Source organism: Lissotriton vulgaris, chromosome 2_1 (genome assembly GCF_964263255.1).
Source record: "Lissotriton vulgaris chromosome 2_1, aLisVul1.2, whole genome shotgun sequence".
In the NCBI taxonomy this organism is placed as follows: Eukaryota; Metazoa; Chordata; class Amphibia; order Caudata; family Salamandridae; genus Lissotriton; species Lissotriton vulgaris.
In genome coordinates, this window is record NC_141687.1 from 1218263062 (window position 1) to 1218407240 (window position 144179).

Sequence of the window (144179 nt, forward strand, 5' to 3'; positions counted from 1 at the left end):
CATTTGATTCTCTCCAGTAGGAGTATATGTTTACTATCTTGTTAGGATTGGGCTTCCCACCATTTTTCTTAAAGTGGATTTATCTTCTGTATACTGCACTAGTTTGCCGGATTTGTGTAAATGCCTGGGTATCTGACACCTTTCCCATCCACTGTGGCACGTGGCAGGGATGCCCCCTGTAGCCCCTGCTCTTTGTGCTTGCCCTTCAGCTGCTGGCGTGCAAGTTGCGTCAGAGACATGCTCGGGCGGCTCTGCGGTATCGACAGTGGCCCTTAGTGGTGTCGCTGTATGCAGATGATATGCTGATCAACGTCTGCGAACCTGCCATATATCTATCAGAACTGCTGCGAGAGTATGTCCGGTTTGAAAGACACTCTGGCCTGGGCATCAACTGGGCTAAATCTACGGTGTTCCCGCTGACAGCTGGAACCAGGGAGATAGACCTAGACTTTCCCCTAAAGTGGTCGATTGACACGGTGAAGTACCTGGGTGTATGGCTGAGCAGGGACCAAGAGGTTGTGATCACTGCTAATTATGGTTGTGCGGTTAACACGATTACCGAACAAGTTGCGCGCTGGGATAAACTCCCTCTTTCTCTTGCGGATCGCATAGCGGTCATAAAAATGACTTTTTTACCCAAGCTGCTTTACTTGTTTGTTAATATTCCCATTCGCTTAACGTCGCGATGTTTAATATGCTGCGGTCGACCCTGCTAACATTTGTCTGGAGGGGTAAGAAGCCACCCTCCAGTTGGAGTGTGCTGGTTCAACCATTTGAGCGCGGTAGTTTTGAGGCTCCTGATTCGCTCCTGAATTATTGATGTGCACGGGCGCAATATGCACATTTTTGATACTATCCACAGAAGTTCCAGCCACATACGGCGGTTGAGGTGGATTCGGTGCTCCCGTTGCCTTTGGTTGCCGCAGCCTTGACAGGTGGCGTGGGGGGTCCGCGTGCGGATATTAGTCCTGTACATTGCATAATCCTGGGCATGGAAAACGTTGGCTAAGAGAGCGCATCTGGAGTATTTATATGCCCCAATGCTGCCACTCGCTTCACACCCTGTCATCTCTTCTACACGAGAACCGGCGGCCTTGAAAGCCCCGGGAGGGGTGGGGATTACTCATCTGGGTGACTTGTATAGCCAGGGTCGCTTCCGGTCACTGACAGACCTACAGGGTGGGCGCGACGCCGGTATGATGCTGCGGTTCGCGTATGTGCGGGTGCGGCAGGCAATCCGCGATGTTTACGCGGCATATCCGGCCGAGCCACGCACAATGCTGGCACTGCAGGCAGTGCTGGAGAGTGCGGCACGCGGGGGTCTGATCACCAAGCTGTAGAACGCATCTCTTAGGGTGACTGATTCAGCGAATCCCCCTCCAACAACAAGTGGGATGCAATCTTGAGCAACACGCTATCGTTAGATGCCTGGAAATTCTGCTATACATTAACTGGGCACTTGACAGCGAACTGCAACTTTACATGATACATTTTAAATACATACATCAGCTCTATTATACACCACTACAACTGCGAAGGTTTGGTTTGCGGGAAATTGCATGCTGTGTGCGCTGTGGGCAGGCGGATGCAGATTTTATGCATCTTACCTGAACTTGCACTGGTTTATATAACTTCTGGTTGAAAGTCACGCGTGTGCTTACGGCTGTTGTAATTGAAACTGTTGAGTGTATGCCTGCTATATGCTTGTTGGGCTGGGTGCAGAAGCTTAAACCCTGCAATAAACAGCTGGTGGCCATTTCAACTTTGTTCGACAAGCGGGCCGTAGAACAGTGTTGGGGAGCGAAATCTGTTCCGACTGTTCAGAGGTGGATCCGCGACTTGCTATACTGCAGAGTTCAGTTGGGCATTTGCGCAGAGGAGCTGCCTGAGGCCTCACACCCTAAGAACTTCTGCCCCCCCCTAACGTGGTACTTCCTTGAGAATCTAGACTTCCAGTGATTTCTTATAAATTATGAGCTGTCTCTCTGTGATGGGAAAACTGGGATTGATAGAGAGCAATGTGATGTGTCACAGTGTACTACCATCAGGTGTAATACACATATGCATTCATGGCGGGTTTGGGGGTGTGTGGGAGGCGGGTTTGTTGGCTGTCTTTTTTACTTTGACTTGAAAAAAATGGCTTGTATTGATGTATCTTACTCAGTTGGCTCGACTACCCCTATTGCTGATGTTATATGATTGCAAGCAGCTTAATATATATATATTTTTTTAATTGTTCACCTCAACAGTCGTTGTTTTGAAGATGTTTCTATTTCATTTCCTCAAATCATGAAGGAAGAAAGTAGTCATGGGTTATATTTTTTCATGCTATATTTTCTTCTACCCCCTTCTTTCTTTGCTTGATTCTCTTCATTGATTTTTAAAGACATAAGACATAATACCGGAACAAGATACGGGTTAGCAATAACTCCAACCCACCTGAGATAATGATGACGATCTATAAAGCGAAATGCCTTACTTTAGCAACTTTACGGGGCGGGCGTATGGGGATATAAGAAATGTGCAGGTATGCAACTGATAGAAAATTATTTTTTTAGATATCTTTTAGCAACCCCCAAAAGTACATCAGTATATGTATGCCACACCAATTGGGTTCTCCATTCCTTACTGATTTAATCAAGTTACAACCGATCTTGCTGTGGTAAAAAATGTGGACATCTGAACATGCAGGCCTTAATCAAGCGATAACAGGGGACTGTAACAAATCAAGATTAAATGTAAGTATCCCGTGGTTGGCCTATATACAGCGTTTCTTTTGTGACATGGGCCACCCTGAATACTTTGAGAACCCTAAATCACTAGACTCTATTAGTAGAAACATTTTAACCACTTAACCGCGGTGCAGCGGTTAAAACGAGTGGGGGGGCCGCGTCGGCCAACGGACGTGCACAGCACTAGCCAGGTAGTGCTTGCGACGGCCGTTGGCCGACGGAAGCATGGAAGAGGTTAAAAAAGGAAGGAATAACTCATCTGGAAAGTCTTATATTGATGATTGAAGCCCCCAAATCCAGTGTTTTAAAAAATCAACGGATCTTAACTACTTTTAATATGCAACCTTAGATTAGAACTGTTTTAAATTCAAGGCACAGGTTTATTTTGACTCATTTAAGATTGGATATATTTAATTGATTAAATCGTATCCCAAATATGAATGATTGGTCAATAAAGTTGACAAACTGCCCATGCGCTGCAACAATTCCCCAGAATACCATGCATGTGGTTTTCTTCTGTAAATTTTATAGTCAACTTAGGAAACAATGGGCCAGATGTAGGTAGGCTTTTACCGGTCGGTAATGGCTGAAATCGGCCGTTACCGACCGGTAAAAGCCTTTTCCTATGTAGGAGGCTATTTTACCGATTCAGTAAATAACGAATCGGTATTTACCGAATCATCATTTACCGATTCGGTATTTATCGAATCGGTAAATGAGATGTAGGAAGCACTGTAAACAGTGCTTCTGGGCTTAAAGAATTTCTGGCAGATGCATCAACGTAGCCTTTTGCTATTCCTAAATAGCGATTTTTAAGGAATCGCTATTTAGGAATAGCAAAAGCCTATGCATGTAGGAATTGCTATTAAAATAGCGATTCCTAAACATTCCTTAATTGCTACTCGCAAATTGCTAGTCGCAATTAAGGAATGCTGTCCCATTCATTCCTATGGGCCTACAGGCCCATAGGAATGAATTGGAGATTGCATGAGCAATTTGCAAGTACCAGTAGGTACTCGCAAATTGCTCATGCAATTTCAAGGGTGCAAGGGTGTCAAAATGACACCCTGTTGCACCCCTGAAATTGATCTCTGCACATATGGTGCACACACACATGCCCTAAGGGCATGTGTGTGCACAACCTGAAACTTTGAAAAATGCACAAAAGTGCTTTTTTCAAAGTTTTATTGGTAAAATCGTTAACATTTGGTATTTAAGCATCGGTAATTTGTGATTACCTACATCTAGCCCAATAAGTGTTACCGATGATTAGACCATTAGGTTTTACACAGTGCAGCCCTGCATACCTATTTCTGCAATCATTACCTACGTTGGGGATTTGCTGTGGAATGTCATCCTTTTTATGGGCCGCTTTTTATGCAAGGAAGAAAATTTCATCAGATAGAGTCTAAAAACGGGCAAAAGGCATTTAAACATAATGTTTCTTAGTACAATAATCTATGTTACTAAGAGAATGTGGCACTCTCTGCGTAATATATAGTATCATAGAACTAGAGCACTTTAATAATTGTAACCCTTTTTTTGATACATTTTTAACTTTAACTGAAAATTGAAAAATGATTTGTTTTATAATTTTAGCCAGTGTGGAAAATGTATCTCTGCTTATGCTTCTACCTTCTTTTAACAGTATGAATTGAATATGTATGTATGTGTTGTGCAAATGCTTTTATGGATGTCTCTTATGCTTCTGAATAAAGTTATTAAAGTAAAGTAAAGGGTTAGCAGAACTGCAAAGTTATTTGTCATACGTAATTTAACAATATATTCAGAACGGTATTTAATAATGCCACATGTTAGACAAGGGGAGGTCTTCAATAGGGTAGAGTATGGAATAATAGGCTAGTGTTACCTCAACTACCTTGCCCGTTTGACCACGATCGCAGGTCCTACTGCCCCCTTCATAACATTCAGCCCTGTTTTGACCCTCAATATGAGCTAAGCATGGTGTTAATTACAAAGTTTTTCTCTGGAATTACCACGTCACAATTACAAATACTTCCGTGTGCGGAATTGAATTCAGTGATATTACCTGTGCAGACGTCCGTATTTTTTACCTACCAAATGCAGGTGAAAGTGTGAGCAATGAAAGAGTGACGACATAACTTAAAAGAGAAAAAAGGTCATGGAGTAGTTTAGTTTCTACCACCAAAACAAGTTCAAAGACAGTAGGGAGGTAAAGTAAGCATGCATTGTGAGAAAAAAGAACCCTCAGGCACCAACTGAAAGTCGCTAGCCAGTTGTCTTCATTGGGTCCTTATAGAAAGAATAGCATCAAAAGTGTGGTGAAAAAAGTTAATTAAAAGGAGTGTGGACTACTCCCCAAACTGAAGCATTCTTTTAATGAGAGGGTAGTTCTAACTCCATTAAAACCAGTGAAAATAGCGGACGTGTGAATGGTTATGTTAATTTGAACCATAAAGTCCTATAGATCAGTAAAGAAAAAGGGTCGACATGTTCCTGCTAATGAGCCAATAGTCAGCTCAGCATTCATCAGGACCGAAAAACCGCCCTCACTCCGCGGTTGGCGCACGCTAAAGCGCCTGAACCAAATGGTGTGGGACAAAAGAAACTATACAACCTTAAGTGTAAGAGTTGCACAGGTGTTGTCTCAAGCGGCCTCTCCAAGATGTGAGAGACGGGGATAATTAATTATTCATGGAGGCGCCCCTTAGGCATGTGGCAGGGGGAATTCTTCACGGCCAGAATATTTGCTTCCGGGCGACTGCCCGCCGTGAAAACCTAAGGGTCCACATCCACGGCAGGAGGTCGCCCCGAAGCAAATATTCTGGGCGTGAAGAATTCCCCCTGCCACAAGCCTAAGGGGCGCTTCCATGAATAATTACTTATCTCCCGTCTCTCACATCTTGGAGAGGCCGCATGAGACAACACCTGTGCAACTCTTACACTTAAGGTTGTATAGTTTCTTTTGTGAGCAACATCTGGTGGAATCACCACTAGTATACCAAACGCACTACTGCTGTAAAGTATATAAAATGACAAACACTGTAAACCATGCTTAAGTCAGGGTGTCCATAAATCAATTGAATATTGGAAAAGAATTAACCAATGTACACTTATTTTATATAAAATTGTCAATTCATTTTATATGTTCATGTACTTTGAATATATACAACAAACATTGATAAATGCACTATTAGTTCATTCAAAAATAACTGAGAAAAGAACAATTCTCATGAAACTAATTGACACTGTCACAATTAAACAGAACAGCCCAATGCATTTCGGGAAGACTCCCTTCTTCAGGGGCACTGCAGAAAAAAATAATGTAAAAACATTATAGTGACAATTTGTATACTAAACTATATAACATATGCTAAATGCTGTCATTGACACAAATACATTTTTAGGATTTACTCAGAGAACAGTTCTGGATGAAATTAACAGCGATGAATACATAGTAAAGTGACATGATGGACTTATTAGTAGGTCAAACTAAATCACAATAAGTAACCTCTATAGAAGAAAAAACCTGTGATAGAAACCTCCACCAAAGAAAAACCTGGTTGTGAAAATATATATGTAAAGTTTGAAACATTATTACTGTTTGTGCAAATAGAAAATGACTTAAGCATGGTTTACAGTGTTTGTCATTTTATATACTTTACAACAGTAGTGCGTTTGGTATACTAGTGGTGATTCCACCAGATGTTGCTCATTCAATAGGCTGGCTGCCTTAGACCAAAAAGCACATACAATTGTCAAAATAGTTTAGCTCCAGAATACTTGAGTATAAAATCAGGAGTGCGCAGGCAATTCTCACTTTGTACATAGTTTCTTTTGTCCCACACCATTTGGTTCAGGTGCCTTAGCGTGCGCCAACCGCGGAGTGAGGACGGTTTTTCGGTCCTGATGAATGCTGAGCTGACTATTGGCTCATTAGCAGAAACATGTCGGCCCTTTTTCTTTACTGATCTATAGGACTTTATGGTTCAAATTAACATAACCATTCACACGTCCGCTATTTTCACTGGTTTTAATGGAGTTAGAACTACCCTCTCATTAAAAGAATGCTTCAGTTTGGGGAGTAGTCCACACTCCTTTTAATTCACTTTTTTCACCACATTTTTGATACTAATCTTTCTATAGGGGCCCGATGAAGACAACTGGCTACCGACTTTCAGTTGGTGCCTGAGGGTTCTTTTTTCTCACAATGCATGCTTACTTTACCTCCCTACTGTCTTTGAACTTGTTTTGGTGGTAGAAACTAAACTACTCCATGACCTTTTTTCTCTTTTAAGTTATTTCGTCACTCTTTTGTTGATCTGAATCTATTACTGTCAAGGGGTACAAGAGTGGCCTTCTGACCCTTTCTCTCTTGTTGATTACATTATTATTGAAAGTGTGAACAAAACATGTCATAGGATTTGGGTAAAACATGTGCTGAAAGCCAGGTAATTGGAGGGCACATTCAGATTACGGGCCAGAAACTTGTACTTACAGTTAATGTGATGTAAATACAATGTGGAAATGGTAACATTGGTGCCTTTATTACCAGCCCATTTTATGACCCCAAAGAGAACCCCTGTAACGGGGTTCTCTGTGTCAAGTTCGATAGCATTTAATAAAGGCTAGAGTCTAACACTGCATTTTGGAAGGAACTGGTTTCTGCTATTCTCTTAGGGAGCAAGTTTCAGCATGTACTAAAAATACTTCCTAATTTTGGCAGATGTTTCTTACTATCAACAGAAATTAGGTTAAAGGACATTTAATTTGAGTCATTGTTTTTAAACTGGAAGAATAGGAAAATAGGCACAAGTTGTCATTTCGACAAATCACCTGGAATAACTAATGTAAGGCATCTTTTCAGTATCAATCAATCAGCTTAAAGGCCCTGGTGTTTCACCACAGGCTCAGGACACAGTATTCCTCCATCTCTGTAAAAAAAACATATTGGATTGTGGTTCGACTAAACATTGCAGAACGTGCGTAAGGCTAGAATGGGTGACAAATTAAAGCAAATGAAGTAAGTGAGATGACATCGGGATCGAATCCAGACTGGTACACTCTTGTAAATATTAGCATGCTTTCTCTACCTTAACACCATTTATAAGGTGTGCCAACAACTGGGAGTGGTGTAGTCCCAGTATGGGCTTTAGGGCTCCTCGCCTGGAGCCATCACTCTCCTCAATTCAGTAGCAGGTGATACACATTTTAATATGAATGACAGACAAGGAATGTAGGATTCAAAGCTTTATATAAGAAATGTTAGGCAGGTTACAAAATATACCATTAGGGAAATTTAGCAGCAAAGCATATAAGTCATAAGTTCAAAGTACTCAGTACCGTTTAGGTGAATCTGCCATACATTCGCCTTCTAGGAGTGGGGAAAGGGGAGTGTGTGTACCCATTGAAACCTACATTATTTTAAAGGATTTTAGACAAAGACAGTTATACATTCTACATAAGTACACATTACTCAGGATCTACACAGTTAGGGAAATGGGGTTTCTGGTTCGCTAGGGTATGCACCTCAGCCAAGCAGACCACACCACTCTAGTCAGGGGAAGGGAGTTACACACCCAAGAAAACCACTGCTCATCCCCTTGGTAGCTTGGCATAGCAGTCAGGCTTATCCCAGAGGCAATGTTTAAGCATTTGCGCAACACACCCACACACACACACCAGTGGCACACTAGGTACACTAAAAAAAGACACTCCACATAGGGTATATCATAAATTGTATATAGAACGTATAGCCCATAATCACATAAATCACTTTGCCTCTAGGCAATGGTCATTACATTGCAAGTAGTGCACTGAAGTAAATACCCCTAAGTTGCTCAGGTCATAAACACAACAATTAATGCCCTAGAGCAACTACTCATAAGTTGCACATGTCCTTACGCAGCTCTTCAGCTCTCCTTCCAGGCAGGTTACTTTGTTTAAAGTCTTTAATTTTCCTGAGACTTCGAACAAGAGGCAAGCGCACACAAGTCGTTGGAGATTCTTCACAAGTGGGATACCAAAGCAGGGAAAAAAAGAGTTAGCCCTTTTCCTCCACCATTAACAGAAGCAGCAACTGCAGGCCAACCCAACCCTTACCCGGAAAAGGCAGTGCTCCTCACACAGTCCTGCTCTTCTTCTTGGATGGGTCCTCTGGTTTCTTGAAGTAATATAAAGTCCTGGGGTTTTAGGTATAATACGTATACCCTATTTTGTCATTGTTCTCTTTGTGGCAAGGGTCTCTGAATCCAGTCCAAACCAGTCCTGTCCTTCCTGGTGCAGCATGACCACAGCAGGTGGAGACAACATTGTGAAAAGGAAACACAGCTTATTCAAGTGCAAGCAAAACTCCCCCCACCTATCTAAATGCAGATCAGGTCTATTCAGCCCAATTTTGGTTAGCTGCTAAAATGTATCAATGCATTAAAATGTCTCCCAAAAGCAATGATAAGAAAAAATCCCAGCAGAGTTCATAAATTCCTACCATATACAGAAGTTGTCCAAACATGAGAGCAATGGCTGTGGTGGAGTTTAGGAAGACAGAGCATATTTTTTTTGCGTGTCCTCCGTGGTGAGAGCGTGTCCTCTTTAGGGCACACTGAGCTAGCTATATGAATATCAGAAGTCTGTCAGTATTTCCAAATGACTGCCTCAGTGCGGGAAGAAGCGTTCACGTGCATAAACATGACTGAAATGCTGCGTAACAGTTAGTCACATCACACCGAGGTGGGACTTGTAGCGAGGCACATATCAGTTTGGTGTCCCTGATAGACCGGTGGGGCTCGGCCATAGTCATGTGTTAAGCAAGAGATTTGTCTTGAAATTTCAGCAAAAGTCAATCTGCTTAAATTTTCCAGGCTGTTAATGTTTTGCCCAAGTTTGCTGCTTGGTATTGTGAAACCATCCTGCATTTCCAAGATGCCTGCTCCCCTCTTCACAGCAACACTTCACCCCCCACATACACAACCCCGCAGTCCTTGTCGGAGTGCCTGTTGGCAGTTCGCATCATTTTATCGCTGTGAAAAAGAGACTGAGCAAGTTAGCAAATGATGGAATAAATGAGTGGAGTAGTGAGAGACAGAATGTTCCATGCGTACCACAGCCATCAGTAATCTTGCAACAGGCTGTAACATTCCCCCCAAACTTTAGCTGGAAGTTACATTTTTAGACAGATTTGTATTACATTTTCCACTGCCCCATAGCACTGAAGCACACTTGTCTAAATGTGCCTGCTATCCAGGCCACTTGTGATGCTGACGCAATCTCTACATAGTAGATTTCTTTGCTTATATCATTGTGAGCAACATTCCTTCTTACCCAATGTAGTACAGACTTGTTGACATGGCTTGTGAGTGGCACTGATATCAATGTGTGCGACATCCTGCCACATGGGATGCTGGTTCAATCACTATATACCACAGTTTCACAATATCAGTGTGAGCAACACCGTACCCATGCTCATAGAGGCTCGTTTACATAGCATGACACTGGTTTCAGTGTGAACGACTTCATGACCAATGTGATGCTGGCTCGGGCACTACATACCAGGGTTTCAGAATGATATCAGTGTGAGCAACATCCTACCCTGGCTGATACAGGCTCATTGACATGTCATGGCCAGGGCACTGAAAGCACACCTCCCTCAGTGTGAAAGACATCCAGTCCACTTGTGATACTGTGAGTTACATCTTATCCTACAGACTCCCAGACATGGCATGCCCAGGGCATTGGTCTCAGTTCTTTGACTACGCACCAGTGTTTTGGCCATGCCATGGTGCTGATACGCACTAGTCTCATTATGGAGTTCAATGGCCACAGATGATGCTGCTTCATTGACTATGCTACAACATCTCCACTCGTATTACTCATTGGCTACTTGAGTGGCCAAACTGTATGCTAACTCTGGCTCTGGTATTTACTTTTTCATCTTAGTAATGCTATAAATGCATGTCTAAAACCAGTTTGTTGGTCGATCTGCAGGTCTAGTAATATTTTAAAGATGTTTCAAGCCCTGAACCTGGTCCTTCGACCCAGAGTCTGTACCCTTAGGCTGGGCCTGTGCCTGGCAAGCCTGGACTTCCTGGGGAGTAGACCCAGCTCCTGCAAAGAGAAGCACACTCCTCATGTGTTGTGTAAGAGGCTGCCTGATGCAGTTCTCCATACTCTTGTCCACCTGACAGTGCATGAAGACCCCCCAGGCTGGAATTGGCCTCAGCAAGGCCAGTACTAGGATGCTCTGACCCCAGAGCTGGCAGCTTCTGACCCATTGGTCCTTCCACTGGGGACTGTCTCTCCTCACCCCTTTCTCTGGACTCATGCACCCTCAAAACTGGAGTGGTGCTGCCAGACATCAGATGTGGTGGGATGCTTGCTACAGCAGCTCCCCCAGCTCACCTGGCACCTTGAGATCCCCTTCAGGGGATGGCCTCCCAGTACAGACTAGGCCCCCCCTCCTGGTGTTCACTCATGAAACCAACCTGGGCAACTTGGGAAGCAGCCCATCCCCACTCCCTCAACTCAGAGACAGGACATGGGCCTCCTCATCCATTCTACTACACTGGGACCTATCTGGGTTACACCAAACCTCCCCTCCCTCACGTGGTTGGGAGAAACCTGAGCCTCCTCCTTCAGGACCACTCCCAAAAGCCTCATCAGACCCTCTGGAATCCACCAAAAGGTCTACCTCCAGTGCAAGCTCCCTGGGATAAAAGAACTCACACTCGACCGGGTGCGGGCATAGCTCTGGAAAACAGGACTTAGAACATGCTCTCCAACATTTGAGTCACACAGCCCCTCATATGTGTTAATCACACTACCCTTCACCTCACTATCCAGTGCCTTGCAAAAGTATCTCAGATCACCCTGCTGAGACTGGTAAAACAGTGTCTGACTGTTCCTATGACTCAACCAACACTCTTCTGTGCCAGGACGTCTACCATGGGGGGATCCTTCTCCCTGCACCTCTTAGTCAATAGAGTGTCCCTCCCAATGTTAGGACTATGATCCCCTGTGCCAGTTCCCCAATCAACCTCAGGGACTGTGCGAACCCCTGGTGCTACCTCATAAGCGTGAACCCCCCTGGTGTATGTCAACCCCATCGTTCAAGTCAGGCGTCACATCTCTTGGTGTATGTATTTCTCTTTCAGAACTAGATATCACATTTTTGCTGCCACCGTTTGAGCTGGATCCACCCTCATAGCTTTCAGCTCCAATTCAATACTCTCGAGCTCTTTATCAAGCTCTCTCATCCTTGCCTCATGAGCCAGAATCATTTCCTTTTCTTCTCTTCTGAGCTTCTCAAGCTCAAACTCATGATCCCTGCCCCTCTGCTTCTCCACCAGCTACTCTGGGGACTTACGCCTAGAGGATATATTGCTGCCAGACCTAGAGGTCCTTACCCTCATAGCAAAACCATGAGCTACAAAATCCCCTGACGGGTCTTCCTCTCCCAGTTACTCCTCATCATCCTCAAACCACCAGTTTTTGGCTGTCCACCAGACAAACAATGCCTTCTGCATTCCCCCCCTCCGGGGGAACCTCTCATATGACAACCAAGATCCTGACAGAACTGCGTTAAGCCGTTCACTGTGTAGTGATACAACTTGTTAATGTTAAATGCATTTTCTGCCACAACAACTACTGGATCACTCAGGTCAGACATGACTAAAAGGGGTCACAAAAAATAGAAGAACAAGAAAACATTATGTGGTTGCTCACTGGTCTAAGTGCAGAGTTTTAGTGCAACAATGAGTCACTTAGTTACTGAGAAAATGCAAGTCCGATCCTCACCGCTGACAACTAATGTTAGAAATAGGGTTTCTGGTTGGCTAGGGTATTCACCTAAGCCAGGCAGAGCCCACCACTCTAGTCAGGGCAAGGGATTTACACACCCAAGATAACCCCTGCTCACCTGCTTGGTAGCTTGGCAGAGCAGTCAGGCTTATCCCAGAGGCAATTTGTAAAGCGTTTGTGCAACACACTCACATACACTAGTGGCACACTAGGCACACTAGTGGCACACTAGGCACACCACAACAAGAGACTCCACACAGGGTTATATAAAACTATCTCATATGTTGTATATAAAACTCATAGACCATAATGACATAAATCACTTTGCCACTAGGCATCTGTCATTACATGTAGTGCACTGAAGTAAATACCCCTAAGTTGCACAGGCCATAAAAACATTATCACTTTGCCATATGGCAAGTGTCATAACCACAATAATTAGTGCCTGAAAGCAACTACTTATAAGTTGCACATGTCATAAACACGTCCTATACCATCACTGTACCTAATATGTCGTTTCTGAAAAGGTATTTGTTTTGTGGTCGTAGTAGGCCATGAAAACAACATAAATGCAGACCTCAGGACATGAACATACAGAAGTTCAGGTAATACATAAATCACCAGGTATCACTTTCCATCGTCAAGGTGGCGCAGCTGAGCTGAGTCTGAGAGAGTCAGAGAGCCAGAGAGTCGGAGGGAACGGGTCGGCGTTCAGCAATCGGCGGCCAGAGGAGCTTTTCCGCCCCATCCTCCTGCCCTCCCGCCCTCTTCTGCCTCCTCTCCCTCGCGTCCTGAAGAGCGGCTTGACTGCAGCTTGACAGCGGCGGGGGGCCACAGAGGTGCTTGACTGCAGCGGGGGCCCGCAGAGGTGCAAAAAGGAGATCCGTGGGGCGGAGTGAGCGAGGGTGTGCCACGAGGCACAGTAACGGACCGGTAAACTCTGGAGCAAGGAGTTGCAGCGCTGTGTCCCGACGTGCTGTCGCACCCACCTCAGACTATTCCACAAGGCAAGGAGCGTGAAGGAGCGGCAAGGGGGGGTCTGGGTAGACTCTGGAGCCAGGAGCTAAGAGCTGCCGCGTTGTCCCGCCGTGCTGCCGCATCGACTCTGGATTGTTCTGCAAGGCAAGCAGAGGCAAGGGGGGGGCCTGTACACTGACATTGCCCCATTGCTGCCTCATATTGCTTCACATCGAGTTGCTCTGGCCTGGTTTGAACCGTACGAGTGTAACGAGTGTAACTCCCAGCTTAAACATCGCCTCGGCTGATTTTCCATTGCGGGTAGCCTCCCTGTAGCAACGGAAAGCCTCAGAGCATCTGCCTACTAGCGGGAAGTTAAAACTCCAGCAGGACACCCGGTAAATGGGGGTCAAAAGGAAGGGCCGACAGCCCACGTCCCCGGAAAAAAGCCCCACGACCCAATCTCCAACCAGCAAGACAACAACACGGATGATGAGGAGCAATGAAAAATGAAAAGCCACAAGCGACCGACCAAAGAGGCTCGATCAGAAAATTTTTCAAGAAAAATTATCCTCTTACTAGCAACCACGGTTCCTCCCAGGTCGCCATCCCAGGCATTTCAAGCACGGTCCAAGACAGCAGTACCAACGATCATAGCAGATGGCTGTCCAATTCCATCTGCTCCTTTAAGAATGTGATACCCCCCTGCGAGGAACCCACAACTAATCAGGAAAAGGCCAGTGTAGCCCAAGAGCAACCACATTCTCAATCAATCAATCAATCAATCAATGCATTTGTAAAGCGCGCTACTCATACCGGGAGGGTCTCAAGGCGCTGGGGGAGAGGGTTACGTCACTGCTCGAACAGCCAGGTCCTGAGCTGCTTCCTGAAGGTTAGGTGGTCCTGGGTCAGCCGAGGGTGGATGGGGAGGGAGTTCCAAATTTTGGCTGCAAGGTAGGAGAAGGATCTTCCTCCAGCGGTGGCTCGGCGGATGCGTGGTACGGAGGCAAGGGCGTGGCTGGTTGATCATAGCTGGCGGGTGGGCGTGTAGAAGGTCAGGCGGTCGTTGAGGTACTTTGGGCCCAGGTCGTGGAGAGTCTTGTGTGCGTGGGTGAGGAGCCTGAACGTGATTCTCTTGCTGATGGGGAGCCAGTGCAGGTCTTTCAGGTGGCCGGAGATGTGGCTGTGTCGTGGGATGTCCAGGATGAGTCGTTACGAGGCGTTGGAGTCTTTTTTGAAGTTTGGCTGTGGTTCCGGCATAGAGGGTGTTCCCGTAGTCCAGTCAGCTGGTGACAAGTGCCTGGGTGACGGTCTTCCTGGTTTCGGTGGGGATCCATCGGAAGATCTTGCGGAGCATGCGCAGGGTGTTGAAGCATGATGAGGAGACGGCGTTGACTTGTCTGGTCATCGAGAGGGAGGAGTCCAGGATGAAGCCGAGGTTGCGTGCATGGTCCGTAGGTATGGGAGTGGTGCCCAGGGCAGGGGGCCACCAGGAATCATCCCAGGCGGAGGGCGATGATCCCAGGATGAGGACTTCAGTCTTGTCTGAGTCCAGTTTCAGGCGGCTGTTCTTCATCCACTCTGCGACATCTTTCATCCCCTTGTGTAGGCTAGCTCTGGCGGGGGCGGGGTCGTTGGTGAGGGAGAGGATCAGCTGGGTATTGTCGGCGTAGGAGATGATGTTGAGGTTGTGTTGGCGTGCGATGTCTGCGAGGGGGCTCATGTAGACGTTGAAGAGGGTTGGGCTGAGTGATGATCCTTGTGGTACGCCGCAGATGACTTCGGTGGCTTCGGATCTGAACGGGGGGAGGCGGACTCTCTGGGTTCTTCCAGCGAGGAATGAGATGATCCACTCCAGTGCCTTCTCTTGGATTCCGATGTTGCTGAGGCGTTGCACTAGGGTGCGGTGGCAGACAGTGTCGAACACTGCGGAGAAGTACAGGAGGATGAGGGCCGCTGTTTCCCCGTTGTCGAGCAGGGATCTGATGTCATCGGTGGCTGCGATCAGGGCGGTCTCGGTGCTGTTGTTGGCTCGGAAACCAGACTGTGAGGGGTCAAGGGATCCGTTCGTCTCGAGGAAGCCGGCGAGCTGTCTGTGGACGGTCTTCTCAATGACTTTGGCTAGAAAGGGGAGGAGCGAGATGGGGCGGAAGTTCTTGAGGTCGGTGGGGTCCGCTGTGGGTTTCTTCAAGAGGGCGCTGAGCTCGGCGTGCTTCCAGCTCTCCGGGAAGGTGGCGGTGAGGAAGGAGGCGTTGATGATGTCCCGGAGATGGGGTGCGATGATGGCGTCGGCCTTGTTGAAGATGTGATGGGGGCAGGGGTCAGTGGGGGATCCAAAGTGGATGGAGTTCATTGTGCGGGTGGTGTCGTCGGTGCTGACCGGGGTCCAGTTGCAGAGGGTGGTGGTGGCGGGCGTTGGTTCGGTGGTTGGGTGCGTGGTCTGTGCGCCGAAGCTGTTGTGTATGTCGGCGATCTTGCGGTGGAAGAAGGCGGCGAGTGAGTCGCAGAGGTCTTGCGAGGGGGTGATGTCGTTGTTTCCGGCGCTGGGGTTGGAGAACTCTTTGACGATGCTGAAGAGTTCCTTGCTGTCGTGGGCGTTGTTTTCCAGTCGTTCTTTGAGTGCTTTCTTCTTGGTGGCGCGGATCAGCTGGTGGCGCTTGCGGGTGGCGTGCTTGAGGGCGGTCCTGTTGTCTGTGGTCTGGTTGTGGCGCCAGGCCTTCTTGAGGGTGCGGCAGTTCTTCTTGGAGCCCTTGAGTTCGTTGGTGAACCAGGGGGTTTTCTTGCAGCCGAGTCTGCTGGGAGGGTTCTTTAGTGGTGCGAGGTCATCGGCGCAGGCAGTCAGCTACTGTGTGAGGTTGCTGGCTGCTTCGTTGGGGTCCGTTGTGCTGGTGGGAGGGTTCTGGTCGAGGGAGGCGGTGAGCCGCTCGGCGGTGATCTTGCTCCAGCTCCTGCGAGGAATCTGTTGCGGGTGGTGGTGGGTCGTCGTTCTTCTGAAGCTGAAGTGGACGCAGCTGTGGTCAGTCCAATGAAGTCCGGTGGAGTGGCTGAAGGAGATGTGTTTGCTGGATGAGAAGACGGGGTCAAGCGTGAGGCCGGCGTAGTGGGTCGGGGTGTTCACAAGTTGCTTGAGTCCGAGGTTGGCGAGGTTGTCCAGCAGGGTGGTGGTGTTGTTGTCATTGTTGTTCTCCAGGTGGAAGTTGAGGTCCCCTAGGAGGATGTAGTCAGCGGAGGGGAGGGTGTGTGGGGTGATGAAGTCTGCGATGTCTTCACTGAATTGCGTGCGAGGTCCCGGGGGTCTGTAGATGAGAGTGCCTCTGAGGGTCGTCTTGGGGTCGGTGTGTATCTGGAAGTGGAGGTGTTCGGCGGTGGTGAAGGTGTTGTGGGAGTTGGTCGAGATGCGGATGGTGTTTTTGTGTACGATGGTGATGCCTCCACCCATCTGGTTGACGCGATCCCTCCGGGTGATCTTGTATCCGTCCGGGATGGCGATGGCGATGTCGGGCGCTGAGGAGGCGTTCATCCAGGTTTCCGTGAGGAAGGCGACGTCTGGCGATGTGGTGATGATCAGGTTCCAGAGTTCGATGGCGTGCCTGTGGACGGAGCGGGTGTTGAGCAGGAGGCACTTCAGGTGGTTGTTGCTGTGGCTCGGTTTGGTGGGAGCGGAGCAGGTCCGGAGGCAGGAGAATTTGCAGGCATTGCAGGTGAAGGGTCCGTGGGTGCGTTTCGGGGTGGCTCGGTAACAGGCGGGGTTTCGGCCGGCGTTGAGTGCGATGAGGGTGGTGGAGTCGTAAGTCCGTCGTGTGGGCTGGCCTCCTTGAGTGCCAGGGGTCCTGGCGCTGGGCGCGGTCCTGGCGCGGACGGGCGCAGACGGGCTTGCCTTTGGTGCGCCTTCGGCGCACAATCGGCGCGCCCGCTGCACGTCCGCGCGGTTGCCATTTAAGGCTAAGTGGGAGGGAGGAGCAGCTGGGAGGTGGGAGCGGGGAGGACACGGAGAAAAAGGAGGCGTGGCCACGAGATCACGGCAGCGGGAGGCGGGGAGCGGGGCTAACCAGAGGAAACCGGCAATACGGGTTACAATGCACAAAAATTACAATGATACAGCAGGGGAAAACAGTGAGACAGTACCAGCAAGACGAGCTAGGGAAAACAGGCAAAATGGCAGTGACTGTGAGCAGCAGCGAGGGGCACACACACAGCTGGGGGGCCGTGCGGCGCGGGGGTGTCCTGAGAACAGGTCACACTCACCTGCGCAGAGCGGTCGCCATTTAAGGACAAGTGGGAGGGAGGAGCAGCTGGGAGGCGGGATCGGGGAGGACACAGAGAAAAAGGGGGCGTGGCCGCGAGATCAACACGGGGAGCAGTGAGGTACGGACGACACAAGAACGCGATTATACGGCATCGCAGAAGAAGTGGGTGACCGCAGTAACACGGGTCAACTTAACCACACCCGGAACGCCGTTCCAAAAAAACATTTGACAGCAGATGGATAACACGCTGGATTAAGTGGTGTACTCTAACCAAACTGGTAACTGAGGCAGCAGATTTGTTCTGACGATTTGCGCAGATTGAAAGACGCAGCATTGATCAAAACAATACCATAAACACGAGCCTCCCTGTTTTTAAAAACTCTGAGAGCTTCATTTAATTGGCTCCCTAAATATAATGAATATCATTGGGCCTCTACAATCAAGAGAAGGACCAATAGACAACTAACTAAAAAAGAAGACCATATCTGTTTTTAACTCGTCCGTCCTGAGGAAGGTGTCACAATACCACAAAAGCACCGAAACGCGTCGACAAAGGACCTTTTTATGTATTATATTTTTATTTTATGCTATCTATGATTGTTGATTTACTTGTGATCAGAATTGAGTCTTGTTTAAACCATTAGGATCAGTGTTCTCTGAGATAGCAACCGTAATTGGAATTGTTAGATAGATTTATTTTGTATGTACCAGAGCACATGATCTTGATTATTACACATAATTGAATGCTTAACCAGTTCATGTTTTTAACTATAAACGAAACTGATGTTTTTAAGATAAATAAAATTTGAGAAGTAAACAAGAAATTACTAGTGTCGTGCAGTATTAATCATCTAGGGTTGTAGAAAGTCAACTATTTTGTGTCACAATTTAAACATAAATCATGGTTCATGTGTAGGCCTTTTGGTCACTAATTAGAAGTCCAACAGCACAGAAAGGAAATTTTCTTGTTTATACTGTCCTGAGAACAGGTCACACTCACCTGCGCTGCGCGGTCGCCATTTAAGGACAAGTGGGAGGGAGGAGCAGCTGGGAGGCGGGAGCGGGGAGGACACGGAGAAAAAGGGGGCGTGGCCGCGAGATCACGGCGGCGGGAAGCGGGGAGCGGGGCTAACTAGAGGAAACAGGCAATACGGGATACAATGCACAAAAATTACAGTGATACAGCAGGGGAAAACAGTGAGGCAGTACCAGCAAGACGAGCTAGGGAAAACAGGCAAAACGGCAGATCGTGACTGTGAGCAGCAGCGAGGGGCACTCACACAGCTGGGGGGCCGTGCGGCGCGGGGGTGTCCTGAGAACAGGTCACACAGGTCACACAATCAGTATTTGCGAGGCACCCCCTCCAGCGTGTAAAATATGGCTTGTCTTTCGCTGGGGAGCCCCAGTCAGCACAGGCAGTCCTGTGTTTCCACCCGCGCCTAAGCGCCTTAGGGTCTAAGGCACGATCCTGGAGTGTCTGCAAAGCGTCACCACCAGCGGTCACCGCCGCATCTGTAGCAGCACTGGTAGTTGCAGGGGGGTGTGAGTGAGGGGACCCCCGCCGCGTCGCACCTGGCTCACTATCCATACCGCGCCTGCCACTGATCGTAGCACCAGGCCCTCCACCCATTCACACAGGCTCACTGTCTCATCGCACAGAGGACGTTGGATCCGTCCCTTCACTGGTGTCCTGCCGCCTCGCTGATGACCATCCCTCACGGTCGTCTGTGCTATTTATTGCCGCTTTGGAGGACGGTTCGGATCAATCTACTCGGAGTCAGGTTTTGACTCCCGCCGCCAGCGTCACCAAGCACGGCACGTCCACAGCACGCGGGGTCCCGGCTTTACAAGGTCCGCAGGCCAAATGCCGCCGAGGAGGATATCTCAGCACAGAGCGAAGCTACAGGTTCCGTTCTTTCAGCCTCCAGCTCCGTGCTTCCTCTGATCTCCAATTCCCTCTACAGATGGCCTGATAAGTGGGCGGATATGTGGTTTAGTGCGGGTCTACGGAGCTCTACCAAACAGCGGCCTTTTCGCTACGCTGCATAGCCGTAAGCTATCAGCAGGACAATGCCGGGGTGGAACCCCCGTCCGGTCCCCAGACAAGATGCAGGACAACATAACCATCAAGACCACAGACACAGCTCCCCCCAAAAGCGGTCCCACTGCAATGACAACAGCGCAAATCCACCAGACCAAAGCTCCTGGCCCATCCTTTCAAACCCTGGACACAAGTAACCCCCAACATGAACCTAAGAACCTTAATTTAACGGACTCTCAACCAGATTCCCCTGCCCCTGTGTCGTCAATCGCTGGGGAGCTTTCTGGTTCTTTCCTCCATAACCTAGAACAAAAGATCGAAAGAACCCTCGACTTAACGCCAATCTCGTCATGGCCTCTAAAGTCTCCATGGGCCCACCAAATGAAGGCCGACTACCTTGCCTGCAATAGCAGTACAGACACGACCACGGAGAATCCATCTCAGGTTGAGACAAATAGTGCGACCAACAAAGCTCTCCTGTGGCAATCAACGAAGATGGAACTACAAATAGACCTCTTGCAGGCAATACCTGGGCGCTTATAAGCTCCAAGGTGGAGGCCCTGGATAACAGGATTTCCCAACTTGAGCCTACCAACTGGGGGGCCTGTTCCTGCCGCTGTTCAAATCTTATCGAGAAGTGGACCTCCCTGCCTGAGGTACTAGCCGAAATAGTGGAATTAGCGAAAGAGAGAACGGCGGCACCGATGTTAAACAACAAAGAAGATTGGGAGAAGCAAAATAGTCACACCCCGAGGTAGACACAGCCATCCTGGGCTCCATCGGGGAAGAAGGACATAGTGGACCACGGCAAAAACGTAGAGCACACGACCATCAAGTCAGACAGCAGCCCATCAACATCCATAACCCCCCAAAGCTTAAACCATAGGGACAGCGACGTCATCGGAATAGTCCCGCAGGAAGACTCATCAGGCACAACGGATACACAGGATCCCCCTCTATCAAGGAGAGCAAAAAAGAAGCTAAAAAAGCAACAGAAAAAAAACAAAGTTAAAAGTGAGACAGACACAGCTATTGAAATTCCAGCATCCGCCTCCAAAAGGGGCGACAAAAGTGACCCAGTTGTACCCAAAATTCACTGATAAAAGCTGGGGCAAAAGGATCCCGCCAGTCTCCCTCCCAAAGGAACTACAACACAAACAAACCTCTTTATTATGTACCCTGAGTACCGAGGGCGAAAAATCACCAGCAAGGCAAACTACCCCTATGGCTAACCAGCTAATGGCCGGAACAAGCCCATTATCCTCAGAATGGCCCACACAGACAATTCCGGCAAAACCCTTGTTACAAGTGGCAACTCCATACCTACCACAACTAAGCACTCAGTCCCAGTCTACTACTAGGACCAACTACGATCAAAATAAGTGCCCGCAAGGAGGCCCTCCCTCAACCCTTCAAGGGAGTATCAGAACAGTACCTACCCCAGCAGAAACTGCAACAAAAAATGGTGTCAGGACTCAAATGGCGAATGCATCAGCAGTCGTGCATGAGGTGGTCCTCACTCCGAGATTTTCCAGTATGGGTAACCATGACATTCTGACCCGGAGCAACATTCTATGTCTTTTTAAACATCTGGACACCCTAGACAAGTCACAAACTAGGGACATAGAATGGGTGAAATCCCTGAGTTTGAAAGGGGACACACACGGCGACTCCACCGTGTTGGGACTAAAGAACAAAGAAACACAACAAGCCATCGAGAAAAACTCAATCCTTCTCACGGAGTGGGGCATTGAAGTTCAGATACTGTTGCCCCCAAAATATCCACTTGTCCTGGCCCCAGATAGCAGGAGAAAGGCCACTCGATCGGTCCTTCAAGGGACAACCAGCTTGGGAGCTCCAAATAGAAGCCAGATGGGCCGAAGTGTCCCAACGGGAATTAGAATCCTTTGCCAAAACAATCAACGGATTATACGCACCATCTCCCCCATCCCTGAGCAAAAGGGACTCGCAAGCAGGAGGACACAGCATTCCTAACCACCACAAAAGTCAGCCTGTCAGAGGAGGTGCCAGGCCTGGAACTACTGCAAAGACACAATTAACTGTAATCTCCTGGAACATAGCAGGGATTAGCAAAATCTGTAAAAATGAAAACTTGAAGGAGTTCCTGGAAAGCGGAGACATAATCTGCCTCCAAGAAACTTGGGCCTTGACCTCCACTCCTCTGGCCGGGTACTACGAACTTCAAGTACCAGCAACAAAAAGGAACATCTTCAGTCGCCCAGCAGGCGGCTTATCAGTTTTTATCAAACATGAGTGCGCTGTCACTGCCACCACCATTAACGTGAAATCCCTTGGTCTACAAGACTTACAGATAAGAGGTCTGAGATTCAATAAACACCCAATTCACGTGCTGGTATTAAACTGCTACATCAACCCCGCACAGACCCTAATGAAAGACCAGCTGGAGGCTCTGGCACAAAATCTAGAGGACCTGCTAAATAAATATAAAACACACCAGGTCATTCTAGTTGGGGACTTCAACCTAAAAGACCTCGACAAACTGGAAACATTCTCTCGGGGTTTGGGAAGGGCGGCTCCTTTGCATGATCTTTTCTTTAGTTATAAATTGACATCAACTCACGCCCTGAAAAGAGCTTGTTCGACCGCCTGGCAGCACCTGCCCACCTTTCGGAACGTATCTAGAATAGATTATATTATGATAAGCTGAGAGCTGGCTGACAGAATGTCTGACTTTGAAGTGGAAAACCGGCAGGAAAGCGATCACAGGCCACTAAGAGCATCATTTCAGCTGTTACCTTTCACCAACTCATCGGGGAGACAAGTGGGGAGGAGAAACACAGCGTCCTGTGTAGGATCAAGTGGACAGATAAGATCGATGGGAAATTTCAAATATGGCTGGGCCAGGCAGAGGAAGGGAGTCAGTTTACAGAGGATCCACCCATAAAATGATGGGAGAAAATCATTGAGGATCTACAAAGTAAGCTTGGGAACCCCAAATAACAAAATACAATTACAAAAGTGCAATTTAGTATAAGAAATACCTGCCCTCAGGGCATATGAGAACATAAAAGACTTTTACGTACGGCTCTCGTAGCAAAGAAAAGAGGGGGCAGCCAAATAGAGGGGGCATCGATAGTTTCACTGAGGGCTTCTTTGAGGAAGAAGCTATGGGAACTCAAAAAAGTCAACATGGAAAGCAATTGGCTTAAAGTCTTCTCCCTCCTCAAACACAAGAACCCACGAACGACTCTGGAGATTTATTAACCAGCTGAGCAACCGAGGACCAACGAGAGAAAATGGGGTAGCTGAAAAGGTTTGGGTGCAATATGTGAAACAGCTTTATGTAACAGACTCCACTAAGGAAGTTCTATCAAGAGACAAGCATATTAGTATAAACCCTGAAGCCACAACTTTGAGACCAAGCAAGGACTCAAGGGACAACAGTCCGGCCGACGCTGATGATACCATACCAACCTGGACAAACATACAACAGGTCATTAAAACCATCAAGCGTATGAGGAACGACGGGGCCCCGGGGCCCAACAGGATCCCAGCGCCGGTCTTCAAACATGCACCAGAGTTCTGGGTGACACTCTTAACGCCGCTCTTTAATTACACCTATCTGACCGCTACCACCCCCGACTCCTGGAGGGGTTCCATACTGGTTCCAATTTTCAAAAAAGGAGATCGCCTTGAGCCTGCGAACTACAGGCTCATTGCTCTGCTCGACTTGGAGGCCAAGGCATATGCACGCTTACTACTGAATGACTTAAAAAAATGGGCCGAAGCGGAAAATATAATGCCAATGTACCAGACCGGATTTAGGGCCCAGGCATCTACGATGGACAATGTCTTGGCGCTAGCACATCTTTCAGCCCAGGCAACCTTGAAGGACCATCCCCCTCTATTTTGTTGCTTTGTGGACTATAGCACAGCTTTCGATGAGTGGACAGAAAATGTTTATGGTGGAAACTAGAAAAGTGGGGCATACCATCGAAACGTCTGAGGGCAATAAGGTAACTATATGAGGCCACTTGGGTGCGGGTCAAAACAAGCGCGTGATGGAGCAAGCTAAAAAACAAAATTTTGTTCTGACTTGTGAAGTTAACCTCTCCTAATAAAGTAACAAGATTAACAAGTTTGTGGTGAAAACATTAATCAACTTAGTTTTAAAGATGCACACATGAAATTACATGCGGGATTAATATGCTTTTTGTTGCAGATGCAAAGAAAATAAATAATAAACTAACCTTGTCTATTGTCTTTGTCAATATTAAACCCGGCTGTTTTTATTAAAAGCATGTGCTTATTATATGTGCTTATGTTGTGTCTTTTGTGATAAAAGCTCTAAGAGTTCCAGACAAATCGAAAAGGATACGTAAATATGATGCTGCTTTATGTGCTAAGCTAGGTAACATAATTAACCTTGGTAATTAGCAAAGGCGGAGGGTAACAGTTTGGGTCTCAATTCTTTAATTAATTGATGTCTTGTGTTTGTTTAATAATAGTTTCCGAAGTGAGGCCTAAAGTTGGCTCTGAAAAAATATGGCTGACAGAGATGCAGACGTGAAACCTAGTCCAGAGTGGAGCCTTGCATTTATGCAATAATGAAGATTTTTGCTGCACAAACATTAACAATTCTTTGCTTGAATAGAATAGGCTCACGGAGAGAAGGCTCAAGGACAGGAAGAAAGCGTTTGCCAAAGATTAGGAAGTAATGTTCTGAACTCGAGTGAAAGTAACATTTTGAAGGAAGCCGAATGTCACGGAAGGAAAAGACAATGGCTCGGACTTGATCAAAATTCAGAAATTAACTAATGATGGACTGACATGTTTCAGCCAATGGGAAATCTGGATTCCTCTGAAGGAATGTGAAAAGTCGAAAGTTTAGCTAGAGAGAAAGGTATAAATTGTGACACCATGAGTGGAGAAAAAACTCGTACTTTCCGATTCTTGAATGGTGTTCGTTATGCTGATGGACCTTTGGCGCACGTAAGGATAGCTGACTTTATGAATTCTTCCTTTCTAGGTAAAGAGAGATTTAGTCAGGGAAATAGGTACAGGGAATGAAAACTTTATTTTGCTAATTCTTCAAAATGCTAAGCTAACTTTGAAATGTCAATTCTAATTTCATTTCTATAATAAAAATGCTGCTAATTCTTATTTGTTTATGAAATAAAAATATTTGAAACTCAAAATGTTCTTTTCTATGAATAATAAAGCTAGTAACATTAGATTTTAAATGACAAGCTGGTCTTGTTTATTCATGGTCTAGTTTATCATTAGTTGATCCATCAACCATAATGGTTTGGTTTAAATGAAAAACCGTTTAATAACATGATGATGAAAAATAAACTGCAGTTGTATATATTAGTGTAAATATCATGTGTATAGAATATAAATCAAATCACATGATTCAGTTGCTCAATATTTCTCTCATTGTTGTTATGGGCCTGTTTGTGTGTTTTATAAATAATGGTGAGTATTGAGGTGATAGGTAGCGTTTGTATAACAATTTTTCAATAGGGGCCCTGGATCAATTTCTTGGTAGCAGAGTTCGGTTACTATGGTAACTGACATGTTACATGGTAATTACATAGGATTACATGTTTAAAACTTGTTAAGTTTGTTTAGTTGTTATAGGTAGTCGAAAGGTTTTTTCCAGCAGTGTGAAAATTCCTAGTAGTACCGGTACATACATGAGTAGTGTGACAAGTGAGGTTGCACAGTGCATTTGTTCTGTTTAAAAACAGTGGTATTGTCGTATATCACTAGTGTTGTGGTGTACAGCACAAGTTTAGGGAAATTTTAGGTGTGTAAGGTTGAATGCATAGTGAGGATTGTCTATGAAATCGTAGCTTCCGAGTATAGGGACTTCTGTCCTGTTTTAAAACTCACTGTGAAAAGAGTAGTAGAATTTATCCAAGCTTGAGTGAAGAGTAAGAAAGCGTTGTCTATCTTACTGACGAGTGAGGATTTCTGTTGGTGGGTTAAAGTCCTACTAAAGATTTATGTATGAATGGTTAGGGATTCTTTCCGTATGAATGTGTGTAAATGAATGGTTAAAGTAGTTTTACTTTATTGACGAATCTGAATATTCTGTGAAAATAGCGTCGTCTATTTCATGCGAAAAGAATACTTGAATGCATGAGAAAACTATCACTTTATTTAGCTAAACAGACAAATGGTTTGTTTTATGTAAAGTTATTAACTGAATTTCATCGAAAGTTTTGTAAATATGGCGCTGTAGAAATTTTTTTGTAAAGGAGGGGTCAGAGCGAAGGGAGAGACGGAGCAGTTTCTCTGCAGCGGTAGCCTACGTCACTAGTACCGCGCTGTGATTGGCTAACATACGTCACAGTATTCGCGCACAGAGTGGTTCACCTGACAAGACAAGCTTACTGCTGATTGGTTCATCGTGAAAAACAGTAATTCTATTGGTTGAGCAAAATAGTGACGTGGCTTAACCTGATTGGCTTGTTGGTGAGTTTCGCGCACGGATTGGTTGGTGTTGCGGAATAACAACTTCCTGGTTACGATCTTTTCCGAAGTTGATGAAATCGTTTAAAAACATGGATTATTATTTTCAGAGAGAGAAAAAGAAACTTACATGGTTTCCGAAGTTGAAAAATAAATTTAAAACTGACAAGAAAATTGCAACGCGAGGCGGAAAATTAATCCATAAGTACAAAACGCCTGCAGCTTATATGCTAGGTGAATATGGTTACCATACTTGTCTCTGGATTGAGAATTGGATGAAATATACTGAGAATTATGGTGTTTTAGCATGGCCTGAAGACGGATCATTTAATGTAGCGGTTTTAAGGAACTTAAGAGAAAGAATGGTAAATCTCGTACCAAAACCCAGACCTACACAATTTGAAGCTTTAGTTGAATGGGAAGATGAGATGCATGAATTAGAACGAGAGAGTAGAGGAATTCCAAAAAGAATAACTAAAGAAACACATCATGATAGAATGCGTCGATGGAGAAGTGCAGACATCTGTGATGGCTTATACCCAGTGAACTAATTAATGAGACATTAAGCGTTCCCAAAAGAAAAATAATATTAGAGAAGAAAGTGATTCAGAAAATGCGGTTTTAGAAGACATGTTTACTAAAAAACCGTCACCTTTTCAACCAGTTTGTACATGGACTACTCCTCCAAGTGCCCCTCCTAGAGAAATTATTGATGAAACATCCCCTGAAACGATTTTGACTAATAATAAGACTCCAGAAAGAGCAGGAACAGGACTTATTTCAAATATATCACAAGAAAATAGTAATTTTACTGAAACTCCAGAACAGAGAAAGGAAACCCCAAATGTAACCCCAAGAAATGTAACCTCAAGGAATGAAACTCCAAGAAATGAATTGAGAGCTGACAGGTGTAAAGAATTACCAATACCAGATACTTCAGAATATATTCGTTCAGGAAATGAATTAATACAGCAGTTAACTAAAAGCATGGAAGCAGTAACAGGACCTGTTCTTCCAGTATTTGATCAAAAAGAAATCAGACATTCTGCTTTATCTGTTCCATTAAATACGGAAATACAAAAAGTAACTGAAAAATGTTATTCAGATTTAACTGAAATACATCGAGAGAGAATGAGGATGCCTGACTTAACTCTTAATCAAAGCTTAACATGTAAAACCCCAATTGGTGCAGACTCTGATTCAGAATCGCAAAAAAAAAAGTATTAATAAAATAAATCTAACCCCAGATGGTAAATTACTTGATGTCGGAAAACTGAAAGCAGATATAGAAGAATTAATTATTGGAACAATTGGAACTGACACTTTAAAGGCATATCAGGATGATGAATTATTGTTTATTTGCAAAAGCATTACATGGAAAACGAAAACTAGATATGAACACTTGGAAGAAATAGCTGCTGAATTTGAAGTTGATTTGAGTAAACAGAAAAATTTGCAGAAAAGTTATAGGGTGGATTTTTCTGATAAAGATATTGAAAACATGAATAATTCAGGAAGAATTACACATATAAAAGATTTAATTGCAATCTTGAGAAAATGGGGTGAATTAAGCAAATGGAGAGCAAAATGGACTAAGAAAAGAGATGAAGACAGAACAAGTTTAAATTTTCTCGCAAAAGAAAAAGATAAAATGGTAAATGAATTTCCAAAGAGAGAAATAGCAGGTGGAGGATTTGTACATGTTCCATGGACAAGACAGGACATTTTGCTGTTCACAAATGATTTTCCCCGCTTGAGAGAAAAACCTGTGGAATGGTATCGGCAGGTAGAAAGGTTTGTGAAAGTTTCAAAGGTTTTGTGGGTTGATCTTGATGGATTATTTGACATAGTTGTCCCATCAGATATCTGGACAGAATGTAAAATTTCTATAGATTGGCCTAGAGAAGAACCTGCTCGAGACAAGGTAACAGGTACTCCATCACCAGATGTAATGAAAATGTATGATAAAGTAATTGTATTTTTGAAAAACAAAATTCCTCCTAAAGAAATAGATTAGGTTAAAATAGACAGAACAACCCAAGAGCCGAAAGAATCAGTGCATTAATTCTATGAAAGATTACTGCTGGTATTTTAACAATACAGTGGTTGTGAGCATCTGAGTGAGAAAGATATGAGCCATTTTATATACAGATTTGTATACGGCTTGATACCTGAAATTAGGGAAATGATAAGAACTGGAATAGTTGGGTGGCAATCACATACAGTGGATGATATTTTGAGAAAAGCAAAACACTGTAGTGATGAGATAGATGCTAAACAAAAGAAGCTGAAAGAAAAAGCAATGTGGGCACTGGTGAAAGTGGCTGAGCAACAGATAGCATCTTTGGGAAATAAAAATGCTGATCAGAATCAAGGTAAATTTAAAGGTAATTATAATAAGCCAAAGTTAATGGGAAATATAGAGGAGTTAAAACAGAAACTCCCATGTTTTAATTGCGGTAAAATTGGACACTGGAAGCGCGAGTGTAAGAATCAGCCCAGAAATTTTGTTAAAAATCAATCATTAAATCCACAGATGCAGAATGAGATAAATCAGCAGCAACAGCTACAGCGACAGGTAGTGATTCAGCAGAGTCAGTTGCCACAACAGATACCACAACCGCCACTTCCAAACTGTGTACATTTGCAGAGATACAGTACAGAATCAGGATTCAGCGGAGGTGAACAGGTAAACAGATCACCGAGAGTGAATGTGTCAAATCTGTCACAGCAATTCTAGTTGAGGGAAGATGGAGGGTGTGATTCAGATGATTACTTATGACGGTGCCTGAGAGAGGAGGAAGAGTGTGTGCTTGGAGCCACTCTTGAGGTAGATCAATCTGGTCCATTTGTGAATGGTAAAGTGAATGATGTGGAAATTACTTTCCTAGTGGATACAGGTGCTACCCGTTCTACTGTTAGATCAGTGGAAATAGAAAACCTACCTCTCTCTGGCGAGAAGATCCAAGTAGTTGGTGTAGCTAATCAACAGATTAAAACAGATGTAACTAAACCAGTAGAAGTTGAAATAGGTAAATTTAAAGACATGCATAGATTTATAGTTTGTGACAGCAGTCCTGTAAATCTGTTAGGGAGGGATATTCTCTGTAAGATGAATCGCGCAATATACTGTTCACCGGATGGTATAGAGCTACAAACTCCAGAAGAAGATGGTCTTTACAAATTAACAATGTCAATGGTTGAGGCAGAAGAAATCAGATTATTTCCTGTATTTGATAAAAAATAATTTGCCTGAAGAATTAAAAGAGACAGTGAATGTTAAAATTTGGGATTTCACTGGAGATGAAATGGGTTTGATGAAAAATGTAGACCCAGTGCAAATAACAGTAAAACTAGGAGTAGATTATCCAAATATTCCACAGTATAAAATGAAAGCAGAAGTGATTGAGGGAGTGATTCCTGTGATTGATAAATTCATTAAACAATGTGTTCTAAAAGAAATTGAAAGCAGCCCATGTAACTCACCGATTATGGGAATTAAAAAGCCAAATGGAACTTTCAGAATTGTTCAGGACCTGCGAAAGGTAAACAAAATTGTTGTTCCTTGTTGTCCAGTTGTACCAAATCCAGCGGTAATTTTATATCAGATCCGCATGATGCAGAAAGGAATACAGTTATTGATCTATGCAATGCATTCTTTACTGTTCCATTGCATCCAGAAAGTCAGCAAATGTTTGCGTTCAGATTCCAGGATCGTATCCTAACATGGTGTAGAATCCCTCAAGGGTACACTGAAAGTCCATCTATTTGTAATCAGTTGCTAAAGAAATCCTTGGAAAATCTAGATTTACCTGGAAAATCTACGTTAGTGCAGTATATTGATGATCTCCTTGTTGCTGCAAAGACAAGAGATAATTGTGTAACAGATACCATTACTCGCTTAAATCATTTGGCAGATGAGGGATACAAAGTGTCTCCTGCGAAATTGCAGTTTTGTAAACAAGAAGTAAAATATCTTGGGCATAGAATTGCAAAGGGTACCAGACAGGTAACAACAGAAAGAATAAAAATGATTCAAGCAATGCAACCTCCAAAAACACAGAGACAGGTTAGAATGTTTCTAGGCATGGTAGGTTTTTGTCGCCAATGGATTAGTGGATATTCTCTAATTGCAAAACCATTGCAGAGACTGACAAAAGCAGACATAAAAGACCCAATTAGTTTAACAAAAACTGAATTAGAAGCTTTTGAACAGCTAAAAAGAAGTTTGTGTGAAGCTCCAGCATTAGGAATGCCTGATTATGAAAAAGAATTTGAGCTGTATTGCAGTGAAAGAGAAGGTTGTGCATTATCAGTTCTGATTCAAAGACATGGAAGACTAAGAAAGCCAATAGCATGTTTCTCAGCTGTTCTTGACCCTGTTGCAAAAGCATTACCAGGTTGCTTAAAAGCAGTAGCTGCAACAAGTGTGAGTTTAGAACAAAGTGAAGGAATAATAATGGGATTTCCAGTGAAGGTATACGTGCCACATTCAGTTGAAATTCTGCTTACTAGAAGCAAAACACAGCATTTGACAAGCAATAGATTAACAAAATATGAAAAAGTGATTCTTGGATCAGACAATGTCTCGATTGCAAAATGTGTAAATCTGAATCCTTCTACATTATTACCTGATGCTTCTGAAACAGAAATCAGAGACAAAATTGTTGATCATGAATGCCTGGATGTACTGGAATATTGCACAAAACCGAGGCAGGATATTAAAGATGTCCCGTTGCCTGAATCAGATTTGGTTTTGTTTGTTGATGGTTCATGCCTGAGATCAGATGAAGGTGTGCTGCGCTCAGCATATTCAGTATGCACGGTTGCAGATGTGATTGAAGCCTCAAGTCTCAAAGGAATTCGTTCAGCTCAAGTAGCAGAATTGGTTGCTTTGATTTGAGCATGTGAATTGGGAAAAGGACAAAGGATTACCATAGTGACTGATAGTCAGTATGGATATGGCGTAGTTCATGACTATGGCCAGCTCTGGTCACAAAGAGGTTATTTAACTTCTGCGGGATCACCAATAAGAAATGCTAAAATTGATTAAAAGACTGATCGATGGGATTCAATTACCAGAAAAAATTGCAGTAGTTTAATGTACAGCGCATCAGAGAGGTATGGACTACATAACAAAAGGAAATTCATATGCTGATGAAGTTGCAAAATTCTGTGCAAGAAATTATGCAGCAGTCAATGGGGAAAAACAAAATGAACATGTTTTGAACTCACTTATGCTAATATCTGTAGTTGATACTTGGCAGGGAGTAAAACAGTTACAAGATGAGGCAAGTGATGAGGAAAAAGACACATGATTAAAAGCAGGATGTAGGCAAAGAGAAGAGGATGAGATTTGGGTTTACAAAGATGACAGACCAGTAATGCCAGACAGCATGATTTCAGACATGGCACGCATGTACCATGGTCCAGGACATATTGGCAGAGATTCTAATGATTAGGCTATTTAGGCAAACATGGTACAATCCAAAATTCAGAATAATTGCAGAACCCTTTTGTCAGAGATGTCTGATTTGCCAGCAGATCAATCCAAACAGAAAAACATATGTAAGCATGGGAACCATAGAACGGGAGGGAGTTCCTTTTACCAGAATACAGCTTGACTTCATTGACATGCCACCTCGCAACAAACTAAGATATGTCTTGGTGATTGTTTGTTTATTTTCAAGATGGGTGGAAGCTTTTCCTACTCGTCATAATGATTCCATCACTGTTGCAAAATTGCTGTTGAGAGAATTCATACCTAGGTATGGATTGCCAGTGTCGGTCGAGACAGATCGCGGCACACATTTTGAAAACAGATTGTTGAAACTGATTTGTGAAGCATTGGGCATTAAGCAGAAACTACATTGTGCATACAGGCCAGAGGCCTCAGGTGTTGTTGAACAAGTGAATGGTACAACAAAAATAGAATTGGAAAAATGTGTTTAGCAACAGGAATGAAGTGGACAGATGCACTACCACTTGTTTTGATGACTTTGAGAAGCATTCCAGATAAGAAAACAGGTTTGAGCCCTCGTGAAATAATAATGGGCAGGGTCATGAGGCAAGCATTTGTTCCTGTTGACAAGTTACTAACTATAAATGATAGCGTCATTTTGGATTACTGCAAGAATCTATCTGACGTGGTGACTTCTGTGTTACGTCATGTAGGAACTGAAGTGCTCGCAAAAGAGAAAGAACAAGCTCATGATCTGTTACCAGGAGACTGGGTGAGTACAAAAGTGTATCGAAGAAGAAATTGCCTAGTACCAAAGTGGCAAAAAGCAAGACAGGTGATTTTGGTCACAACGAATGCAGTAAAGTGTCGGGGATTAAAAAGGTGGATTCATGCAAGTCATACCATTCGAGTCCCAGAACCCGAGAATCCTGACGAAGAGGGTGATACAACAGCTGATTCAGATTCAGAAGAAGAGCCTGGTGAAAATCCAGATCCTGAAGATCGACAAGGTAGTCAACATCTGGAAGATACAAATGCGAATGAAGCTTTGAATGAAGAGATTGAAATACAAGATTCTGAGGGAGAAAATGAGAATCTGTTAGACCAAGAAGCAGAAAAGAAACTGATCAAGAAGTGAGTCAAAATCAAGATCAGGAAAGTATTGAAAAGCAGAATAGAAACTTTGGAAGAAGGAACAAAGATTCTGAAACTGGTGAACTGGAAATAATTGAAGAAGAAGAAGAAGAAATTCCAAGTCCCAGCTATAAGAATGATTTTCCTAACAAAGTGAAACTGCCGAGTAAAGAAGTACCTGAATCTGATGAAGAATCTGACTCAGAAAAATTGATCATTAATGAATCAGCTGAAAACACAGAAAGTGAAACAGATGTCAGTGAAGATGAATCCAATTTGAGGAAAACAAGAAAAAGAGCTTGGAGAGTTGAATATAATTTGAGAGAGCCAAAAAAGAAGCTAACAAGAAAAGGAGATAATTGGCCAAAAGAAATTGGAAGTATAAAATTTAAATTAGTGAATAGAGCAAAAGAGCAGGTTAATGAGATTTCAAGTCAAGAAGAGGATGACTTGAACAAGAAAAAACAAACAGGAAAGAAAATAGAAGTGATAAGCAGTAGAGCAAAGAGAACATTAAAACCAAATCAGAAATATAAATCGCCAGAGTAGGCCTACATTATTATCCCACCAGTAGTTGAGGTTAATAGCAGTCAGGAAGATTTTGATGATGCAAGTGACAATGATTGAACTTATTGATTAATTGACACAAGGTTGAAGAAATTGTGTTAGGAGACACAAGGTCGAAGAAATTGTGTTAGCTGAAAAACGTATCTGATGTATGACATAAGGTCGAAGAAAAGTTGTTACGGTTATAAAACATAAATAAAAAAGTGAGGGGTATATTTAGTAATTTTTCAATTTTTTATTTTTTATTAGCTGTTATTCTAAAGAGTGAAAGATGCCTTATTCTTATACTAATGAAAATTCAAGATGCTCAATTCTCAAAAGATGTTGCAAATTGTCTTCAATATGCGTAATGTTGATTATTTTAGTCTGGTTAATTTTAGCTGTTATCTTTCCTTTTGGTGTAGATAAAGTGACGTATAAAGCTAACATGAAAAGTAAAGTTGTGGTTAAAACTGAGAAAACTGATACTAACAGAATTATTGTACATAAACCAGAGATTCACCAAATAGATCTATTGGAGATTTTTCTAGTATTACCTTCTCAAGACTTTTATCTGAATATGTTAAGGTGATGAATGCAAAAGATTGTTATGTTTGCGTGAAATTACCTACTTCTGTGTCAGAAGGGGTTAAATATAACATGCTTCCTCTTACTTATGGAATAACCTGCAGTGTAATAACAAGTTTGTTTTATAAAACTGGTCGTCTGGAATACTATTATTCAGACTTTGATGACATTTTTGCAAATTTAAAAGTTGTAGATAACCTGAATAAAGTTAGACCTGCTAAACAGATGAGGGAATTTTTCCTAACGACTAATGAACTTACTTACGAGTACGCTTATAGAAATAATCTAACATGTAAATTGAGAACTGAAGAGAAAACATTCCTAAATATGGTGGAAGAAAGAAGGGCAATTTATAAGCGAAATGAGATGATGAAACAGACTAAATCAAAGTTATGGCAGTTTGAGGATGAAAAACTCAATGGTAGAAATGTAAATGTTGCGATTCATATAGATAAACCTGTTAGTGGTAAACTTTGTATAAGAAGAGATAACACTCTGTACGACAATTATTTTGGCGGAGCAAGCCAATGTGAAGATGCTTATCAGATTATAGGGGGTTGGGGATTTAAAGGAGGCAAAGATCACATTTTTCCTGGAATTTATTTGGTTTGTGGGAATAAGGCCTATTACAGCCTTCCTGATCACTGGTACGGGACTTGTTATCTAGGTTTAGTTTTTCCAAATAAATGCGGATGGTTCATTTGAAATTAGCAGCCATGTGAACAGATTCAGAAGAGAAAGTTTTTCAGAAATTTTGGGAGACATATTTGGTGCGTTAATACCTATGGTGGGAATTACCCTGAATGCAGGTAAAATTAGAAAACTGTCCACAATTGTTGACAGATTGTCAACAGACACTGCAAGTGGTTTTCAATTAGTGAATACTGAACTTGTTGCCATGAGAACCATGGTATTGCAGGATCGTCTTGCGTTAGATATCCTGCTGGCAAAGGAGGGAGGAATTTGTGGGATCTTACATGTTCAACACTGTTGCACATACATACCTGGCAAAAGCCGGAATATAGAGACATATATTACAAACATTACAGAATTACATACAGAAATAGAACCCATAGAAGATGAGAGTTTTTCAGAATGTTTAAGCAAAAGATTTGCAGCAATCAGACACTGGTTTCAAGAGATTGGTACTTCAATTATAGGCAAAATAGTTTTTCCTTTAGTAATAATAGTTTTAGTGATACTTTTGATAAAAATTAGTTGCATGTTACACAAGAGAAGAAAATATGTGACAGAAAGAATAAACAATTATAAACTGAGAGATGAAAAGGAAATAGAATTAGAAGAGTTTCGAATAGCTCATTATGAGAGTTGCAAAAGATCAGATGATGAATCCAAAGTTTAGAAGTACTAATATTAAGAAAGTTCAAAACAGGTTTAAGGGTTGAAAAAATTATAAAAATGTGGGTATTGTTTGGTGATTTTGAAATCACCAGATGAGGGAGTTGATGGAGCAAGCTAAAGAACAACATTTTGTTCAGACTTGTGAAGTTAACCTCTCCTAATAAAGCAACAAGATTAACAAGTTTGTAGTGAAAACATTAATCAACTTAGTTTTAAAGATGCACACATGAAATTACACGCGGGATTAATAAGCTTTTTGTTGCAGATGCAAAGAAAAAAATTAATAAACTAACCTTGTCTATTGTCTTTGTCAATATTAAATGCGGCTGTTTTTATTAAAAGCATGTGCTTATTATATGTGCTTATGTTGTGGCTTTTGTGATAAAAGCTCTAGGAGTTCCAGACAAATCGAAAAGGATACATAAATATGATGCTGCTTTATGTGCTAAGCTAGGTAACATAATTAACCTTGTTAATTAGCAAAGGGGGAGGGTAACAGTATGGGTCTCAATTCTTTAATTAATCGATGTCTTGTGTTTGTTTAATAATAGTTTCCAAAGTGAGGCCTAAAGTTGGCTCTGAAAAAATATGGCTGACAGAGATGCAGACGTGAAACCTAGTCCAGAGTGGAGCCTTGCATTTATGCAATAATGAAGATTTTTGCTGCACAAACATTAACAATTCTTTGCTTGAATAGAATATGCTCACGGAGAGAAGGTTCAAGGACAGGAAGAAAGCGTTTGCCAAAGATTAGGAAGTAATGTTCTGAACTCGAGTGAAAGTAACATTTTGAAGGAAGCCGAATGTCACGGAAGGAAAAGACAATGGAGCTTATGTAAAGCTCGGACTTGATCAAAATTCAGAAATGACCTAATGATGGACTGACATGTTTCAGCCAATGGGAAATCTGGATTCCTCTGAAGGAATGTGAAATGTAGAAAGTTTAGCTAGAGAGAAAGGTATAAATTGGGACACCATGAGTGGAGAAAAAACTCTTACTTTCCGATTCCTGAATGGTGTTCGTTATGCTGATGGACCTTTGGCGCACGTAAGGATAGCTGACTTTATGAATTCTTCCTTTCTAGGTAAAGAGAGATTTAGTCAGGGAAATAGGTACAGGGAATGGAAACTTTATTTTGCTAATTCTTCATAATGTAAAGCTAACTTTGAAATGTCAGTTCTAATTTCATTTCTATAACAAAAATGCTGCTAATTCTTATTTGCTTATGAAATAAAATTATTTGAAACTAAAAATGTTCTTTTCTATGAAAAATAAAGCTAATAAAATTAGATTTTAAATGATAAGCTGGTCTTGTTTATTCATGGTCTAGTTTACCATTAGTTGATCCTTCAACCATAGTGGTTTGGTTTAAATGAAAATCCCTTTAATAACATGATGATGAAAAATAAACTGCAGTTGTATATATTAGTGTAAATATTATGGGGTCGATTCCGATTCGGGAAAAACCGCTCCGAATAGCAGTTCGGAGCGTTTTTCCCGTACGAATCGTACCCTGCAACGTCCCCCGTACGTACGACGAAGTACGATTCGTACCAGGAGCCGTACTCCGTACGAGTCGTACAAGACACCGTACGACTCTAATCTCCGTACGATTCTCCCTCGGAACCTGCTGTACGCGACATCTGTACGGTTCGTGGCTGGTTTTTACGACCCAGCAAGTACGGTACGTGTTGGGTACGCACCCTACGACCCTTTTTCTACGGGAGCTGAAAACAGCCGTCAAAGCAGAGTTTGTGCCGAAACAGGTACGGAACGCCCCCCCCGGTACGGTGCGTATCCCCCATGATCGCAGGGGTACGCACCGTACCCCTGCGATCATGGGGTGTACGAGCCGTACCCCCATTGTACAATCGGTGTACGAGCCGTAACCCCATTGTACGATCGGTGTACGAGCCGTACCCCCATTGTACGATCGGTGTACAAGCCGTACCCCCATTGTACGATCGGTGTACGAGCGGTACCCCCATTGTACGATCGGTGTACGAGCCGTACCCCATGTACGATCGGTGTATGAGCCGTACCCCATGTACGATCGGTGTACGAGCCGCACCCCATGTACGATGGGGGTACGGCTCGTACACCGATCGTACATGGGGTACGGCTCGTACACCGATCGTACAATGGGGGTACGGCTCGTACACCCCATGATCGCAGGGGTACGTGCCGTACCCCTGCAATCATGGGGGGTACGCGCTGTACGGGGTGTATGTAATCATGCGCTTTTCCATACGAATCGCCCTTACCTGACGTGGACCGTACGAATCACGTCCTGATTCCCCATCGTACTCGTTGGGTCGTACGGCGTGTGTACGAGTCGTACGGTTGACAGTCTCAGCCTTGCAATACGTACGGATCGCGACGATTCGGACGGATTCACGGAATGCGAATCGTACTACGCGACTCGGACGGACGGGTACGATTCGTACGGAAAGGGCTACGAATACGAATCGTACGGTGGATTTTTCGGAGCGTTTTTCCCGTACGAATCGTACCCTGCAACGTCCCCCGTACATACGACGAAGTACGATTCGTACCAGGAGCCGTACTCCGTACGAGTCGTACAAGACACCGTACGACTCTAATCTCCGTACGATTCTCCCTCGGAACCTGCTGTACGCAACATCTGTACGGTTCGCGGCTGGTTTTTACGACCCAGCAAGTACGATACGTGTTGGGTACGCACCCTACGACCCTTTTTCTATGGGAGCTGAAAACAGCCGTAAAAGCAGAGTTTGTGCCGAAACAGGTACGGAACGCCCCCCCCGGTACGGTGCGTATCCCCCATGATCGCAGGGGTACGCACCGTACCCCTGCGATCATGGGGTGTACGAGCCGTACCCCCATTGTACGATCGGTGTACGAGCCGTAACCCCATTGTACGATCGGTGTACGAGCCGTACCCCCATTGTACGATCGGTGTACGAGCCGTACCCCCATTGTACAATCGGTGTACGAGCCGTACCCCCATTGTACGATCGGTGTACGAGCCGTACCCCATGTACGATCGGTGTACGAGCCGTACCCCATTTACGATCGGTGTACGAGCCGTACCCCATGTACGATGGGGGTACGGCTCGTACACCGATCGTACATGGGGTACGGCTCGTACACCGATCGTACAATGGGGGTACGGCTCGTACACCCCATGATCGCAGGGGTACATGCCGTACCCCTGCAATCATGGGGGGTACGCGCTGTACGGGGTGTATGTATTCATGCGCTTTTCCATACGAATCGCCCTTACCTGACGTGGACCGTACGAATCGCGTCCTGATTCCCCGGTCCGGATCGTACTCGTTGGGTCGTACGGCGTGTGTACGAGTCGTACGGTTGACAGTCTCAGCCTTGCAATACGTACGGATCGCGACGAATACGAATCGTACGGTGGATTTTTTTACCGGATCGGAATCGAGCCCAATAGTGTATAAAGATCCAATTTGATATACACCACTTATATATACACAATAGATCTTATTTAGGATGGAGGAATTTCAACATCATCTGACTGTATGCTGTTTACATAGTATGTATATCATATTTGGTAAATATCAGCAATGCCTAGAAATATGTTTTAGTCATCATAGCACCACCAGGTGATTTGTATTTATCCTTAATGTAATTTGTGACAGTTAGTGAAATGACATACATGTTCATAGGGATTGAATGTATTTTTGTATTTTTATATTACCTATTAAGTAATTTTGTGTTTCTTTATAGATACTGTCCTGAAGAAGGTTTTTAACCGATATGCCGCGTCGACTTTTGTTCTCAAGAACAATTTTGTATTCATTGTATAACAAATTGTATTTACTGTTATTATGTTGTATGGACTGCTTATTAATTGTATAAAAAAAATTTTTTATCTATAAAATGCAATAAATCTGTGTTCTATTTTTACTTGAAAATTATTTGTTGTAGTATTTTTACAGGCTGTCACAAATCTAAATAACACTTTTTTCTAGTGAGTGTTAAAATTGCATGCTGTCACCCAATCTAGGGTTCTCATACATCTTAGTGTTTTAATTTGTTTTTTATTTAAATAATACTTTAGGTGTATTTGGTGGTTGTGCCGACAAACAATTGTAGTGGGTACTAAAGTCCATTTGACCATTCTTACGGGAGCATCTGACCCTAGGGACATTCTCATTTTCTTAACTCTTATTCCCCTGGTCCCAGACCTTTACATTAGGGGGCCTCCTATACTTTCTTTGGTACTTACCCAGCATGTTAGCTGAGGAGGCATTGGCCTTTGTGCACACATCTAGTGTTTTTCACCTAATATACTGGTGAAATTATTTATCTATATCTCACCAACTATAAATGGAAGGTATCAAAACACTGAGCTATTCTGAAGATCAATTTAATAGGATTATCAATAGAACCTCATCCAAGAATATATCAAGTGTGCGCCTAGACAAAACTGACGAAGAACAGTGGCGTGCATTGTGGAATCTTAAAAAGAAGGTAGTGCGAGCAGAACTACACGCTGACTTTCTAGTGCAATATTGTAAGCAAGGGATAATACCAAAGGGCCTGCAAGTTGTGAACGAACCAGGCGTTTTCATAGAAAACAAGAAATTCATTGAGAATTGGACCCTTATTGCTAATCGCTGTAGCCGCGATTGGATGCTTCTAATAATTGAGACAGCATTTGAGATTTTAGTCATAGAACGCAAAGACATTGAGGATATGGAAGCCAGATTTAATGATAACACTGCACTACTAGATGCCAAACAAAAATTAGAAGAAATCCAAAAAGATGTAACAGGCTATTGTGATTATTTAACTAATACGAAGACCAACAAATTGCGTAAGGACATCCAAAATTTCAAACTAGAATATGTTTACCCTTATCTCCAACAAGACTTTTACGACAGACCTAGGGACACATACCAACCACGCAGACAGTGGCAAAACCAACCTCACTCTCAACCTCACAACCATCCTAGAAAGAGGGTTAGGTTTTTCGATACTTCATATACCAGCTCAGATTCAGAAGCAGATTGTCAAGACGATGGTAGAAACACAAAGGAGATACCGGCAGGTCCTAACAAAGAAGGGTTTTCTTTTTTAGACTCGCGCCAACAGAACTTTGGCCAACAGCGAGGGAAAGGAAGGGGACGGGGCAACTACAACCAGACTCCCCAATTCCTTCGAAGTCCTCACACGAGGAGTCAGAAAAATTGGGACTAGCCAGCTCAAAGAAAGCACCCATCATAAATCTCTCAAACCATGTCCTGTCAAATAGTGAAATCACCCTTTTGGAGAAAGGTTTAGGCTTTGCTGTCTCCGCCACCATAGATAGGTACTCTCTTGAAAGAGACCTCCAGAGTTTCTTTAGAAAGATCCGCCTGGCAATCTTCTTCGAAGGGAAAGATCGGCAGATTAGGGTTAATAAATCTGGATTGAAAAATAAATCATCCTGGACTCCTAACATCAATATGGTTCCAAAAGATATTGAGGCTTTTGAACGGAGTGTGGATAAAAGCGTAGATGACCTTTTAAAACAGAAACAATGGACGAATCACAATCTCACTAGAGAAGAGGCAGCTGCACTCCTAGTACTACAGAAGAATGTTAACTTAACCATCAAATCAGCCGATAAAGGCGGTGGTATCGTAGTCATGGATACCCTAGATTATAATAACAGAATGTATTCCCTATTACACAACAAGGAACATTATAAACCATCTAATCTCAATGAGTGGGCCCTCCTTAAAACAGCAATTCAAACTCTTCTACAACAAGCAAAAGAAGATGAGGTAATCTGCGAAGAAGAATTCACCTTTCTTAACAATACCAATCCCACTATCCCAGCTTTATACGGACTCCCTAAGGTTCATAAAAATATAGTCAACCCACCTATGCGACCAATCGTTTCCAGCACTGGCTCGCTCACTGAGCCCCTAAGCAAGTATGTAGATGTATTCTTACAGCCCCTTGTAATGACTCAAAAGGCATACATTAAAGATACCACAGCTATTATACAAAAATTGGAAGGCCTTGATTTCAATCCTGAAACTCAAATCTTGGTAACATTGGATATCGAGGCGCTTTATACCAATATTCCACAGGACGCCACGATTGAAATGATTAAATCCATGTTTAGTGTAGATGAAAGAGACCTTGATGCCCATGAAATTTTTATTGTAGATTGTGTATCCCTAGTGCTCAAAAATAATATTTTCCTATTCAATAAAGACCTATACAAACAGACTAAAGGTACCAGCATGGTACCTTTAGTCTGTTGGTTGAATCTAGGAGACGATAACCTTAAGTTCACTTCCCATACGGACAAACAGCAATGTGAATTTCTTGATTTAATTATTAAACATGTTAATGGATGCATCAATGTAGAGCTTTTCACGAAACCTACAGACAAGAACACCATGCTCCACTCTACCAGTAATCATCCCCCCTGTCAAATTAATAACATTCCTTTTGGTCAGTTTCTGCGATTAAAACGCAACTGCACAACGATTCATGATTTTGATAAACATGCAATGATTTTAAAACAAAAATTCATAGATAGAGGATATCCTAAACGCATGGTGCGACACGCATACAAACGGGCAAAGTACTATGACAGAGACAGCCTGCTCAGTAATAAACAGAGAATAGATACTAATTCCCAACCGCTTGTCTTTGTCACTAACTACAATTCAGTGAGCAATAAATTAAAAACATCATCAATAGAAACTGGCACCTTATCAATGACAAGCAACAAAAGAATCTTCCTAAACCTATGTTCTCTTTTCGTAGAAACCGCACTATTCGTAACAACATATTGCATACATACAGAGACAGCAGAAATTCTAATCAACATAATATAGACAAAGCGCCCTTACCAACTGGCACCTTTGCGTGTTCAGGGTGTGCGAACTCTAAGGACATAATTAAGGGTAGCACCATCAAAAATAAGAATAACTCTGTAGGAATCAAAAGTTTCATGAATTGTCGCTCAAAAAATGTCATTTACATGATACGTTGCCCTTGTGACCTAATTTATATTGGTGAGACGTCACGCGAGGTACGTATCCGTATGAATGAGCACAAATCAGCGATAAGGACTCACAAAAAAGGAGCCCCTTTAACTGACCACTGGCTAACAATGGGCCAAAATATCAATGAGTTTCAATGTTGCTGCCTGGAAGCAGTTACCTTGAATGCCAGAGGTGGAGATTTAAACCAAAAGCTCAAAAAAGACGAGCAGTACGTCATGTCAAGGTTTAATAGCGTCAGATCAGGACTTAACAGCCGAGAAGACTGGGAACGTATAATCAGCTGAACAAACACTGTTTTTTCTGATTAGCAAACCTTCAAGAGTAGTATTATTAAATTAAAACCATAAGATGTGAAAATAGGATACATAAACAGTTTTTAATTTATACTATTTTTACAACTAGCAACAATGTCTCACTTGTTACAACCAATAAAGTTTTGGGTTGTCAGTTTTGGACTACACTTGTCCACTTAGGAATAATTATGTCCCACTAGTTGTTACTAATAAAGTTTTCTATTTTTGATCTGAGAGCACGATACAATAAAGTTTTCTAGCTGTTAATCATGTGCACAACGTTAGAGAGTGACAGCAGCTAAGCTTTTATGAACATTAGGCAGAAAGACCATATTATCATCCAAGAAATCCTAAATGCTTATCTTGCCTAATTTCACTATATATATCGAAATCAAGTAAAGTGCGGCTATATCGGGAGGATGTGAGCAAGCAACCAAATAGGGCTCAAGTAAACCAGCGATTGTATTTTATAATCGTGACATATGTATATATAAAAAACAATAAACAATAAATAATAAATAAATGAGTTAGCAACAATTAACCACGCTTTAAGAAAGCATTATAAACTATATATTTCAATCTTTTGTAAACTTTCCTATCTTTAATGTTTTTTCCATTAACATCCAAGTTTACTTAGATATCGCGATCACGTGACCACATAACAGCCAGTAGCGTCACGTCTTATATCGACCAATAGATAGGCACTTTGTATTTAAACACAAATTTGCTAGTACACAGCGTTTTCCATTGAATAAAACAGAACCCCCAGACGCTGTGATCGGAGGAGCAGGGAGGCCATTTTCTTTAATTCGGGTAAGCTTAAGGGATATGGTTGGTCTACCGTGTTCATTTTAAGCATATATATTAATAATTGTAAACTGGCTAATTGAAGAGGCAAAACCCGTAAATGATAAATTTGGGTAAACTCACGGGATGCGGTCTATCTACCGTGTTCACTCTAAGAACATAGAGTAACAATTTTAACTGGCTAATCGTAAGGGCTAAGCCGGCAAATGAAATAACTGAGACCTTAGCGTAAACCCAAAACCGATATGACTGTGAAAGATACAATCAGTATTCTTTCATTGTAAGCTATAGGATGTTAATACAAAACACATAATCACATATAAAAGCCGGTTTCCCTTTTGTTTCAATTTAGGCTAGCACACGCGATACGTCTATCTACTGTGTTTACTTTAAGAACTTAGAATATCAATTTTAACTGACTAATCATATGGGCTAAACCGGCAAATGAAATAATTGAGACCTTAGAGTAAGCCCAAAACCGACATGATTGTGAAAGATATTACCAGTATTCTGTCAGTGTAAGCTATAGGATGTTAATACAAAACGCACAATCACGTATAAGCCGGTTTGCCTTTTTTTAATTTAGGCTAGCACATGCGATACGTCTATTAACTGAGTTCACTTAAAGAGCCTCCTGCATTGATGTTTTTAAAAAACTAATGGTATGGTGTAAATCGGCCAATAGAACGGTTCAGAACAGAAAGCAATCCCCAAAAATCGACAAAATTTAAAACTGATAAATGTGAAAGATACTATCAGCTTTCTTTCACTACAAGTAAAACATCATGTTTGATATTATAATTAAATATGTATAGTACTCTACCGAGTACTGCATGTCCTCAGAAAATCGTTTTTGCATCATTATAACAATAGAATGATCTTTCCTTGCCTTCTAGGTTTTTTGATTATTTAGCTTATATCAAACCCAGTTGCAGTATGATGACATAGATAGATGCACTACCAGAATTAATATATCGGCATCTATAAGTATTTAAAAAACAATTGAAGGATAAGATGAAAGAGGAAATTATTTATCCTTTATTTCCAGACGTTCTAAATATTACGAGGAACTTCACCTGTCTAAAACCAGCTGACGAAGCATACCTAGCACGCGGCTACAGTGAATTATCAAGTCTCTGCTCTAGGTGAGTTTTCTATAGAACAGGGATATCTCACTAGGTACACACAATTATTCATAGAAAAGAGTCACTAGAGCTTTCCTTTATTTTTCCATTAGGAGTAAAGCAACCCTAATTAATCGGTGGCCCCTCCGACACAGTGCGGAACTAACAGTTCTAATAACAAGGTATTTTTTAACCTAATCATGATCTACCATCAATGTAGGAGAAAATGTGATCTCACAGTTTGTATATGACCTAAGTTTAAAAAACTCTCTTTTCTTGATTTTCCAGACATTATCAATAACATATATACCCAGTCTGATCAAGCGGGATATTTGTTGTCTTGAGTGTGGACCTAAAACAGGACACCCCCCCTTTTCTAACATTTTGACCTCAGAAAGAAAAAATCTGAGCGACATATATATATATAATATTTGAGGTAAGAGACTCTTACCCTACTGGTACCCATAATGATCACTTGAACTCCTGGGTGGCCTTTTATTTAGTTATGTTCCCAATAGCGTGAAACCCCACGTGATTATCGGCATAACCACGACAATAGTGTATAAAGATCCAATATGATATACACCACTTATATATACACAATAGATCTTATTTAGGATGGAGGAATTTCAACATCATCTGACTGTATGCTGTTTACATAGTATGTATATCATATTTGGTAAATATCAGCATTGCCTAGAAATATGTTGTAGTCATCATAGCACCACTAGGTTATTTGTATTTATCCTTAATGTAATTTGTGACAGCTAGTGAAATGACATACATGTTCATAGGGATTGAATGTATTTTTGTATTTTTATATTACCTATTAAGTAATTTTGTGTTTCTTTATAGGAACTGTCCTGAAGAAGGTTTTTAACCGAAACGCCGCGTCGACTTTTGTTCTCAAGAACAATTTTTAATTCATTGTATAACAAATTGTATTTACTGTTATTATGTTGTATGGACTGCTTATTAATTGTATGAAAAAAACATTTTTAATCTATAAAATGCAATAAATTTGTGTTCTATTTTTACTTTAAAATTATTTGTTGTAGTATTTTTACAGGCTGTCACAAATCTAAATAACACTTTTTTCTAGTGAGTGTTAAAATTGCATGCTGTCACCCAATCCAGGGTTCTCATACATCTTAGTGTTTTAATTTGTTTTTTATTTAAATAATACTTTAGGTGTATTTGGTGGTTGTGCCGACAAACAATTGTAGTGTGTACTAAAGTCCATTTGACCATTCTTACGGGAGCATTTGACCCTAGGGACATTCTCATTTTCTCAACTCTTATTCCCCTGGTCCCAGACCTTTACATTAGGGGGCCTCCTATACTTTCTTTGAAATCTCTTTTGACCTTGACTATAAAATCCTTTGCCGAAGCCCCCACTTGGTTCCATTGAATGACTCATACACGGTAGGAAAAGCTCAACCATACCTAAGCGAGGCCTTTACCACACAGGCCCGAAGTAAAATTTTTTATATGAGACTGACCACGCTTGGGATAGCAGACTTCAACCCCGCATGGGCTCATAGAGGGGAATCCATAACTTGCAGGCTATGCCCCTACAAGAGGGAATCTTGGCTGCACCTTCTCTGCTGCTGTCCTTATCTCAATAATGAACGCCGGCGACTGCTGCGTCCGATATGCCTCAATCGGAGTATAAAATCATGCTCTGAAGTATCAGCCCCGTGCTGGTCAATCACCAATACAATGACCCTAGCGAGATTGGCTAAATTTGTTCACCAAATTAGATTAGCTTTAAAGCTTAACAACGAAAGTATTCCAACACATGGGGAGCCTATGGCGTAAGCAACGGACTAAAGCTGAAGGGATCTCGCCACGTAGTACCATTGACATTGTCCCTCCTGCAAGCCTCCTAAAGAAAGAAAGAAACGTCCCCTGCACAGACTAAATCCAAGGCATACAAGGTTGGAAAAATGCCAATTATATGGGACTCAGTCAGGGGTGCCGTATCCTCTTATTATATTCTGCTTTTTAAACCGTTCTTTTCTTTTAGCTTTTCCTTTTGTTTTCTTTTTTTAATTGTCTAGTACAGTAGCACACATTTTAACAAGCAAAGAAGCTCACAATTACTGTTCTTTGTACTTTTTCCTTTTACTGTAAAGATTTTAATTAGTTACAATAAACAAACAAACAAACCCTGAATAATCACTTTGCTCCTTATGAAGCTACAGCGCTTCTGTCCTTCTTTTAAAGGTCATATGATAAATTGTGAGCCTACCCGGTAGTTGCCTGTCAGTCCATCTGGGGATAACTGTCACTAAACTGTAGGCTGCAGGAAATCTTGCACACCTACTCAAGGCAATATGGTAAGTGCAGGATTACAGTAATCTTACCCTCTTCCCACAGGCGGCTAGAATGGAGCATGTCCCTAGGGCTATCGGGCTTCAACTGTGAATCTACCCTACGTGACTGCCCACGCGCCCCCTTGATACGGTTCAACTAGCACCGGAGTGGTGGGGCACACTTAGTGCAGGCTGGTGTGGGGACCTCACTGTGTTCCCCACTGTAACAATTGATAAGGGGGCAGCTGCCTGCAACTATGCAGTGCCATTGCAAGCTGCCCCAGAACTGCTCGGCAGGCAGATCTCCTTCCAGCATCCTGCCCTTGGTGTAATGCTGGCGGGCCTCACGTTGTCAGGAAAGCAGCTTCGGCTCGCTTTTCAGAGGCAGGCAAGACACGCAGCTCTTCAGCCCTGTAGCAGCTGAGGCGATGAGGAGGGGTGCTTCACCGCTCACAGCTCCCTACTGTACTCAGACAGGAGGCGCTCATCCGGCGGCACCACGCCCAACTTTGCAGGGCATTCGGTTGATCTTCAGGAGCACTCGTCCTGTGCTGAGAGGTTCGTGGAGTGCAAGTAGAATGCTTTTCGGCAGCTCTGGTTTCTTCCTCAAGGCTGTGGTACCACATGCCACGTAGAAACGTAGTCCTCAAGTGCTCAGCCTCCGCTGCACTCCACTTGTGCTACTTTGGATACAAAAGCAAACATGACCCAAGGGCAGTGCTCAGCACGCACTGGTTTGGGAATATCCTGAACATGTTTCCCCTTTCTAACAAAAGGGACGAAGGACAGTCCAGCCCTTTTTCAGCCAGGAAGAGCTGCTGCACCCCTCACACAACAGAAATGATAGTGCTCCTTATGCAGTTCTTCGGCATTCCTTCAAGGCAGGTTAGTTTGTTTGAAGACTTTGATTTCCCTTGGACTTCCAACAGGAGGCAAGTACACACAAGCCCTTGGAGATTCTTCACAAGTAGGATAGCACAGAAGGACAAAAAGAGTCAGTGTTTTTCCTCCACCACAGACAGAAGCAGCAACTGGAGGCCAACCCACCCCCACTAAGAAAAGGCAGCGATCCTCACACAGTCCTTCTGCTCTTCTTCTTGGAAGGGTCCTCTTGTTTCTTGTTTCTTGAAGTAATCTAAAGTCCTGGAGTTTCAGGTATAATACTTATACCCCATTTTGCCATTGTTCTCTTTATGGCAAGGGTGTATGAACTCAGTCCAAACCAGTCCTGTCCTCCCTGGTGCAGCACCACCACAGAGGGCAGAGACAGCATTGTGAAAAGAAGACACTGCCTATTCAGGTGCAAGTGAAACTCCTCTCACCACTCTAAATGCAGACTAGGTCTATTCAGCCCAGCTATAAGTCAGCCAGGCAAGGTAGGACACACCTCAACCCTCCCTTGTGAATGTATAGAGTGAATGCGCATCCCCAGCTCCTGTCACTCCAACAATAAATTCTGAGTTCTGAGAGCCTAAACTCTATTTTTCTATCTTTTCTCAATTGAAAGTTACACATGTAAAACGGTTACAGTGCAGCCCCAATTATTAGCCTATGGGACAGACAGCCTTTCAAAAGTGAAAACTGAAATACACAGTATTTCACTATAAGGACATGTCACACACACCAGTACATGTCCTACCTTTCACCTACACTGCACCCTGTGCATGGGCGCACATTGGGCCTACCTTAGCTGTGCCTTACAAGTACGAAAAGGGTAGGTTAGCAGGCAACATGGCAGTTTACAACTGCACACACAGACTCTACAGTGGTAGGTCTGAGACACACTTGCAGGGCTATTCATGTGGGTGGCATAACCAATATTGCAAACCCACTGTATTGCAAACCCACCAGCAGCATTTGATTTACACACACTGGCACTCTCAGTGCACACAGAGAACCTATGCACTTTAGCACTGATCAGAAGTGGTAAAGTGCCCAGAGTCTTATAGCCAACAAAAACCGGGTCAGAAAAATAGAAGGCAAAAGTTTGTGGATAAACCTGCAAAAATGACCAGTTCTAACACACACCAATAGAGAATAAGCCCTAAGAAATAATTTACTACAGAATACATTTGAGGATTCTCTCATGGTAGCACTACATTGAACAAGCAGAAATTCTCACAGTTAGCTTGGTAGTCCAACGGATACATTGTATGCTATAGGCCACAGGCGGTGCCAAAACATTAGCTGCTTATAGGCCAGCTTGTGAACTAATCGTTTTTGGCCCAAATCCCAAAACCTAGGAGCCAAGGGGGTACTACTAGGAAGGTTTAAGAGTGATCAAAGAAAACAGTTATCTACAAAGGTGAGAGAGTTTGTATTCCCTATGTCCCACAATTTGGCCTCGTAGAGAGCCCCGCCCCTCAATATTTTGGTATTATAGATTTCCAGAGCTGAGGCCGCTTGCCTAGACACTGTATTTTTCTGAATTTTACTTGAGCGGTTTAATGGATTAGTGACATATGGGCTTTTTCGATGCGTGATGCTCAATTTAGCTTAGGGGTTCAATGGATACTCAGATAATGAAATGCAGAAACTTGCTCTAGGGGGGCTACTTCCTACATACATGAGCCTTTTGAATGGTTTAGTGTTCCCCGTAGAAGATCATGTATTTTGTTTTAGCCTCATTTAGTACCAGGCCATACTCTGTACAAAACCCAGTAAAATCATTCAACCATTGTTGCAGTCCAAGGGGGGATTTTGAGATTATTAGGGTGTTGTCCGCAAAGAGTAGGGCTGGGGCTCTTCTCTTGCCTACTTTCAGAGCATCACATCCGTCCCTGTCTAGATAATTTACCACCCCATTTATAAAGAGGGAGAATAGCTTGGGCAGTAAAACGCTTCCTTGTCTCACTCCATGTTTAACAGGGAATTGCTTAGTTAGTGAATTGTTTTCTCCACCTAACTTGGGCTGTTTTTAAAGAATGCAACCAAATTAAGATTTCTAGCAAATTATGAGGCAGACCAATTTCAACCACCACTCTCCACAACTTGTCTCTCAGTACTAGATTGAATGCAGTGCGTAAGTCCACAAAAGCAACATATAACTTGCCCCATCTGATACTGACATAGAGATAAAGGGGACAAATGTATGGCTACGGTTATAATAGGATCAGTTAAAACAGAACAGAAGCCCCACGTTTACTTGTCGGGTGAGTTGGTAGTCTGAGGAGGAAGCAATACTTTTGGATTCAACAGGCATACTGTGGTAGATGCAAGCATGTCATTAGCCCAGGAATTTACCCATGAGGAAAGTTTTGGTCTCCTTTTTGAAACATTATAGAGAAGGGATTTTTCGGATGTCAAGTCAAGTCAAGTCAAAGAATTTATATAGCGCACTACATACCCAGAGGGTCTCAAGGCGCTTAGGGAGGGGAGGAGGATTACTTGTCAAATATCCACGTTTTAAGTTGCTTTCTGAATGCTAGGTGGTTCTGGGTAAGGCGAAGGTAAGTGGGGAGTGAGTTCCATGTTTTAGCTGCCAGGTATGAGAAGGATCTACCTCCCATGGTGGTCTTGTTGATGCGAGGTACAGTGGCGAGGGCTTGGCTGGAAGAACGTAGTTGGCGGGAGGGGGTGTAGAAGGACAGTCGTGAGTTGAGGCATTCTGGTCCGATATCGTAGAGTGATTTGTGTGCGTGGGTTAGAAGTCGGAAAGTGATCCTCTTATTGACGGGTAGCCAGTGGAGGTTTTTCAGGTGACCAGAGATGTGTTCGTTACGCGGGATGTCTAATATGATCCTGGCTGAGGCGTTTTGGATTCGTTGGAGTTTTTTCTGGAGTTTAGCGGTAGTACCTGCGTAGAGGGTGTTTCCGTAGTCCAGTCGGCTCGTGATCAGAGCATGGGTGACTGTTTTTCTGGTTTCGGTGGGGATCCAGCGAAATGTTTTTTTGAGCATGCGAAGAATGTTGAAGCAGGATGAGGAGACGGCACTGACTTGTCTGTTCATTGAAAGTGAAGAATCCAGGATAACGCCTAGGTTCCGTGCGTGGTCTGTCGGGATGGGTGCTTTTCCAAGGGCTTCCGGCCACCAAGAGTCGTCCCATGCAGAGGGGGATGTACCTAAGATGAGGACTTCTGTTTTATCTGAGTTCAGTTTCAGACGGCTGTGTTTCATCCATTCGGCAACTTCTTTCATTCCTTCGTGTAGGTTAGTTTTGGCGGTGCTGGGGTCATTGGTGAGAGAAAGGATCAGTTGAGTGTCGTCCGCGTAAGAGATGATGTTGAGGTTGTGTTGGCGGGCGATGGCCGCGAGGGGGCTCATGTATACGTTGAAGAGGGTGGGACTGAGTGAGGATCCTTGTGGTACGCCACAGATGACTTCAGTGGCCTTGGACTTGAATGGTGGAAGGCGGACTCTCTGGGTTCTTCCGGTGAGGAACGAGGTGATCCATTCAAGTGCTTTTCCTTGTATTCCGATGTTTCTGAGGCGTTGTAAAAGGGTGCTGTGGCAGACTGTGTCGAAGGCTGCAGAGAGGTCGAGGAGGATGAGGGCGACTGTGTCTCCATTGTCCAGTAGAGTTCGAATGTCGTCTGTTGCTGCGATGAGGGCGGTCTCAGTGCTGTGTTTTGCTCGGAAGCCAGACTGTGAGGAGTCGAGGGATTTGTTGGCTTCGAGGAAGGCAGCGAGCTGGTTGTTGACAGCTTTCTCGATGACTTTGGCCGGGAAAGGAAGGAGCGAGATGGGGCGGTAATTTTTGAGTTCGGTGGGGTCCGCTGTGGGTTTTTTCAGAAGGGCGGTGAGTTCAGCGTGTTTCCAGCTTTCCGGGAAGGTGGCGGAGTTGAAGGAGCAGTTGATGACGTCTCGGAGGTGCTGTGCTATGACGGAGTCTGCTTTGTTGAAGATGTGGTGAGGACATGGGTCTGTGGGGGATCCTGAGCGGATGGAGTTCATCAGGCGGATGGTGTCCTCAGTGGAGATTGGGTTCCAGTCGTTAAGGGTGTTCAAGGGGGGGGAATTTTCAGCATATGGTTGGGTGGGTTGGTCTCCGGGTTGGTTGTCGAAGCTGTTGTGGATGTCTGCAATTTTGTTGTGGAAGAATAAAGCCAGGGAGTCGCAGAGGGCTTGAGAGGGGGTGATGTCGTTGGAGTTGGCCGAGGGATTGGTAAATTCCTTGACGATGTTGAAAAGTTCCTTGCTGTTGTGGGCGTTGTTGTCTAGTCGATCCTTGAATGCTGTTATCTTGGCCTTTCGAATTAGTTGGTGGTGTGTGCGGGTGGCGTTTTTGAAGGCGTCCTTGGTGCTAGTGGTTGGGTCTTTTTTCCAGGCCTTTTCAAGGGAGCGGCAGAGTTTCTTGGACTTCTAAACATCATCGTTGAACCATGAGGCCTTCTTGCAGCCAGGTTTGCTTTGACGTTTTTTCAGTGGTGCTAGGATGTCGGCGCTGTTGGATAACCATAGGGTGAAGTTGGTGGCGGCTTGGTCTGGGTTAGAAGAGTGGGCTGGGGTGTTTAGAAGGAGCGATGAGGAGATCTGGTCGATGGTGATTTTGTTCCAGTTTCTTTGCAGAGTTGTTTGGGGGTGGTTGATGGGTTTCGGCTTGTTGTAGGTGAAGTGAACGCAGCTGTGGTCAGTCCAGAGGAGATCCGTAGTGTGGCTGAAGGAGACGTGATTGCTGGAGGTGAAGATAGGGTCGAGTGTGTGACCTGCGATGTGGGTGGGGGAAGTGACCAGTTGTTTAAGTCCGAGGTGGGCGAGGTTGTCCAAGAGGGTGGTGGTGTTGCGGTCGTTGTTCTTTTCAAGGTGGAAGTTGAGGTCTCCCAGAAGGATGTAATCTTTGGAGGGGAGCGCGTGTGGAGTGATGAAGTCCGTGATGTCTTCACTGAATTTTGCGCGGGGTCCTGGTGGTCTGTAGAGGAGGGTGCCTCTGAGTGTGGTTTTGGGGTCGATGTGGATCTGGAAGTGAAGGTGTTCAGAGTTGGCGAGATTGACGTCAGAGCTGGTTGAGATGTGGATTGATTTTTTATGGACGATAGCGATTCCTCCTCCTGTGTGGCCGGTACGGTCCTTGCGTGTGATCTTATATTCTTCAGGGATGGCAATGGTGATGTCTGGGGCGGAGGAAGCGTTCATCCATGTTTCTGTTAGGAAGGCGACGTCTGGGGAGATGGTGTCTAGTAGATTCCATAGGTCAATGGCGTGCCTGTGGACCGATCGGGTGTTGAGAAGGATGCATTGTAGGTGGTTGGTGTCGGGAATCTGAGGTGTGATCGTAGCGGAGTTGGTGACGGTACCAATGAATTTGCAGGAGTAGCATGAGAAAGGTCCATGGGTGTGTCCAGGAGCGGCTTGGACGCAGTTGGGGGAACGGCCGGGGTTGAGGGCTAGGAGGGTGGTGGCATCGTAGGTAATGCGGGAGGGCTGGGCAGCGCGAGGGCCAGGGGGAATGGCGCTGGGCGCGGTCCAGGCGCGGACGGGCGTAGACGGGCTTACCTTTGGCGCACCTTCGGCGCGGCTGGGGCGCGGTCGCTGCGCGTGAACGCTGCGCGCGGGAAGAACTGTCATATATGGATAGTGGAGGGGGAGGGGCGAGGGCGGCTCAGCTGGGAGGCGGGGCGGGCACACGAGGACGACAACAACAATCAAAATGGAGGCGGAGGGGGGAGCACAGCGGAGCGCTAGAGGCAGACGCGCGACCAAAGTGAATACAGCACTATTAATTAACCAAAGTGCAAATCAAGCAAAGCGGCAGTCAGGCAGACAGCAGGCAATATCAATTGGCAATATCTGAAGCAAAGCAGCGCTACGATACCAAATGTCAGCAGGGGACACTGGGAGCGACCACACAGCTCGAAGAGAGGAGCGAGTCACGGCGCTCTCAGGTAGAGGAGCGCTATTTCTGGTCAGTGGGAGGGCGGCTCAGCTGGGAGGCGGGGCGGGCACACGAGGACGACAACAACAATCAAAATGGAGGCGGAGGGGGGAGCACAGCGGAGCGCTAGAGGCAGACGCGCGACCAAAGTGAATACAGCACTATTAATTAACCAAAGTGCAAATCAAGCAAAGCGGCAGTCAGGCAGACAGCAGGCAATATCAATTGGCAATATCTGAAGCAAAGCAGCGCTACGATACCAAATGTCAGCAGGGGACACTGGGAGCGACCACTCAGCTCGAAGAGAGGAGCGAGTCACGGTGCTCTCAGGTAGAGGAGCGCTATTTCTGGTCAGTGGGAGGGCGGCTCAGCTGGGAGGCTGGGCGGGCACACGAGGACGACAACAACAATCAAAATGGAGGCGGAGGGGGGAGCACAGCGGAGCGCTAGAGGCAGACGCGCGACCAAAGTGAATACAGCACTATTAATTAACCAAAGTGCAAATCAAGCAAAGCGGCAGTCAGGCAAACAGCAGGCAATATCAATTGGCAATATCTGAAGCAAAGCAGCGCTACGATACCAAATGTCAGCAGGGGACACTGGGAGCGACCACTCAGCTCGAAGAGAGGAGCGAGTCACGGCGCTCTCAGGTAGAGGAGCGCTATTTCTGGTCAGTGGGAGGGCGGCTCAGCTGGGAGGCGGGGCGGGCACACGAGGACGACAACAACAATCAAAATGGAGGCGGAGGGGGGAGCACAGCGGAGCGCTAGAGGCAGACGCGCGACCAAAGTGAATACAGCACTATTAATTAACCAAAGTGCAAATCAAGCAAAGCGGCAGTCAGGCAGACAGCAGGCAATATCAATTGGCAATATCTGAAGCAAAGCAGCGCTACGATACCAAATGTCAGCAGGGGACACTGGGAGCGACCACTAGAGAGTTCCAAATTATTGGTGCTACTCCGGAGAATGCCCTATTGTAGGTTCTTTTTTTCTGAAAGCAGGCAGGTTGGAGCGGAGGTTTCTAGCGGACCGGGAGTTCCTACTTCCTCCAGATATCACAAGTTTCTGTGCCAGATAGGCAGGGGACTTTGTGTATAGGGCCTTGTGTGTAATGCATTCCAGTTTCAGCTGTATTCTGGCCTCCATAGGGAGCCAGTTCAGTTCTTTCATATGTGGAGAGATGTGGTCAAATTTCCTAGTGCCTGTGAGTAATCTCGCGGCCGTGTTGAGGCAGGCTTTTAGAGGAGCCAAAGAGATCTTGGGTAAACCTGTGAGGGTGGAACATCCATATTCCAGTCTCGAGATGACTAGTGCTTGGACTGACATTTTTAAGTCAGGGGTACAAAAGGGGGTGGTGATGGACGGAGCATCTGAATCAATCAAACACTCACGCCCAGTCAAAAGATCTGGGTTTAATCCATCACCGTTCTTTAGCCCACTCTGCCACCCCAGTTCAGACATGGCTATATATAAGTGTGGCAGGGTATGCTCAGACGTGAGTCCCTTGCTCACTCTGCCACTGGATTCAAGCAAGCCGGGCTGAAGACGGCTGGAATGCCAGAAACCGGTCCTCGGAAGTTTGTTTCCGGTCCAGGGAAGACATGGCTTGGCAGTTCGGGCTGGACTGTTCCCATGAGGCACAGGGTCAGACTGATTTGCATATAGCCATGTCTGAACTGGGGTGGCAGAGTGGGCTAAAAACGGTGATGGATTAAACCCAGATCTTTTGACTGGGTGTGAGTGTTTGATTGATTCAGATGCTCCGTCCATCACCACCCCCTTTTGTACCATTTTTAAGTCAGGAGCATCAATGAATGGTTTCAGCTTCCACAGGTAGCTCAGGTGGAATTTGGTTGATTTAGCCATTGAGTTAATGTGGTCTTGCATGTTCAAGTTACAGTCGAGGAGTATGCCCAAGGTCGGCGGGCAGTTTAAGGCTGTGATGGCTTTGATCCATGTCTGAATCTCCGGGTTGGCTTTTGAAGGGGAGATCAGGAGAAATTCAGTTTTCTTTGCATTGAGTTTCAGTTGGTTAGCAGCTAGACATTGGACAGTTAGTTTCAGTGTCTCATTCAGGGTAAGGATCTCCTCAAGTGATCCAATATTGATGTAAATTTGGGTGTCGTCCGCGTACATGTGGTAAGAGATATTGGCGTTACGAAGAACTTCAGTGAGTGGCTCTGGTAAAGATTAAAGAGGGTGGGTGATAGAGATGAATCTTGGGCGAGTCCAAATGTGACCAGGGTGGAAGCTGATGAGTTGCCGTTAATGAGAAATCCCTGAGATCGCTTATGGAGGAAGGACTTAAACCATTCTAGGACAACGCCATCTAGCCCCAACCTGAGTTTAAGGCGTTCAAGTAGTTTTTCATGGTTGACCGTATCGAAGGCGGAGGATAGATCTAGGAGGATTAGAAGGCAAGTTTTGCCTTGGTCAAGGACTTGGAGGGCATCGTCCACGATGTGGAGCATAGTAGTTTCCGTGCTGTGCCCCAGTCTGAATCCAGATTGAAAGTCATCAAGTAGGTGGAAGTTGTTGATGTGCTGACTTAGTTCCTGTTGGACACAATTCTCTAACACTTTGGCTAACAGAGGGATATTGGAGATAGGTCTGAAATTGTATGGGGAGGAAGGGTTCAGCGATGGATTTTTTAAGATAGGGAGGACTTGGCCGGCTTTCAAGGGGTCCAGGATTGAACCCTGCTGAGTGAGGCGTTGATTATTGTAGTCCAGCAAGGAACAATGGCTTGGGAGCCAGCATCGAGGCAATTAGATGGTAGAGGGTCATTGAAGTGGTTATTAGGGTTCAAGGTAGAGAGGATTTTAGAGATCGAGTCTTCGTCATAGTATTCGAAGTCGGTCCAGTGAGCTTGGTTTTTAGGTGGGGCCAGGAAGGGTCATGCGGAAAAGGGGGGGAGGTCAGGAAGGGGTTGAGAGTAAACGGTGGTATTGAGTCCGATTTCTAGTGTCATGGTTTTATCAGTGAAGACAGAGGAGAATTCCTCTGAAGATATTAGAGACTTAGGGGATTCTTTCTGAGATTTAGCCAGTTTATTAGATTGGTGTTTGACCAGTTCAAAGAGCTTGCGGGGTCTGTTCTTGGCATTCCCCAATTCTGATCTGAAGTATTCCTTTTTTTGAATTGAGGATGTGCTTATTGTAACAGTTTCTTGCCTGACGGAGAAGTTTAAGGTGCACAGCGGAGGGGTGCTGTCTCCAGATTCTTTCAGATTGTCGTAGGGATCTCCTCTCCAAGTTGAGAGAATCAGAGAACCAGAGGTTTCTGTCTTTGATTTGTGACCTTTCTAGTTTTAGAAGAGGTGGCCAGATCGTCCAGGATGTTTGATATGGATGCTGAGTAATGACCATAGAGGTCACTGACCGAAGTTATATGCGAGGGAGGGGGAAATCAGATTTGCAGCGTGCTCCAGTTTGATAAGGTCAAGGTTTTTAGTGGGGAGTCTGGGGAGTGTTAGGGGACTGGACCGGCAGGAGTACAGGCACGAGGTTGCTTTTAATCACACTTCTGTTGTGAAGGGTAGCTGGCCTGTTGGGTTGATGGAGACTATGCAGTTTGGGTGTTCAGGACTCGTATCAAAAGGGCAAGGGATGTCTTGGACAGGGTTGTGGTCTTGGAGGATAGCTAGGATTTCATCTCCTGTGAGGTCCAAAGGAGTGGAGGTGGCAGTGGTGGAGTTGTAAGTGAGTGCAAGAGCTCAGGATTCCACCTCTGAGAGGTGGTAGGGTTGCTTGCGCATTCAAAGATGTCTCAGAGGTAATGGAAGTGGGTGCATGGGAGGCTCTGCGATCTTAGGGGGGAGGATTGAGGTGGCTTGAGGTTAGCAAAGGCGAGTTTGGCGAGGCGAAGAATGTTCATAAAATCCAGAATGGAGCCATGGATGCTCTGGGTTAGATAAGTCGCGCTTGGGTGTTGAATTTCGAGATCAGTATAGGATGGGGGTGCTAGAGGGCAGGGGTGCAAAGGTTCAGGAGCAGTGTCAGTGGCAAATGAAGGTGGCAGTGGAGAGAGGTTAGCTTGAGCCAATTCAAGTGTCTTTGGAGGCGTTACCAGTTCACGGTTATGGAAGATTGTTGGCTGGGAGGTAAGCAGAGGTCTGGGGCGGCTCTGTTGGAGGTGTCGGGAGGCGAGCTGTCATGTTTAGGTTGACCAATATTGGAGGCCGGTGAAGGGCTAATTCGAAATGAGCTCTGGGTTTTTGGGAGAGAACCAACCTCACAGTTGGTGGGGGGGCGCTAGGTGGGAGGGGATCAAAGGTGTAGGGGAGAATCCATGGCCAGGGTCAGTGAATATGCTGGGGGGGGTAGGATGAACAGTGATGGAAGCCATAGGGGTGGGGGTAGTCGAGTGGTTAGGCACAGTAGACTGGCAGGACGGAGGGCCTTTGGTGCGGGAGTTGGTTACCTTATCCGTGTCGTGCACATGGTTTCTAAGCAGGGTGAAAAGATCTGCAAATGTATTTAGGCTATTGGAGGAGGCTTTGATCAGAATTATGCCATTTTTGTAGAGGGTGATGCTATGGTCCGCTCAGAGGGTAGAAGAGGGGGCAATTGTGAGTTTGGTGCCATATGGAATGTTTCTCGTTGAGCGAACATTAAGAAGGTGTGTTAAGGTTTTGCGCCAGGCGGCAATTCTTTTGGAATAGAAGATAAGGTCATTTATGCAAGTGCCACTGTCCGCGTTGAATCGCAGGTCGGTTACCAGTATCTCAGGGTGGCTTTTTAGGGTGGCGTGCTTGAAAGATTTAGCAGCGGTTTTGGAGAGGTTGGGGTGTAGACCAAGGTAATGGAATTTTCCCCAGTCCACGTCACAGTGAGACGCAACATGTTGATTTAGGTTAGGGCACTAATGTAAGTTAAAGGGTAGTTGGGCAGCGGAGGGGATGGGACTCGCTGTAAGACAGGTGTGTAGGAGGCAAGTCTCACAGGAGCGTTTCTCCTAGGTCATCAGGGTGAGGCTGCTTCAAGGGCATCCATCAGCTGTTCAACTGGGCATATCTTTAGGGAGTTCTGATATCTCTTCCACCTCCAGACGTACTTTATCTTTTACTATTTACAGGGCCTCTGGATGTACCTAAACCCGATCCCATCTAATCGCTCTCAAGTTGTTTGTAATAGTCAGTTCTCCAAGATCCTTCTTTTCCCTATTGCCCATTTCATTTACGATGTCACCCTGGTTCATTAGGGAAAGGATCAAGGTGTTATGGTCGCTATCTAGCCGATTGGCCACTGCCATATCATCAACTAATGGCCAAAGACTAAGATCAATAATCAATCCGGCTGGCATAGCCAGGTGTATTAAAAATTAGCTCCCCTCTTTGATCTGATTTTGGCTCTCAGGTCATGTTGCAATGTAAGGGCCAGCACCTGGCTACCTCTCTTTGTCCACCTAACTGGGGGATATCTAGCTGTGGGACCTGCCACGCACTGTCCCACTCCTCGGTCAAGTCTCGGGGGGGGGGGCAGGGCATAAGGTTCAAACGTACAGATAAAATCCCCTGCTACCCAAACTGGGGTACGATCAATGGATTGGGATAATACATGATCTAGAACTTTGATAGTGTTGGTGTCTTCAAAGCCCCAAACTACTCTGTTGTAATCATTATAGATCCTAATTTTCAAATCGCTATATGATTCCAGATCTATAGCTAGGATATCAGGGGAATCTATGTAGACCAACTTAATTTTTTGGTCGAAAGCTGTTTTGACCCAAATCACCAGGCCCCCGATGGTCTCCCTTTCTCTTTCCTTGCGGCATTTAGGCTATAGGTGGAAAACCCACTCCTATGGGGGAGCGAGGGTGCGGACTCCACGTTTCTTGGAAGAGTATCACATCGTGTGAGTCCACAAAAGAACTGAGGAAACAGAAATTTTAGGTAGTCAGTGTGTCCCCCCCTCGCACCCTATTTCCGTACCTATGCCCCATGTATGTCCATGTTATCGTGTAATTCCCCTCCCGTGCCTGAAATAATAATGCCCCTGCATTTCCGTCTAATGTTAGCATGTCAGTTATTAGGCCTTCCATGAATGAAACATTAATTCTGCACTGAGGCCTACGTTTCCAATGCATTTACATGGTACACGTTTAAAATATCGCGAAGCACACGTTTTCGTGCCCCAGCCGAGCCAGGCCCTGAATTCGGGCTCCGAGCCTCTTTTTTGTCTCTGAAAGCTGCAGTTTAGATATGCATCCCTGACCTCTGCCTTACTCCCTGCCCAGCCGAGAGGTGCCCGGCTCATCCTGGCCTGCCTGCCAAGACGGTATTTTGCCTACAGTTATCTACTCAGCCTCCGAAAAAACACATTCCAGTCTAGTGAAATAGGTAAACATCTTCCGCCTGCAGAGAGTAGGGCCTAGCCTTTCTGTCTCCATGCAAGTGATTTACTGAACCGTTGCCATAGTAGGCCCATGGCCCCGCGCATTACACGAAGAAATATATGCACCCACTAGCATTTAATGATGAACGGCCTCTGCTCGAGAGACTTTTCCTTCAGATAATACATCCTCCAAACATCCTCCAAACACAAGATATCAGATATGCTAAAGGTGCAGGTCGTTCTGATATCCCAGACTCCAGGCTCCTCTACTAGTGCTAAAGTCAACCCCCCAGCTCTCCCCAGTTGCACGTCAATCTCACGTCATGACCAGTTTCGCGCACATGTAGGGTAAAGGTTTCTGCTGACCCTGCAGACTTTTTCTATGCATCCACCCACCTATGACACTTCTGTGACTCATCAAGTGCACATCCCTGTGTACGCCTCCTTACACGCCTTCTTTTACGCCCATATGTTCTTATCTCTCTCTCTTTTCACTTGTTACGCCTACTGTATTCATTGCAATTGTATGGTTTTACTATATATAATGTGTGATGTTAATAAAACGTTAGATATCCCTTCCTGAACCTTAGTGGTGATGGAACCCGATTCTCAGTGACTCGAGTCATCTTAATTAAAGCCCTTATGACTCAGATACCACGGACTCTGCCTCTCATTTTTATGAGCTATTCTTATTGTTATTAATGTATTGAAAAATAGTCCCGGTAATTTTATTTACCACATATAATGGCGCCCGAATAGGGACTAGTCCCCTTCCCCACGCGCCGGCGATGTAGCGCAGCCCCCTGACCCCTTCTATAGCCGTGACGGACCCCCTTCTGTGCACATCCGCGGGTTTTCCTGCTAACTCCCTCAGGCCCACGGAGGAGACGGAGACTGCGACCAGGCATCCACACGAGGCGGTGAGGAATGCGGACTGTCCCGACCAGAGCCCAAGCCGAGAGAGCAAGGTCCGAGGTATCCGGAGGCCCACCTGTTCCGAGGCGCATGCGTAGCAGCCAGAAGCCGTAGCAGTCCAGTCCAGTATCGAGTTTCCAAGGCCTTCAGTTCTGTTTCCCGGTGAGTACCGTTGTTGGGAACGCATATAGACGGGTTCATTTATTTGAGCCCGGTCAAGACGGGTCTGGGTACACAGACCCGGTAAAGACGTGTCCATTAGGTGGATACGGTATGACGTGTCTCTTTAGGAGACCGGTATGACTGTACTGTTCTAGCAGTGCATCCAGTATTCTAGTATTGCATTTCGAGATTTTCAGAATTGTGTTATTTTATGTACCAGGTAGTATCTGTTTGCAATGTTTTAATGTCGTGGTATGAATGATTGTTTGCAATCTAATATTGTGCTTAATGTGTTTGCGTTCAAGCTAGTTTAAACATGCCGCTGTTTTCGAAATTACGTCAGATAGGAACTAGGAAAGGGATACTCGAAGAAGCAGTCCCTGTCCCGCCTAGGGACACTCCCGGACATTTTATGTATCACAAACATGGCTTAGACGCCATACTGTACTTAGACTTATGGGTAGACTACACAAAGGATCTGGAAGAGAAATATAGATGGCCTGTCTCAGGGACATGGGATGCTGATTGCATCATGAGAGTAGAGGAAGCACTATGGAAAAAGAAAGCCAGACAATCCCAGAAAGATGCCATTGAATTGTGGCGTAAAGAAGCGCATAGAAGAACAGAGAAAGATATTAAGAAAGCAGAGAGAAGTAGAGACGCATCAGAAAAAGCCCAAGAAAAAGAACTACTAGAAGAAGGTGAACGAGTTAGAGCAGAACAATTAGACAGACAAAGAAATGCCCTTATTAAAGGCATGTATCCCCTTCTCGCCGAGGGCCTACCCAAAGTGACCCCGGAAGTACCCAGTAATTTGCCGCAACCACTGATCCCGACTAAAATCCGTAGTCATAAACAGACCGCAGCGGACATTTTTCTTTCCTCCTATCTAGATGACGCTGCTCCAGAGTATGTAAATGTACGCGTACCCTCTACTAATAATCCTCCCAACCCTGTTAATAACACGAATCCCCCCACTGTTCCTCCTGCCACTGGTCCTACCAATCCTTTTCACACAGCACCTGTAGCCCAAGATCAACATGCATTACCACCGACAACGATGGCAGCGACAGCGCTGCCAGTAAAAGCTGATTCAAGCCTAGGCGATTCCAGTCTGGGAGCAGCGGGAGGGGGTCCCTCAACCCCGCCTCCATTAAAACGATCATCACTGCGAGATCTAGCATTACAGCACACGCCAAGAGCAGCTACACCCGCATCTCTTAGACAGTGCCTTACTGATTGCATATATGATCCAGTACCAGGGGAGGGTTCAATGATTATATACTCAGTGCGATTAAGACGCGTTACGAATTACTTGCTTATTCTACCAGACATGAAGGAACATTTAGACAAAATATACCATTTCATTCGAACGGGGGAGGGACCAGAAAGTATTCACGGGGCCATGGCACATAGAAAAGTGGAGCTTCAGCGTATGCTCTTACAGTTTTTGATTAATTGTTTGATCAGGGAACGAGATCAGCCAAATAAAGAAGTAACTAAAGTCCTGACAAATTGGAGTGACAACATAGCTGCTGGTAAACATGATAAACAGAGTTGTGTAGAAGCCATGTACAGGAAAATTCGTAAAGAAATCCTTGAGATACACAAGAAAGAGCAGGCCGAGAAAGAAGCCGAGAAAGATGAGGATGACGAAGTCTCAGAGGACGATGATCTAGCAATCGAGGACACTAGTAGAATAAATTACGTAGGTAGGGCAAGACCTTTTGATAGACCTATACGCCTAGAATACAAGAAACGTTCTCTTTCTCCCATACCAGAACAATATTCCCTTGAACACATATTCCAAGCCACTGATCAAGCATTAAAACAACGAGTAGGGAGTAGCGAACTTAGTACTATGCATGAACAGGAACTAGCCCGGTCAGCAGTTCAATGGGCTGGCAATTCTAACATATATAAGGATGACATAGTAGCGCAAACATTTTTGAGTCTTCCTCCGGAAGAACAGCGTTTAGCTGGTACTTACATGATTCAACATCTCATCACACTGTACGAGAGTCAGCATTCTGATCCAGGTCCACTATATAAATTGTTGGACGATTTACTCCTAGCCAGATGGAGAGGTCTAGGTACCGAATTAATTAATGTTATTCTAGATCAGCGACATAAATACATGACATTCCTAACCCCACACTTGATTTCAGTTCCATCTCGAGAAAGAAAGACCTTTTACATAGACAGACAGAATCCCTTGAGAGAGGTTCATCCAGTCAGAACTGACGCGGGTACGCTTCAACGAGTATACGTGTACACTCCCTTGACTAAAATGGAACTATTGGAAATGAAAAAATTACTGCCCTGTCATGATAAAGATCCAGCAGGGTTCCACCGTGAATTAAAGGACATGCTCCGCATGGGAGAGTATACATATGCTGATACGATTAAAATGTTGAAAGTCCTGTTACCTGCAGGCATTTACGAAAAACTCAAAGAAAAAGAGTGGGAGGTGGGAGAGAAAAAGATTAACTGGACAGAATTAGAAAACGAGGATAATACACGAACACCTGGTACTGGTCTCGGGGATAAAGTTAAAGAATTACCCGAGCTATTGATACAGGTTTTGCCGAGATTATTGATTACTAAAAAGGAAGATTGGGATGCTATTTCAGCCTGCAAACAGAAACAAGATGAAGACACTAGTGATTTCTATTCTAGATTCGAAAAATGTTTTATTATTAATAGTGGCCTGAAGACAAGTAGTGAATCGTATCAACATCTGTTTGTGACCAAACTAGTAGAGAATTCCTTACCCCAGATTAAAAATAGAGTACTGAAGGTTGAAAGTACCTGGCAAGCTAATAGCCCTTCCCAAATGTTACAAATGTTACAGTATCACCAGAACAGAATTAGAGAAGAACAGGAACATGAAAAGAGACGTATGAAAGACACGAAAATGAAAGTATTAGTTGCCCAATCAGTTCCAGCCGCCGATAGTCAGAGAAAGGGCGCGGCACCTGTCAAAGGGAACTGCAACTACTGCAAGCAGCCAGGTCATTATATAAATGAATGTACTGTCCTGAAACACAATATAGCTACAGGCAAGACGAAAGAAAGACCGCGTCCTCCTAGACAGGAAAACATCCCGCAGAACACGCCACCTCCACAGAACGCGCAACAGACAGTAGCTGTACCCCAACCCATAGCTGCCACACAACATGTCACGCAACAAATGTATCAGTACGCACAGTCAGATTACCCAGATTATCAACAGTACTCATGAAACAGCCTAGAGAGGGAGGTTGGCTTACCCCTTATCGAGGTTCCTGTAGATCAAGAGGGTCCCTATGTACATAGTCACGTATTGGGGAAAGACAGAAAATTTCTGATTGACACAGGGGCGAGCAGAACTACCATCAGTCACGACGAGGTTCCAGAGGCACCCCTCTCAGGCTCACAAAATACTTCCCTGGGATTTTCAGGAAAGCCTATTGTTAACGAAGTGTCTAAACCAGTTCCCCTAGAAGTTGGTCCTTTGTCCCGTACTACGGACTTGTTGCTTACGAAATCATGTCCAGAGAACTTGCTTGGTATAAAAACGTTGAAAGAACTAGGAGCAGTGATTTGTTGTTCTCCGGAAGGAGTGAGATTGTTTTTACGTGATTTTAAAGGACATTATGTGTTGAGAGATTTCGATCCCAGACTTCAGAATGTACCACAGTATTTATGGGCGCAAGGTCCGACTGATGTAGGTTACATGCACATAACACCATACCGTGTCACACTCAAACAAGGAGTCGTACTGCCACGAATCCGACAATACAAGTTACCGCCTGAGGCTGTAGTAGCCTTACTTAAAATTGTTGACGAACTCATTGCACAAGGAGTGGTTGTAGAAACTGACTCCAATGTATGCAATTCTCCTATCATTCCGATTCTTAAACGAACTGACCCAAATGCGCCACCGGTCTACAGACTTGTGATTGACCTCCGAGAATTGAACAAATGTATAATACCCCAGTACCCAGTGGTCCCAGACATTTCTTCACTATTGACTGCAATTGATTCCGAAGCAGCATTCTTTAATGTCATAGATCTCAAGAATGCCTTCTTTAGTGTCCCAATCCATCCGGAAAGCCAGTATCTTTTCGGATTCTGTTTAAATGGCCGAAGCTTCAAATTTGCAAGGGCTCCTCAAGGGTTCACAGAAAGCCCTAGTATTTATAGTCAAGCACTGAAAAGACAACTAGACAGTATTCACATGCCTACTGACACTGCCCTGCTCCAATACGTTGATGATCTATTGATCACAGCACGGACAGAACGAGACTGCGAACGTGCATCACTGACAGTCTTATATTTTCTGGCAGAAAAGGGGCACAAAGTGTCCCCTTCAAAGCTCCAATTCTGTGCCCAGCAAGTGGTATATCTTGGACACTTGCTGTCCAAGAGGGGTAGACAGTTGACACCTGACCGAATTCAGTTAATTGCACATCTTCGCCAGCCCAAGACACAAAAGGAAGTACGGGCCTTCATTGGCCTCACTTCTTACTGCAGACAATGGATCCCCCAGTATGCATACCTAGCCAAACCACTTATACAGTTGACAACACAGGAGGCAGCGACTTCGACTGTCCTCCCTTGGACTCAGGAACATACACTTGCTTTTGATGAACTGAAGAAAGCTCTATGTCAAGCACCTGTTTTAGCGACACCATGTTACAGCAAACCTTTTACACTTTTTGTCACTGAACGCGATGGCACAGCATTATCCGTTCTTACACAGGATCAAGCAGGAAAACACAAGCCTTGTGCTTACTTTTCTAGTACATTGGATCCAGTGGCCCAGGCTCTGCCTGCGTGCCTGAAATCAGTCGCAGCAACAGCTCTAGCAATCAGGCAAAGCAATTCCATAGTATTAGGACATACCCTGACCGTACAGGTTCCACACTCAGTGGAAGTCCTCTTAAACAGGACACAGACACAACATTTGACCATAGCAAGACTGACAGGATATGAACTGACACTGTTCCAGCCTCACATAGAAATCAGACGTTGTCACATATTAAACCCTGCTACACTTTTACCCTCAATCATAGCAGATCCTACACCACATGACTGTGTGAAAGTCATTATCACAGTGACGAAGCCAAGACAAGACTTGACAGACATTGCTTTGTCCGACCCAGACCTGACACTTTATGTGGATGGTTCATGCATGAGAACAAGCACAGGAGAGTTAGTGGCCGCATATGCAGTGACCACTGAAACTGAAGTCATAGAAACACAGCGAATTGACACCTTGTCTGCCCAAGCAGCAGAGCTCATCGCTCTGACCCAAGCTTGTATACGAGCCAAGAACCTGAAAGTAAATATATACACAGATTCACAGTACGCATTCGGAGTCGTTCACGACTTCGGTGTCCTCTGGCAAGAAAGAGGTTTTCTAACCTCCCACGGAGCCAAGATACAGCATTGTCCCCTCATTCAAGCTCTGTTAGATGCAATACACTTGCCTACAGCTATAGCCATCATGAAGTGCAAAGCACATACTAAAGTCACAGATACCATTTCCCAGGGTAACGACCTGGCAGATCGAACAGCCAAACTTACAGCACAGACTCATACAGATATTCCAACCGACACGACAAAGACTGAAGTACTATCACAGATGAATTGCATGACAGTCAGGGATCCCGCACAAGATGTACTCGACATACAGACACATGCTACTCCAGACGAAATCAAGAAATGGACTGAACAAGGAGGGGTCCAGACAGACCAGGGATGGATGACGAAAGGAAAAGCTACATGGTTTCTCCCTGATTCCATGGTTCAAGCTATCATTAATACAGCACATAGTCCAGCACACTTAGGAGAAAAAGCCATGTTAGACAGTATACAGAATATCTGGTTCAACAAGCACTTACGTGCAGCAGCAAAACAGAAAGTGCGTACCTGCATGATCTGTTGTCAGTTCAATCCAGGCAAAGGCATTCCAGTGGAACAAGGTGGATTTCATCCTCCTGACCACGCTTTTGAAGTCCTCCAGATGGATTATATTCAAATGGACAGATGTTGAGGATTCAAGTATGTCCTCGTAGTCGTATGTGCCCTATCCAGATGGACAGAAGCGTACCCAGTCCCAGATTACACTGCTGTGACCACTGCCAAGCAGTTGGTCCGTGAATTCTTCCCGCGATACGGCTTGCCCCGTGTCGTGTACTCAGATAATGGACAGCCATTCTCTTCTGAATTAATGAAACAAGTATCTCTCCTGTTAGGGTACCAGTGGAAGTTCCATTGCGTACGACATCCAGAGGCAGCTGGCCTCGTCGAGAGACACAATCAGACTCTGAAAACACGGTTAGCAAAGGTCTGTGCAGAAAAAGGCGTAGATTGGATGGTAGCCCTGCCAGTTGCCCTCTTTTACATGCGTATGGTAGCTCATTCCAGAACCGGACTATCTCCATATGAGGCAGTTTTCGGTAGACCGCCAAATATGTGGGGTACGCCTATGCCAAGAAAAATTACAGATGTCGACAGTAATATGCTGACAGATTACCTGGCTTCCTTGATGTCTGCACTACTCTCTTGTCGTTCACAGGTTGCCGCCGCTTTCCCAGACAACACCCAGGTTAAGGACCACGTCATCGTCCCTGGAGAACTAGTCCTGGTGAGAAATTTTGACCGGTCAAGCCCCCTGGAGCCGCGTTGGAAGTCGCCGAAACTTGTGCTACTGACTACGAGGACGGCTATCAAAGTGGAAGGACGTAAGGGCTGGATCCATGCCCACCACGTGAAGCGATTTCATGGACTTGGCTCAGGAAAGGATTCCAAAGACTGTTTCGCGAAGGTTTCTGAGAACAGTTCTGATATTGACACTAAACTCCCTTTGCCAGAAAAAACTCTGCAACAGGAGTATCGGTCTAAATTGCGGTCTAGTAAGTCAGACAGCGTTTAATTGTTTAAGTCCCCCTCGGGTGAAGCGGTTAGACAGGTTCCTGACATGTATAAGACTGTAGACCCAAATAGTGAGAGAGATAGACAGAAAAAAATGAAAGACAAATACTGCAAGAATCTACGCAGCAGATGCATAATTACTTTAATCATTATGTTCTTTTTAAGTGTTTCGATTATATGTGTAAGCTTGACGCTACATGTTTTCTTTCCTCCGCTTGGTTCACATGTACATTCTTCTTCTAATGACACTTTAGAACACTCATTCAGTGATCTGCCACCTCACGAACTATCCTATCGACTAGCACTGCGCAACAACACTTTTATCCGTATGTTACACCATTCTCACCAGACCAGCAATGTCACGAATTGCTGGGTATGTGGCCGACTCCCACCCTACCAGAAAATGAAGGGAGCTCTGCCCCTCTTTCCTTATCCGTTCTCGCACAATGGTTCGTGCGGAGGATGGTTTGCTTTAATGTCATCACTAGGCAGTCAGTTCACAGTTTCCCAGAGCGATTGGATATGGGGAGACCTGAATACAGTTATGAATAAAGCATGTTTCCCAGACCAGGACGGTCTTCCCCAAAGGACAGGGACCGATCTAGAAAATGAAGTGTACGAATTAGGAAATTATTCCCTTAACCTCATGATTCTGAATGTCCAGTCCGAGGCCAATACAGATTTACCGTGTATAACCGTCTTACCAGTGAAAGGCGAATTATGCGTAAGGAAAAATGGTTCGGTACACTTAGGACACAGTGATTGTAATACTGTGATCGAATTCAGTGATAAAGGAAAGTCTACTTTCAAAGCTTCCCGCCATTACTATTTCATTTGTGGTCAGACAGCTTATGTACGTATGCCCTTAGATTGGGGTGGAACATGTTATATTGCATTCTTACTGCCACCAGTTTTTCTAGCCCCATCCAATTATCATCGAGATTCCCGGCTAGTACATGTAAGACACAAGAGGGAGATCGAGTCCCCAATTGTCGATCAGACTGAGACAACATTGGAGCAATATACAGATTTCAATAAAGGATTCTTTTTCTTCATAGGTCCCATTCAAAATAGTAAATTAATACGTAGATTAACCAGAACATTGGAAGCAGTAGTGAACGAAACTACTTCTGCCCTAGGTAACTTAACCGAAGAGCAGTCTGCTATGAGACTTGTTGTTCTTCAGAACCGCCTTGTTCTTGACGTCATCCTGGCCGAAAGGGGCGGAGCTTGTAGAGTGATCGGCTCCAGTTGTTGTGTGTTTATTCCTAATAACGCACCATCAGTGTATTCAGCAATAACAAGGCTCCATAAAATAGCTCACCAGATACACCAGAACCCTGGCACTTGGACTTGGTCCGGTTGTCTCTGGAGTGTGATCTCCGCCTGGGGATGGAAAGTATTGTCATTCCTAGGAATAATACTGCTCATACTATTCAGTTGTTGTCTCTGTCTGCAATGTGGCCCAGCGATTTGCGGCTTGTGTGCCACTGCTTGCATTCCCCGTCCACGTTCACGTTCCCGTGCTCGAATAAAGAAAGACGAGCAAATGATGCTATATGAACAAATAGATGATCTCATGAGAATAGATATATCCTAAAGGGCGCAGTAGGGGCCAAGGAGGGAATGAGGAAACAGAAATTTTAGGTAGTCAGTGTGTCCCCCCTCGCACCCTATTTCCGTACCTATGCCCCATGTATGTCCATGTTATCGTGTAATTCCCTTCCCGTGCCCGTCATAATAATGCCCCTGCATTTCCGTCTAATGTTAGCATGTCAGTTATTAGGCCTTCCATGAATGAAACATTAATTCTGCACTGAGGCCTACGTTTCCAATGCATTTACATGGTACACGTTTAAAATATCGCAAAGCACACGTTTTCGTGCCCCAGCCGAGCCAGGCCCTGAATTCGGGCTCTGAGCCTCTTTTTTGTCTCTGAAAGCTGCAGTTTAGATATGCATCTCTGACCTCTGCCTTACTCCCTGCCCAGCCGAGAGGTGCCCGGCTCATCCTGGCCTGCCTGCCAAGACGGTATTTTGCCTACAGTTATCTACTCAGCCTCCGAAAAAACACATTCCAGTCTAGTGAAATAGGTAAACATCTTCCGCCTGCAGAGCATAGGGCCTAGCCTTTCTGTCTCCATGCAAGTGATTTACTGAACCCGTTGCCATAGTAGGCCCATGGCCCCGCGCATTACACGAAGAAATATATGCACCCACTAGCATTTAATGATGAACGGCCTCTGCTCGAGAGACTTTTCCTTCAGATAATACATCCTCCAAACATCCTCCAAACACAAGATATCAGATATGCCAAAGGTGCAGGTCGTTCTGACATCCCAGACTCCAGGCTCCTCTACTAGTGCTAAAGTCAACCCCCCAGCTCTCCCCAGTTGCACGTCAATCTCACGTCATGACCAGTTTCGCGCACATGTAGGGTAAAGGTTTCTGCTGACCCTGCAGACTTTTTCTATGCATCCACCCACCTATGACACTTCTGTGACTCATCAAGTGCACACCCCTGTGTACGCCTCCTTACACGCCTTCTTTTACGCCCATATGTTCTTATCTCTCTCTCTTTTCACTTGTTACGCCTACTGTATTCATTGCAATTGTATGGTTTTACTATATATAATGTGTGATGTTAATAAAACGTTAGATATCCCTTCCTGAACCTTAGTGGTGATGGAACCCGATTCTCAGTGACTCGAGTCATCTTAATTAAAGCCCTTATGACTCAGATACCACGGACTCTGCCTCTCATTTTTATGAGCTATTCTTATTGTTATTAATGTATTGAAAAATAGTCCCGGTAATTTTATTTACCACAGAACCCCAGTCCGGGTCGGCTAAAAGTTTGGTAATCCCTGCCAAGTTCCAGACCAGAACTCTTAGAGTTCTAGAATGGACATTGGTATAGGTGTAATTAATACTACTGTCGACATATACTCCCCCTTGCTCAATATTGGGAAGACCGCTGGCCCCCTCTTCTAATAGGTCCGCTATCAGGTGAGCGCAATTTTCCCAAATGTTTACAGACAGCTCCATCCCTATGGGTTCTTGTGTTGGGGACCCACTCTGATTTTGATCAGGGGGGTTACATATTCATCTAAGGGTAGCAAGGGTGGCCGTCCTCCTCTCTGCAGTCATTCGTGAATTCCTGCTCCACTCATTTTAGACCTTCTCATTATCGACCTGGGTGGCCTTAATGGATCTTTGTCTATTCCTGCCGGTGGTCTGTATCTAATTGTAAAGGAGGTTTTGGCAGGGGGATGGTGTGAGAATAATTTGACAGTAAACCGTCAACAGGGACCATACAAAAGAACAAGACTTTAATTACAGCCATTGGCGACCCCAGAACCGTTACTCATTCAACATGCTTGATAACATCTCTTATGATTGAGTAGCAGTGTCGGGTGTTCCTGAACCAGTAGGTAACCTTATTTTTGAGTGAGTCACAGTCTTCGTAACCATCCTTTTTAAGCCTCTAACATAAAGTGACCTGCTCTGTGGTAGGTGTGCTCCTTGTGAAAGATCAGCATGATTTTGCTCACAGTGTAGTTAGTTAGTGGCTGAGGTGGGCTGACCCACTACTTCATGCTATATGATGTAGTGGATGAAAGTGAAATGTGAATGACACAGGTAAGGATAAGCATAATATATATCTAGGTTAGTAAAATCAAACGATCCGTCAATATCTAAAAAGGAAAGAAAGAGTGGGACAAATATAGGATCGAGGTAGGCAAAAAAGATTAAGAAAGAGGAAAAATTAACAGTGCATGTCATAATATCTACTACAAAAATATCGAGCTGCAACAATATCACATCCAAAGAAATGACTACCACTCTATACTCAAGGTAAATACATATAGGAAAGTACAGATTTACTATCCTTAACTCCATAACTACTTACATTGAGAATATGGTAGTAGTAGTTGATGTTACATGTTCAATCTTATTTTAAGTCGATACTTTGACTGTGATATTGTGGCACCCACAACAGCCTTTAAAAAAAAAAAAAAGAGAGAGTGGGAGGGAGACAACGAATGAGGTAAGATAGAGTTGTGAGGGACAGTTCAGGGAGGAAAAAGTGCAAGGGAAAGGTAGAATAGAGTTAAAATTAAATCAGTTTATTTACCGCCAGTTTTCCAGTATGTGCGTTTTATAAGCCACCTGGAAAATCACTTTACTGGTTAATTTTGCACTACAACTACATAAAATGGCAGCCCATGTATAGATCAGCTCGGTAAGGCACCAGCTGTGTTACCTCGGGTGACACGCTTTAATCCTAGCTAGATCAAACAAAGTGTTAATCCTTCCAATGCAGATAAAATACCTACGAATTTGGCTCCAACTCATGGGCGTAGGAAGTGTGGGGGACGCGGTGACATATCCTCCCAGATTTTAGAGTGGGGGGACACGGGGGACAGGGGTGGGGAGGACGAGGGGACAAAAGAATTTCCCCTCTCCCTTCTGTTATTCACAGTGCCATTAGCGTGCCAAAGCGCTACCTAATGGCCCTGCACTTGACCTGACAAAATGTAGAGGGAAATACCCTTTTACTTGGAAAAGGAATGGGTAACAAGCATTGAAAGCAACAAATTTCCTTTTCCAAACTTTTAGGCCGGAATCCTTAGGAGTCACTATATAATGTAGGGACAGGTGGAATAGTGTGTAATGAGTCTTTGCGCAGGTTACCAAATTTACAAAACTACTTGGATGAATTATTATATACAAAGGTTAAGTTACACACAACCCAATGTCAAAATTCAAAATATATTATTTATTATTCACTGTTGAATTGCTGATACATTTCTAGAGTCAATTAATGTGGTTAAAAACACATGGTCACATTATTTATAAAAACATTTTTGCTAAAAATTCAAGAATCACAAAACAAGTGCACAAGTTATTACACTTAAAACACAAAATTTATTAATGAACAAATTGTCGACGTGGCGTTTCGGTGATCTACAATATCTGCACCTTCTTCAGGACATTGATGTTCAATTTAAAAACACAACTAAACAAAAAGGTGTATAATAACAATCAGTTAGACAAGGTACTGGGTTGTTTTTTCACAATTTTATCTAATATCACTGTTCTTTAAGTATTTATCATGAACATCCTATTTATTCATTTCATACATTAACCATTGTTAAATGCTTAAATGTATCCTTATTAATCCCCTATTACTTGGTAACCCGTCAAAAACTTTTGCTCATATCCCTGCATATGCTAAGACAATTTAGCTTTTGAAACTGTTATAAGAAAATGTTTCATACCTATTGGGTCTTGAAAAGACCTCCAATAATCTGTGTGGATAAAAATCTTAGAGGCTTGCTGGTAAGTCAAGCCCTGCTGGAGGGAAAAGAAAAATCAATTAACTCTGCCATTTACATTGTGGTTGTTAATGTTATAACCAGTTCTTAGGTTTCTCTTACCTAGGGAGTATTTACTTCCACATGGAGTTATAATGTTCCTATGGCATATTGTTATCTTTTCTTTTGTTCTATTGCTAGAGCGAAACGAATTGCCATTAGGAATTGCTTTACCCTTCAAGTGCCTCTTTCTTACATATATAGCATAGGGTAAGGAAGATACCTTTCATTCAACTCTTTATGTATCTTCTTGGTTCTTTAGCCCAAAGAAGCTGTATTTGTCTGTTTAAAAAAGACAATATTTCATTTTTCTTTTTTCCCATTCTTTCTATTTCGTGCATGAGTATACCCTTAGTGTCCCTTCTCCTTACCGCTGATGGCCTTCAAGGGAATGTGGGGAGGACGTGTTTTTCTTGTAGAAACCATAGACTTCATTTTTTAAGTCTGAAAACATAATGATTTATAAGGGAGTCACAAATTCAATATTTTATCTCCCCTTTCCTTCCTGTCTCCCCTTTCCTTGCTGTTTGATTGGGTAATTACAGCCTGCTAACCTTTAATTTATTTCACAATTTTATTAATTCTTCTCTGTGGTTCCCTTCATTTAATTGGGGAATTCCATTAGTTTTGAGTTGTATTTAATCCAAGCTGTAAAAGATTAAGTATTGCCAATTAATCACTGCTCCTACTCGCTATAGCTAGCTGCCTAGGTTGGGTATTTCTTCTGCAACTTACTTGGTGGAAGAAGAATCTTGAACTGTGTCCTCCCTTCTGCCTTCTCGCTCTGCAAGTGAATTTGGAGGGAATCAGGGTTCCTATATATAGTGCTCCTAATTGTCAATTATCAATTAATTAACTCTCATTAGGGCGGTCCATGGTTGTTTGCCTCCTTTTTGCCTATTTTACGGGGGCCATCTTGTAAGGTGTTATCATTATGCCTCTCCCTATTGCTTTATCACTATGGCTGCTAAGGCAATTCCCCTCCTGTGCTGTGATTTTGTGACTCCCATTGTTCATGACGAGCTCAGCTCGTCATGAGCACAGCTCCAGGCTACCTCATGACGAGCTGAGCTCGTCATGAGCATGGAAGGGGTTAAACCATTAAATGGGGCATATATGTTTTTTTCTTGAATTCTCTGTAATTTAATAACCATTTGTTAATCAACAGTTTTTACTACCTCGGTTTCATTAGGTATCTGATTGTTATTTATATTATAATTATTTTTGGATCTGCCCCTTCTGTTGTTACCTATTTTTATTTATATACGCCCCTGTTTGTTCTAAACCATTTTCGGAGCCTCATCTATTCTTTCTCTCCCGGTCATTTTGATTTTGGTTTAGGTTATCACCTTTCTTTTCAGCGCAATTTTGGACTGGGCTGATTCCTTACAGTCCTTTTTTTGTTTTAGACACTTTATTTATTTATTTCTTTATTTTTTGGGCGATCATTGTATTACATTGTATTTTAATCCTGATCTGCATTATATTAGTAATCAGTCGATCTTTACTTCTTCTGGCTTGATACCCTTGTTGGAACTACTATTACTGGGCACCTATACGTCATGTTGTCATGGCTTCTCACTTTGTCGGCAATCTTTGAGTTTATATCGTCCCAGTTTATTTACTGCCTCAAACAATATACTACTTTGTTTTGTTTCTTGCGAACTAATCATTCTCAAGAAATATATACATATGAATTGGTCTATGGTTGATTGCAGTATTATTAATCCCTTGGGTGATATAAATCCCCTGAGGGCACTATAGTAATAAACCTATGTGTCATACTTTACAGAGACTCATTTGTATAGTTCATTTTAAATTTCTATTTGCGGGCTACCATATGTATATATTCTTAAATTTTACCAAAAGATATTTATTTCTTTTAATTCAGATTATGCTATTTCCCTCCATGGACTTTTCATATTATAACTGACTTTGCTCATATGTGGGTGAACTGCCTTCTCCCTCTACAGGATTCTTTCTCACTCCTATTGTTCAGGCCAGTTGTATATGTGTTAAATCTAGACATGTAGTACTGCTCCCTTTTCTTTCGTTTAGTATTTAAATCACCTCCTCTCTTATTTAGGCTGACTACTTCTAATATGCACCATTTGAGGTCCTCAATATGGTGTTTTTTTTCTTGCCAGTGGGTTACCAAGGGTGCATTTTGCTTTTTGGTAAGGAGTGCCAATCTATGTTCGTTTAATCTGAGTCTTATCTCTCTGGCGGTTTCGCCAATATAGGCTTTGTCGCAGGGGCATTGAATCATATATGTAACATTCCGAGTCCTGTAATTCAGAAACATTTTATGAATATGGGTTATGCTACCATATGTCACTGTCTGTCCTTTGATTATGGATCTACAGTTTTTACAATTACCACAAGGAAAATTGCCCATTGGTGTTGATCCGTCGATGGTACTTATCTGATTTCTTTGGTTCTTATCAGGATATGTGTGTACTAGACAATTTCTTATAGTCTTGTTTCTTCTGAACGCGAATATTGGTTTAGGTAACAGTACTGTTTCTGTATCATTTATTAATATCCAATTGCTATTAATTAAGTTTTTGATTTTATTGGAAATATTTGAAAAATTGGTTGCACACACTATGGGTTTGTCCAATTGTTCTTTCTTATTTTTTGGTTCGAATAGGCTGTCTCTATTGTAATACTTGGCATGTTTATAAGCTTTTTTCACCATTTGTTTAGGGTATCTCCTATCTAGAAACTTACTGGTTAAAACTTTGGCATGTTTTTCATATTCTAGTTTACTGGTGCAGTTACGCTGCAACCTTAAAAACTGGCCGAACGGTATATTATTCTTCTGGCATGCAGGATGATAGCTTGCATAGTGTAACATCGTGTTTCGATCAGAAGGTTTTGTGAATAATTCTACCGTCAGACTCCCATCTGTATGCTTAATTCTAATGTCCAGGAACTCGCATGTACAGTTACTGAAGGAGGAGGTGAACTTAAGGTTCTCATCTCCTAAATTGATCCATTCTATGAATGAGAGTAGATCCTCTTCGTTACCTTGCCATATAAAAAACACGTCGTCAATAAAACGTGACCATTTGTTTATATTTTAAAAAAAGGGTGCTAATTGATTAAAAATGTGTGTTTCCTCGAATGCTGCCACATATAGGCAGGCTAGACTCGGCGCACAGGTGGCCTCCATGCTGGTACCCTTTGTCTTGTCATACAAATCCTCCTTAAATAAAAAGATGTTGTTTTTGAGAATTATCTCGACACACTCCACTATAAAAGTAGAGTGGTCGGACAGGTCTTCATCTTCCTTTTGTAAAAGGCTTTTTATCATCTGTATTGTGTCGTCTTGTGAGATATTTGTATAGAGCACCTCTATATCTAAAGTTACTAGCCATTGGCTGTGTTGATTAAATGCTATATTTTGTATTTTACTGATCATATCAGTCGTGTCCTTTATGTAGGCACGTTGTTCTATTACTAGGGGTTGTATGAATTTGTCAACATATTGACTGAGGGGTTCTATTATTGAGTTAAGGCTCGAAACTATTGGGCGCATCGGGGGTCTTTTATGTTTTTATGCATTTTCGGTAGACCAACAATCGCTGGTGTAGTGGGTGTTTCATTATTCAAGAAGTTAAATTCTTCATGATTAATAATACCATCTTCTTTCGCTAATGTCAACAAGTTCTTTATGCGTTTACCTAGATCTTGCCATTCTTGCCTATTTGATCTAGAGTAGTGCATGGGGTTAGAGAGGAGATGGTGGATCCTTGTCTCGTAATCAGATGTATCCAGTACGACAATGCTGCCACCTTTGTCACCCGGTTTTATTGTAATCTCACTGCATTTTTCTAGATTTTTCAGTGCTACTCTCTCTTTGGTTGTTAGGTTATTCTGCATCCATATTTTTTGGCTGAGTATTTCTTCCACACCTTTCTCTATTACTTTTTCAAAAAATTCAAAATTTTTACTGGCCATTGAACTAAGGGGTGTCCATACTGATTTTGGACGTAAACCTGATTTGTTACTATTGGGGACTCTGTCTTTACCTTCAAAGTATTTTTGCAATCTTATTTTTCTAAAAAAACCGCGCAAGTCTCTTTCTAGCAAGAATTTTTCTAGGGGTCCTGATATTGCAAAGCCTAATCCCTTTTCTAATACACAGATTTCATCCTGTGTAAGATTTCTTTTAGACAAGTTAATTATGGGAGCTTTAGTATTTGAATCTAGTCCCAAGTTTTTTGGCTTCGTGTCTTCATGTAGGGACATTGTTGGCCTTGGTTTATGGGATAAAAACTCTACCTCTCCCCCAGCCTCGTGGGTTCGGGTTCTGGTTTGGATTGATTTTGCATCGGTCCAAAAAAGAGAAACTTTCTCTGTTAGAGTTTGTGGGGACCTCTCTTTCTTTTACTATCTGATTTTCCGGTACTGTTTCACTTTCTGAATCAGTACTTGTGTATGATGTGTCGGAGACGTGACTCCCTTTCTTGGGCCGTAGCGTTTATTGGTTTGCCAATTATTTCCCGGTACCCACTCTTCTCTTTGTTTATCATAATAATCTTTTTGAAGATATGGGTATACTGTCTCTGGTTTGTATGTGCTCATATCTTTTCTAAATTTATTACTGTTTTTGTTAACAAGATAATCTCTATATCCATTAAGATCTCCCTGGATTTCTTCTAATTTACGTTTGGCAGCATCAAATGAAGTATTGTCTTTCAACTTCTGTTCCATTTCATCTAACTCACGCTTCTCTATAATTAATGTTTCTTGGGCCGTCTCTATTATTAGTAGTAACCAATCTCTACTACATCTATTAGCGATAAATGTCCATGTTTCTATGAATTTTTCATTTTTGACAAACAGACTGGGTTCATTTTTTACTTCTAAACTCTTTGGAATCATTCCTTTTTTACAATACTCGACTAAAAAGTCGGCATGCAGCTCAGTTCTGATTACTTTTTTCTTTAAGTTCCAGAGCTCTTTCCACTGTTCTTCATTATTGTCTGTTATAGTGATGGTATTAATGGTTTTAGCAGGGCCATTTATTATTTTAATAAAATGATCCTCGGAAAATCCAAAGATTTTGAAAGTGTCCCTATTTTCTTCGGACAATTGCGTCTGAATGACGCCTCACTCTGGAGGTGAGATAGAGAACAAAACTCCCTAGTTAAAAAACTGTACTCAAATGACAAAATCTAGAGGGTGATACCCTTTTACTTGGAAAAGGAATGGGTAACAAGCATTCAAAACAACAAATTTCATTTTCCAAACTTTTTAGGCCGGAATCCTTAGGAGTCACTATATAATGTAGGGACAGGTGGACTAGTGTGTAATGAGTCTTTGCGCAGGTTACCAAATTTACAAAACTACTTGGATGAATTCTTTTATACAAAGGTTAAGTTACACACAACCCAATGTCAAAATTCAAAATATATTAATTATTATTCACTGTTGAATTGCTGATACATTTCTAGAGTCAAATAATGTGGTTAAAAACACATGGTGACGTTATTTATAAAAACATTTTTGCTAAAAATTAAAGAATCACAAAACATGAGCACAAATTATTACACTTCAAACACAAAATGTATTAATGACAAATTGTCGACGCGGCGTTTCGGTGATCTACAATATCTGCACCTTCTTCAGGACATTGATATTCAATTTAAAAACACATCTAAACAAAAAGGTGTATAATAACAATCAGTTAGACAAGGTACTGGGTTGTTTTTTTCACAATTTTATCTAATATCACTGTTCTTTAAGTATTTATCATGAAAATCCTATTTATTCATTTTATACACTAACCATTCTTAAATGCTTAAATGTATCCTTATTAATCCCCTATTATTTGGTAACCCGTCAAAAACCTTTGCTCATATCCCTGCATATGCTAAGACAATTTAGCTTTTGAAACTGTTATAAGAAAATGTCTCATACCTATTGGGTTTTGAAAAGACCTCCAATAATCTCTGTGGATACAAATCTTAGAGGCTTGCTGGTAAGTCAAGCCCTGCTGGAGGGAAAAGAAAAATCAATTAACTCTGCCCTTTACATTGTGGTTGTTAATGTTATAACCTGTTTTTAGGTTTCTCTTACCTAGGGAGTATTTACTTCCACATGGAGTTATAATGTTCCTATGGCATATTGTTATCTTTTCTTTTGTTCTATTGCTAGAGAGAAACGAATTGCCATTAGGAATTGCTTTACCCTTCAAGTGCCTCTTTCTTACATATATAGCATAGGGTAAGGAGATAGCTTTCATTCAACTCTTTATGTATCTTCTTCGTTCTTTTGCCCAAAAAAGCTGTATTTGTCTGTTTAAAAAAGACATTATTTCATTACTCTTTTTTCCCATTCTTTCTATTTCGTGCATTAGTATACCCTTAGTGTCCCTTCTCCTTACCGCTGATGGCCTTCAAGGGAATGTGGAGAGGACGTGTTTTTCTTGTAGAAACCATAGACTTCCTCTTTTAAGTCTGAAAACATAATGATTCATAAGAGAGTCGAAAATTCAATATTTTATCTCCCCTTTCCTTCCTGTCTCTCCTTTCCTTGCTGTTTGATTGGGTAATTACAGCCTGCTTACCTTTAATTTATTCCACAATTTTATTAATTCTTCTCTGTAGTTCCCTTCATTTAATTGGGGAATTCCATTAGTTTGGAGTTTTATTTATTTCAAGCTGTAAAAGATTAAGTATTGCCAATTCCGGCCTAAAAAGTTTGGAAAAGGAAATTTGTTGTTTTGAATGCCTGCACTTGACCTCCCTGGAGTCAAAGAGGCCACCCTCCCTCTTTCTTTTGTTATGCTGCAGTAAGGCTCGGCGTTCTGGGAAGGGCAAAGAAGGAAAAAAAATGTCTGTCTCTTTTCCTTCATGCCCAGAGAAGGCAAGGACAGCGTCCACTTCTCCTGATCTGTTTCTGGCAGCTGCTCTCCTCCCCTCTCTCTCTTTATTCCTCCATCTCTTTCTGTCTCTGTCTCACTCCTCCTTATGTGTTGATTTTTCTATTCCAAACAACCACCTCAGGACAGAGAGAAAAAATAAACAAATAAATACCTAAATAAAGCAATACAGAGTGGTCAGCAGACAGGCCAGATTGTTATTTACACCCACACACATTAGCGCCACTTTACATAGTTTACCAGTGAAAGCGCTACTTTGTTGTTATCTTCTTTCTTTGAACAACATTGTTATCCCAGGGTAGGGAAGTGCACCATTCCTAAAGGGACTGCAATACATGGTTAATGGGTGGAGTGGAAAGTTTTATTATAATCGTTTTCAACTGTTTTAATAATTTTAGCTTCTAAAATGTGTACCGCAGCTCTGTGTTTAGGGATGTGGTCCTTTTTAAACCAAACTGCTTACATTTTGTAAGAATATAAGCAATTGACATTGAAACGGGTCCCTTCCTGGTCCTGTAGCCATGTCTTGAACTTTTCAGGCAAAATCACCTACTGATTTCTGAATAATGAGTTTAAAAACGTTAAGGTAACCCCGTTGTTCCTGATTTTCACATGCTTTGCTTATTCTTGCATTCCCTATGAAAGTTTGCTTTTTTCAGGGTGTTCTTAATATTTTTCAGGCAGCATTTTACTGTTGTCTAGTGCATAATTTCTATTTAGTTGCATCACAATTGAGCTGTACCTGAAGGCAGTGCCAGTTTCTCTCAGTGGGGCAGTGTGGTGTTCAGGGTGGGAGAGGATGTGGCACTCTGGCCAGAGCTGCTGAATTAGGAAATGGAGAACCATGTTCAACCTTCATAACCTTTCCACCAGACTACACTCCTGACAGAGCTCATTCCTATGCTACACCTTAGAAGGCCTGATAGACCTTAGAGGCCCTGGTGTCTTAGCACCCGCAGGTGGACCCTAACGGTGGCAAGTGCGAGTTAACCTTGAAGGCCTGTCCACCACAATCCATACTGCAGTTCACCTACAGTCTTGCTGCAGTGCTTAATTTGTAAACAAATAAGTGCTGGGGCCTTCATGATGGGGCCACCACAGTTTGCACCACACATTTCCCCTGCCAGTGCTGCCAATAACAGAACTTACTCAACTACTAACCATCTCACTGCTACAAGTGTGAGAATTCAGACTCCCAAGCTTTAAAAATGGTTTGGGTGGCTGGTATAAGTTGTTTTAAACATGTATTGAATTAATAAATAACTGTTTTCCTGGTCATATTTAAATGAGCAGCTGTTCCAAGTGCCAGTGCTGGCAATTAAGTGCAGGTGCCGAGCACCGGAAAGCACTGGCTCAAATTAAGCACTGGTCTTGCGGGCAGGCATACGAAGAAGCACACCCTAGATCGACAGTAACTATGTCACTGAAGTCACAAGACCTTTGAGGCCAGTGCACCTCACCCATTGGTACCTCCATTGGCCTTTTTCAGCAGTAGTAGTGCAACTTACCAGGGGTTGGCAATGCAGAATTTGCATGCACACCAAACTTTGGGAGTGAATATAATGGCGGTGGGACTGCCACCTCACCCCGTCTGTAGTAGTCCCACTGCCATCAGTGACTGCATCACCGCCAGCCATATTACAATGGTGGGCGGTTTCCTGGAGGTTGGAAAGACAAACAGCCACACACCAGACGGGCTCCTTGAGCACCCCAGTGCTGCAGAGCTGGTGGTGCCTACCAGGCACTGCTGTAGGGATTACGATATATCTTACCCACCATGGAAAAGCTGACAGAAAGGGACATTTGGGGGCTGTAGCAGGCCCCTTTCCCCCAGCCCCCAGGCATGGGACCTGGGGGCCGCCTATGATTCCCCCTACATATCACTGCACCATGTGGCAGGCACCGCATTATGCCTGTCAAGTAGAGCAGTGATATAATTAACATGTCCCTTTTTACATTGCCGGGGATAATGCAGCCAGCAGCACCTGCTGCCATGTAAAAGATACTTTTTAAGGAAACAAGGGAACCCAAAGGCGATTCACTAGGGACCTTGTGTGATTAATTGTTACTAAAGACAGAGGTCCCTAGAAAATGAGTAAAAAATCAATTTGTTAACATAAGCTGAATAGACAATATGTTCTTTGTCCAGCCGGACAGAATTTATTTAAATAATATGACTTTAGTGACAAAATATTTGACAACATTTTTCAAGTGGAGCGCGACCTGCGACCCACACATACAAAACAGGGAAACAAAAAGTAAAAAACTAGGAAGGGGGTTCAGGCAAGGAGAGGGAGAGTCTGTTTTCTATTTTCCTTTTGACAGACTTGATTTTATATTAGTACCATTGTGCATTAAATCCACAGTATCAAGGGCCATATGGTACAGTAGTGTCGACGTTTTGATCCCTTAGCTCAGATACATGGGATCATCTTCAGGACAGTAATTATAAACATGCATATCTATGCATAATAGTTTCTTTGACAACCTTTGCAACATTATTCAGATCGGTGGTGAAGCCAGGGTATGGCTGCTTCTACTGTCCTTAAAGTGGAATGACTTCCCACAAAGGGTAAATGCGCCAATAATAGTACCGTAAAATTTCTCTCTTGGAATATCGCGGGTGCAAAAAAGGAACTAGAATAAGAGAATGCACCAGCATATTGGGAACATTATGACATCATCGCCCTCCAAGAAACATGGCTGATGGAGTGTAAGGATGTGGCTAACTATACACTCCATCAAGTAAAGGCAACTAGAACACACAAATATGGAAAGCCGAAGGGTGGCTTAGCAATTTACTTTTCAACTGCTCTAAACCTAAAAACAGAACAACTACCGAGTACGAAAGCAGACCTACAAGTAATTAATATGGTCCAGGGGACTAAAAATGAAACAACAGTAATAATGATAAATCTCTACCTTCATCCAAACGCGAGAAAAAAAGAGGTTCAATCTGAACAACTGATGCAATTAGTCACGTCCATCAGATTTGAAAACCCAGAGTGGGAGATAATATTAACCGGGGATTTCAATTCATATCTAATTTATACACCAGATGACGACGACCAGCTCACAGCAGACAACGAGCAATGGTCTGTTCCCCCACAATCATCCTCACTAAAGAGACATGACTTAAATGGGCAAAAGCTGGTCCTGACACTAGAGCACCTAGGCTTGCGAGTCTTAATTGGGAGAACCGAAGACGATACTCCTCCGCGCTGGACCTATCAGGGTGCCCACATGCAGTCAATCCTAGATTATACAATTTTAACGCTTCCTCTACTCGCTCGCGTGACGAAGTTTCAGATCAAATATTTCACCCGAAGTGATCACTCATATCAGGTATTCGAACTGGATACAGGCCATAAAAAACATCATCTAGCCCCCATTGAGATGGGCCAATTGATCACAACAGATATGAAAAGAATAAGATGGTCAGCAGAAACCTTACCAGAACTAACAGCATTAGCAAAAGAAATATTTGAAGCTAAGATTACATCAGGTAAAAATCTAGTAGAGAGCTGGCCTATATTTGCTAACGCACTATTGATTCATGCACCCAAAGTTAACTATGCCCAGACTAAAATGATCCAGCCCGATATAAAAATGTCCCGAAGGCCTATGCGCTAAGAAAAGAGCTGAGAAAGATGGTGAGGAAAAACAATACACAGAAAGTCCCAAATCATACATGGCGGGATATAAAGACCATCAAGAAGCGGTATAAAAACCAAATCTGAAAGGACCAGAAAGTGCAGCAGGAGACCTTCTGAATGAAGCTACTCTTTAGTGCTAAGCAAGCAAACAATAAGCTCTTTTGGGAACTAGTAAATGGCACAATAAGATCAAAAAAAGTGATCAACAACGCCTCGGTATCAGAGAATGTATGGGCAGTCCATCTAAATAAAATATTTGAAGATCACACATCGTCCACGAAAGGTGCATTCAATGTTACTAGCAAAACCATTATTACAGAACTATCAGGAAAGAATCACCCTCGATCCCAAGATGCAGGAACCATCTTAGCCCTGGAAAGGCAATTCCACACAGTAGAAGATACTGCCAGAATAATAAAAAAGGGTCGCCATGACGGGCCCCAGGCCCAAATGGCATCCCAGGCCATGTTCAAGCCTGATCCCGACTATTGAGCAAAATCGTTATCAGGTCTCTATAACGAAATTAGTTTAACAATGACCATCCCCACAAGCTGGAAGGGATCAATCATAAATCCGATCTTCAAAGGAGGTGATAGAGCTGATCTGGCAAATTATCGGTTAATTACACTTATGGACGTGGAAGCAAAATATTTTGCCTCATTAATCCTGGAGGACCTGGTAGAATGGTCAAATATAAACGGGCTGATTCCATTAAATCAAACCGGATTCTGCAAAGGATGTGGCAGTACAACAAATATCTTAGCTCTTGCCCTAATAGCTGAAAAGTGCAAATGCCAGCGAAGACCGCTACAATTGTGCTTTATAGATTTCAAATCCGCATTTGACTGCGTGAATCGCGGACTACTTTGGACCAAACTACAGAATCTGGGTCTCCCCCAAAAAATATTACGTCCCATTATACAACTGTATACGGGTACGTGGGTCCGGGTGAATTTGGCGAATGGAAATAAATTATCCAAAAAGATACAAACTGAGACTGGATTAAAACAAGGCTGTGTGTTAGCCCCCCATTTATTTAATCTCTTCATGTCAGACCTTTCACCCCGACTGGATCAAGCAAATACACATCCACCACGCTTGGGAACATTGCCCATAACACACCTCTCGTATGCAGACGATATAGTTTTGTTTAGCCTGACCCGAGTAGGTCTCCAAAGGGCACTTAATGAACTTTTGATGTTCACTAATAAACAACGCATTGGAAATAAATAATACGAAAAAAAAACTGTGTCACTCACAAACTGCACATGTTATCAATATCTATTCAAAATGGGAGAGACATGCCTTGGAATAGTAAGTACCTACAAGTACTTGGGGGTATACATAGACAAAAAACTAAACTTTCAATTTCAGAAACAATATCTTGAAAAAAAAGGAAATGGAATTATTTATGCTTTTTGTGCTATCGGGAAAAAGCTATATGGTCCTTCATTCACGCCACTAATCTCAGTGGTGGCTGCGAAGTTGCTACAGGCAATAACCTATGCTAGCATAGTGCTAAATGGTAAAGCCGGAGAAATCCTTGACTCTTTACAATTTACTAAAGGACGCCTTGTGGCAAGCCCAGGACGACCCAAACTCAAGTTATGGCAATTTTTTAAAAATGGCATTGAACGACACCGAGACGATGGATCTATGGGCAAAAACCCTTTCTTCCAAGTCTTCCGTAGATTAACAAATAAGGCGGCAAAACTACAATCACTTCTGGAAGATAAAGGTACCTTAGCAAAAAGATCCCACGCCTGGATGGTTCTGCAATCTTATACATCACTCCGACTGGCGGAATATCTCGGCTTAACATACTCGCCCCACTTGAAACTGAAACTAATGGCAACTAGATTTGGGGTATTACCAAGCCTGGCTGAACAACCATCATGGAAGCATACCGGCTTCAAATCGTGTAGCCTATGTTAGCTAGCAAGGCAAGATATTATCCATCTAATATGTATCTGCCCCTGCCTAAAAATGAAACGCGTTGCTCTACTAAAAAATGCTTTTAATGATAGAGGTATTCGAACTTGTAGATCTGCGGACTTGGCACTACAGACCCACAGCTGACTTGTAAAATGATGAAATTCCTATTGTTTTATGAGAAAAATAATGTTGCACTACAAGATCAATAATGTTTAGTAATCTAAAGGAACATAATAACAATGATGTTCAGAACTTTATTGCAATTTTATAAAAATGTTTAAAATGTTTTATACGTCATTTAGTAGCAAAAACCATAATTTGACAATAATATGATGTTGTAGAATTTTAAGCAAATTTTTAAAAAGCTTCATGATAAGTACACTGCTATCGGTTTTTAGGTCTAAAATAATTAATACGTTTTTTTAATACCTTTTTATACAGTTCATATGGATACCATATTTGTACTATGACTTTGTTATGGTTTTAAATAACTTAAACAATAAAGATTACTGTTACTCAGTCAGAGTCAGGTACTACCAGTACCAGTCAGCAAAAAGATGGGGAGTGCCAAGGGCACAGGATGGCTTTGCAACACTAGAGAAGCACAAACTAAGAATTTAAAACATAACATCATGGTCGAGGGTTCTCTTTAATATTCAGAATTGATTTCTGTCCTAATGAACCCATTTTCCAACATTGGGATTAGGAAAGATTGGGGGGAAAAGGATAAAGTTCTAATCTATACCTTGAAGTTTTCATGCAGCTCTTTGATGACGGTTTAATAGCTCACTGTTCAATGTTAGGATTTTACCTTATAAACTGCAAATACCAAAAGAATCTCTCAAACAAAAGCAGTAACTCACTGACCTATATACATGATATGCAGTTTGTGATCTGCGTGGTACACGTTATTTGCAGCAGGCATATTACCCCACTATGGCTACCTTACCATGAGTCAAAACTTCCACTAGACAAACCTCTGATCTCTCTCAATAAAGAACATTAATCACCAAAGTTATCTTCACATTTTTATTGTTGCCTAAAAATTGGTGGAGAACAGGAATGCAGCAGCAGGTAATTTTCAAACCATAATGCACTAGCAAACACAACGCCCCCACCCTAAGTCAGCGACCTTTGTTTGCCTAGTGCATGAAGATGCAAGATTCATATACATGTTTTTTTAACATTTGGTCTGATTACTATAAGACTGTAAATAACAATAAAGCATACATGCAAACTGTGACTACATGCCTGCTTTTCTCAATATTTCACTTCAAAAGTATGCGATTGTATTTGTTTAACGGGCGGTGATTTGTATAGGGTCACTGGAAAGTCCACAAGGTTGTCCCTGCCCCCGACCCCTCCCCCCCCCCAGAATTTTATTGTCTCCTACGCACCTGCTCCAACCAGCTTTGAACCTTGTACAAAATATGTGAGGCTTATACGGTTGCTGCAGATGTGTAAAAACTGGTCTTGAATTAGTGTCGCAGACGGGCTAAACTGCCACAAATTGACGGATTTTCTTTCCGCCTTTTTACAAGTTTCCTGCGTTTGCCTTATTACAAGTCCATTACGATCGATGGCACGTGCAATAAGATGGAGAGGTCATCCGTCACGTTTGTGATGGAGAAATCCATCCGCACGCTCTAAATCAGATTTATAGTGCAACATTACTCGGATCGGTGGTGAAGCCAGGGTATGGCTGCTTCTACTGTCCTTAAAATAAGCGATTTATAGCGCGGGTTTAAAATGTTAATTGTTTTTTAAGATAATCACAACCGTTTTCACAAAGTCAGAGTCTAGCCTTTACTCACTGCGATACAAAATGTCTTTTTTGTTGTTCTCCTTTTTTTCTGCGAAGTGAAAGAAACTTCATTAAAGCTATGCTCCTAATAGGCTAATTTGACCAAAGAATTATGCTATAGCTGTAACAAAAGAAAATCCACAGCTCTGTAATTTCACGACATTGCAACATTTCGAATGTTGCCTTCTAAAACTTGTTATATTCAAAAAGATCTAGTCTTCTGTTAGAGAGGAACAGAGAAAATGTGTTGAGTACCTGTCAGGGACTCATGATACAAGTGTCTGTCCCAGGAAAACAGTCAGTTACTTACCTGCTATATTATTCTTTGTGATGGATGATCCAGCTACCGTAGGTTCCCTTTCAGGCAATGACAGAATCCAAAAACTGTAGCTGCCAAAGCATCATTGGTGACAAGTATCGCTGTTAAACGTTGCCATCGAAGCTGCAAGGTCTTAGACTGTACAGCGCTCTACTACCCTCAGGTCATGTTTGCGCTTTATAAAACTCTCAATAAATAAATACTAAACTTGACTAAATAAAGCACCCCTGTGCCGAAGTTATCAATTTCAAAACATTTCCACCTGAAAGTGGTCCGCGTGTGTTCACCCCTGCCCAGTTTACAAGCTTTGTACACCACCATTACATAATCATTTTCTTTGCTTCTATGACTGAAACAGCTAGTTGCCCTTCTAATGATGTGAAATTTGACTGATGTGAAACTTGCAGGCATATTTACGAGGAAGTAGTAGAGCACGGCGGAGTGCGGCGTTAGCCTCTTTGGCTTAACATCGCGCTCCACCATTTCTGAAGAGCAGGGCTGCACCATATTTACAAGGATACGGTGAAGCCCTGTGTTTCCCCCTGCACTGGCTCTAATTTAGTTGCCTAGTGCCATCCCAGACACCCTTGCACCATAGTGCAAGGGTGTCTGCGTTGCAGGGCAAGATTATTTATGTGCAGGAAGGGACACTTTCCTACACATTAACAATCAATGGCCTTTTGCAGTTTCTATTCGTGCTGCACAAGCAGCACACATGGAAACAGCAAAAACGAGGACAAAATTCAACATTTCTCCCCGTTGTGCCAGGGTAAGACCAGGTTTTTCGTGGTCTTAATTTTGTCACTGCCCCATATTTACGCTACCCTTGTAAATATGGGGCAGCATCAAAATCAACGATTGTTGCAGTGGAACGCCCACCAAAACACCTATTGCTTGCCCCTTTCACTCTAAGTATTGGGTGGCCCCTATCGCCCCCACAGCATCTTAAAAAGTGGCGTTGTGGTAGGTATAGGGGCTTGTAAATATGCACCTAAGTAGCACATGTGGATAAAGCTGGGCCAAGACCAGAGCTTATTTGCATATGGCTAGCTCCACTCTGAGTTGGAACTACGGGGAAATATGTTGGACTGGATTGCAGCCCAGAGCAATTATTAGTGGCTGAGAATAATTCATGTAATCTACCCATTGCTTCTTTGTTTTACTCTGTTCACAGAACATTGCATCAATGCTGTCTTTGCCTTTGTCTTCCAACATGAGTACATCTCCCAGATTTGCTCCAAGCCCTGGAGTGAAACATCTGTATGTATTATAAACTGGTGAGGAGATGGTATGAAGTGGTAAACCATCTCTCTGTTGGACTGATCAAACCAACACAGCAGTGACTGAAGAGAAGTCTGAGACACCAAAATCACATATTCACTCTGCATTAATACTTGTTCCGCTGTTTTTTTAGGCATCACTGTAGAGGCTGCATCTCAAGCTGAGCATAAGGAATCCGAAAAATGCACAATGCTATTAACCCAAGCAGATGCAACTTTGACTTGGCACACTGATGATGGGACTAATGAAAACTTGTTACCCATTCGAGAATGCCGGACAACTTACTCAGCGAGGAAAAAAAGCTATGTCTAAAATTGTTCCTACAAACTGAATATATCAACAAAAAATCATGAGACTGTTACACGGCACAGAAAACCTCAGCATGAGCAAAAGTGTGACTTCCTGGAAAGAATGCATACAAAAACTTCCTGCACAAGAACTCTCAACGACCAGTCATCTATGAAGGGTTAGAAGATAGCTAAAAAATACATATAACCTGTGTGAACATCCAGGTGTTCAACCAAATGGGAAGTATCTTGATCTGTACATGAATCTCCCATGCTATAAACCTTGGGGGGTTTATTAACAAGTACCTGACGCGTCTCTGCGGTAGAGCAGAGATGTGTCAGTTTCCTTGCACCGGGTAAAGAAACCCTTGTGCCACCATGGATGGTTCGTATATACAATAAGGAGCACCATGAGGCAAGGATTGACAAATGCATCAGAAATTCTGACGCATCTGTCAGCGAAAAAGTAATGCATTGCTGGAGTTGTGATGCAAGCATGACGCACTCCAGCAATGCTTGGGGAGGCCTATACTTAATACACTGAGTCACTCCTTATGCCTGCTCCAAGCAGGCATACGGTTTTGATGCAGTTGAATCCTAGAACAGTGGCGGCTGGTGACATTTGAAAGTGGAGAGGCGTAAATACTGCACTGTGGCGAGGGGGATTAGCAAGCGAGCCCGAACCACCCACGGGGAGTTCAGGAGGTTCTCACCCCGAGAAAATTTTGAAAAAAGAGTGGGAAAATGGTGCATTTTCAAACAAATTTGAGAAAGAGGTGGCTTTGTGAACACATCTCTGGGAGTAGCCAGACAAGTCTCTTTGCACTTGCACAGATACATCACTCTCACTGCATTCACATAGGCACACTACTCACCCTGCACTCATAAACCCATTACTCACCCTTCCCTGACACATCACTAAGCCTGCATTCACCCATCCACATGACTCACCCTGGACTCACACAGACACATTGCTCAATCTACACTCACACCGACATCACTCACCCTTTGCTGCACTGCACTCAAAGATGCACACTGTTTCGCTCTCCCTACACTCACAAAAGTAGACTGCTCACCCTGCACTCAGAAGGGCACACCACTCATCCAGCATATTCACACCACTCACCTCAACCTTCACTCATGAGGGCATACCACTCATGATGACCATGCATTGTCCATGATCACAGTCTAAAGATTAAAACATTAGTCCGACCTGAGGATTCCAAACACACACCTGAAATTACCACACACAGACTCAGTGGCTACAGACTGGTGAATGACCGAGCAACAGTTTGATCGAGAACCCTCAACTACAGACAAACGAAGACCGAATACAGGACAGTTCCCATAGTCCGGTGACTTAAACATGCCCAGAGAGCTGGTGGGCCCCACACGAAAGCATATAAAGACAAACAACATTGTCTGTTGCCATGCCATGGAGTCTGAGAGAGTCATGCTCTTAATGACCAGGAAAGCAGAGAAGACCCGGCCTGCTGGTTCTGGACCCACGCCTCGCCCAATACAAAACCTACCTTATCAGAAGCAAGCCAATATATGAGATGGCAACTGTGACTACTGTGAGCAACTCATTAACAAGATCCCTGGTTTCTTGCAGCCGAAAAATGATCACAAGTCCTAATCCTGCTGGCGACAGAGCGCGCACAGAAAAAATAATGCAATGCGAGTTGGTTAGATTTTAACTGCCAGAAACTCAAACACTCATATTAATTTGCCAATCTTGGTAAACAAGTAAACCATATTGTAATGATTACTGTAACTGCCCAAGAGCACACCATGCACAAACTCCTGTCACCTGTGACTAGCAGGCATTGCTTCTCACTGTCCCTCATTTACATTTGGAGTGGGTCAGCTTCAAAACTAATTTACCTGTGTGCTATGAATTTTAAAACGTGTTTAACATTTTTTTTTAGAGTGGTGTTGTATAACTGCAATATAAATTCTCTCGCGCCGCGTATTACTGCATTACAAATAGTTTAATTGCACTTATTACTGCATTACAAATACTTTCATGCAGCTTTTTACTGCATTACTGAATTACAACAGTCGCGGCTTACCTGTAGACTCAGGCTGCAAAAGCTCTAACACGTGGTCTCCTAACAGGCAATTAACTATAGCAGTAATTTGTGGTCTCCTCATAGTGTTTTATTACTTTTATGTACAGAGTTAATCAAAACTGCGAGTCGGGCAATGTCCTTCTTTCGAAGTTTTGATTAAGTCTGTACGTAAAAGTACGTGTAGCGCCTTTTATTGAAGCCAACATCAAGGGAGGGAGGGAGTTGACAATGGCGGGTGTGGAGAAACGCGCCAGCGCCATGGCCCATGATATAGAGCTCACTAGCTCAGCTTAATAAAGTTATTTAAAAAATTCAAGGAAACGCTTACGATGATGTAGATTCTGACCTCTAACGATGTGGAAGATAAGGATCTCTGTTTTATTGACGGAAATGATCCAATTAACGATTACGAAACAACAAGGCTGGCTGACTGATCGAAGGGGTACAAGACACGAGTGGTAGTGCCCGAGGTGTGGTGGCGCGGTGACGGTCTGCGACGAGGTGCGTGTTTGCGTAAGCGTCATGAACGAAATGGCCAATCACTGCTGCATGGCTACACATAAGCCACAGCGATTGGTCATACGTTTTCTGCAAGTGCGCCACCAGTGCCACCCATGTGCGGCACCCAATTGTAATGCTGGCTACTTATGCACTGCGTGCCCAAGGTGTCTCAGCCAATCTAGACACTGCATTAGCAGCGCCACGATTGGCTCGAGCAGGGATGCTCCCTGCCCATTAGGAGACCGGGAGCTGTGGCATGAAGCAGCCCTCGCTCTCCTAAGGGGAAGGTAGTGCGCATGTTCGGGCTGATCGTAAAAATGACCAGCCTAAAGCCGAACATGGGCACTGCTGCTTCCCTGCTGCGCTTATAGTGCGCTGTAACAGTAACCTCATCTGTCTGTCACTGTCAGAGTAACTTGCTGCATGCTGCCTGCAGGGCCCATCATTATCCCCACCACCATCAACGTGGGATTGCCGCTGCCCTCAGGCGTGCTGTCACTGCCATGGCCTGGTGGAAAATGAATCAAAATTAGCAGTGTCACTGTGCGTGCTCAGTCAGCGCAACGCGAGTTATTATTTATGTGATGGTGATGGCAGCGGCATTAGTTGGGCAACCTCCCAGCGCACCAATGGACGCACCACCACTGTCCTAAAAGTGGCGCAGTTAAATCTTGTAGATTTCACTGCGTCACTTCTACGAGGCTTTCCTGCATGGGAACGCCCTTCCCTGCACACATTATGCTTGACACGGGTATAATGTGGCTCAGGGCTTTACAACGTGATGCATCTCCCTAGATGCGTCACGTTGTAAATTGGCAGCAACCTGGTGCATTGCTTACGCCGCTGATGCATCACAAAAAGTGATGCAACAGTGGTGTAAAAGTGTCGCAAGAGGCTTGTAAATCTGCCCCTAAGAATTTATTGTGCTCCTCCTTCCAAATCCTGAAGACTAGGAAACAAAAGCCAATCCATCTCCTGAAGAGATTGTAGAAACGGCAGCAAAATTAGCAACATGACCGTATATCTTTTCAAAAACCTATTTAAAGTCAAAAGGTCTAAAAGCGGAAGAAGCTCATCATTCTTTTTAAGAACAATACAATAAAAGGAGTTTCAGCCTTGGCCTCTCTTATCCAAAAATACTATTCTTTTCCTCCTTTTTTTAAGAGAGTCGCAAAGGTTTCGCACAATCTGAAGGATTGGAACACAATCTGAAGGATCTACTGGTCTAAGGTTATCTATGGCCATTTCTTAAAGAAGGGCATTACTGATCCTCCAATCAGAGCCTTGTGAGCTAAGGTAAAGAGAACTCAGAGTTGCTTTGGGTCTTTGGGAGTGCAGAAAGAAGAACACAAGTCTACTGCCTGACAACTCTTCGCTCCTCCTGTACCCCTAAAAAGGAGGAAAGGACTGTTGATATTGCTGAGGACGTGGGATTTGCCACTGATGGAAGAACTGATAGCTACAGCCCTTAACTGCAGGTCCTGAATTGCAGGTGAAGTTTACGGGCAGAGAAAGCTAGCCCCAGCATGTGAGCAGTAGTATGACTATCTTTAACAGTTTCAAAAGAAGACTCAGCCTTCTGTCCAAAGAGCCTTGGGCCATCAAAAGTAATTTTCACCAGCTGCATCCGGACAGCACCAGAAAAGGTTCGCACCCAAGCATGCCTTCTTAAAACAACACTGGAGCCCAAAGACGTTGCATAACATTGCCAATGTTTACACCCAGCTCAACTGGTTGCTATGATGAAACACTGCCACCCTTCACAAGATTTAGAAAATGCTTCCTATTCTTCTCTCACAGATTGTGGCCAAAGAAACCACCTCCCATAGGGCAGAGGAATGCCTGCCAATTAAACAGTTATCACTAAAATAAAGTCAAAGCCAAACTACCCAGTATCAAGGTACAACCAAGGTCATCAAGGTGTTTAGACTCACCGAGGGATAACTGGGATAACCTCCTGCTTTGTTTTGGAAACCCAATACTGCACATTAGGCTTTCTGGTGTTAGTTGAGTAGACAAAAATGAGGGATCGGATGGTAATGACATATTTATGAGCCATACATTTCAAAACTTCTAGAGCAAAGTGTGGTTTTAGCTGTGCCTCCCACACATGGCGCTTGATTGCTTCCTTAAAACGAAGCACCGCATCAGCCATCAGATTTTCTGCCAAAATGTATGCGATTAATATGTTTAGCTTGCCCTGTTTGTAAAGAGATGTTTAATGTCTACACTGCTTTCCTTATAAACGTTCAATAAAGAGATCTTTCCATTGTTGGTAGAAATTCTGCCTCTGCTGCTGTATCCTCCCTATTGGCATTTTGCAGAACCACAAATACAGAAAAATCTGAGTACGCCTTCGGCAGCAAATTGTCTGCCTAATTATATTAATTGTCAACTCTAGAAGCCTGACATGGACATTTCAGAAAAGAGGCATGAATGAGTGTAGTCCTGACCCTGTAACTTGCCGTGAAATCTGATGTCTGACTTGTACAAAGCCACGAGGAGCTTCACATCGTTCTCTCGAAATCTTTGGCTTCATCAAGTCTCAGTGATCACACATCACATCATGCGACTTCATCACACTTCACAACACTGTGGATGCTGGTCATTCACAGACATTTCACATCTGAATTGTGGTTGGGGCTTGTTGCCAGATGGCTGTGGGGGATACATGGCCCACCAGAAACAATAAATCCCTAGCCATACCATCAAAAAACGTAAAACAATGGATGGTGTAAGATCCGCCTTACAGGCATGGAAATAAAGAAACTGTAGTCATCAGATAACTAGCCCAGGGGACGTTTTTATAGTCAGTTGTGACATCAAAAAGGAAGTCCTCACAGCTTTAATGCTGCCCAGTGCACCTGGCACTGGTGAGATGCTCTGGCAGCAAATCGTTCCAGATCTGGTCTGCACCTGAAAGGGAGGTTCACATTTGTTGTCTACAAGAGTCTCTAACCATTTGAATGTGTAAGTTAAGAGCACGTTGTTGCATGGACATTTAAAACATGACGCACATAACTACAGCGCATAAATCCAATACCCACACCCTGGGTTCTAGGCACATCTTTCTGAACTGTATTTGTTAGCACCACTGATGTACATCGATAAGCATACACATCTTTTGATGCCTTTATATGGGCAGTTTTGCTACAGGATCGCAGACTGATTAACTTAAAAGAGACTGTGTTAATCTTACAGGCTCTGGGACAGGCCACCACTGGCCACATCTCAACGGATAAACAGGCATTCAACTGGCTTCCTTGTGCCAAGAGTGTTTATATGCCACATCCCATTAGATCACTCCCATAAATATAGATACAACTTAGCGAAATAGTTCTGCTTGCTGAGTGCTGAGGTGCTAAGAGGATGTTTATAATAACATTTGCTTCATGACTATTTGGAGGTACATACTTCCATGGCATTATGGTTACTGTACATGGCGTTTTAGCTATATTGGCCTGAATTTCTCATTGCCGGTGTAAGAAGCATTTTGAAGTGAGCTGTAAGACTTTATGAACCAGACACCTTGTCCATCAGTGAGAGATGTTTTGTGCCCCTACTTTTAACTTGGGAAGTTGGTTCTGGGCACTAGCTGTCAAGATAGTTGGTGTAGAAGGAGATTCCAAGACTAATCTTATCCCTGTTAATTTATAAGACTTAGGAGGACCAACACAGAGTAACCACACATTTCGCTAACCACGAATTTGTTAGTCCTCTCTACTATCTGGAGTCAGGGAACAACCAAAACACTAAATTGAAGGGTCACCTCCCACTTTAGTCCTTGACTGAAAGAACTGAGAGACAAAAGGAGGCCTAGGGATTTGATTTTAAAGATGCCCTCCATTAAAAAAAAAAATATATTGAGGGTTCCTTCCCTCAATGCACATAACCTCTCCTTGACTGAGGAAAAATAACTTTGGGAATTTACTTTCAAGCTCTGCAAGGAACAGTGTTATAATGATCAACTATCGACACAATAGCACGGAACACTATCGATAGCTTTGAGCGCGTGACCAGCAAATTATTACTAACATAACACAAGTTTAATTGCAAATGTTCTTTGAAATTGCAATGAAAGAATGCAACAGTAGAAATTGAATCTTCCTACCTTAAGCAATATCTAGATGTTTAACTGACTAAGGGGCAGATGTATCAAGTCGTTTGTATGTCGCAAACGCTGCGAATCGCATTTTCGCAGCGTTTGCAACAAAAAAAGTGCAACTGCCATGTATGAAACAAATCGCATCGCATTTTTAGAAATCGCAATTTTAGCGAATTCTTAGTGTGCGAGAACAGTTTTTCTAAGAATATTTTGCGATTCCTTATTTTGCATGTTCCTAATTTTGCGATTTTCGCAAATAACAAATCGCAAGTTAAGAAATCGCATCAATATGTAAGAAAAAAATCGCAAATAGCAATTTTCCAGAAATCGCTGAATAAGAAATCGCAATTAACACCAAATAGAAGCAGGTGGTAACAGAAAAAATATATAAAAAGGCTCCCAGAATGTATTTTTTTTAATTCCAAAATGGCGGGACTGTACCTGATTGCCAGGAGGCTGCGCATTCAAGCTCTTGCCCAGAGAAGACAAAGACAGGAGAGAATCTTCAGAATACGCATTACGCTGTTCCAGCAGACTCAGGAGGAGATCTATGACAAATACAAACTACATCCACACACCATTTTGGACCTGATTAATGAATTGGAACCTTTTTTGGAGCATCCTACAGTGAGGACACAATCAATTCCAACACATGTGCAGGTATTGTGCTCACTGCACCTTTTGGCTTCAGGCTCTTTTCAAAGTGTAATTGCAGAGGTTGGTGGAGTGTCACAGAGTGCCCTATCATGCTTTTTTCATGTGTTCCTGGATGCAATGCTAAGGAGACTTCAACATCATATATATTTCTCTAATACACAACAAGCCATACAGGAAACAAAGTTGGATTTCTATCAAATAGCACGATTTCCACATGTGATTGGATGCATTGACGGAACCCATATTGCCATCACTCCACCTGCAGCCATAGAATATGTATTTTGGAATAGAAAAAGCTACCACTCGCTCAACATCCAGATCATATGCAATGCCAAAAACATCATCAATGATATTGTAGCAACGTTTCCAGGGAGTACACATGACTCCTTTATCTTCAGACATAGCGCAATTCATAGACGTCTTAGTGCTGGTCAGTTTGGAGACGGATACCTGCTAGGTGAGTAACATTCATGCAAACATCCATCCATCCATCCATTTATTTCAAATGGAACATACAGTTACTATTTTCTCTCTTACATGCAGGTGATAGGGCCTTTGCAGTGCGTGATTTCATCTTAACACCATACTTAAATCCTGCAAATGCAAGTGAAAGATGGTACAACAGGGCACACCGGTCCACACGTAGGGTAATTGAACGTACTTTTGGAATATTAAAAAGCCGTTTCAGATGCATACACAAAAGTGGAGGAGCTTTGCAATACAATCCTGAAACATGTTGTAAAATCGTTACAACATGTGCAATGCTGCATAACATGGCAATTCGCAAAGGCACAGACATTGAAGTGAGTGACTCTAACTCATCTGATGATGATGACATCCCTCCACCAAGAATGGCAGTAGCAGGAGTTGGAGCAATGGCTGGCCGTCAAGGAAGGACAGAGATTACACGAAATTATTTTAGGTAAGAAAAAACAAACTACAGACTCAGGTTTGTAATTGTTGTTTTAATTCACAACAGACAAACTATAGTGCAGTGTGTGTGAAACATTACTTTCTAATGTTGTAAAAGAAAATATCCATACGTGTAACACAAAGACTGCTTTCACAATACATTTATGCTGAATAGGTTACTATTCCAAAAGTTATTTTTTGCGCTGGCGGCTTGAAGCATGTTGCTCCTGTGAATGCATGGCTTCTTGTTCAGGTCCTGAACTAGCACGCCTTCCACTTCTGCGTTGGCTCAATTGGTTTGTTGGGGTATGGTTACTACTGCTCCTACTGGAGTTGTCCTCACTTTCTGCAGAGCCTAGGAGAGCACTTGCACCAGAGTTGGAGGTTTGCATAGTTTCCAACACCGAGGTCATTTTGTCCAAACTTTTCGCCATTTCACGTGTGCAGTCACTCAATTCGCGCTGCATGTTAATTGTCGTGCCTGTCCCCGAGAGCGTGGTTGGCAAACATCGCATCCAGATGGTTGGCAGAGTAATGCGCATGTGCGAAGACCTGTGCATGAGCAAGAGCTCCGGTTTCGGCATTTAGCAACTCCCTTCCCTTCACAGAACGCTTCGCGTTCCGGTTCCGGGGTCCTGTGTCTTCAAATCGGATCACGGTGGTGGCGTTTAGCGGGTCCCGTCGGGTCTGCGGCTGGCGTCGGGTCGTCTCTGAACAGGTACCAAGTTAAGTTGCATATCCGGTACTTATATTTACTTTGCCTCGTTATTGTTTGGCTGTTACACTTTTGTCTTCGAGCCGCCTTGTTTGCTCTGGTGAGAGCCTTTGTTCCCTATCCCTGAATGTCTAAGGGATCGGCAGTAGAGAGGATTTAGGTTTAAATCCCTTCTTGCGGACCGTTTCGGTTCGTGTCTTTATTTTTGTTGTGATTATTAAGTCTGTGACGCATAGAGAGCATTTCTTATGTTTTCGTTGGGACTAGTGGAGTATTGATACTAGTCCCCGCAGTGATCTCTGGTTATAGGAACTAGAGGAGCATTGATTCTGGTTCCAGTTTTTTAATTGTCCTCTAACACACATACAGGTAGGCATAGAAGCACCTTGGTTATATGGTGGAGTATAGCACAAGTATCTAGACTAATTATTCTGGAACAATTACAGGGTACACGGAGAACTGTCATTCCTGCATATCAGACCAGTCATTTCTATCTACATATATACCACCCATTCTACTCTAAACAGTACGCATATTTCTTAACACTCTTACCTTCTCTTCTATCTATCGCCAAGAGCTGCACTAACCTGTATTCCTTGTTCTCACTTATAGGACAACAGCATATCTCAGAAGTTTATTGGTTCCCCCCAGGATTATCAGCCAGTCCTCCTGTGTATGAAGACACGTGTGTTTTTCCTCCTACTTACCTTGTTTTGTTTCCCTGTTTTCCCCTGACGGGCAACACTATTTGTATCCAGTCATTCTACTCTGGCACATGGTGAACCGGTTAGGGGAGATAGTGGAGCTAGCAGCATTTCCCTGGTGCTTCTGAGGCAACAATCGCAACAAGCATTACAGAACGCGAAGCCCTTATCTATTTGCCGCCCAAGCACCATGGAAGTGACATTAGGTGACCTTGCTAACATGATGAGTAATCTCCAGAGAGAGACCCAAGCTCTGGTCGATCGTATGAACAGGATGGATGTGGAGGGAGGTGAAGGAGCATCAAGCTCCCAGACTCCCGTTATCCAAGTAGTTACACCACCTCCCCCTATACCCTTGGCTCCACCAGAAAGGTTCCACGGAGACCCCACAAAATGTGCGGCATTCATTAGTCAGTGTCAATTACACTTTATGTGTAAGGCAGCTTGTTTCCCTTCAGATCAAGCAAAGGTTGCGTTTGTCCTTTCTTATTTAGGAGGGTCTGCTGCGAATTGGGCTATACCTTTGATTGAAAGAGATGATCCCCTGCTTCTTGATTATAACGCTTTCAAAAGAGAATTGCGAAAATTGTTTGATAAACATACATTTACGCATGCAGCAGATACAGAGTTGTTAACACTTAAACAGGGCTCTAAGGATCTACCCACGTACATATCCACATTCCACAGACTAGTAGCAGAAGCAGGATGGCCTCTTGAGAAGCGTAGCGCCTTATTCTACAAAGGGTTGCGGGATGAGTTAAAGGATGCTTTAGCTCACGTAGTAGACCCCCCTGATACATGCACGGAACTAATCGACCTGGTTGTAAAACTTGACCATCGATTAGGAGAAAGAAGGAAAGATAGGACAAGAGTCGATTTTAATAAGATAACGCACACGGAAGGAAAGACAGACACTGATGTAAGCACGGATAACACGGAACCGATGCAGATAGGGAGCATTAAGGGACCCCTCAGTGAGGCTGAAAAGAAACGCAGGAGAGACCTTAGACTATGCTTATATTGTGGTAAAGCGGGGCATTTCCTGAGAGAATGCCCCATCAAACCTAAACCCAGAAGAAAGTCGGAAAACTAGAGGACCCAAAGCCAAGAGAGACTAAGGCATCGGGTCATTCAGGATCTATAGTCTCCTCCTTATCGCATACGCAGAGTCACTTTTTTGTGCCTTCTTTATTGCAATGGAATACTCACCAATTGGAAGCTTCCATAATGGTTGATTCTGGCGCATCTGGTAATTTTATGGATGGTCAATGGGCAAGAGAAAATCACATTTCCACCCTTCCTAAGAATACTATAGAGGAAGTATACACCATAGACGGGAGTTCATTGAAATCAGGTCCCATAACGCATACCACAGAGGCAATAGAAGTAGGCATCACAGAAACCCATTGGGAAACCCTTACATTTGACATAATTCAGTCACCTCAATTCACAGTGGTGTTGGGCCTTCCATGGCTAAGACAACACAATCCAACTATAGATTGGCAGACAGAACGGATAGTATTCAATTCCATATTGTGCCAAACACATAAGCCACCTTTAATGGAGTCTGGTCTATGCACAGCGATATCAGATACGGCAGCCCTTAAACCCTCAGTTAATCCCGTAAAAAGTGAGAAAACATTGATCAATATAGAGGACAACGTGGAAGAACCTGACAAAACGCTACCCGAAGTATATCACGCATATGCATCGATTTTTGACGCCAAGGAAGCAACCAGTCTACCTCCCCATAGGGTATATGACTGTCGGATTGATCTACAAGCAGGGGCTCGTATTCCAACTAGCAGAGTATATGCCTTAACAGAAAAAGAAAACATATACTTAAGATAGTACCTGGACAAAATGCTGGATCTCGGGTTCATTAGAGTCTCTAGGTCCCCCGCTTCGTCCGCTCTCTTTTTTATCCCTAAACGGGAGGGTGGTCTGCGCTGTTGTATCGATTATCGCTCTCTCAATGCAGTAACAATCAAGAACAGATACCCGTTGCCACTCATCTCCTCTCTGTTAGACCAAGTAAAGACAGCTAAGTATTTTACTAAGCTGGATCTAAGAGGGGCATACCACCTGGTGAGAGTAAGAGAAGGAGATGCGTGGAAAACGGCATTCTGCACCAAGTTCGGACTGTTTAAATATTTGGTGATGCCCTTTGGGCTATGCAATGCGCCCTCGGCGTTCCAATATTTCATAAACGATGTGTTGAAAGATCTGTTGGATAAATGTGTCATTGCATATATAGACGATCTACTTATCTATTCTGCCACATTGGAAGAACATATACAACACGTCCAATCTGTGTTACAAAGACTGAGAGACAATTTCCTGTTCTGTAAACTTGATAAATGCTTTTTTCACAGGTCCCAAGTGGCCTTTCTGGGTTATATTTTATCAACTCATGGTTTGGAAATGGATCCTCACAAGGTACAGGCAGTCGTACAGTGGCCATCACCCACCTCTGTCAAAGATATACAACGTTTTCTTGGCTTCGCCAATTTTTATAGGTGATTTATAGAGCATTTTTCAGAAATAGTAACCCCCATCACTAAACGTTTGAGGAAGGACAGCCTTTTGACTGGTCACCTGAGGCAGAGCTTTCTTTCCAAACATTGAAAAAAGCTTTCACTGTTGCCCCTATTCTTAGGCATCCAGACCAACATAGTCCCTTCGTAGTTGAGGTCGATGCTTCCCAAGTGGCAGTAGGGGGTGTATTATCACAAGCCCATCCAGAGACAGGAGAATTACATCCCGTGGCCTATTATTCACATAAACTCACTGCAGCAGAAATCAATTATGCCATTGGAGAGAGAGAATTGCTTGCAATAAAGAAGGTATTGGAGGAGTAGAGTCAGTATTTGTTGGGGACCAAATATACAGTTACCATTATAACAGACCATCGTAACTTGCAGTATCTTAAGACAACTAAAGCATTGTCCATGAGGCAGTTGAGATGGACGCAGTTCTTTAGCGGTTACGATTTTGAAATACACTTTAGGGCCGGAAGGAAAAATGGTAAAGCTGATGCTTTATCCCGTTTAGGTTATCAAAGTCCCCCGATAGACGAGCATCCTCCGCTCATCATAGATACCAGTAAGATAGTCGGGGTGATCACCAAAGAAGAACAATTCCTTCAGGAAGTAGCCAAAGCACAACAGAGCCCAGAAGCAATTGACTTCCTTAAGACCCAGACGAGACAGGGATTACAGTATGTAGAGGGAGGCTTATACATTCCTGAAATCCACCTGAGACAAAGAGTCCTAGACTGGTGTCATGCACATGGTATTGCTGGTCACCCAGGGTATAAGAAAACTATTGAACTAGTGAAACGCTACTGCTGGTGGCCAACCCTGAATCTGGATGTACAACAGTATGTCAAAACCTGTGCTGTCTGTGCCCAGGGCAAAGCCTCTCACATGAAACCCGTAGGTCTTTTATGTCCTATTCCATCTCCACCAGGTCCATGGCACATCGTGTCGATGGATTTCATTGTGGAACTGCCATGTACTAAGAAAGGGAATACCACATTATTGGTAGTCGTTGATCTCTTTACCAAATATGCACATTTCATTCCCCTACCTAGTCTTCCTACATCAGTTACTCTTGCACAGGTCTTTCTGCAAAACGTCATCAGACTCCATGGCATACCATTCATTCTCATCACAGACAGGGGTGCACAATTCGTTTACCGATTTTGGAGGCATTTGTGCGCTTTATTACAGATCGACTTTCGTCTGTCCTCCAGCCATCATCCCCAGACGGATGGACAGACAGAACGCGTCAATCAAAGCCTAGAACAGTTTGTGAGATGCCAGTTTCTGCAGACAAGTCAAGAATGGGATGAGATCATTTGGCTGGCAGCGTTGTCATATAACAACAGTCATCATTTCTCTACATTGTTTACTCCATTCTATGGATCTCATGGTTTCCATCCCAGGGTCTTACCCATTCCTCTGTCTGTTACATGTAACACGCCAGCAGTCACTACACTGGTTCAACACTTGCAAACCGTACATACATCCATACAGGATAATTTGGACAAAGCTAAGGTGGCATATAAGAAAGGAGCAGATGCTCATAGAACACCAGAACCGGCATATCAGCCAGGGAATAAAGTGTGGCTATCTACCAAACATATAGCCTTACGTGGTTCATGTAAATTTAAACCTAAATTTATAGGACCCTTTCCTGTTGTTCAAGTAGTAAATCCTGTAGCTATAAAACTTGACCTGCCTCAGACCATGAAGATACACCCAGTCTTCCATGTATCACTCCTTAAACCTGTGGAACCAGGTACTCGTCTTCCACCCACACCAAGACCGATAACGGTCGATTCGGAAGAAGAGTATGAAGTAGAAAAGATCATTGATTCAAGAAGATGTAGAGGCAGATTGCAATATTTGATACATTGGAAGGGATTCGGTATTGCAGAACGCAGTTGGGAACCTGCTAGTCAGGTACATGCACCCCGTTTGTTACGCCTTTTTCACCGCCGTTATCCCAATAAGATTTACAAAAGGGGGTGGTGATGAACAGAGTGTCTGAATTGAGCAGACCACTCTTACCCAGTCCAAAGATCAGGGCTTGATCCATCACCGTTATTTATCTCACTGCCCCATCCCAGCTCAGAACCTGGCTATATGCAAATCAGTCTGTCCCTGGCCCAGTGCATCATGGGAACAGGGCAGACTAAACTACAAAGCCAATTCTTTACCAGAAAGGAGACAAGCTACCGGGGACCGGTTTCTGGCATTTCAGCCTCTTCGGCCCGGCTTGCTTGAATCCTGATGGAGCAGTGAGAAAGGGACTCATGTCTGAGTATACCCTGCCACACCTATAGTGGCCAAAATCGATTTACAAAAGGGGGTGGTGATGAACAGAGTGTCTGAATTGAGCAGACCACTCTTACCCAGTCCAAAGATCAGGGCTTGATCCATCACCGTTATTTATCTCACTGCCCCATCCCAGCTCAGAACCTGGCTATATGCAAATCAGTCTGTCCCTGGCCCAGTGCATCATGGGAACAGGGCAGACTAAACTACAAAGCCAATTCTTTACCAGAAAGGAGACAAGCTACCGGGGACCGGTTTCTGGCATTTCAGCCTCTTCGGCCCGGCTTGCTTGAATCCTGATGGAGCAGTGAGAAAGGGACTCATGTCTGAGTATACCCTGCCACACCTATAGTGGCCAAAATCGATTTACAAAAGGGGGTGGTGATGAACAGAGTGTCTGAATTGAGCAGACCACTCTTACCCAGTCCAAAGATCAGGGCTTGATCCATCACCGTTATTTATCTCACTGCCCCATCCCAGCTCAGAACCTGGCTATATGCAAATCAGTCTGTCCCTGGCCCAGTGCATCATGGGAACAGGGCAGACTAAACTACAAAGCCAATTCTTTACCAGAAAGGAGACAAGCTACCGGGGACCGGTTTCTGGCATTTCAGCCTCTTCGGCCCGGCTTGCTTGAATCCTGATGGAGCAGTGAGAAAGGGACTCATGTCTGAGTATACCCTGCCACACCTATAGTGGCCAAAATCGATTTACAAAAGGGGGTGGTGATGAACAGAGTGTCTGAATTGAGCAGACCACTCTTACCCAGTCCAAAGATCAGGGCTTGATCCATCACCGTTATTTATCTCACTGCCCCATCCCAGCTCAGAACCTGGCTATATGCAAATCAGTCTGTCCCTGGCCCAGTGCATCATGGGAACAGGGCAGACTAAACTACAAAGCCAATTCTTTACCAGAAAGGAGACAAGCTACCGGGGACCGGTTTCTGGCATTTCAGCCTCTTCGGCCCGGCTTGCTTGAATCCTGATGGAGCAGTGAGAAAGGGACTCATGTCTGAGTATACCCTGCCACACCTATAGTGGCCAAAATCGATTTACAAAAGGGGGTGGTGATGAACAGAGTGTCTGAATTGAGCAGACCACTCTTACCCAGTCCAAAGATCAGGGCTTGATCCATCACCGTTATTTATCTCACTGCCCCATCCCAGCTCAGAACCTGGCTATATGCAAATCAGTCTGTCCCTGGCCCAGTGCATCATGGGAACAGGGCAGACTAAACTACAAAGCCAATTCTTTACCAGAAAGGAGACAAGCTACCGGGGGCCGGTTTCTGGCATTTCAGCCTCTTCGGCCCGGCTTGCTTGAATCCTGATGGAGCAGTGAGAAAGGGACTCATGTCTGAGTATACCCTGCCACACCTATAGTGGCCAAAATCGATTTACAAAAGGGGGTGGTGATGAACAGAGTGTCTGAATTGAGCAGACCACTCTTACCCAGTCCAAAGATCAGGGCTTGATCCATCACCGTTATTTATCTCACTGCCCCATCCCAGCTCAGAACCTGGCTATATGCAAATCAGTCTGTCCCTGGCCCAGTGCATCATGGGAACAGGGCAGACTAAACTACAAAGCCAATTCTTTACCAGAAAGGAGACAAGCTACCGGGGACCGGTTTCTGGCATTTCAGCCTCTTCGGCCCGGCTTGCTTGAATCCTGATGGAGCAGTGAGAAAGGGACTCATGTCTGAGTATACCCTGCCACACCTATAGTGGCCAAAATCGATTTACAAAAGGGGGTGGTGATGAACAGAGTGTCTGAATTGAGCAGACCACTCTTACCCAGTCCAAAGATCAGGGCTTGATCCATCACCGTTATTTATCTCACTGCCCCATCCCAGCTCAGAACCTGGCTATATGCAAATCCGTCTGTCCCTGGCCCAGTGCATCATGGGAAAAAAAACGGTGTTGGATCTAGCCCTGATCTCTTGACTGGGTGAGAGTATTCTGTTTAATTCAGAGACTCTGTCCCTCACCACCCCTTGTTGTAAATATTTTTGTCCACCCTAAGCGTGGAAGGGTATACTCAGATGTGAGTCCCTTGCTCATTGCACCATCAGGATTCAAGCAAGCCGGGCCGAAGAGGCTGAAATGCCAGAAACCGGTCCCCGGTAGCTTGTTTCCTTCCCAGTGTAAGAATTGGCTTTTGTAGTTTGGTTTGCCCTGTTCCCATCATGCACTGGGACAGGAACAGACCAATTTGCATACAGCCAGGTTCTGAAACTGGGATGGTGCAGTGAGCTAAAAAACGGTGTTGGATCTAGCCCTGATCTCTTGACTGGGTGAGAGTATTCTGTTTAATTCAGAGACTCTGTCCCTCACCACCCCTTGTTGTAAATATTTTTGTCCACCCTAAGCGTGGAAGGGTATACTCAGATGTGAGTCCCTTGCTCATTGCACCATCAGGATTCAAGCAAGCCGGGCCGAAGAGGCTGAAATGCCAGAAACCGGTCCCCGGTAGCTTGTTTCCTTCCCAGTGTAAGAATTGGCTTTTGTAGTTTGGTTTGCCCTGTTCCCATCATGCACTGGGACAGGAACAGACCAATTTGCATACAGCCAGGTTCTGAAACTGGGATGGTGCAGTGAGCTAAAAAACGGTGTTGGATCTAGCCCTGATCTCTTGACTGGGTGAGAGTATTCTGTTTAATTCAGAGACTCTGTCCCTCACCACCCCTTGTTGTAAATATTTTTGTCCACCCTAAGCGTGGAAGGGTATACTCAGATGTGAGTCCCTTGCTCATTGCACCATCAGGATTCAAGCAAGCCGGGCCGAAGAGGCTGAAATGCCAGAAACCGGTCCCCGGTAGCTTGTTTCCTTCCCAGTGTAAGAATTGGCTTTTGTAGTTTGGTTTGCCCTGTTCCCATCATGCACTGGGACAGGAACAGACCAATTTGCATACAGCCAGGTTCTGAAACTGGGATGGTGCAGTGAGCTAAAAAACGGTGTTGGATCTAGCCCTGATCTCTTGACTGGGTGAGAGTATTCTGTTTAATTCAGAGACTCTGTCCCTCACCACCCCTTGTTGTAAATATTTTTGTCCACCCTAAGCGTGGAAGGGTATACTCAGATGTGAGTCCCTTGCTCATTGCACCATCAGGATTCAAGCAAGCCGGGCCGAAGAGGCTGAAATGCCAGAAACCGGTCCCCGGTAGCTTGTTTCCTTCCCAGTGTAAGAATTGGCTTTTGTAGTTTGGTTTGCCCTGTTCCCATCATGCACTGGGACAGGAACAGACCAATTTGCATACAGCCAGGTTCTGAAACTGGGATGGTGCAGTGAGCTAAAAAACGGTGTTGGATCTAGCCCTGATCTCTTGACTGGGTGAGAGTATTCTGTTTAATTCAGAGACTCTGTCCCTCACCACCCCTTGTTGTAAATATTTTTGTCCACCCTAAGCGTGGAAGGGTATACTCAGATGTGAGTCCCTTGCTCATTGCACCATCAGGATTCAAGCAAGCCGGGCCGAAGAGGCTGAAATGCCAGAAACCGGTCCCCGGTAGCTTGTTTCCTTCCCAGTGTAAGAATTGGCTTTTGTAGTTTGGTTTGCCCTGTTCCCATCATGCACTGGGACAGGAACAGATCAATTTGCATACAGCCAGGTTCTGAAACTGGGATGGTGCAGTGAGCTAAAAAACGGTGTTGGATCTAGCCCTGATCTCTTGACTGGGTGAGAGTATTCTGTTTAATTCAGAGACTCTGTCCCTCACCACCCCTTGTTGTAAATATTTTTGTCCACCCTAAGCGTGGAAGGGTATACTCAGATGTGAGTCCCTTGCTCATTGCACCATCAGGATTCAAGCAAGCCGGGCCGAAGAGGCTGAAATGCCAGAAACCGGTCCCCGGTAGCTTGTTTCCTTCCCAGTGTAAGAATTGGCTTTTGTAGTTTGGTTTGCCCTGTTCCCATCATGCACTGGGACAGGAACAGACCAATTTGCATACAGCCAGGTTCTGAAACTGGGATGGTGCAGTGAGCTAAAAAACGGTGTTGGATCTAGCCCTGATCTCTTGACTGGGTGAGAGTATTCTGTTTAATTCAGAGACTCTGTCCCTCACCACCCCTTGTTGTAAATATTTTTGTCCACCCTAAGCGTGGAAGGGTATACTCAGATGTGAGTCCCTTGCTCATTGCACCATCAGGATTCAAGCAAGCCGGGCCGAAGAGGCTGAAATGCCAGAAACCGGTCCCCGGTAGCTTGTTTCCTTCCCAGTGTAAGAATTGGCTTTTGTAGTTTGGTTTGCCCTGTTCCCATCATGCACTGGGACAGGAACAGACCAATTTGCATACAGCCAGGTTCTGAAACTGGGATGGTGCAGTGAGCTAAAAAACGGTGTTGGATCTAGCCCTGATCTCTTGACTGGGTGAGAGTATTCTGTTTAATTCAGAGACTCTGTCCCTCACCACCCTTGTTGTAAATATTTTTGTCCACCCTAAGCGTGGAAGGGTATACTCAGATGTGAGTCCCTTGCTCATTGCACCATCAGGATTCAAGCAAGCCGGGCCGAAGCGGCTGAAATGCCAGAAACCGGTCCCCGGTAGCTTGTTTCCTTCCCAGTGTAAGAATTGGCTTTTGTAGTTTGGTTTGCCCTGTTCCCATCATGCACTGGGACAGGAACAGACCAATTTGCATACAGCCAGGTTCTGAAACTGGGATGGTGCAGTGAGCTAAAAAACGGTGTTGGATCTAGCCCTGATCTCTTGACTGGGTGAGAGTATTCTGTTTAATTCAGAGACTCTGTCCCTCACCACCCCTTGTTGTAAATATTTTTGTCCACCCTAAGCGTGGAAGGGTATACTCAGATGTGAGTCCCTTGCTCATTGCACCATCAGGATTCAAGCAAGCCGGGCCGAAGAGGCTGAAATGCCAGAAACCGGTCCCCGGTAGCTTGTTTCCTTCCCAGTGTAAGAATTGGCTTTTGTAGTTTGGTTTGCCCTGTTCCCATCATGCACTGGGACAGGAACAGACCAATTTGCATACAGCCAGGTTCTGAAACTGGGATGGTGCAGTGAGCTAAAAAACGGTGTTGGATCTAGCCCTGATCTCTTGACTGGGTGAGAGTATTCTGTTTAATTCAGAGACTCTGTCCCTCACCACCCCTTGTTGTAAATATTTTTGTCCACCCTAAGCGTGGAAGGGTATACTCAGATGTGAGTCCCTTGCTCATTGCACCATCAGGATTCAAGCAAGCCGGGCCGAAGAGGCTGAAATGCCAGAAACCGGTCCCCGGTAGCTTGTTTCCTTCCCAGTGTAAGAATTGGCTTTTGTAGTTTGGTTTGCCCTGTTCCCATCATGCACTGGGACAGGAACAGACCAATTTGCATACAGCCAGGTTCTGAAACTGGGATGGTGCAGTGAGCTAAAAAACGGTGTTGGATCTAGCCCTGATCTCTTGACTGGGTGAGAGTATTCTGTTTAATTCAGAGACTCTGTCCCTCACCACCCCTTGTTGTAAATATTTTTGTCCACCCTAAGCGTGGAAGGGTATACTCAGATGTGAGTCCCTTGCTCATTGCACCATCAGGATTCAAGCAAGCCGGGCCGAAGAGGCTGAAATGCCAGAAACCGGTCCCCGGTAGCTTGTTTCCTTCCCAGTGTAAGAATTGGCTTTTGTAGTTTGGTTTGCCCTGTTCCCATCATGCACTGGGACAGGAACAGACCAATTTGCATACAGCCAGGTTCTGAAACTGGGATGGTGCAGTGAGCTAAAAAACGGTGTTGGATCTAGCCCTGATCTCTTGACTGGGTGAGAGTATTCTGTTTAATTCAGAGACTCTGTCCCTCACCACCCCTTGTTGTAAATATTTTTGTCCACCCTAAGCGTGGAAGGGTATACTCAGATGTGAGTCCCTTGCTCATTGCACCATCAGGATTCAAGCAAGCCGGGCCGAAGAGGCTGAAATGCCAGAAACCGGTCCCCGGTAGCTTGTTTCCTTCCCAGTGTAAGAATTGGCTTTTGTAGTTTGGTTTGCCCTGTTCCCATCATGCACTGGGACAGGAACAGACCAATTTGCATACAGCCAGGTTCTGAAACTGGGATGGTGCAGTGAGCTAAAAAACGGTGTTGGATCTAGCCCTGATCTCTTGACTGGGTGAGAGTATTCTGTTTAATTCAGAGACTCTGTCCCTCACCACCCCTTGTTGTAAATATTTTTGTCCACCCTAAGCGTGGAAGGGTATACTCAGATGTGAGTCCCTTGCTCATTGCACCATCAGGATTCAAGCAAGCCGGGCCGAAGAGGCTGAAATGCCAGAAACCGGTCCCCGGTAGCTTGTTTCCTTCCCAGTGTAAGAATTGGCTTTTGTAGTTTGGTTTGCCCTGTTCCCATCATGCACTGGGACAGGAACAGACCAATTTGCATACAGCCAGGTTCTGAAACTGGGATGGTGCAGTGAGCTAAAAAACGGTGTTGGATCTAGCCCTGATCTCTTGACTGGGTGAGAGTATTCTGTTTAATTCAGAGACTCTGTCCCTCACCACCCCTTGTTGTAAATATTTTTGTCCACCCTAAGCGTGGAAGGGTATACTCAGATGTGAGTCCCTTGCTCATTGCACCATCAGGATTCAAGCAAGCCGGGCCGAAGAGGCTGAAATGCCAGAAACCGGTCCCCGGTAGCTTGTTTCCTTCCCAGTGTAAGAATTGGCTTTTGTAGTTTGGTTTGCCCTGTTCCCATCATGCACTGGGACAGGAACAGACCAATTTGCATACAGCCAGGTTCTGAAACTGGGATGGTGCAGTGAGCTAAAAAACGGTGTTGGATCTAGCCCTGATCTCTTGACTGGGTGAGAGTATTCTGTTTAATTCAGAGACTCTGTCCCTCACCACCCCTTGTTGTAAATATTTTTGTCCACCCTAAGCGTGGAAGGGTATACTCAGATGTGAGTCCCTTGCTCATTGCACCATCAGGATTCAAGCAAGCCGGGCCGAAGAGGCTGAAATGCCAGAAACCGGTCCCCGGTAGCTTGTTTCCTTCCCAGTGTAAGAATTGGCTTTTGTAGTTTGGTTTGCCCTGTTCCCATCATGCACTGGGACAGGAACAGACCAATTTGCATACAGCCAGGTTCTGAAACTGGGATGGTGCAGTGAGCTAAAAAACGGTGTTGGATCTAGCCCTGATCTCTTGACTGGGTGAGAGTATTCTGTTTAATTCAGAGACTCTGTCCCTCACCACCCCTTGTTGTAAATGTTATCCCAATAAGGCCAAACTTGTTGGAGGGGGAATAGGAGGGGTGTACTGTCGTGCCTGTCCCCGAGAGCGTGGTTGGCAAACATCGCATCCAGATGGTTGGCAGAGTAATGCGCATGCGCGAAGACCTGAGCATGCGCAAGAGCTCCGGTTCCGGCATTTAGCAACTCCCTTCCCTTCACAGAACGCTTCGCGTTCCTTTCCGGTTCCGGGGTCCTGTGTCTTCAAATCTGGTCACAGTGGTGGCGTTTAGCGGGTCCCGTCGGGTCTGCGGCTGGCGTCGGGTCGTCTCTGAACAGGTACCAAGTTTAGTTGCATATCCGGTACTTATATTTACTTTGCCTCGTTATTGTTTGGCTGTTACACTTTTGTCTTCGAGCCGCCTTGTTTGCTCTGGTGAGAGCCTTTGTTCCCTATCCCTGAATGTCTAAGGGATCGGCAGTAGAGAGGATTTAGGTTTAAATCCCTTCTTGCGGACCGTTTCGGTTCGTGTCTTTATTTTTGTTGTGATTATTAAGTCTGTGACGCATAGAGAGCATTTCTTATGTTTTCGTTGGGACTAGTGGAGTATTGATACTAGTCCCGGCAGTGATCTCTGGTTATAGGAACTAGAGGAGCATTGATTCTGGTTCCAGTTTTTTAATTGTCCTCTAACACACATACATGTAGGCATAGAAGCACCTTGGTTATAAGGTGGAGTATAGCACAAGTATCTAGACTAATTATTCTGGAACAATTACAGGGTACACGGAGAACTGTCATTCCTGCATATCAGACCAGTCATTTCTATCTACATATATAACACCCATTCTACTCTAAACAGTACGCATATTTCTTAACACTCTTACCTTCTCTTCTATTTATCGCCAAGAGCTGCACTAACCTGTATTCCTTGTTCTCACTTGTAGGACAACAGCATATCTCAGAAGTTTATTGGTTCCCCCCAGGATTATCAGCCAGTCCTCCTTTGTATGAAGACAACTGTGTTTTTCCCCCTACTTACCTTGTTTTGTTTCCCTGTTTTCCCCTGACGGGCATCACTATTTGTATCCAGTCATTCTACTCTGGCACATGGTGAACCGGTTAGGGGAGATAGTGGAGCTAGCAGCATTTCCCTGGTGCTTCTGAGGCAACAATCGCGACAAGCATTACATTAATGCTGCGCCTGGTGAAATTGCTTGTGACTGAACAAAGCCTGTTGATTGCCTTAGTGTAAGTATGCATCCTGACATGTGCTGCCTGTGCAGCCCTGTTACGAGCATTTTCTGTTTGTACAAGGGTCAGGCAGAGTTTCTCAATTGATGCAGCCATGCTTTCTTGATTTTTATTGGATTGCAAAAGCTGCCTATTTATTGACCTGAGTGCCTTGTGTTGCAGGCGCTGTACATCAAGCATATCCTGCTCAAGGCCAGCAAAAACAGTGCCTCCTTCACTTGGTCCTCTGTTGCTCCTACATGTCTCCAGACGGAATGACCGTGCCCTCCTTGGTGTTTGTGGTTGCTCTTGTGAGTCCTGAGGGGACACTGGGACAGTCTCATTGGGAACTGAACCTCCATCTGAATTTCCTTCTTCTTCCATTGTTGGCAGAGGTGCAACATGTCTGCGCTTCCTGTGTATGTTTCTATTTTGAACAGGGGCATCAGTGACTACTTGTTCTGTGTCAGACGTGACATGTGGAGGAGAATTTTCCAAATCAATTTCTGCCCTGGAGTCTCTTGTATGTTCTGTGGATGTAGAGTGTGAAAAATGAATTTGTGTTTCTTCAAAATAAATTGATTTCATTGCAGACAAAAACTTGCACTACACTGCTTTAGAATCCCAAATTAGTACTTGCATAAAAGTCATGTGTTACTATGATGTTAAGTATGAAAATCGTTATTGCACTACAACTCCCATGATGCATTGCTCAGTTCTGGTTTTACAGTGTAACTGGACTACTATTTATCTGACAATGAGTATTAGCACAGGACACACACACACATTCATTACACACATTCATTGAACCAATTTGCATGCATCTTACCTTGTGTAGTTGTTGTAGGGTCTGAGCTATCAATGCTAGCCACTCCACTCACACTCTCTGGTAGCAGGGTTGATTCTATCAATTCCTCATGGGGTGTTGGTTGGTCCACAGAAGAAGTTCCACCACCTGTTTTATTTGCCTCTTTGATTCTATCTGCAAGTCTCTCTTTTGATCTTAGTCGCATGTCGTACCATCTCTTTTTGATTTCATCAATGGAGCGAGTGGTAACTCCTACTGAATTCACTTTTTCCTGGATCTCCAGCCAGATTTTCCTTTTCCTTGAGTCAGGAACTTTTAGTGCTTTCTTTCCAAAAAGATCCTCATGGTTACCAACCATTTCCCCTATAAGGATTTCTTGCTCCTTTTCAGAAAACTTTTGCTTCCTTTTTCTCTTTTCAGCTGACATTTCCTCCTGTGCCTTCTGTGACTCCATTGCTCTCCAAACAGGTCTGCTCTGCCTCACAACACTCTTCCAACTGCCACTGGGTGTGGCTCTGGGAAGCAGGTGCAAGCAATCACTGGAACTTCCTGGTTGTGATGTCATCAGGCTGTTCCTGCATTGCATGATCCAGTTTTTGCGATTTCTTAATTTGCAAACTTCGCTAATTAAGAAATCGCATGAAAATCGCAATTTATTCTGCGATTTTTAAGAAATCGCACATTTATCGCAAATGTGTTCATACATCCCATTTTGCGATTCCGAAATTGCGATTCGCTAAAAATCGCAATTATGGACTCGCAATATGGAATGTTGATACATCTGCCCCCTAAATGTTTAAACCAGCATCCATACTCGTTTGCGTCTTCCCCTTGTTTAAAATATAAAAGAAAAGAAAGGAAGTTCATAACTGCATTGAATATTATATATACCACTTAAACGGTTAACCAAAACAGGGACCCATAGCTCCGATCTCAGATCTGTTGCTTCATATTAAAACTGAATCACTATTTACCAGCCCTACATTAACGAACTGCATCCCATTTAACTGAGTACAAGAATAGTACAAGTGGGAAAAAGCATGTTGTTTCAATTATGGGCTTCATAAATATTTGAGAATGCCTTTTGGACTTTGTAATTCCAAGGATGAATCTCAGCATCTAAATATCAAGGGGCAAATTTACAACTTCTGGCACATCTCTGCAAATCAGCAGGGATGCGCCAGAACAGATGCGCCATGTAATCCCCCACCTTGCGTCACCACCGATGCGTCGCATTTACAATGCGGCGCACCATGGTGCAAGGAGGGGCAGATGCGTGATGCATCTGATGCTCAGGGCCGGACTGGCCATAGTGGGCACCAGGCAATCCCCTGGTGCGCCGCAAGGGTGGAGGCCGGTTTTGGGGCCCTGGGGGGCGATTTTGTTACAGGGCCGTTTTTGCAGCATAGCTGCAAAATCGGTCCTGTACCAAAATTGTGCGAAAACGGGCCCGCAAAGAGCTCGGCGGCACCTCCAACCCCCCCGAGTTGGGAGGGTGGCCGGCCGAGCACTTTGCCAGGGCTGGTTGTGGTTCCCAGTCCGGCCCTGCTGATGCTGTAAAGGTGACGCAGTGCTGGAGTTGTGTCGCAAGCGCAACGCAACTCCAGCACTGCCTGGGGCACCCTATACTAGCTGTGCTGAGTCACTCCTTACGCCTGCTACAAGCAGGCGTAAGGCTTTGACGCAGCTGGGTCGGAAAAGTGACTGAATGAAATCTTGTAGATTTCAGGCAGCCACTTTTCCCAGGCGTTCCTGCACCGGAACGCCCACACTGTGCTAGAAAGCCCACATGAAACCTGACGCAGGTTTCATGTGGCGCAGGGCTTTACAAAGTGACACCTCTCCCTAGATGTGTCACATAGCGGCCCAAAAGTGGAGTATGGGGCTTGTAAATCTGCCCCTAAGTAAATATCACAATGAACTTGTTGTCATTTGTGTAGTTGGCATATTGTTATATACACTCACCTACGAAAGGCAAGTGGTATATATAAAAAAGGTATTACCAAAATGTTCCTATGCACACACAATCATTAGTTGTTAACATTCATATAGGTACATGAACAATGTAAACTAGTAAGGACAAAGACAACAATATTCGTGGATTCTTCTGACACCAAAGTTTTCAAGAGTTTAATCGTTCCACAACCGGCCGACACGTGTTTCGTCGCGTTAGGAGCAGAGTGTTTGCAACTCCTCAGGGCTTGCGTCAGTGTCGTGAACCCGGTATAGGTTGCTCCACCGGTGATAATTCCGACCCGGCGGGGCCCGTGACCGTCCGTAGTTGTTAAAGGATAAGTAGAGACTCACAACGTAACATTCGTAACACAGTCTATCTGTGTCCTTATTGAATTCTGGAAAATGGATGAGTAATCCGTTGAATAATAGTCTGAGGGCGACTAGAAATGAATAGGCACTCTTAAAACTGAGTTTTTTCAAGGGAACCCAGGAAACCCCTCGTCCGGCTGGAGTGGATAACTCTCAGCACAAACCAATTCGATTAAAACTCTCCATAAGCTGCGCCTCGGGTCCCCGGTTCACTGTGTTCCGTGTGTTGACACGGAACACCCACTTAGGGGTGCCTCAACAGAATCTTTTACTAATAAGACACTACTTGTCACAACCTACATGTACAAAAAAACGACTACAAAAGCAAGGCCATCAACAGAATTCGATACGCGTAGACCACGGCATCTAGGCCAACAACAGAATAGAAGGGGGTTCCCCAAGGGAATTTAGGATACTGTCAGGTGAAGAGGGGAAGAGCACAATACAATAGAAACAACAGCTACCCTGCCAGAGTATATTTCAAGGTCCCAAGGGGATCCTTAAGTATTTTTTTTATTTATTTATTTATTGAATTTATAGAGCGCGCAATCACCTGACAGGCATCCTGGCGCTAGAGAAAGGGTGGGACGGTGATACCGAGGGATCAGAAATGACAATACCACAGGACACAACTGCTGAGACTAGGCTATAGTGTGGGAAATAGCCATGTTTTCAACCTCCTCCTGAACTGGAGGAGTTCACTGATTTGCCTGAGTTCCAGCGGAAGGGTATTCCACAACTTGGCTGCTGCAACTTCGAAGGAGCTACCACCAGCTCTGACCTTCTTAAATCTTGGTACCCTCACCAGCTTTGCTTCAGCCGAACGCAACAATCAGGTAGGAACATACCAGTCATACATGTTCTGCAGGGGAACCAGGCCAGATCCATGCAAGGATTTAAACAATATACAGAGTGACTTAAACTGAATACGCTGCTTCACTGGCAGACAGTGAAGCTCAGCAAGAGCCCGCGAAGATGAAGATCTCCTAGGCCAACCAAGTGCTAGTTTCGCCGCCGAAGACTGGACTCTTTGCAACCTATCCAAAAGAGTTCTAGGAGACTCGAGCAGGAGGGCATTGCAATAACGGAGCCTACTGAGGATCGTGCTCCGAGTAATTAGCTTACGTGCGTCGGGGGGGAGTAGATGGAGAATATTGCGCAAGGATCTGATGATGGACAGACAGCAACCCACGGTTTTAGTCACTTGCACCTCCATGGTTAACTTGTCATCAACCATCACCCCTAAATTGCGCACAGTCTGTACAGGCCGGACAGCATTGGGGGTCTCCGATGGCCAGAAATTGGAGGGCAACGTCAGAGGGATCTTTTGCGTCGAGCAGTACAACACCTCCGTTTTCGAGGCGTTAAATTGCAGCGAATTTTCCCTCAGCCACACAGCTGTATCACGCAGGCAACTATGAAACTCCTCGACCGAAGTTGAATTCTCTCCTTCCAGGGAGAGAATCAGCTGAGTATCATCAGCATAGTTAACAATGTTGATGTTATATTGTTTAATTACCGCGATCAAGGGTTTCATGTAAGCATTAAAGAGAATAGGGCTGATAGCCGAGCCTTGAGGCACTCCATGCGAGACATTGGAGAATGCTGACTGAAACGGAGGAAGAGATACCGCTTGCTGTCTACCCATCAAAAACGACCCAAGCCATTTCAAAACACAACCTGTGACTCCCAGTTCATGCAGTCTATCTAGCAAGGTGAGATGATTTACCGTATCGAATGCGGCAGACAGGTCAAGCAGTACAAGTACCGCTGCCTGCCCTTTGTCTGCACGCATCCGAAGATCATCCATTACCGTCACCAGGGCCGTTTCTGTGCCATCAGCAGGCCGAAAGCCGAATTGGACATCCTCCAACAACTTATGATGTTCCAAGTAGTTGGAGAGGGTACGACTCACAGCTCGCTCCATAATTTTCGCTGGAAAGGGCAACTGAGAGATAGGCCTATAGTTCATGGCACATTCAGGGTCCAGGGAGGGCGTTTTCAACAATGGCGTTACCAGAGCTTGTTTCCATTATATAGGGACCTGTCCTTCACTAAAGGACTGATTACAGATCCGAAGAAGAGAGGGGAACAACTTGTCCTCGAATGCTTTCCATATTTTGCAAGGTAATGGATCCAGTAAGGAGCCCGAGGATATAGCCATTGCACGGCTACGGAACTCTTTCATATCGAGCGATGGAAAAACATCTAACTGAAAGTCCTTGCCTCTCTCGGCACTGGTTACAATGTTCGTTGGGTTTAATGCTACCTGGTCACCCACTTCTAAATTAGGCACCCTTCCTTCTTCCTTACACCCTATGGTACTCTCTAATTCCTCAATAATTTTATTGACTTTCTCCTGAAAAAAAACCGCCAAATCATCACAAAGTGCCTGAGTGGGAGGGATTATGTTTTTAACACAGTCAGGGTTAGTCAGGTTATTGAGGATATTGAAAATGCTCCTTGTACTATTAAGGGGATATTGAAAATGCTCCTTGTACTATTAGGGGCATTCAGTATCTGGTTCGCATAAAAATCTGCCTTCGCAGATTTAATCGCTTTCCTATAAATAAACAGCTTCGTTCTCCAAGAAGCTCTATCTTGGGCCTCATAGTGGTGCCTCCACACCCTCTCTGCGTGCTTACACTCGCTCTTAAGGTGCTTAAGGTTGTCATTAAACCACGGGGCTGATGGTCTACCCCTGTTATAGTGCTTTTTCAGAGGGGCTAAACTATCCATGACAGCTATAATTTCTCCACAGAGGGCTGAGTAATTTCCCTCCACATGCACCTCCGGGGAGAAGTCCTGTCCCTGAAACAACTGCTTAGAGCCCTTCTTCCGCAGCAGTGCTTTCCAATCTCTACCAACATACCCACCAACCTGATTACTACCACAATTAGCTTGAATGACATCATTAACATAAAATTTGATCAAAAAATGATCAGTCCAGTCCATAGGGAGAATCTCTCCCATAGAGAGAAGATCTACCTCTGACAGAATAAGATCAAGTGTGTGGCCACCCGTGTGAGTAGCCTCCGATACCCATTGAACCAGGCCCAAATCCTCACAGGAGTTAATGATGTTAAAAAAAGCGGAGTCCAATTTACCATTATACCACAGATTAAAGTCACCAAGGACCAATAATCTCCGATGGGTAGTGCTCATGTTCGTCAACATCTCCAGCAACGCCTGCTGTTGTTGCTGGTTGAGCGCCCCCGGCGGTCTATAGCAAATAATGCCTGTTATGCTCTGACCCTGCAAGTTAGTAATCGAGAAACCCAGGCACTCAAAACCCAGCACTTCATCAATATCTAAATAGGCAAGCTTGAGCGAGTCCTTATAAATTAGACCCACCCCACCACCCCTACCACTCGTTCTAGGTTTATGAAGAATTTTGTAGTTAGGGGGGCAGGCTCTCAAGATGCCAGCAGCACCGGGGGGATTACCGTGGGCAGTAAAGTGCTATGTGCAATATAGAGCGGGTAAACTAAAAGCTAAAAAATACGAGCACACAATATTATTAAAATTGCTGTTAATCGCAAGACAGTGTAATCCTTTAAAAAAACGCGCTAGTAATAAGCAACAGAAAGCTCCTGCAACTGTCCTTCACACTCCACAATCTCTAAAGTATAGGTAAATGGTGAAAAAAAATATGTATCAGAGCCAAATATACATCAAACAGAGTTTATTTTCCTTTTTTTAAAGATTTATTTATTGAATTCATATAAAAGGTTCATATAAGTGCTTAGGATTAACACAGATTAGTTTAGACTCAACATATCATATAGGATGGAGAAAAAGGATTGTTTTTGTAGTTTTTACATGATCCATTGGTTGAACCAAGCAAGATGCATACATACATGTCCCACACACTCCCAGACTCATCCACTAAATTCACACTTACTTTCAAACTCACTAATTACAAATATACACAGTCACATACATAACATTCATAAAGGAACATCAAGGCCTGCAGAAGGGATATCTTATGGCTGCTTAGGCTACAGTCACATTGTGGAGGCTAGTAGATGGAGGAGAAATAGTTTTACAAAGACTACACTTTGGGCCATCCACAATAGTCACGCCCACGCGCGTTTTGGTGTTGGGCCTATTTAGACTGCACCTTCATCAGGGTGGTGATGACCAGGGAGCGGGGACTCACACACAGTTTCCACGCTACATGAAAGGGAGCGGTAAATAGGTTTCACGGCGGTTTACATGTTCTCTCTGCGTCAGTAAATAGTATATGTCTGTGAGGACAAGATCTTCTCCAGCAGGTCCGGCAACAGGAGTTCTTAGTGTGCTCGGGGTTCAGGAATCAATATTCAGGTCGGGTTTCCTATGCGCTTGAAGAAATTGGAGCGGGTCTTTTCTGACGTAGTAGATATACAGAAAATGTTCAATCGGAGGCTTGTGCTTCTCTTTAGGCAGCCTTCAGTTGGATCGGTGGTGGACTTCCGTAATTAGGATGGATATTCCAGTTCGCAAGATAATGGGAAGACCGCGTTGCAGCCAAAGCTTCTACGAATACGGTAGGCGGCTACAGTCAGGGGCAGGACACGGGCAGAATGAGTAGATAATGTAATGACGCCCTGAGTAGTAGGGCTCCACACGGACCGCGGGGCGGCGTCCTCTCTCGGGGAAGAATTTAGCAGGCATCTAGGACAATCAAAAGAGATAAATGTGCATAGATTAGAATTTGTTGATTCTGTTGATGGCCATGCTTTTGTAGTCGTTTTTTGTATTCTGTTGAGGCACCCCTGGGTGGGTACTTTTGTGTGAAAGTGGTAAGTGTGTTTTTATGAATGGGGTGAGCAGTTGAAAATTGGTATGATTCAGGTATAGAGTGATTTATGTGTGGGGAGTGTGTGTAGATATATGTGTGTGTGAAGAGGATTTTCAATTTGGTCTTCTAGGGACATTGAAAGGGGGAGAGGATGTTATTTTGGGCTAGAAAAATGAAACACTCACAACTGTAGGGACTAGTTTGACATGTTTTGAAACAATAGATGTAAATTGGTCAAAAGAATGCTTTGATTAAATCAAACGGAAAAAAGTGGTTATGGTGGCATGTGTTTAATTCATTGCTCCCTGTGAAAATGGTAAAAGAAAGGTGCAGTACTGGCGTTTTGTTACATTAATTGGGTAGAAGAGAACAAGAATGAGCCAATTATGATAACAATGAAAGTAATGCCAGAGTGGCAACATGTCCCCAAGAGTACATACAATGATGCCTCTGTTTTGACACTGCAACCCATGTCTGAAGGACTTGTAATAAGGGGGATGTTGTTGGCAATGCTCCGCTAAATTTACAAACTTTCAAGGGACCCAACGCAGCAATTGATATATCTAGAATGGAGGAACCCATCATCATTACCCCGAATGACCAAGGAAATTAAATGACCCAAATGAGGAAAGAAGCCCCATTTGAAGAACAGCCAGTGATTGCTCTACCCCCTGCTTAATGCCAATTTGTGACTATTCTTGCTGTATACCGTATTTAAGGAGGGGTCAAAAGGAATCTTATGATCAATTGTTTAATAAGACATTGAACTGACTGAGCCATTATAGAAGTTATCCGTTTCGGTTTGCTAACAAGATTTTGATGGTAAGGCGGGTGGGGTGGATTGGATAAGGGAGGCCTGATCTTCCCGGAGATTGCATTATTGTTAATTGTAGTACCCACAATCTGGCTGAAAGTCTGATTTATGGAGACCTGAGATGTCAAATGGATTTTTCTAATATTGTCTTATTGCTGTTGGGCTATTTTCATAGGCCAGGGGTTCAATTGAGACAAGAGGCCAATAGAGTAACAAGGACACTGAGAGATAATTCTCAGTCAGAAGACAGAGTGGAGCATGGTGCATAAGTACAATTAACCCGGTATAGTAACACATACACATAATCATTTTGATACATTAGCCGAGGTGGATTGACTACCCAGTGAGGAGAATAATCCAACACAGTCAGATTTAACAGAGGACAGGCCCCTGTTTGATAAAAACAAGACAGGGGTAGTAACAGGGAGGGCATACCTACAAATAGGATAACAAACAACCTGTCCATCTTAAGTTGGAATATTGCAGGGATACGCACTAGGGGCTGATTAGGATGGAGGATTTTCCGCATCCTCCGGGCCGGCGGAAGCCACCGCCGGCCTGGAGGATGCGGAAAATCCTCTGCGGACCCACCAAGACCCACCGCCACATTAGGAGGGCTGGTGGGTCCTGGTTTCCGTCCGCAGCTTTTCCGCCGCGGTTGGCTTACAACCGCGGCGGAAAAGCACTAATATGGTGACGGTGTCTCTCAGACACCGTCAGCCAGATTAGGATGTGCTCGGAAACATGCTTTTCCGCGGCGGGTTTTCCGCCATGGAAAAGCATGTGTAACTTCACTGCGGGGGCCCGTTGCGGGCCCCCTAGGTGAAGGGGGGGTGGGGGGTGAACATGGGGGGTACCTATGGTACCCCCCTGCATTTGTATGCAGTAAGCATCAGGCACCGCGCGGTGCCTGCCGCTTACTGCATACAAATACAATGCGTGCATTTTTAACATTGCTGGGGGTTCAGCTTGAAGCTCCACCCGCCGCAATGTTAAAGATAGAGGATGTGACCGCCACCCTGGCGGTCACATCCTAATATGCACAGAGGAAACGCTGCAGCCCATGCGGACGTTCCCTCCTACTCAGGGGTCGCGGACAGACTCAAGTCCGTCCACGATCCTAATGACCCCCATATATGTGCAGATAATCGAAGGATGGATTATTGTAAAACATTTGGGATATCGTGTCTACAAGAAACCTGGGTTGCAGATGGGAACCATTTATGGATGGGTTTACTACTTTCCAGGTTGAGGCAGAGCCATTTCTATTTTGGAGAGCGAAGGGGGGCTTGGTAACATTTATTAGCCTGAGAATACAGTGTATTGCTGAATTGGTAACATTTGAGTCTAGCAATATTCTGGGAGTGTTACTTTCGTTTGCCCATCATGATAAAATCTTGGTAATTAATGTTTACAATTCACCCTCTGCTAAGATACCCCTGGAGACAGAGCTTAGGGTTTTTTATGAAAAGACTGTGTTAGAGTGGTCCCACTCTCCAATAGTTTTGTTAGTGGGAGATTTTAACCTACATACCTGCGACACTTGTGCTGAGGAAAAGGACCGGGTCCGGCCAGAGGAATTAGAACAGATTCACCAATTGGGCTGCAAAGAAGATTGAGAGAGCTAGTTAGGTACACAGAAGAGCACTTTTTAAAAACAAACATTTTAAAGAACAAAGTTATGATTTTTAGTTATCAAGGGTGTAAGGTTAGAAAAAATCTGAGTTGGTTTCTGGAAAGGGATTAACTGGAAGTTGTGAAATTTTATCCATATTTAGGAAAAATATTTTCAAACAGGTGCTCTGCTACCAGACATATGGACCATTGTAAAGGGAAAGCAATTTCACAAGCTTCGGCAATTAATCGCATGTACATGCAATGTGGGAAAATACATTTTTCCCACATCATTTCAGTTTACAAAATAAAAATCCAACCGACTTTGAACTATGCTAGTGAAACAGTAGATGAGTGTGAATGGGCCAAAGTTGAGAAAGTGGAAGGAAATATTTGGCGCCAAATATGTAATTTGAATTATACTGCGCCAATCGTGGCACTTAATCTCAAATTTGGTCTTCTTTCGACATATGTGTTATCAATGGCTGCCTGTTTAAGATGGTGTAATGCTTTGATAAATGGCCCCGATAATTTATTGAGGGCAGCACGGCACAGGGAAATATTTGTAAATATGATGGGGAAAAGCACTATTTTTAGAAATTATATAAAGGCTTTAAGTATGTTCGGTTTAGATAAGGAAGGGGCAGCAGCTTTATGTAAAACTTTGTTAAAGCATATAATTAAGAAGTCAATATATGTGGTCTCTCGTGAAAGAGATCTGATACTATGTTCATTGAATGGAAGGATGGACTGCATTGTTGGGAGCTCTATTGTTAAAACCCCCCAGCCGTATGTTCTTTGGAACCTGGAACACGGAGTTCGTAGGGTGATTTTGTTGTTAAGAATGAATTTATTACCCCTAAGAATTGTAACAGGTGCCTTGGAGGGTATCCCCCAAAATGAAAGATACTGTCATTTGTGTAATTGCGGTATACAAGATCTGAATCATGTTTTGATTGTGTGTCCTGCACTCCGCTCAATACGACGAAGATATTTAAGGATTGCTTTTTTAAAGTAAAATATCTCAACAGCTGAACAGGCCCGTAATTGCCTTCTGTCCCCTCCGTCTGAACTGATGTGTTTTAAAAAATTTCGGTTCTTCAAAGATTTTTTAAATGTTTATTAGGATTGGAATATTTTTAAGTGACTCGAGAGCTTAAAATATCTCGATGTTAAATCATCTATACTGCTGCTAGGGGAGGGTTGGAAATATTTGTCCTAAGAAATTGCACAGAGCACTTGCTCTTTTTGTATGACATTTAAATAGTCTTCTCTTTAATACCTTTGGGTTAGATTATTTATATACCTGCTAGGGGAGTTTTGGTAATACTCCTCCAAAGATTGCACAGAGCACTTGCATCTTTGTATGATAAGGTAGTGCCTTTCCCTTTTCCCTAAATCCCGACTACATCTGGTACTAATGTTTCTGTGTACCTCCTTTTTAAATCAGGTTTTTTCTGACAGCCCATATTGTGTTTTAATTGAATTATGTTCGTTTACGTGACTCGAGAATTTATAACATCCCGATGTTAAATCATCTATATTGCTGCTAGGGGAGAGTGGGAAACATTTGCCCAAAAACAAATTGCACAGAGCACTTGCACTTTTTGTAGGGGAGCTTTTGGTAGGCACTCCTCCAGAAATTGCACAGAGCACTTGCACTTTTGTATGATAAGGTAGTGCTTGTCCCTTTTCCCTAAATTCCGATTATAACTGTTATTAACTCTACTGTGTACCTCTTTTTAAATCAGGTTTTCCTGACAGCCCATAGTGTGTTTTAACTGAAAGAAGTCTTATTGCATTGATATGATGTTGCCTAGTGTATAGCTTAGTCTACTGAAGGAAAAAGTGTTTTCTTTTAATTGTTGGTATCTTAGTATAAAATTGTACTAGTATTTTTACTTCGTATTCTTGTATGTAATGAATGATGTTTTATTCATGAACTTTATGTGGAATTGTTCGGAATTCTAAATCATAATAAATACTAGTTGAATTGAATTGAGCAGATTCACTTCAAGCAGACTAGTCAAGTTGATAAGTTTAAACTTTTAATCTGTTACTTAGAGAAGAGTATGTCCCAGCCACAGCGGTCTCGACTTTTAAGGGAAGAGAAAAAAACTCAACTACAGGTTATATTTTGGTAACAACTCGCCTGCTACAGACACTTATTTCATCATCCTCGTATAGCATGATGGATCTGTTAATTAGGCATGCAGGGAGAAAGAGAGCAAAACTCCTAGATGAAATAGAACAGATTGAGTGTGAAATTAAAAAACTGGACTTGCCTGAGTCCACTGAAAGAACTTTAAAATCTTAAAAGAGGTTCTAAGTGCCCATCAGACATATTTGCGGGATAAGAAAATCCGCAAATTAAAAAGGGATCAAAATGACTATAAAAATGGTCGCATTTTCACATTTGCCAAGAAATATGATGAGATTAAACCAAGGGCTGGGGTAAAGGATCTGACCAACAACAAATCTACAGATCAAGAGTTGGTCAGTGAATCGGACCTATCAAGTATAGCTAGTGACTTTAGTGACACTAGAAGTGTAACTCCCTCCACTTCATTGCAAGGTAATACAACTCCTGGTACATCTTCTTTTTTATCCGAACTGGAGTGGTACAGAAAGGGAACAAGACTGGTTTCAAAAACCAGAAATCGTCACTAAGAAGAGAACAAGGAGGGGGGGACAAAAACACAGACTCCGAAGACAGCAGCAGGGTAACCAGATCCACCTCAAAGAATCAGAAAAAATGAGTGTAGTCTCAGGGTCACAAGATCCATCACAATCACCTAGTGTCAACAATACTATTTACAACAAGAAGGATGATGTCTCTATAGTTAATTTGTCCAACATGTTCTTGATAATAATGAGATCAATGTACTTAAAAGAGGTTTGAGCTTTTGCCCGCGAACTAAACCCGACTCCACTCAAATTCATGTTGACTTATTCAAATTGTGCCTGACAAGAGAGACTCCTACATTGACACCGGGTGCTGCTTTGCTTGCTTGCTGTTTTTACCCACGCCTCGCGGCCCACGCTTCGCGGGAGCCGCTCGAGGCTCTGCCACTGCGGATCGACGGATTGCCTGAACAAGAGGTAACCCCGAGGAAACCAAAGCGCAACAGGGACTGCGAGGACCAGCGGGCGTTGCGGTACAAACTCGCCACAGCTGGTCCTCTTCCCGCCCCCTCCCGCTGGACATCAAGAAGCGAAGGGCTGAACGTACTCTGTGTGCCTGACAAGAGAGACTCCTACATTGACACCGGGTGCTGCTTTGCTTGCTTGCTGTTTTTACCCACGCCTCGCGGCCCCCGCTTCGCGGGAGCCGCTCGAGGCTCTGCCACTGCGGATCGACGGATTGCCTGAACAAGAGGTAACCCCGAGGAAACCAAAGCGCAACAGGGACTGCGAGGACCAGCGGGCGTTGCGGTACAAACTCGCCACAGCTGGTACTCTTCCCGCCTCCTCCCTTTATAACAAGCCAGCCAACAACGCGCTAGCGGGACACACGAGGGGCAAAGCGCGGAGCGAAGCCCGGGCAAAGGGCGGGCCCTCTGAGGCCCTCAGAGAACCGAGGTGACCGGACTGGACATATCCCCCTGGTACTTTTTTTTCCCTATTTAAGTAGTTGTTATATTTTTGTGGACTTTTCAGGACAATTCTTTGTATTTCCACACACTCAAGTTTATCATGTCTGACAAGCAGGGAGGGTTGTTGAACAAAACGCTAGATAAGTATTTCACCAAGGCCACCCCAGACATCCCTTTAGAAATTGCCCTGGCAGAGCGTCGAGCTGAACGCCGCCGTTCAGTGGAAAGTATGAAAAATCGTCCTCTGTCGCTGCTATTCTTACCTCCCTCTTCCACTAATGAAAATACACAGATAGCCAATGTCATCGTACATATATCGGTCACCCAGTCTCCAGAAGTGACCAATACTATATCTACCCTAATCGCTTCCCCTGAGTTGGCCATGAATGGCACCTCCCTTATCCATATGAGCACTCCTAATGTACCAAAGCCACCTGTCCACATACTAACCAAAACATCGCGATATAGGGCAAAAACAACTATGCCTGTACCCAAGACACATGAACCTCCTCCTTGTAAAAAAAGGCGAAAAAGGGGGGATTTGCAACTACCAAAGTTAAGTCACTCGGACTTTGGGAAAAAGTCGATGACCTCTCTTAAAAACCCTGATAACCCAATAGCAGTTGCAGAAGGGTCTACTATTACACCGTTGCCTTTACCTAATATGCTGACAGACGCAGATGGCAATTTGGATATTATTATAACCGACAAAGTGCCCCAAGCAAATTGTGACTTTTCTACTTTAGACACCCTAGAAAGTTTGATAAAAACCTACTCTGCGTCAATCCTTGAGAGGCTGATTGAAGTGGAACTTAGACTAAGTAAAATTGAGCGGGCACTGGGAAGTGTGGGTAATGATAACATCATAAACCCTAGTAATGCACCACACAAAACTATTAAACAACCAGATTCCATCCCAGTTGCACCAGTCTCTACTCCTGTGTCCATTCCATTAACAAATCCCTCCACCTCAAAGCACGCAGGGAACAAAATGACTTCCCAGTCAATTGCACCAGCTACATATCCACATAGGAAGTCAGACCCAATACCGGCTACCGTAGTCAGCAAACCCTCCATTGTCACGGCAAATACTCCCCAGGAAAGAACAACAACTGAGGTGGGGGGCCCTAAGCCCAGCTGGGGGAGACCTAAATTAACTCCTCTACCCGAACTACCACCAGAGGCAGTGCCCTTTGTGGTAGTTCTAACAGGGGTCCCTGTGTTGCAACCAAATAAGCGGGAGGGTTTTGCTCAATTAAAAAACAAGATTATGCATTGGCTAAGTCTATACAGGCCAATAGCAAATCACGTAAATGGTGAAATTGTGCATGTCCGCCGTCTTCAATGGTTGGGGTCAGACCCAAAGACATCGAGGGTGATGTGGTGGTTGTAAACTTTAGGGATCCTAATGCCGTCCAATTTATATTAAACTGGCCGCCAGGCATTTCTAATAACAGTATAATCCCTAGACCACTGACATACTTTTACCCTAGGTCAGTGGTATTTCCTTCCCAGCATCAACCACCCCCGCATATAACATCCCAAAACACCTCTAGTTGTTATCCACCGATTATGCAGAGAGCTGGGAATACCCAACACACACTGTATCCACCAACTAAACAGAATGCGAGGGACCTGTACTATCCATCACACACGGTTCCTGCACCTGATCCTTATGGATGGAATTGTGTGCCAGCCAGACGCTTCAACCCCAACAACAGAAGAATGGATCACCTAAAGCCATTCACACCTCTAGAAACCACCAATAGATTTGATATATTTAGTGGACTAGATGAGTGTGATTGATGCCATGTGTTATTGGGGGGCAAGGGAAAAGAAACAACAAATGACAACGTTGAGGGGGTGGGGGGTGTGGAAAATGACATGAGTGTACTGTGTAATGGGGGTATTATCAATGAATTTGAATCCTTGGGAAATACAGGACCCCTATCATTGGCTGTATTAACAACTATGGATAGTCTTACATTGAATGGAAGTGTTATATACCCAAATGTTTTGTTGACTCCTCAGGCCAACTTGATTGGTTCAGATGGTTCCCAGGTTGTGCAACATGAGGTTCTCAACAATTGTATGGAGGTTGAAAAGATACATATGGAAAGGGACCCTGTAATAAGGCGGTCACTTAAACTGGTCTCATGGAACATAGCGGGAGTCACAAAAAATCTGAGGGACCCAGAATGGGCGAATTACATTGATTCCTCCGACTTCTGCATGCTACAGGAGACTTGGTCAGTTGAAATTCCTCATAGACTAGGGTACAAAACTTATGTAATTGGTGCTATTCCATCCAGGAGTGGAAGGCCTTCGGGTGGTTTGATAACCTGGGTGAATGTAAATCTAAAGGTGAACATTGAGGTAGTGGATGCAAACTCCCCCGATATATTGGCCTTAAAAGTCTCTGCACGAGAAGGGAAAAACCTATTTTTAGTAAACATTTAAAATAGACCATCACCAATAGCAAGAGAATCCCTAACTTTATCCCACCTAGATTTCTTTTTAAGCAATCTGGACACTAGGGAGAACTTTGTTATTGTGGCTGGCGATTTAAATTGTAACTACGAGCCAATTGTGGGTCTTTGTGATATCTTTTAAGAAGAAGATCAGGTCAATAGAATACCTGCCTTAGACAATGTTAAATCAGTTAAATGTTCAACCTTGGCCCTTCAAATAACTAAAATGTGTGCAGAATATTGTCTTAGGGCTTGTAACGGACGGTTACCGTCGGATAGTCTGAAGAAGCCTACCTTCAGTAGGAGGAATTGCAAAAGTAATATAGATTTTGTCATTGCTTCCATATCAACCTGGGAATACCTCCTTGACATCGAGGTAATAGGAAGATTAGAAAGTGACAACTTTCCTTTAGACCTCAAAATGGAAGCCTCATTGTTAGAAGTTACACCTCCCACTATGTTCTTAGAGGGGGACAATGGCGACAACAAAGAGATCCACATCAGTAACAATAGGCGATCTCTAAAATGACCACTTATATTGGACAATGGCGAAATTTTGGCAGAAATATATACACTTTTTGCATGTACATTTGACCCTTATTTAAACTGTACACTAGATGTGGAAAACAGCACCCATTTTAAGATCCTACATCAAGACTTTTTTGATGCTCTTAAGTTATTAGTCACCAAAATGCCCAAGAAGACCCAGCAAAAGACAAACAATCTGTCTCATAGCAAACCCTGGTACAACAAAGCCTGTAGGGAGTCCAAAAGGGCACTTTTAACAGCTATTAAATCTAAGATATCGTTAGATATTAAAACAGCTAGGAACAATTATAAGTCGGTACCAAAAACTTCAAAAATAGTTTGGGAAGAAGAAAAATGGGCTGACATGCTGCTGGCCGCAAAATCACACGATAATGTAGCTTTTTGGAGGCTAGTAGCTAATGGAAACCACGCAGGGAGAGTGGTTAAGGGCATCTACCTGGATGACCAAACCTGGGTTAACCACTTTACTAACCTGTATAAAAAATACGAAGATCTCCCCATCGATAGTATTGTCCCAAACAACCCTTTTCCAACAGACCATCTAGACTTTACTTTAAGTGAAACAGAGATGGCAATAAGCCAAATAAAATCTGGCAAAGCACCTGGGCTAGACAAGATCCCGGGAGACTTATATAAACACGATCTGAAAGTATGGGTACCTTATATTAATTACCTGTGCAATAAGTTATCCACTAATCTAGATTTCCCAGAGAGTTGGAAGGGAGCCGAAATTGTTTTAATTTTTAAAAAAGGAGACAGGATGGAACCCTAAAATTATCGGCCTAATGGATATACTACAGAAAATCTATGCACGACATATTTTAATTAGTGTTAATGACTGGCTGGATTAAAACGCAGTTTTAACCAGATATCAGGCTGGATTTAGACCCAAAGTAAGTACAATAGACCAAATTTTCTGATTCTGTTGCCTTTACTGGAAATATGTTAAGATCAAAAAGGGCCAACTATATTTCGCATTTGTCGACCTAAGGGCAGCGTTCGATTTAGTGCCTCGCAATTTACTATGGGAAGTATTGAATGAAGCAGGGATGCCAACTAACTTAATAGCACAGATCAAAGAGCTCCATAGAGACAATTTTGCGAGAATCAGTTTGGGCCCTAATGGAGAGCTAACACCAAAAATCCCCGTCGAGCGTGGTGTTCGTCAGGGGTGCGTCCTAGCCCCTACACTCTTTTCACTTTTCGTAAATGACATCCCCTCATATCTAGAGGGATGTGAAAACGACTCTCCTAAATTAAATGGTGAAAAGGTAACTTCCCTATTATTTGCTGACAACACTATCTTGATTTCCCAGACCAAAAGAGGTCTCCAGGCTCTTTTGAATTCTTTCAGCGAGTATTGTAGTAAGAAGGGACTGGAGATAAACGGGAAAAAAACAAATGTATGGCCCTTAATCCTACCAAATCAGATAAAGGCTACTTAACCTTAAAAGGACTAAAACTAGAATCGGTGCCCCATTTTGTTTATTTAGGGGTGACATTGGATTCCAAATTCTTGTGGAAAGACCAACTAGAAAAAAGCAAGATGACATTTTCCCAGAATGCTAAACCTATTCTCAGGGAACAAAGCCTGAGCACTAGCAAAGCTGTGTCTCCGGCTGTTGAACTTTTTAAATTCAAAGTACAGCCAGCAGTGCTTTATGGCTCAGAAATCTGGGGCCCCGGGTCCAAGGGCACCTTCACTGTCCTGGACAATAATTTCATGAGAAGTTTGGTAAGGGCTCCGAGAAGTACTCCCTTAGTGCCCCTCCAATTGGACCTGAACTTTAAAAGAACGGACCACCACATTATAATACGCCTATTATTGTTATGGGTTAGGTTATGGCGGGTACCAGAATTAAAAGACTATAGGGATGGGCTAAAAGAAGTTATGAATCTTGACACCTTTAAAGTTATTCCGTGGTTCAAACATGTCAAAATTTGGCTTACCAACTTGGGTTTGAAACATTTTTGGGAGAACCCGGACCTATTACCATCTACCTCGAAACAATTATTAAAAAGGGCCTTCTGGACTTACATTACAAACATGATCAAAAGTGCCTCAAATGGTGGGACCTTAACAACAAAATTCCTTACTTTCAAAGACGAGCCACTTTTTGAGATTTTTTGGGACGAAATAGAACCGCCACTCGCAAAAACCCTATTTCTAAAATTTAGATATGGGAATCTCCAAATAGCCTCAACCCTGGCTCGTTGGACCAATGGTCCAAATACTTTAAATCCAGCAAAAGACGAACTTTGCCCCATGTGTGGAGGCCCCCAAAAAGAAAATGAGCAACACATCCTATCTTTCTGTCCAGTATATGCACAGGCCAGGAAAAGATGGATAAAACCGATATGCCTTGCGCTAGGCGTGAGATCATGTACACAGGCCCTGAGAATCCTATCCACTAACACAACTCAAGCCATAGTATTTAGTGTTAGTAGATTCTTGCACTGTATCTTTTTCCAAAGAAAAAAACTGGGATATCCTCTGTAAATGGGATCAACTCCAGAGACAGAATCGACAAAAAAAATTTTAAGCAATTAGTGAGGGGACACTGCAGAATCCTATAGTTGTTGTGCATACTTGTCTCTATTACAAATGAATTCTTTTAACTATTGGTTTTTATGTTCCATGCTGTTCATTTTTATGTCGTTTTTATTGTATGTATTGAATAATTTCTTTTATGGCAACAAAGCCGAAATAAAGAATTGAATTGAAATTGACTATAAAAATGGTCGCATTTTCACATTTGCCAAGAAATATGATGAGATTAAACCAAGGGCTGGGGTAAAGGATCTGACCAACAACAAATCTACTGATCAAGAGTTGGTCAGTGAATCGGACCTATCAAGTATAGCTAGTGACTTTAGTGACACTAGAAGTGTAACTCCCTCCACTTCATTGCAAGGTAATACAACTCCTGGTACATCTTCTTTTTTATCCGAACTGGAGTGGTACAGAAAAGGAACAAGACTGGTTTCAAAAACCAGAAATCGTCACTAAGAAGAGAACAAGGAGGGGGGGACAAAAACACAGACTCCGAAGACAGCAGCAGGGTAACCAGATCCACCTCAAAGAATCAGAAGAAATGAGTGTAGTCTCAGAGTCACAAGATCCATCACAATCACCTAGTGTCAACAATACTATTTACAACAAGAAGGATGATGTCTCTATAGTTAATTTGTCCAACATGTTCTTGATAATAATGAGATCAATGTACTTAAAAGAGGTTTGAGCTTTTGCCCGCGAACTAAACCCGACTCCACTCAAATTCATGTTGACTTATTCAAATTTGTAAGCAGTCTCAAATTAAAAAAAAAAATTGGACAACCAACACTAGATGTGTCCTTTACCTATTTACAACGCTGGCAAAAGCGGACAGACTATAAAGGATATAGAGAATATAAGAATACTGTTGTCACTTGGTGACAGTGTTGAGACACTTCCTAATATGGAAGAACTTTTATATGATCTGAATATTCCTACTAACTTGGATACTGACAGTGGCCTGAGAACAAAATCTCTTTTCACCCCGGTTCTATCTCCTGGCTACATGATAGACTGTTTTCATAAAGTGGTGACCACCGGCTTATACAAATTGGAAGATAGGTAACTCAACAAACCATGTCGGTATAAAGACAATCTCTCGGTAGATGAAATAACTGCCCTTTCACAACTCACAGAATATTCTCATCTAACAATCAAAGAGGCGGACAAGGGGGGAAATATTGTACTGATGGACAATGAGTTGTACTTGGGAGAAAAAGCGAGACAGTTATCTGACGACACTGCATACACTAAAATACCTCAAAACCCAACACAAGTTACCAATAATCTAATTGAGAAGACTCTTAGATTTTGGCTTAGTGCAGGACTCCTTTCTGATGTGGAATTTAAATATGTATTTAATCCCACTCCTAGGGCAGCATATATATGCATACTCCCTAAGATTCATAAAAATACTACCAGACCACCGGGAAGACCTATCATTTCCGGCATAGGCGGGCCTACTGAACGCATATCGGAATATATAGATATCTTCTTGAAACCGATCGTGAGACAATTACCAGCCTTTATAGAGGACACAAAAGATCTTCTGAACAAGCTTGAACAATTTTCTTGGTCTGATGACTATACATTTGTGGCACTTGATGTAAATGTATTAAATACGAGCATTCCATTGGACAAAGGAATGGAGGCACTTACATTTTTCTTGTCCAAGCGTGATGTGTCACTTTATGACCACACTAGAATGTTCCTCGAATTGACTAGACTCACTCTTGAGAATAACTACTTTCAACATCGTCAAACCTGGTATAGACAACACTAAGGAGTTGCAATGGGGGCAACATTTTCGCCTTCCTTTGCAAATATATATATGGGCTTCTATGAGCAACAGCACATCCTGAGAGACTGCCCTCCCAATTTGAGTAATAACATCATGTATTGGGGTGATTTATAGATGAGGTGTTGCTCATCTGGAATGGTGACAACACATCCCTAATGGATTTTATCTGTTATCTTAACAACAATGATTACAACTTAACTCTGACACACAACTTTGACAAACATAGCATCGATTTTTTGGATGTTACGTTGTTTATCCAGAAAGGGGTTCTTGAAACGAAATTATTTCGCAAAACCACAGCTTGCAATGCAGTCCTGCACGCTACCAGTGCACATCCTGAGACACAGATCCGGGCCATTCCCTTTGGAGAAATGACCCGGATCAGAAGAAACTGTAGCACTGAACCAGATTTCTCCTCTAAGTTAACCAATCTCACTGATCGGTTTGAGAAAAGAGGCTATAAAGCTGAAACATTGAAGAAAGCTGTGACAAGAATTAAGAGGTCCAAACGACTGATCTCCTCAAGATAAATGAGAGAAAGAAAAGGAGACCTACTAACAAACGTATAGCTGTAATCACACAATATCACTCAGACAGCAATGAGGTCTACCATACCTTACAGAAACATTGGCACCTGCTCAAATTGGATCGGGATTTGGATCCATACATTAAAAACAAACCACAGCTTACTTACAGGAGGGGGGCATACATTAAGGAACATATTGAGCTCCATGCCTAATGCCCCTATGGTGGAATCAATACAGACTTGGTTGCCAGCAAAGCCAAAAGGGATTTTCAAATGCACCATGTGCAATGTTTGTCAATTTGCCCTCAACAAAACAACCAGTTTTTGTTACAACACAAAACAGGTACACCATGTACAACAGTTCATAAACTGCAATACCAAATATGTAGTTTATTGCATAGTGTGCTAAATCAGCAGCATCCACATAGGCAGCACAATAAGACCTCTCAAAGAGCGCATCCAAGAGCATGTGAGAGCTATAAGTAATAACAATCCCAACTACCCATTAGCTGTTCACTACAATGCTGAACATAAGCTGTCTGAATTATTCTGCATCAAATTTCATTGTATTGCCATACTAAGAGACGATCCTTGGGGTGACAAGACACATGCACTAAGGAAACTTGAAGCACAGTGGATTATTAGATTTCGATCGGTCGACCAAGGACTAAATACAGATAGAGAAATGCAAGTTTTTTTATGTAAGTAACACTCTAGGGTCTTATGTTGACCATCATTCTTACCTATTTCTGTATATTATGCTGATGTCATAGTTATTGAGCCTTCAACACAAGGATGATTGGATAAAACAACACATCCTTTAATTTTCTTATGACCCGGTGTATATTGGAAATGCCATCTTCATTTAGGGACACCTGGACAGTACCTTGATCTTTTGCAATTTGATGAAATGCATGCACCTAGAAGTCATTGGAATATTGCAAACCTATGTGATATGTTTTGCTTATGTAAATTTGCATATATCTCTAAGACTTTGTCACCATATACAACATGATTATGCTGATCTTTGTAGTTTTAGAATCTTTGGATAACACATGATGTTTAGTAAGATTGGATGCCAGCTATGTTTCAACGTAAACATTTTTGTTGGTATATGGAGCTCAAATTACATGCTACCTTAGTTGCTATGTTTTAGGAGATTGAATCAATTGCAACAGACTTGTGTTGATATATAGACAATATTATGTGTCTGTGCTATGAAAACTACACAACGATTAGACTACAATCTACATCATATTCTCTTGTCGTAGCGATGTTTGTACTGTTTGTATATAATATCAACATTTGACATTTATTTGCAGTTCTATCCTGTCTCTCTAACCTTACTCATATCTATATACTAACTTGAAAGGTAACAGCAAATATAATACCTCTAGCTCTAACCTAACCCCGTTATCATATATAATTGTTTTGGAACTGGAAGATAACTGGCAACGGTTGCACGACATGGTCTGTGAACTTCTTAAATTCAAAATGCACTTTTAACATACCCACACTGTAGTCAACTTTTATTGTCCCATTCAATATTTTAGTGATACTACTATTTTGCTCTAGTCCCTTTTATTTGAAATGGGAGAATTTTCTTGTAATCACTAGTACAATTTTCTCGAGAGCTGCAAGACATACGCTGTCTATACCTTCGAAATTTCGCCATCTGAATATGGCGGGTCCACTATAATATGGACCGCCATTGATGTTTGTTAATGTTTACATTTTTCTTAACTCCATGTGATATTGCATGTTACGAGAGTGCTTTACCAAGCATGGTTTTACTATAGTTTTTACTTGTTTCAGCATATATACTTGAAGAGTCTAGACCATCTTAATATGGCAGGACCAATTTCATTGTGGGCCGTCATCTATGTCGGTTACTGATCAGTGTTTTTGTTACCCCACGTGATGTTGTACGTTATGATAGTGTCTTACTTAAGATGGCCACGTGCCTCGAGCGTTTCTTCAGTCGCGTTATCAGGCGTGGAGGATACTGTCGCTCAGGGTAAGTGATCTAAGCGACCCCTGGGTGATATATTTCTTATATCATTAAGCCTAGCCTAGCGCTTATACGTAGCTAAAGTGGATTTTATTACCTCTTTTTATATTAATCCCTTCTAGATTACGGATGTCGGTGTTCTTGCAAACAAAACTTAAGAACCTTCTCCCTGCGTCTTATCTTATACTGGGTGAGCGCTTGTCATAGTAATACTCCTTGTGTGTATGTCAAATAGGCTTTATTCTCGATCCTGGCCTTTTTTGATACTTGATTGATTTGCTTTAATCTAGATTATAATTTTTTCTCTTTGTCTCTGGAAATGCTATTTTAGACTGCTATGGTATATATTCTGTTACAAACAGGGGAAACCCAATAGACCCTTGTAGGCTTGGGCAATATGCGATTTAAGTCAGAAAATGCTACAAGGGATTTATTTCTGAACTGTTCTGTTTGAATTATGAGTTTTACCGCAGTAACAAACTCTGAAGTATCCACAGGATAAAAATCTTAAATTAATTAGTGGAAGGAAACACAGAGCAAAGAGAAATATATTTTGAACAAAATTTTTTACTTGAAAAACAAATTACGGGAGATAGATACAAACAAATCAATTGTAGCATAAAGTCATGTACAAAGATAGGCCAAATTCGCTCTATAGTTCATGACACCAAACATCAACTCCTAGTTAATGAAGAAAAACAACCCAAATTAGTTAATAAAAAGTGGTTGTAGATTCGTGTTTGCAAAACAACATTAAAGGAGATGATGAACTGTCGACGTTTCGGTCTTGGTTGCAAGCGTCAAAAAGACCATCATCAGGACGATGTTTATTCAGATGCTGAAAAAAGGACTCCCTATATAAAACCATAGATTCATATTATAAACAAAATATAGTACTAAAATTATTTCATACAAATAAAAGCTCTGTGATTAGTTGAAAAAACATTCAATATTTATTTAATGGGCCTTACCCCTTCCTGGTATTGCCCAATAAGAGATTTTAAAAAAGTACCAATCAGTCAATATGACTTAATTCTATTTCAATGGGTATTGCACATATTAATAGCATAATACCAAAAGAAATACTGTTTAAAAAGTAAAAAAGAAGAGATATATCTTTTAAGAAACATTGTAACATGGTTCTGTGACATAGGTTTTAAATAAAAGAGAAAGCCCAAATACATAACAATTATTATGGTCGATTTATCATCATGAATAACCATTGGAAAAACCAAAGGGTATAGAACATTCCAGATGGCCCGGTGTTAAATGCCACCTAAGGGGGACTAGTGTGTCTGCTCTTATCTATATGTTAGACTCTGGGAAACTGAGCCCACTGACAAAAACATTTTCGACCATAATAATTGTTATGTATTTGGGCTTTCTCTTTTATTTAAAACCTATGTCACAGACCATTGTCATTATATGAGATTATTTTTTTGAAATTTGTTTTTGTAGGCTGTATAAAACTCTTGCTAGATAGTTTTATAGCAAACTAAATGTAATAATAGATACATTCTTTATTCTCTGCGATCTAAGGGCTTATTTAGATAAGTCATCATACATTGACAAATGATTGAATTTCGTTTTTTACAATGTTTCTTAAAAGATATATTTCTTCTTTTTTACTTTTTAACTCCATGGCTGCTATGCGTTTTCCCCCTCTGTGCTGCAAATTGTTCTTTTTCATTGTTTTATGACGAGCTGGGCTCGTCATCAGTGTTTGAGGAGGCTACACCATGACGAGCCCAGCTCGTCATGAGTGTGGAAGGGGTTAAACAGTATTTCTTTTGGTATTATGCTATTAATATGTGCAATACCCATTGAAATAGAATTAAGTCATATTGACTGATTGGTACTTTTTTAAAATCTCTTATTGGGCAATACCAGGAAGGGGTAAGGCCCATTAAATAAATATTGAATGTTTTTTCAACTAATCACAGAGCTTTTATTTGTATGAAATAATTTTAGTACTATATTTTGTTTATAATATGAATCTATTGTTTTATATAGGGAGTCCTTTTTTCAGCATCTGAATAAACATCGTCCTGATGATGGTCTTTTTGACGCTTGCAACCAAGACCGAAACATCGACAGTTCATCATCTCCTTTAATGTTGTTTTGCAAACACGAATCTACAACCACTTTTTATTAACTAATTTGGGTTGTTTTTCTTCATTAACTAGGGGTTGATGTTTGGTGTCATGAACTATAGAGCAAATTTGGCCTATCTTTGTTCATGACTTTATGCTACAATTGATTTGTTTGTATCTATCTCCCGTAATTTGTTTTTCAAGTAAAAAATGTTGTTCAAAATATATTTCTCTTTGCTCTGTGTTTCCTTCCACTAATTAATTTAAGATTGTTATCCTGTGGATACTTCAGAGTTTGTTACTGCGGTACAACTCATAATTCAAACAGAACAGTTCAGAAATAAATCCCTTGTAGCATTTTCTGACTTAAATGGTATATATTCAACATTAATGTGACACTATTTCTCTATATACTAAGATCACTAGGTTAATGCCTTGTTATGTTGACATAGGACTCTTTATTGATTGGTCTATTATTTATCTGGTGGGTTCTTTAATCCAGAATCCTTAAATAGATCTCTCTAGTGCACATATACATGCAGTACATCCTTACTCCTCCGGCCTCACATAGTTGTACTTTAGCTTCATATTAGGATGTCACTAATCCCTCTCCGTATTACCGGTTTTGAGATTCTAAGTCTAGATGACTAGATGCTCATTTGTTAAGTGATCGTGATTTACTAAATGTTTGCATTTATTTGTCCATGCATAGGACCTGTCTGGCGTAGATATTTCCTGTTTGTTACCACATCAATTTCCTGCAGCAACCGACAAATTCTTTGTGCTATCAATTCCACAACTTCAAGCGGCCTGATTCATTTAAGATATTCTTGGTGGGTCTTTTAGTGGAGAGGTGTGGCTCACTGGTTAGAGGAGGCAGACCTGTAAGCAGAGAATGGCCCGGGACCAGGGTTCAAGTCCCGACGCGGCAGGTTTGTGGAACAGGGGTCAACGGACTCGATAATTCTCACCTCAGTGACTACACTAACCTGGGAACACACTCGGTAACTCTGGGCATTAAGCTTGCCTCATCTCTACAACGGCCCCCAGCAGATGCCAGGGATGTCTGGTTTCACCCTGGAGAGACCCAGTAAGGGACCATCTCACAGGGAAAACCAGGACGGGTTCCCCAGCGGTCTGCAGCGCCAGGACACTCGGTTAGAGTAACAGTGCGCTTTACAAATATCCCACATTTACTGCTCGAGCTTGCTCTTAACTGCATGCAATGGGTTCACTGACATGATACATCATTCATGTCTTATTTTCCGTCCTTATCATGCCTTGTTCTTTCTGGTGTTGATATTTGCCTTTGGATATGCTTGACTTTTTAGCACTTGGTCTGAGCTATTTATTAATTCACGAATACAGTTTAAGCTTTTACAGCTGCCTGTTGCTTAATTTAACTGGAAGAATTTTGATTCCTTTAATCAAAGGTTCAAAGGTTCAAAATAAGATTTATTCGATATTCAAAAGAAATATCATATAAGCGTAAGTATACATAAATATAAAAACACAAGGTACAATAAATCCACGGTACATATTTACAAAATGCTGAATTTCATAGTTTCAGTGTCAGTGACTAATAACAAGAGCTGATCTAATGGGGGTCGAGAAATTGATGGTACCCCTACCTAGCAAATGTTTGTGTATGGCTGTTAGTCCTGGTGGAGGGGATATGTGGGGTACTCGGATAAAAGTCATGCAGATCCCAAACTGAGATAGGGCCGTCATTTTCATGGGGCTGGGAGGATCGTAGGTAGGGGACTGTGTGCCTGTCCCTAAATTTTACTAGAACTAGGTCCCCGAGAATTTCTTTGGGTGTTGACCCTAACCAACCCACCCTTCTAACGCACAGAATACCACCGTCTTTGTTGGGTGGGAGGGGTCTATTCTTTGATAACCAAAACAGGACCTTGGAGAATAGGTCCTCATGTCTTTCAAATTTCCCGTGGGTGGGTGCAGGTACTCCAGCAAGAACAAGCACAAAGGGGGCGGCTTCGGGAGGCAAATCTATGCAAGCTACTCTGTTAGGTTCTGCTCTAAACGCAGAGTATTTAGATTTACAGGCAGTTTTGGTGGTAGTTGGTGGTTGTCTCTTGGGAGGTTGTCTAACGATAGGGACATTTTTAGTGGTGTTGATCACAGGTGAATGAATGATTTTGGTAACAGTGTGAGAAAGGCAATTGAGAGATTGATTTACAATTGGAACAGTTTTTGTAATGTGAGGCACTTTGGGAACAGAAGGGAGAGTAGAACAATTAAATCTAACGGTCTTTGCTGACGGGCACGAATTGGCCGCGATAATAGTCTCTAGTCTTGTCAATCTATCCCCTAGGATGTTGATGTGGTCGAGCAGGGGTGCTATTACAGCTCTTAGCATCGATTCAAACTGGGGTAATAGTTGCAAATTGGTGGATGCTACTTCTTCATCCAGAGTTTTGGTGTGCATCTTAGGTGGAATTGGATTTGTGGCAAGCAATGAGGGATCAGTACAGAGTTTTTGTGTTTTAGCTTCTGTTTCGTGATCATTAACCACGTCGTGCTTCCCTTTCGCACTTTGTCCTTGTGACAGACCACTAGCTTGGCCCTGTGACAGTCCAAATGTTTGGCTGCTATCCTCCTTGGGTGATCGGGATGGATCGCGAGGTCCAACTGTGTGAGGGTCGATAGTAAAGTCCTTCACAGGGGAAGGAGCTATAATAGGAAGTAAATTAGTACCGCACAGAGCATTTAGTTCCTCCCAATAGGACATTTTTTTCGAACTGACGGGGATTAGTGGCAGGGATTGAGTTGGATCTAGGGGACAACAATCATCGCTATCTGTTTCGCTGATGGTGATAAGGGTATTATGGTTCTGGGTGTAAGTGTCCATGTTAGAGCCCGGGCGACGTTTTTGAGAGAAAATTGGAAAGGCCCACTTAGATGTCATGACTTATGGTTTATGTACAATGACTATGTTGGTGAAACGGAAAATCCATAAGTCATCTACAAATGAGAATAGGCACTATACCTTCTCTTGTGGGGATGCCAAGGGGCGCCACAATAGTGGGGACACGTTTGTACCGGGGAACAAGTAAAGGGAAACAGTACCTTTATTGCATATAGCGCATCTCCTAGTGATGATCAAGGGGAGTGGCCCCGCCCCGACCTCCTCTGGCCTCTGATGGCCTTAGATGGCCCCGCCCTTGTCCCGGACTTCTCCCGACGCCACCCGCGCGCGTCCCGCGAGGCGGGAGGGACCTCTGCCTTTAGTGCGCCTCCGTGCGCGATACCCGGTGGGCGTGTCACCGCCAAGGATGCTGGGGGCTGTAGTCTCTTCGCACAGCTGCCGCGTGGTAGAGGAAGCGGCAGCCGGAGACAAACAGCAACGGAAGAGCAGCGTGACCCCAGGTAAGTTTACAGTGCCCCAGTCTGCTTCAAAGACCCCCGCTCGTCCGCAGGGACCTCTGCCTTTAGTGCGCCTCCGTGCGCGATACCCGGTGGGCGTGTCACCGCCAAGGATGCTGGGGGCTGTAGTCTCTTCCCACAGCTGCCGCGTGGTAGAGGAAGCGGCAGCCGGAGACAAACAGCAACGGAAGAGCAGCGTGACCCCAGGTAAGTTTACAGTGCCCCAGTCTGCTTCAAAGACGTATTAGTTGGGCCAAAGTACTCCTGGAGGAATTTTTACGGAATCTGGTCCAGAAGTGATGTAGTGATTTTGAGGTCTGTCTGAATGAAGACACATATGACTTAGTCATTTTAGACTCTTTTTCCGCCATCTGCGAAGAGATTCACTGAGCCTTGACCAGAGATGATGTTAAGGTTATTAGCTCAGGACCTAAATGGTTCAACAAGAACTGCTCAAAGGCCCGTAAAGATTTGATGATAGCATTAAAGTCTAAACCGAGGCAGCGATGCGTTCAGACAGACCTCAAAATCACTACATCACTTCTGGACCAGATTCCCTACAAATTCCTCCAGGAGTACTTTGGCCCAACTAATATGCCTCCCTTGAGTTTTAGTAATAGACAGGTCATTATGGCTATTGGGCGTCTTTGCTTCAAGATCATTCCAGCTAAACTTTGCAGTTATTGGGTTGGGATCATTAACAACATTCCATACTATTTTAAAATCTACCAAATACTGTAGCAGGCGATTGAAAGGGTCAGTACAGCACTATCCAAATTACAATATTTAGAATAATTTATCGGTCACAAGATTGTTTCAACAATACAATTGTAATATGCACGTAATACATCAATACATTATTTCAGGACAAGATGAACAAATCGAAGTCTTTATGCATGTGATTTTCTTTCATTCATTTATTCGAATTTAAGCGTCAAAAGCAGCCAACACGTCTTTCGTCAGTACAAAGTTCATACCCAGACTTCCTCAAGGCTGTAGACACAAATTTTAAAACTCAAATCAAAAATGGTGACAACCATTACAGGATAACAGATCATGTTTACGCATATTATAACACCAAGAACTCAGGAAAAAGATCAAGAAGAAGATAATCATCAAAAATGTGCAGAAAAAACTGAATGTGAGGGAAAGGCCCATAGTAAAAGCAAAATTGGTCAGAGAGATTAAAGGAATCAAAATTCTTCCAGTTAAATTAAGCAACAGGCAGCTGTAAAAGCTTAAAGTGTATAGTGCAGGCATATGCACTAGCTCGTAAGGTAAGATTGGATGCCCTGAAGAGAGAAGCATGGGATGAGCTTAAAGGCCTGTGACACAAGGATTAGTGCAGACTTCTGGAGGGTAGTAAATCAACCTTTATTTAATGAGGGCACATCAGTAGACTTAAGTGTTACTATACCTGCGCAGAAATGGGAAGAGCATTTTGGTTGCATATATGCTGGAGATTGTGAATACACTTCAACCACATACCCTATTATAAAAAATACTGTTCACTTTGAATTAGAAGAGGTGAGGGAAAGTATAATGGAATTGTCAGCAGGGAAGGCTCCGGGCTCTTATGGGTTCCTGGTGACCTTTTTAAATCATGTATAGCACTTTGGTCACCCCTGGTTACACAACATTTGAATGCAGCAGCCGGTGGTCATTTTCCAGTCTAGTGGAAGCAATCGATCATAATACCCGTTTTTAAAAAGGGGAACCGTGAGGACCCAGTGTGCTTCTGTGTGATCTCTCTGATGCATACAGAAGTAAAGGTGTTGGGTAGGGTTTTATTGAGGCGTTTATTAGATTGGGCAAATGATAACAATATACTATCTGATATATAGTATGGATTCGGGCCGGGACGTGGTACGATTGCACAGAATTTGAATCTATATTTGATAGTTAGCAAGTATAAAGTGGCTAAAAAGGAAAGCATACACTTAGCATTCATTGACCTCAGCACAGCATTTGACACAATGGTAAGTTCTAAGCTATGGGCTGTGCTGAGGGACATGGGGATGGATGAAGATACAGTTGCACTTTTGTACAACCTACATATGGGGCTCAAGGAAAGGTAAGATTTGGCCCTTCGGGAGAATGCAATAAAAACTTTAATCTCCGGAGAGGGGTGCATCAGGGTTGTATATTAGCTCCTTTTCTTTTTCTTTTATATATAAATCAATTAGATCAGTTTTTAAGGGATAACTGTAAAGACGTCCCAAGGATAGGACGCAGAACGGTACCTGCCATGCTGTACACGGATGATAGAGTCCTTATTTCCTGGACAGCTAATGGCTTGCAATCTTTACTTAACCATTTCTATGAATTTTTGGAAAATTTGGGTCTAACAATTAAT

The 144179-nt window shown here is 43.4% G+C and overlaps 1 pseudogene; it reads right to left on the minus strand.

Annotated features, from left to right (window-relative positions):
- Positions 1-20496: 20496 nt before the first annotated feature.
- Positions 20497-113882, minus strand: LOC147732403 (uncharacterized; annotated as a pseudogene).
- Positions 113883-144179: the final 30297 nt, after the last annotated feature.